Below are 144,179 nucleotides of genomic sequence, written 5' to 3' on the forward strand. Positions count from 1 at the left end.
CCACCTCCACGACACATTAATGGAGCTATGAGGCGTAGCACGGAACCACCAACGACAGCTGGTTGACGTCGGTGTTTTAATTTTCATTCCCGGCAGAAATGTCTGGGAAACCACAGAGCGCAGAACACGGAAGTGGAATTATAATGTTGTCTGTCCAGTTCTACGCGATTGCATAGCTACAAGCGGTAACCTGCGCGAATGGTCGACGACCCCGTATTATTTGCCAGTCTGTATAAATTGAGGCAGCGAAAGCTCTTTGTCATTCATCGCCGCGGGAGCTCTCAAAGCACATCGCCGATTTTCAAGAACGGTCTGGCAAGTGTCTCCAGTATGCTTTCCTAGTTTGTTTTTTCAAAGTTCAACTGTGGTAATTTACTTGTCATCTTGCTTTCTTTAAAGAGTATACCTCGCTGTTGCGAAAGATTTCCTTCACGATTACTGGCTTAATTGTCAAAGACAACGAACGTGAGAACCTTGTCGATGGTTTCGTCATGCATTCACACAGGTGTCAGCTCCTAAGCGCTCCGGAATGAAGCTCACAATCGTCATCTTCTTGGCTGCCTTGATCGCAATCGGTAAGCTGGCTCTTCAAACCACTCTGGTACAATTAGAGGCGTATTTCACTAAGGCGACAGCGCTAAAATGCTGGCAGAAAATATATTATGCACCGTTGATGCTGGAGCACTGCCGCTTTCTGTAACTCAAAGGGCCACTTAAAGTTCAACATTATAGATTAGTTTAATTGGGTAAATACTTCCAAAACGCTACCTTAAACAAATTTTGCGGTAAAGTGTTCATTATTGCGGGAGAAAATGAAGAGCAATTTCTTATTTCTATTATTTCGCGACGTTACGTCAGTATGACGTCATATATGTCTGTATATTTTTTGCAGTAAGGCGCCTTTGATGTAAAAATCATTTTCGATACCTAAGACATCGACTGTTTGGTTAGTTTGTCCTGTCTTTCTTGCTTCGTATAGCGCACTATTTTCTTCATGAAGCCGTACCAACAAGCACACGTTCGTATCTTCTAACAGTTCTAAATGTGCGATGTAGTCATATACCTAACTATATACAATAATCAACTGTAGACGGGAGTAGACGTTGTCAAAGTGAAAGCCGGGATGACAAGCTAATGCGGAAGCTGCACGGCAGCGTGTTAATTACATTAAAGTTAGCTTCGTTATTTTTCAGTGTAACCAAGAGCCTATTTCAGTGGCTCCATCATCGCTAACTTATGACTCGAGCACATTTTATTCTACAGACGCCATCTGTTTATTCGCATAATACTAGACAAACGATTAAAATGTGATACGCATATTTTTTAACTGAATAGACAGCTCAACGGATTTGGATGGTTATTAGGCTTCCATTTTTTTTTAAATGTCAGAACAGTCATCCTCCATTACTATGCTTTCATTCAAGAGTGCATTAACTTTTGCGTATGGTCATGGGGGAACAGATTTTCCACACATTTATCCCCACCGCAGCATAGCCAAAATCAGGCAGGTAGCGTTATCACACGTAACAGCTACACATCAAGCGCATCTCCGTTGCTCACTTCTCATGGTATCTGATTGTCTATGGTGCTCTGAGGCTTGTTGCTATTTTACTAGGGTTTAGAGCTCTCGGACCTTCATTTAAAGAAAAAAAAAGCAACTGTTCAAAAAGTCATGTCATTGCATTCTTTAAGGAAGAAAAGGAAAGCATAAAAGAAATTATCTGTTTTTAATTGAAGTGTAGAAACAATAACGAAAGGGGAAGTGAAAGTTGACGAACAAACAACTTCTTGCAGGTGGTAGCCGAACCCGCAAGCTCCGCATTACGCGCGCGTTGCTCTACCAATTGACTTACGGCTGCGGCTGTTTCAGAGTCCACACGTGTACAAGATTTAACTTGGGGAGCCAACTTGGGAAGTGTTAACTAGCGCCGCTCGTCACCATGGCTGCTGATGTGGAACGCCCCTTTGACCGATAATAAACTTAAGCGATGATAAGGAACTTAAGCAATGCAAATTCGAAATGTTACGCTCTATGACATGGTTGTATGTCGACAACATGTTATCGTGTTACCATCTGACGTTAGGGAAGCGGGGCTTGCAGAAAGTATTTACAGTGAGGTTAACGCTTGTTCAGCGGGCGCAGTTCCAGAGTGACTGCTGAAATGTCAAGTATTAGGTATCTTTTTAAATTGAAGCTTCTTTTCCTACATCCCCGTGGGTTTGGCGCGGGTAATTGGTCTGTCCAGTTTTTGTGATCTAGACTCAACGGGGGTTTAACCATAGCCACTACTTTAACAGCATCGGTCGCTCAATCAAAATAACGCGTCCGACGGCGATATTTGATCTACGGTTTCGAGGCTCCACTCATTAGAACGCATGCGCAGGCTTCTATCGCATACCTATTACTCTCCCTGCAACTCCGGTTCGCCGTCGTAGCTAGCGCAATCACAAAATTGAGGGAATTCCTTACGCTAGTAGAGTAACTAGTTTAGCGACAATATGGGCAAAACGCTGCTTCGCCTACACCAATTTCTACAGTGCGTTGGGTCCGCATATTTTTACAAATATTTCCAGAAACATGGAACATACGCATGCGGTGAAAATAATGATTTTCCTTTTCTTTAAATTTCCAGGTCATGGTCACATTACTTTAGAAGGTAAGAGCACTTCAAATGTTCACGAGCTTTTGTATTGGTTTTTAGATTTCATGCAGGCGTTTAACTGAAAACAGGCATGTACTGTGCGCATAATAAAGAGTGAGCTCTGACTTACAGGCAATACCTTCATACAACTTGCCTACGTGATTGAATGCTTCGAATCCTCGAGAGAGTGAGAAGATACACGATTAAAATATTTGAAACAATTGTACTTTCAGCGTGAAAGACCACCGACGTAACGTTGTTTGTGGGCAGCGTCAAATTTTTATGGACAAGAAAAGGACATCACCAACGCAGTACCCGTCGTCCGTGACACGTTATGTGCATACCAAACTGGACAACACAGAGCAGCAGTGAGGGAAGCGTTACGCGCAGGGACCCTGAAACGGTGCGGTCAAATTTTGTAGACGCGTAGGGTACAGCTAAAGTTAATCATTCGCACTACAATTTGTGTAAAGCGTCTCATATTAAGAGAGTTACAGACGATTACAAGTTACCCTCCTCCTCCGTTTCAGGGTCCCTTTAAAGGGACCCTGAAAAGATTTTGGCGATTTTCTACAAACGTACTGAGTCGTTAGAGTAGGTCCTTCTTAACATTAATTGGCGCATCTAAGTGCTCCGCGTAAACCATGTAACTTATTGTAAGGTTTTAAAAATGTACATCGCTGCCGATCGCAGCACACTTATCGGCTGAATTTTCAGCCGCCCCTACCCATTTGACGTCATTCACCCAGTTGACGTCAGTAGGACGAGCAATCCGATTGGCCTCTTCAACGTGACGCGCGATCGCCTCCGTCCCAAGGCCTGTGTGCCGGGGACGGGGAGTAGGGGCCTCCTTATCCGGCGGTACAATAAAGTTGCTATCATCATCATCAATCCGATTGGCTGCCCAGGGCACCACCGAAAATTTTTCCAACTTTATGGTGAACAAATGTTGCTCGTAATAGTTGGAATGTGAGAATGTGAAAAGAAATTAACAGAAAGAGAATGCACAAGAACAATTTCTCAGTATACTTTAGCACTTCCGGCACACAGCAAGTGTCGTCTGCTTGTGTTACAATGGGCTTCGTTTTGACGAGAGCTCCGCCGTCAGTGTCGGTCTCAGTCTTTTAGCGAGCACCATGATTCGCCTTTGTTACCTTGTGGGCTGCAAACGTAGCGACTGGCAATATGTCAAGCTGCGACATCGTGTCCCTCTGCAAGGCAGCAGACGAGTGGCTCCAGCGCATCGGACTGCTGCTATCCGATCGGCGCTAGGATTTGCGCATTTGCGGACGTCACTCTACAACGGAGGATTACTACCCCAATAGCGTTTCGCGAGTCCGGTATTCGGGTAAACGCAAGCGCAAGGGGACAGGACCTGGCCATTTGACCGTGCCGTTTCACGAGATGAGCAGAAGCGCAAACGTGAATGGTCTGCACTGTGCACCTGGTGGTACAGTGCTCAACCAAACACAGTAGCACTAACGAAGTGTATTCTTCTTTGCTGCTCGTGTAAATATTCCGCAGGATCTCAATCGATAACACATTGTTTTTGTAAATGTTTAAAATGTTTTACACTTGGTTAGAGCAATATTAGCTCTTTGTTTGGCTGGTTAAGCTCTGCGCCACCAGGTGGCTGGACCGTGTAGACCGATCGTGCCGCTCACGTACGTCTACGCTGAAGTTCCTTCATCAGTTTGAGTTTTTCTCCACCGTTCCGTCGAAATGCCCAGCTCGCCTGTGGTTACCGGAATACCAGACACGTTCGGCGCTGCGACAGAATGCTCGCAACGCACGCTGCTTCGATAGATCTCGCTTGGGATCGACTGCCAAGTAACTGGCGGAGAGGTTGGAGAGGCTTCGCGCGCTCGCTCCTAGAGAACCGGAAGTAGACGACACGACGGGCCGGCCATCATTACGCAGAGCCTGTGAAGGCGGATCTTAGCCCCGATCACTCGGCGAATGAGTTGAGGAGAAAATGTATGGCTATGGAGAAGGGTAACTTGTAATCGTCTGTAACTCTTAATATGAGATGCTTTACACAAATTGTGGTGCGAATTATTAACTTCAGCTGTGCCCTTCGCGTCTACAAAATTTGACAGGAACAATTTCAGGGGCCCTTTAAGTTCGCTGCAGGAGAAACGCCTATCCTAGTGACGTCACTAGTCCTGTCATACATCAGCACATTCCATCCTATGCCAACAAATAGAATAATCTCATTACTTACCTAATCTCTCTCACCCTAACGAATGACCGGTTATCTACTATGCGCATTACGTGATCCATGCAACTACATTTGTCTCTCAACTATAACATTACTTACGGGCCTTCGCTCTCGAATTGGTACTACTACCGTGTCTCTTTCATTAACGCGAAACATTCTTTGCGAAACATCCCGAACTTTCCTGGCTGTGGCTGCCGCCTGCTGCTGCTCATGCTTTCTGGCCGAATAGCTCTCACTCGGCTGCGGCAGGGCGGCACTACCTGCGCAGCTGTGGAAGGTAGAGGGAAGAAGCCGGGCTGCGCATGCTGGTCGTTGACCGCTGGTAGACAGGCGAGAGGGCCGCGATGAGAAGGGAGAGAGGGCACCGAAGGGGATGGCCGCCTGGCAACCGCGTGGGCGGTCGCATCTGCGCCTCCAAGGGGAGGTCGTGTACCACAAACAGATGGCGCAGAAAGTCAGCTTGCCTCTTTCGACCCCTATAACGCTGGTTGCGTTCGAAGGTGCAATGCATTCGAAGCATCCTTGCGCGAGATGAGAATTCTCGCGTGAGCACTGTCTAGTGAGCTTCGGTGCATATGGATTTCAACTGGGCACGTTGGATCTGCTGCATTTTTATCACTTACGGTTACGCCTATTATTTTTTGGTCCGTCGATCGTTGTGTGGTCGATAGATTCCGTTCTAGTTAGTAGTTATCCTCCATCTTTCGTATCCATAGTTTTGCATGGACAAAATGAATTGACGATATACTTTCTTCTTTAAAGATATCAGTAAGCGTCTGCGACTTCACAGTAGACTGTACCTCTGATTAGATCGTGGAAGTGCTGACAAAGATAAACACCATGAGCAAAGCGTCACGCGTCCAAAAAGTGTCGAGCCTGCTAACGAGCAATTTACTTCGCAGATCCTCAACACCAAGCACCCCAGCGCCACCACAGCAAGCAGAAACAAGGTAAGCATGTCCACGTAGCGTACATGCAGACGTAATAGTTGAAATCACGGATGAAGAAAAAGAGTAGGAAGGAGCAGGACTTCAGGCAGCTAGCCTTGACAAGAGAACTTCCGCTGACACCCTCCCTCTCTTGAGAGACTACCAGCGCGTTAGCTCTTGTTAGAGTGCACTCCAGCTCTTCTGAAGGAGGCCCTCGAAAGTTACCGCACCTTTAAGACACTGTTTGGTCAGTGGTAGGTCTCTCTTAGGTTAGTAGGTCTCAATGACGCCCTCGTTACTATCGGCTCTTGCGATTTTCTCTCTGTTCTCCTCTCCGCCCAGGGGCGTACCAACTATTTCTCGAGTGGGAGGGAGGGAAATCCACAAGCGAGCTCCTCTCTCTCTTTCTATATATATATATATATATATATATATATATATATATATATATTTACAGGAGGTATTCAGACGCCTGGATTTGGAAGAATTGGGGATAAGAGTTAATGGAGAATACATTAGTAGCTTGCGATTCGCTGATGATATTGCCTTGCTTAGTAACTCAGGGGACCAATTGCAATGCATGCTCACTCACCTGGAGAGGCAAAACAGCAGAGTGGGCCTAAAAATTAATCTGCAGAAAACTAAAGTAATGTTTAACAGCCTCGGAAGAGAACAGCAGTTTACGATAGGTAGCGAGGCACTGGAAGTGGCAAGGGAATACATATACTTAGGGCAGGTAGTGACCGCGGATCCGGATCATGAGACTGAAATAATCAGAAGAATAAGAATGGGCTGGGGAGCGTTTGGCAGGCATTCTCAGATCATGAACAGCAGGTTGCCATTACCTCTCAAGAGAAAAGTGTATAACAGCTGTGTGTTACCAGTATTCACGTACGGGGCAGAAACCTGGAGGCTTACGAAAAGGGTTCTACTTAAATTGAGGACGACGCAACGAGCTATGGAAAGAAGAATGATGGGTGTAACGTTAAGAGATAAGAAAAGAGCAGATTGGGTGAGGGAACAAACTCGAGTTAATTATATCTTAGTTGAAATGAATAAAAAGAAATGGGCATGGACAGGACATGTAATGAGGAGGGAAGATAGCCGATGGTCATTAAGGGTTACTGACTGGATTCCAAGGGACAGGAAGCGTAGCAGGGGGCGGCAGAAGGTTAGGTGGGCGGATGAGATTAAGAAGTTTGGAGGGACGACATGGCCACAATTAGTACGTGACCGGGTTTGTTGGAGAAGTATGGGAGAGGCCTTTGCCCTGCAGTGGGCGTAACCAGGCTGATGATAATGATATTAAAATGACTATTACAATAAGTGAAAGAGCCTGGAAATGCGTCTGTCAGTTATACTTATTTTGAACAGACATAGACCTACTTATCAATCACACGTGGTGAACCATAGGGACCCAAAAAATTATTTGAACTTGTATTTATTTCTTGCAACCATGTAAAATCTCGAGATCATGCATGGAGAAAAGGCAATGAGTGCCTCACAGAGGACTCGGATCTCGCCCAGTAGCAGCAGTACAACGCACATAAAGAATGCGCATTTGTTACAATTTTAACAATTATACAAATAATTGTACTTGATGTTCAAGTCTATAGCCTAAATGTATCGCTAGTTTACGTAAAATTGTTGCCGAGGTTATAGGCAACGAAGTACAATCGACATAAGTTACTTGCAATATTCACAAGAAGAAAGGCAGCAAATGTGTGTGACCTTGGGGAAAATTACAACCTGATTTCCAGCGAAGCTGTAAAGTTCGAACAGTTGCAATACATGTTTAGGTCTCTTTTGACTATATCGGTTACTTTAAGAAGTTGCTCGTATATACATGACTGTACCGTTTGAAACCTTGCCCACAAGTACTGAGCACTTGTTATTGGAAAACTTTAAAAAGCTAGTAATTATTCATTAGCACGCATGTTACTTCGCCGTAACATTCACCATGGTGTCCTACCTTCCTCCCTGCCCCCTCCCCTCATCTGAATTTCCACTAGATTTGATATCGGTTGAGTTCACAGTTTTCTGGCAGCGGGTAAATTCTGTGTTCGTAAAACACATTCATAAAATTCCGGATTGCTTGCATGCCTAATTTAGTGCAAATGCCATAATTAGTCACCTGTCATTCAAATGTATGTACATATTACCCATAACGTGCCCTTAATTTCGTCACTTTTTGACAAAATGTATATTTTAGTTCACCGAGGACATCGCTGAAACCCAATCGGAGCATGTTATGGCGCCTGCAAATAGGGAAAGAAATGTCCTATTTTTTCCTATCAGTAATTTCCTATCAGTAATTATTTCCAACGCTTCTAACTGGACCAGAAACGCAAAAATTTTGTCACACATTGCAGTTACCATGACCCCCGTCCGCGTTCCACAAAAATATAAAAAGTATAGCTACGTCGGGAAGCATAGCTGATAGCAGCCATATCACACGCTCTAACACTTGAATAACAAATTTTTTTACGAAGGTTATGTTTCATCCAGGCATTCTGTCGTGGATAGGTTTATATCTGTACACTTCTGCCAAATCTTGTCACTGTGCTTTGAGGTCTGGTAGCTTGGGGGCAAGATAAGGGCTTATACGCCTTGCTTGAAGAAACAAAAGTAGAATTATGAAACCACGTTGGTACGTATCCCGAACCTATGTCCAATACACACAGACAAATTCCATCACTAAGAAGCAGATATATCAAGGTTTGATGGCGTTTACGACAAAGCGCACTAGCATATGTCATACCTCCTAATACATTAGACACAAGAGTCCTACTAAATGTGTTTGTAATTCAAGTAAAATATTAAAGCGGTTTTCTATACAACGGGACAACGTTTTGTGACAATGAAAGGAAAATTGTAGAGGCGAAGCTTCTACAAATGTGTTACTGCGCAAGAGAGTCCGGCAGAGCGGTGTTTCGTTTTCGCATAGTAAATAATGGATGAGTGCAGCTTGCTTCTTGAGATGGCTTCGCATTCGCTGACCTGTAGAAGAGCAAGAAATCAAATTCAAATTTTACCCTGGGCGGTGAATTTTATGCCTTATTATAATATAAAGGCTGTAGGGAATAAATGTTTGAGTTTCTTTGTTCTCCGGCGTTAAAAAAAGAACGCGTATGAGAGTGAGGGACTATTTTCAGTAGCGTTGTCACGCGTACGATTCGCCTCCGTACAGCGTTCCTTTCATTGTCTTAGTTGCCTGCGAGAGCAGTGTAAAGCCATAACATCAAACAGAATCCACAGAAGGGTTACGGCTACTTACTTTAATAGGAAGGTTAAGCTCGGGGGCTCCTATCAAAATACAGGGGACAGGCGAACTAGTTATTCTCGGCAACCATGCACTGCACGAAATTTGATGAGGCTTGTTAAATTTAAAAGAAGTTAAAATACAGTACTCTTGATTATGATGAATTATGTTCATTTTTTACAGAAATTGTTGAAATACGCAAATTTTCTGGAAACGAAGCTTTCAAATTTACAACCATTACTCGCCAATAAAAATGATATCCCAATTCCGTAAATCGCATCTAATAGTACACGCAAAGCAAACAAATTGGTGCATTATACATGACTCAATTGCACCACTATAATGTAAAAAGGACCTTTGCAAAGCTCTTTTGTAAAACATTGCAACAAAGTCACTTAAAGCGGCTTGAACCACTTTTTATCGAAATGGACAAATGCATTTGAAGAGACGCCATTTCAGAAATACTTTGCCGCAAAAGAACATTTCAATGCGTTCAGCAGGAGCGGAGTTATTGCCACTCAAACACCTCCTCCGCGGTGCTTCCAGTCCTTCAATACCTTGCACTGCGAAGGCTAGGGCGGAGCGTGGCATGCCCACGTCGCTCCGCCTACTGAACGCCATCGTGGCGCGCAGTTAGAATTTGATTTTAGATGTTCACGTAGGCGCCACTACTTGCAAGTTTGGCGCCTACGCCTACGTCAAACCTAAGCCAGACGCGGTTGTCCTGGGCGAGTCGCAGTGCCCTCAGCTAGCGGACTCGTCGCAGCACCCCACGGCGGCCACGGTATCTACGCTGCGTAGCAGACCGCAGCTACGTGAGACTTTAGTTCGTGTGAGCAGCGTTTGCTTTGTGCGCGACATCACTTCAGTACGTGCTAGAGCTCACATGCTCCAGTCTGGCCGCGCTACGTGGTGGACCGGCTTTCGCCTGCACCAGCTTGACCAACGTATAGTAGCCACTGTGACGAGGTTTATTAGGCTCATCAAGCGACAGCCAGAAGCACAGCGGCAGCAACAATCGCTCGGCTAGATCGGCGAACTGGCCGCGCGACACGCGATGACGACAGCGCTTTCTAGCGCGCCGATCTGCTTATGGCTCCGGGACACACAACTTGGCGACGGGACTTTTTCTTCCTTTACATTCGTCCCCCCGGCTCTACAAGGAGTCATCCTGGCGACCTATACGGCGACGACGAAACGACGGGCTCATAATAAGGCTCGAGCCTGTCTACATGAACAGTTTCACGTCCCCGGCGACGGTTGTCACTTGGGGGCGTCAGTGGCTCGACGATGTAGTTGACGGGCGAAGTTTGGGCAATGACGTGATAAGGAACATCTAATTTCGGTGCTAGTTTGGAAGAGAGGCCGGGGCTTGTAGGAGGGTACCCACAGCCATGCAAAGGATTCAGTCGAGAAGGTAGGAGCATTCTTAATGGGAACAGCGCGAACAAGACGACGACGGAGTGAAAAGACACAGGACGAGCGCTGTTAAAGGTTTGCATCCTTAAGGGCTTATCTTGTCCCACCACAATAACCGTCATCTGGCTTTCACTCCGTCGTCGTCTTGTTCGCGCTGTTCCCACTATGAATGTATACCAACTCGCCCAACTTCCCACTTTATTAGGCAGGAGCAGGTCGACCGTCGTCCCGTTGCAGCTTCTGGCGGGATTGGTCTGCGGTAGTGATTGAAATGGCAGACCTTTTCGCGGCGCGTAGGGATGTAATAGTTTGCAAACACAATAGTTAGCGCGGATTGTACGCTCTGCGCTTGTCAGCTCAAAATGGCCAGATATGGTGAGGGGCCCTTTAGGAGGCATGTTGCAATGACTCATACGGAAGAAACTGGTGTCTAGTCCATGCGATGCAAAAATGAGTGTTGCAAAAAATATCATAAGCAGGAACGGCGCATACCCGCGTAAGCAAGCAAATATGCAATGGCTGAATACGAATGAAGAAACAAAAGAAATAACGAAGGAAAGAAAGAAGGAAAGAAAGAGAGAGAGAGTAAAACTTTATTCAATGTAAATAAAGTAAGGCACGATGGTTGGAGCCCCTATTCCAGGGCCCCACTGGCACGAGCGGCTCGCTGGGCTTGGTCCAGAAGAGCCAGCTGGCTCTCCCGACCCTCGTCCGCAAGCCATGCCTCCCACTGCCTATTCCTCATTAGTGGATGTTGGTGTAATATGGGACTGTCTATGTGCGGAGGCCTCCTGGGGCACTCCCATGTGATGTGTTTTAGTGTGGGTGTGTCTGTGCACCACGGGCACTCGTCAGTGAACCTCGTGGGGTGCATTCTGTGTAGGTGGTGCAGGTTGGGGTATGTATTCGTCTGAATACGACGCCAGTCCCTCTCCTGTTCGCTGTTTAAATCGGAGTGAGGATGTCCAAAACGTCTTCGCTCCTGCCTTTGCTGTAGGAGGATGTCACGAGAATTCGGTGGAAGGACGTCGCTAGGCCATGCCGTTGCTCTGACGTTCAAACCTCGAGCAATACGGTCTGCCCTAGCGTTTACTGCCAGTCGCTCGTGTGCCGGACACCAGACGATAGTGTGGTGCCCCTCTAGTTGAGTGCCTAAAATTTTGATTATTGATTTGGGTGCCGTTCGTTGTAAAAACAGGCGGCAAGCCGCTTGTGAGTCGGATAATATGACAGCCGAATTGGTTTGGCGCTCGGCGTCCTGAATGGCCAAGGCGATGGCTGCAGCCTCTGCCACGCATGCCGAGGAGGTTTTGAAGGATGCCGTTGTTATGTTGTTGTTGCATGTAGAGACTATGCTGAAAGTGTCTGAGCTGGCTCGACTGGCATCCGTATAATACACCCCCGGTCCCATGCCGAAACGTTTGTGAAGGGTCTTTGCCCTTGCTCTGCGTCGTCCGGGATGGTACTTGGGGTGCATGTTTTTGGGAATTGGGGCCACCGCGATGTGCGATCGAACATTGCGGTCTATCTGTGCCGTTTCCTCTCCGCAATACTGGGGTCTCAGGGGAAAGCCTAACCTCGCCAATACTTCCCTGCCCCGAGTTGAAGAACAAAGTCTTTCTTTCTGGGCATATAACGTCGCGACTGCGTACTCGTCAAAAGTATTGTGCAGGCCCAGCCCCTCGAATCTCTCTGTGCTAGCGCATTCGGGAAGACCAAGGGCGGCTTTGAAGGCTTTTCTTATTATTGCATTTGCCTGTTTAATCTCTTGGTTTGTCAAGGCCTGATACGGAAGGGCGTATGTGAGCCGGCTAATTACGAATGCGTGAACCAGGCTAATGGTCTCTCCCTCAGTTAGGCCGTCTCTGCTTCTTGCCACTCTCCTTATCATTCTGGCCACGTTTCCTGTGACCGCCTTTAGTTTTTGTAGGGTGTGAGATGTTCCAGCATTCTGCTGTATCCACATCCCCAATATTCTGAGTGTCTCCACTTCACGAATTGGCACCCCGTCGAGAGTCAGAGTGAGCGGCACCCAGTCCTTCTTTCTTGCGTACCTCGCACGCACCCGAATGAATTCCGATTTTTCGGGTGCGCATGCCATGTCCGCCCCCCTCGCGTATTCCACGACTGCGTCTATGGCCTTTTGAAGGGTTTCTTGCTTGTCCCCGTAGGACCCCTGGTGAGCCCAGAACGTGATATCATCGACATATATCGCACAACCGAGATTCGGGTGTTTATCTAGCTCTAGGGCTAGCTTTCTCATCCCTACATTGAATAGCAGTGGAGAGAGTATAGCTCCCTGAAGGGTACCTCTGTCGGGACAGTTGAAGGTGTCGGACCTCGTGGAGCCTAATCCGATTGTGGCCGTGCGGTGGCTGAGGAACGAGCGCACGTAGTTATAAATTCGCGTTCCGCAGTTCAGCGCTTCCAGTCCCTCCAGAATAGCGTGGTGGGAGATGCTGTCGAAGGCCTTTTTGATGTCCAATGCCAGTACAAATTTATCTTCCGACCCTCTGTTGGGGCGCAGGACCTCGTGCTTTAGTAGTAGAAAAACGTCCTGCGCTGACACGTGGGGTCGGAAACCGAACATGTTGGAGGGGAACATGTTGTTTAGCTCTATGTGGTTCGAGAGCCGGACCTGCACAACCTTTTCGAAGAGTTTCCCCGCGCACGACGTTAGGGAGATGGGTCGAAGGTTGTTGATGTTACGAGGCTTACCTGGTTTTGGAATGAGAATAATTTTTGCTTCCTTCCATTCTTTTGGAAGGACGCCGTCCTCTGTCCAGACCATGTCGTTAAAGAATTTGGTCAAGCTCTTTAGCGTGTCGTCACTTAGATTGCGAATGATTGCGTTCGTGACCTGATCTACCCCTGGGGTCGTGTTTTTCTTGAAGGAGTGTGCCGCTGCGTAAACCTCAACAAAGGTCATGGGGGCGTCCAGTTCCGGTTGGTCCTGACCTTCGCAAACGGGTTTGGTGGATTGCCCGGTCGGTACAGTTCCTACGTATATCTCTTTAATTTTGTCTATCATGTCAGCTTCCCGACCTTCAAACTCGTTTTCAAGCAGCTTAAGTGTGCGATTCGCGACTGTTTTTGTTCCTCCCGGGTCAATCATACTTCGAAGAATGCGCCATGTTTTCTTTGTAGTCAACGTGCCCCGAAGCGAGTCGCTGAACTGACGCCAATTGCTGTCGCTTAACTTTTGTGCGTATTCGTTAGCTTCCTGCGCTAGCTGAGCTATCCGTATCCTGAGTTTACGATTAAGCTTCTGCCTTTTCCACCTTTTTGTGAGGCCTCTCCGGGCTTCCCAGAGATGCAACAGGTGACGATCCACGGCTGGAGCCTCTGTTGTCGTTTCAATTGTTTTGGTGACCCTAGAGTGAATAACTCGGATCTGCTCGGGTCATTCTCCTACGTCTGTTATGCTGCCGATTGTTTTCTGTTTTTCACGAAATTTGGTCCAGTCGGATAGCCTTGCCTTGCCAATAGCTCTTCGAATCCTGGCTGCATTAACCGATATGCTTAAGATATAGTGATCACTTCCTAGGTTTTCACCTAGGTTCGTCCATCGCGTCTCACTTTCGTTGTTGGTGAACGTGAGGTCGGGGGAAGTGTCCTGGGACACGCTGTTCCCGATTCGCGTTGGGAGATCCGGCTGATAATAATATATGGGGTTTTACGTGCCAAAACCACTTTCTGATTATGAGGCACGCCGTAGTGGAGGACTCCGGAAATTTCGACCACCTGGGGTTCTTTAACGTGCACCTAAATCTAAGTACACGGGTGTTTTCGCATTTCGCCCCCATCGAAATGCGGCCGCCGTGGCCGGGATTCGATCCCGCGACCTCGTGCTCAGCAGCCCAACACCATAGCCACTGAGCAACCGCGGCGGGTGGAGATCCGGTTGAGTTAGCTGGAAAAGTCCGTAGCGCTCTACAACGTCTGCTAACAATATGCCCTTGGGATTGACTCTACTGTAGCCCCAGTTTGAGTGTTGAGCGTTAAAGTCGCCTAACAATGTTAATTTGTCCCTACCTTGAGCGAGTCGCACCGCGGTGGCCACCACGTTTTCAAAATCCGCCTGTTTTTCTCTGGGAGAACTATAAACGTTGACAATAATTGTTTTAGGTTTGCCCCTTTTCTGCGGCCAAATCGTGATTATCTGGTGCTGAATAGGTTCCCGGAAAAAATAATTTACGCTAATCGCGACATCCTTCTTGGCAAAGGTGGCTACTTGAGGGTAGTCAGGGTGAGCATAAAGCTCGTACCCTTTGAGTTTTTGATTTTGTTTCCCTATTTCCTGAATACAGATAACGTCGGGAGGGATTGGCGCCGATTCTATGTAGTGCGTGAAATTAGCCAATTTAGTGCGTAGCGTGCAGCAATTCCATTGCCAGATTTCAATGTGTCCGGTCTTTGTGTTGTTTGCCATATTATCCATGGATATTACTGTCGCTATCAGTGTGCTCTATAGCTTTCGGTGTCCTGTTAGGAGCTCCCGGACTTTAACTGACCCTCTTTCGGGGGATGGCTGCGGCTTTTGTTTGCACATCCTCTACCATTCGTTTGAGTTTGTGTAGCTCTGCGAACATTAGTTGCATGTTTTGTGCTAACTGTTCCAGCGTTAACGAATGAGTGCTGGAGGCGGTACTTTGTTGCAGTGATGTTTGTGGTGGTGATTTGGAAGTGTGGTCCGCAATTTGTATGGGTTGCTGTGATGTGCTGTTGTTTGCCGTGCGCTTAAAAGCTTCAAACTCGGCTCGTAGCTCGGCTAAACTGTTTCGAAGTATTTTGTTTTCTTCTACTATTTTCTTGTACTCTGGGTTTTGTGTGATTGGTGTAGGTGTATTCTTAGCATTGGCAGTGGGAGATGCGGAAAGAAAGAGAGAACGAAAGAACCTTTAGGTAGTGCATTAGGTGCTTGCATGTGTTTTTCAGGAGGTCGACCTACAGCACCATACGTTTACTTCACACTGCGCCTCGTTATGTCTTGCAAAAAGTCTGACCCCTCCGATCGTATAACTTAATGTATTACGTCGTGTGCAGCAGGCTCTCACCTTCACGTACTACAGGAGTGTAACATGCTGCCAAACTTTTTGAACAGGCGGCATTGGAGTTGGCCCCGAGCTAAACCTTCCTCTGTACTATTGTTTGTTAGGGTGCACTCAGGGGAACAAAAGTTAGCAGGGTGTTGCTGCATTGTAACGACCTCCCTCCCCCCCCCCCCCCCCACCACACACGCACTGCACTCCCCTTCTTTTCCTCCGTGCCGGTGCCTTGTACACTCATAAAAAGTTTGCACCCTTTGGGCCTTATCTTGTCCCACCACAATAACCGTCATCTGCCTTACTTGCGTTTCCTTTCTTGAAAACTTCGCTCGCTACTTTCCTGTATAATAATATGTCATGCTGATAATACGCATGCCGTTCGTCATCTGGAAGTACCTGGTGCGTAGGGTTAAAGAAAGAAAACACAAGGGCCAGGCAGATGACGAATATCGTTCTGGGACAAAATAATTCCCAAAGGGCGCAAACGTTTTTAAGAGTGTAACTCGCGTATGTTTTGTTTGGACGCGTACACCATTACCGTTCTTGAAGTAAGTCGCTTGTGAATGCACTGTTGAGGGTGCATGCCGAGCCACGACTTAAGGGCCGCAAATGTTATCCATCGGGAGAAACTTGACCATAGCGACAGATTTGGGCTTGTAAAGATACGTTCGACTTCCCTCCCGATAGGAAGCGAGAATCGCAGTGTGCCAGTTGTGTGGTGTCGAGTATGCGCCGTGATCTCGCAGGAAACGGTAAACCGCGGCGCTTGCGGGTCTTCGACGGAGCGTTACGAAATTGCAAGGCGCTCCCGTATTTGCTTATCACCGCTTTTCTCTACGTACATGTAGTTGCATTACACGCATATGCATGAAGCAGCTCGGCACAGAGACTGGACACAAATTGTAGCTCTGTGATGTGTGTAATGCGCGAGACAGTGCCATGCTGGGGAGGTGAAAAGAAGAGGACGACAAATAATGCAGGCGGAGGCGAAACCCAATGTAGGTGACAGACGACAACATCGAATAGCGTGAGGCACGAGAACGCGCGGCGCAATGAGATAAAATGAAAGGAATTCAATCAGAAGAACCCATGAAGTTTCCATGGACGAATCGCTTGCGAACACGTAACTCCGAGGGTCACCAATCAGGCAAAGACAAATCGGCCAGAGCGGCAGAAAGGCAAGGCGCATTGGCAGAAGAAGAGGGTAACGTTCCATGAAGCGACGCGATTGCTATGATCGGCCACCCGGCCGGGAGCTGAAGACGGGGCGACGGGTTCCGGACCCAAGCCTCCAGGACTTCACCCGACCGGGGCCTCCTGCCAACCCGTTCCCAGGCGTCCCAACTATACCTGATCATGGACTGCTGCCCGAAGTCGGCGAACTCCTGCTGCTGCAGGCAAAGCGCGAGCAGTCGGGCTACGGGACCGAGTTCGCGCCCAGCTGCCTGGCCAGAATGCTGCCTCCATCTGCACGTGCCGCCAGGCTGTCTGCGTTCCATCTCCAAGCACGAGCTGCTGCGCTCTAGCCGTCCCTTCGTCGGTCGACCACATGGATCTCTTGGTGAGACCGACGTCGTTCTTTTCGTCGCCTCGCCTCCGCCCCTCCACGTCGAACTGTTGAGCGCGATCACATTCGTGGTCTGCCTTAAATGGCGTGGTGTCGACACCGTTCTAGCTTTGAGTGCAACGGTTTCTTGCTCTGAATTTTTTTTTCATTGAGTGTTTAGTTTATGTGTTTCTGTTTACATTAGTTGTGTTAAAAGTTTTGTGTGCGTTTTGGAAGAAATGACTTTGTCCTCAATTGGGTTTCGGAGGCCCCACCGCAGGGAACTGTCTGACCAAAAAAATAAAGAAAGGAAAGAAAGAACCTGCATCACAAATGGTCGTCCGCGACAGGATTTATGATGGAGGTTTCTTTCTTTTATCAGATGGCTCCCTCCGACGATCAAACTGAGGACAAAGCCGTTTGTTCCAAAACGCACACAAAACTGTTAGTGTAACTGTTGTAAACAAAAACATAATATGAACACTCAATAAAAAAGTTAGTAAGAACATAAAGTATGCGGTTCCCACGCACTGTGGTTATGCAGTGCGTGGGAACCGAAAGGGCGTTGCTTGAGGTGTTGTTTTGCGTCATTATTAACGATCTCTGAGAGTAGAGTATTATCAATGCCTCACATGGCACATCATATCGTGGCAAAAGTGTTAAACCTTAATTTAATTATAGGGCTGTGTGTATTCAATGAGTTATTATAAAATTGTATCTATACATTGCACGCATATATTTGCTGTCTGCACCACGTTTCGCTGAGTAGCGAAGACAGCCCTGTTCCCGGCGATGCTTGTTTCAGGCCTGGGTGTCCTCGACGCTGTGTGCCCACTTTGGAGCCATTTTGCTGGCGCATACGTGCTCCTTCTGCATACGTGACCAGCACGCTGAGACGCCAGCTACAACCGATATCTTCAGGCTATGGACGATTGTAATGCTTAGAGTAGCACAGCCCAGCACGCGACCTCCACAGCCCAGCACTCGCATTTTTTTTTTGTCGCATCAGAAAGCAAGCACAACGCTTGCCATTCACACAAACTACGCATCCTGGCCCGCGGCGGCGCCGGCCAGGATGCGTTTAGGGATGGGTGGATGTATGGATGGATGGACGGATGGATGGATGGATGGATGGATGGATGGATGGATGGATGGATGGATGGATGGATGTTATGAGCGTCCCCTTTGGAACGGCGCGGTGGGTTGCCCCACCAAGGGATGCGCGGAGTCGAGCGCCACCTGGTGGTGTTGCAAAAGACCCAGCGGCATGCACGTCAAGACCATAACAGCAGCGCCCTGAAAGTTTGGAGAACAGGCAAAGAAAGTTTAAAAATTGACAGCAAGCAACCAATGCACTCAAAGCTAGAACAGTATCTACACCAGGCGAGTTAGGGCGGGCCACGAGTGTAATGGCGTGCACCAGGTCGACGTGGAGGGGTGGAGGTGAGGCGAAGCGGCGTTGGTCTCACCAAAAGGTCTATGTGGTTGACTGACGAACGGGCGACCACGGCACGGCAGCTCCGGCTTGGAGATTGGACGCAGGTGGCCTGGCAGCACGTGCAGATGGAGGCGACGTGCTGGCCGGGCAGCTGGGCGCTAGTTCGGGCCCTTAGCCCGACTGCTCGCGCTCCGCCTGCAGGCGCAGGAGTTCGCCGGCCTCGGACAGCAGTCCGTGATCGGGCAGAGTTGCGACGCCTGGGAATGGGTTGGTAGGCCTAGGCCCCGGTAGGGTGAAGTCCTGGAGGCTCGTGTCCGGAACCCGACGGGTTGTCTTCAGCTACCGATGCGGTGGCCGATCTTCGCCATTGCGTCGCTTCCACGAACTCTCCCCCTCTTCTGCCAGTGCGCCTCACTTTTCTGCCGCTCTGGCCAATTCGGCTTTGCCTGATTGGTGACTTTCGGAGTTCCGTGTTCGCAAGCGATTGGTCCCTGGAAACTCGGTGGGTTCTTCTGATTGGATTCCTTTCATCTTCTTGCGCCGCGCGTTCTCGTTCCTCACGCTCTTCCATGTCGTCGTCTTTCACCTAGCACGGGATTCGCCTCCGCGCGCGCATTCTTTGTCGTCCTCTTCTTTTCACCTCCCCACCACGGCACTGTCTTGCCCATTACACACAACAGAAGTTGCGACATGACCGAGAACGCAGCGGCCTCAGTGACCCCATTGGGCAAACATAGCGTCTGTAAAAAATATTTAAATGCCACTTAAGTGACTTCACGTTTTCCAGCTCGCTATGAAAAAGACAAGTATCCTCGTCTTTGGAGGGATTAGGTTTAATTCTTCTTTAGGGCATACAGTTACGGATACGAACAGTGTCTCTTTAGCAAGATATAATACGCAAGGGACATAGCTTTTTTTTTCGCAGCCGAGAGCTTAGCAGCGACTCCCATATAGTCCATATTTAAGTTTAAGGCGATAGCCTTAGGCTGATGGGTCGACTGTCCGGCGTTATGGTACCGAAATTGGAGCGCATGCGCCAGTATTCCTTCATCAACAAAATAAAAAGACCTCGAGTATCTCTGTTCGCGTTGAGCGGACACCCCTCTAAATAATCAGTCTGGCCACAGATGTGTCTGCGGGTCGCTTTCCCGGTTTGGTTTTTTGCCGAGCAATGTACACGTGTCTTATGACGTTTTGAGGAGTTTAAGTACGCCTGCGAGAACTGGAAATAAAGCTGTTGCTGAAGGTTAATGCTCTGTGTTCGTTTACTTTGCCTTTCCATGTCCCTGTCATTCTGCCTGCGCTACAAGAAAGTAGAAGACACCATATATACAAGTCAATGTATAAAGCTACCCTTGCGATTGAAGTGTTGAAGTGTTGTTGAAGTGTTGAAGTGTGACAGACTTGCCACAACCGTTATAACGTGCCATTAACTACGCAGAACCAATGGCGATGTCTAGGCGACCGAAAAAGAAAAGTAAATAGAAAAACAAGTAAATTGAAAACAAGTGTAGGAGGTAACAACGCATCCGAATGAGAATGTCAAGTAATTTGACGAATGTTTGGTGAGCGCGCAGGCTATCGCCTTAATCCTCTATAGCGTATGCTAAAGTGACTGACAACTTTTCATTCCTTGCGAAGGCACCAATTTTGTAGGAGGCGAATCTCCATGTTACAACCAAAGCGTTTCTGAGTACCTTGGTCAAATTTTGTGGCCAGTTTGTGATGCTGCAACGAATGGATAACGACGAAACTGACTTCTTTTCTTTCCTGTCATTTCCTTTCAGGTCACGTGCACACCGGTAAGCACGGCCACTTTGGACATTATTAGTTTTTTTGTCGCAGCGTCATGGGCTCATCACATGCAACCTACACAAAACCCTTGTTGCATCTAAACGCGCAATGTGGTCGTCGTACTGAATGATCTCGCCTTCTTCTATCGCGATAGCAGTTTTACCCTTATACAAACACTCGAGGCGCGTTCCAGTCGTCGGTGCTTCCGTACACTGTCAACTAACTCACGCCCTTAGGGTGCACAAGGGCGTAAATTGGCCTGTGACTTCCACCTTTACTACGAAACATGTATGCAAGTGAGCGTTATAGGCCGATGTGCACGCGTGCTCGTCCTGAAGGATGCAAATTAGTTCACAGCGTGGGCTCGCGCCTGATTCGCGCAGCCGTCATCCACCCCGTCCCGTCACCGTCAGGAGAGAGCGTTTCCTCGCTTGTCTCCCCTTCGAAACGGGACGCCGGTGACGTTAGCCGATGCCACTATGGGGAACCGGCTATAGAAATGCAAATTATGGAAATGGCTCACACCAAAAAAACCGTGAGGCTTTTGTCTAGACGTACATAGTTTTCCTTTTCTTTTCCGGGTGAATCCAATGTTCTTGAAGCAAGTGCAGTCACAGCCTTCCGGCCCACGTCGTCATTGTGTGCTATAACGCAGCGCCATCGCTGAGATGAAAGAAGTAGTGGCTTTGATTCGTCGTATAGTGCGCAAAATCCTGATCCTGATCAATCCTGCAATCCTGATCCGATGTAGACGGTGCCCTTGACGCGAAACTGCGCTGTGACAAAAAATGACCGACGTCGCGAAGAGTAAAAAAAAAAACACGTCAGAAATGCTCGGATTGACGTCACATTTCTGAGGGAGGTTCTTGTAAACAAAGTAAATTAGTGGCACTGAAAAGAAAATTTGGCACATTTAGGTCTGCGCAGCATTGACGAATTCTACAGCATTAATGAGAGGGTAGCTGTAGTCGTAATCAATCTTAAGAGATGTAGATTAAAGGTAGTACAAGCCTATGCTCCATCATCCAGTCACGATGATGAGGAAGTAGATCAGTTTTATGAAGATGTCGAATTAGCGATGAGAAAAGTTCAAACTCAGTATATTGTAGTAATGGGCGACTTCAATGCAAAAGTGGGGAAAAAGCAGGCTGGTGAACAAGCAACTGGCAAATACGGCGTCGACTCTAGGAACGCTAGAGGAGAGACGCTGGTAGAATTCGCAGGAAGGAATAAGTTTCGAATAATGAACACCTTTTTCAGGAAGCGCAGCAACAGAAAGTGCACCTGGAAAGACCTAATGGTGAAACATGAAATGAAATTGATTTCATACTTTCTGCTGATCCCAGCATAGTGCAGGATGTAGAAGTGATAGGTAGAGTAAAGTGCAGTGATCATTGGCTAATGAGGGCTAGGATTCACTTCAATTTGAAGAGAGAAAGAGTAAAATTGTTCAAGATGAAACAGGTCAACCTAGAGGCAGTAAGGGTAAAAGCAGACAAATTCAGGCTGGTACTTGCAAACAAATATGCTGCCTTAGAACAGAGAGATGAAGATGACACAGAGATAATGAAAGAAACCGTAACTAGACTGGCTTCAGAGGCAGCAATCGAAGTGGGAGGCAAGGCACCAAGGCAGCCAGTAGGCAAGCTCTCCCAAGTAACAAAGGACCCAATAAAGAAACGACAAAAAATGAAAGTGTCCAACTCAAGAGATACGATAGAATCCGCGGAACTGTCAAAACAGATAAACAAGGCGAAAATAAGTGATATTCGAAACTATAACGGGAGAAAGACTGAAGAAGCCGCAAAAAACGGACGCAGCCTGAGATCAGTGAGAAAGAAACTTGGCATAGGACAAATCAAAATGTATACACTAAAAGATAAGCAGGGTAATATCATCAGCAATCTCGTAGATACAGTAAAAGCAGCGGAAGAATTCAATACTGACCTGTACAGTACCAGAGGAGTCAGGATGCCTCAATTAGAAACAGTAATGAACAGGATACAGAAACTCCGCCTATAACTAGCGATGAGGTCAGAAAGGACTTGCAAGACATGAAGCGAGGAAGAGCGGCGGCAGAAGATGGAATAACAGTCGACTTAATCAAAGATGGAGTAGACATAATGCTTGGAAAACTGGCGGCTCTTTATACGAAGTGTCTATCGACTGCAAGGGTCCCAGAAAACTGGAAAAATGCAAACATTATCCTAATCTACAAAAAGGGGGACATTAAGGAATTGAAAAAGTATAGGCCTATTAGCTTACTCCCAGTATTATATAAAATATTTACCAAAATATTCTCCAATAGAACAAGGGCAACACTTGATTTTAGTCAACCAAGGGAACAGGCTGGCTTCAGGAAAGGATAATCTACAGTAGATCACATCCATGTCATTAATAACGTTATCGAGAAATCCGCAGAGTATAATAAGCCTCTCTATATGGCTTTCATAGAATACGCAAAGGCATTTGATTCAGTAGAGATACCAACAGTCATAGCGGCATTACGTAATCAAGGAGTACGGAACGCTTACGGAAATACCTTAGAAAATATCTACAGAGGTTCTACAGCTACCTTAATTCTACACAAGAAAAGTAGGAAGATATCTATAAAGAAAGGAGTATACAAGGAGACACAATCTCTCCTATGCTATTCACTGCGTGCTTGGAAGAAGTACTCAAACTATTAAACGGGGAAGGCTTAGGAGTAAGGATCAACGGCGAATATTCCAGCAACTTTCGATTTGCACATAACATTGTCCTGTTCAGTAACACTGGGGACGAGCTACAACAAATAATTGAGGACCTTGACAGTGAGAATGTAAGAGTCGGGTTGAAGAATAATATGCAGAGGACACAGATAATGAATAACCGGGCAAGGTAACAAGAATTCAGGATCGCCACTCAGCCTCTAGAGTCTGTGAAGGAGTACGTTTACCTAGGTCCACTAATCACATAGAACCCTGACCCTGAGAAGGAAATTCACAGAAAAATAAAAATGGGTTGGATCGCATACGGCAGACATCGTGAGCTCCTGACTGGAAGCTTGCCGTTATCATTGAAAAGGAAGGTATACAATCAGTGAATTTTACCGGTGCTGACATACGGGGCAGAGACTTGGAGACTAATAAAGAAGCTGGAGAACAAGTTAAGGACCGCGCAAAGAGTGATGGAACGAAGAATGCTAGGCATAACTTTAAGAGGCAAAAGAGAGCGGTTAGGGTCAGGGAGCAAACGGGTATAGACGACATTCTAATTGCACAATATAATAGATTGCACGTTGTAATAACGTTGTTGAGTATATACATATATAAACACGGCATGAGATTACACGTTACGTAGGTTAGTAAGAATGTCATGGACGTACGATGCAGACATTACGTAGGTTGAAAGTCGAGAAATTTGTACGCATCGCTGCTAGTTGTAAAACATTTAATTAACCACTTCGCTTCACGTAGATTCCAATTTGTACGTTGGATCCTGATATAATTTTTTCCAGCATACGGTACACGGCAGTACAGTATGTTTGCTTTTTCTCTACCAGTTCGGCTTTCACTTTTGGGGGGAAATTGTTAGCCCCGTTTTCCTTTCAAAACGGCAAAAATTATCTGCAAGATCGTATGAAGTTCGTATAAACGTTCAGGAGAAAAGTTCATTTTATCTCCTGAGTCGTTAGGCGAACCATCTCATGGGAAGTCTAAGGACTGTTCTGAATAGTCATTGACGCTAGGTTTAGCGAAAGAGAGCGCCCCTAAGCAGAGACCGATTCCTGAATCATTTAGCTTCTGAAATATTTGGCCACAGTATATAGCGTTTTCCAGTTATTTGGTTTCTCTAAAGAATTACAGCGAATTTCCTGCTCATCTGAGGTGGTAATAGTACTAAAATTGTTTAATTGATCCGCCTATATTGCTTCTGTTTCCTCTTGCATACTTGTTTATGTTGTTAAATGTTGATATATTACTGCATGTTATGCCAAGTACAAGGACTGAATCGCATTATATTAGAACGCATCGAATGACGGCAAAGAAAAAAGTACTAACATTGAATTTTTCATTGCGGTGGATCTCGACATTCGCAAAGAGTCGTGCGGCTTAGCTGAAATAGAAACTTCATCCTTAGGACAATACCGCCGAAGAAATGCTGGGCAGGACACGATAAATTCGTGTAACCTTCAGTCCATGGACAGCCGTAGACTAATGTTTTTGTCAAAGCCTTTAGTGTTTATTAATTACGCAATATCACATGCAAATGTAAGATAAATTTGTGTTCCGATGAAAAAAGACGTGCACGAACAGGTCATAGTGTAGCCATTCAGCCATGCTTGTGAGGCATCGATGCTTTTCATCGGTATCTTTTTTTGAGATGATACAAATATGGGCCGACGCTGTTGCTGCAAAGAAAGAAGAGAGAGAAAATAAGAAAGAAAAAAAAGAAGGTTCCAAATTTTCTAGGCTCTTTGGGTACGTATCTTTATTCGTGTGTAATGTTAGCTGATTAATTGTAGGGTGTACTTGTCTCTTGAGTGTTTACATGAGGTCTATATGCACAACGATTCACGCAGTGGCCCTCTTTGTAGTCACCTCTAACTAGGTGTAGGCAGTATCGATACACACCACAAACGACGAAATCTCATTCCGCAAAAGCATAACATTTGCAGGTACTTTCATGAACAATATGAGCCGGAACACAGGAGCGCGTGTCAGATAGCTCGAACCCTGCTATGGGCGATATGCGGCGGCTGCCGTCGGAAACAAAGTGGAAAGGAGGACGCTGTTCTAATAACTGTTAGCACTCCCGTCATGCGTTTTTTGATAGAAAGTGCGGAACTTCGCATCGCCAGCGTACATTAATAAAGCTGTTTGACATTGCGGTTACTGATAACTTAATTTTGTGCACCGAAGCGGGGCCAATAGCAGCACTGTTTTGAAGCGTAAACAACCGAGAGCTACTTCCCCGGGTAATCTGTCCGTCTGTCTGGAACGCGTGACACGATGCGATCCATAATACTTCAACGTGTTGTTTTCACTGGCTTTACTCAACAATAAAATAACAAAAACGTAGACGTTTCGCGACCTTTGCGGGTGGCATCGTGTACTGACGATGCCACCCGCAAAGGTCGCGAAACGTCTACGTTTTTGTTATTTTATTGTGGAGTAAAGCCAGTGAAAACAACACGTTGAAGTATGAGTTCCCCTGGCTTTTGGAAAATTTTTTCGTGCTCCATAATATATACACCAGGTTCTACGGAGGTATGTGTGAAGATACCTTACGCTAAGCGCGGGAACGGGCGCCGAAGAGCTGCGCTCTAAACAAAAGAAAGAAAAAAGAAAAGCATGAGTGAAAAAAAAAATGACTCAATGTAAGTAACTGCGCACGTAACCGTCTTATCGGCTATCTGCGGCCAGTGAAATGCCGTAAGCTGCCATTTTCGACAAACGCAGACGCGGTGAGAGTGCCACCAGTTAGCGAAAGAGCGTCCCCCCCCCCCCCCCCTTTCCCCTCTGTTTTCGACAGCGCCATCCGTGTATCGCTCCAACTCGGTTTCAAGGCTATTCGCCACGCGATCGCGTGTTCCCGCTCATATTGCTCACGATAGTATGTTACGTGCAGACAGTTTACAGCTTACAGACATTGTGCACATTTGTGCGATTGCCTTGATGCCCTTAGAATCGTAAAAGAAATGCTCTTTTACTTGGCCTCAGCTAATGTCATGGTGTCATAAATTGGTGACTCTGCTTTCTCCAGTTGAATATCACTTCGGTGCTGGACGACCGGGAATGGGTGAGTGCCAACTCCCTTCACTTATTTGGCAGGCAGCTGAGCGGCGAAATTTTCGCCTGAGTGCGATGTTGCGGGGTTGATATGACTTCCAGTAGTTTTTTATTAGCGGCATACAGTTAGTAAATAAAATCTAATAGGGATGCTCCCGAGTAGGCGGCGGTGATTTTGACGTCGCAGCTTTCTTCACGCCGGGCTTGAGTGGAAATTTTAGTCGAGTACCGCTACGTCCTAAAGCAGAGTGCACGGGCCTGCTATCGAGGAGGCGTTGGCTCTGTTCAGTCCAGGATCTAGTGCTCGTGCCGAGAGCGAAGGTGACGCGGCGGCGCAGTGGTGCCCTCTCCCCTCACGCAGCAGCTGGCGCGCTAGCGAGACTGCAGCTGTTCCTGTTCGCCCGCTCTGCTCCATGGAGGCGCCGCTCTTAACGCGGCGTGGCAGCCAATGGGAACTCCGTCGAGGCGCGCTCCTGACGTAAACTAACATGAACCGGCTGAAACCGGTTCCAATCGTCATTTCTTTTTTCTCTCCCGAGGTGAAATTTAACAGAACTGTTTTCAATAGCTGAAGCGCGAACAGTGACGGCGCACTAGGAAGGAACAAAGACAGGAAAGTGCTGTCTTTGTTCCTTCCTAGTGTTCCGTTACTGTTCGCGCTTCACCTATTGAAAGCTACGCACCAACTATCCCCACAACGTGTTTTACTGCAGTAACAGAACTGTCCTCACTGAACTCATGCTGGCGCAGGAACGAAACATATTTTGGCTCGACGCTGTATGTCGTCCTCTATTCGTGGTTTAGGAACTGTGACACGGCGACAGTGTTGGCGTAAGAATTTTGGACGCTTTCTATTCTCTTTTCTTAAACAGTAAACTGACAAAAATGGGGTGATGTGCGAAAAACGATTGCGCACTAGCAATTTGGTGGTCGTTAACAGAACCTTCAACCTATGCGTCTGAAATCGATCTACAGACTTCCAATAAGCAGTGACTCTCCTTGCGCAAGCCTAGTTGGTGCTGTAAAGCACCACAAATGCGTGTAGCTGTTCCTACTACCGACGTCAACGAATTGATTACGGCCTTTGTACATAAGCGCGAACTGTTGGTTTCTGTTATTATTATTATTATTATTATTATTATTATTATTATTACTTCATCTAGCTGTCTCTCCAATACTTGTAACTTCGATAAGTCACTGTGCGAAGCTCTTTGGCTATATTAAATCTGTATAAAAAGGTGACGTAACTACCAATGCCCGCATCCTCGCGCATAATTTTATTCTATTTTCAACCACAGATAAAGGCCTGGGCTCCTCGAAGCGAGTATGCGTCCTCTTTTGACAAATATATGTGACTTGGTACGAAGGCGCATGCGAAATAGTTTCGATTCATGCAAATGCATTCCTTCTATCTTCCAGGTCGTCGCAATATTCAAGGTGATTACTATGTATGCGAAAGCGTTTTTTAATCTATCTCAGAAAAAGGAGGGGTTGGGGGTGACTCATCAAAGCGCAGTGCTCACGTGCTCGGAGATGCAAGCACGCAGGTTCCTATCCCTCAATGAAATGCGGTTTTTGTTAGTGGCACGAGCAGCGACTGACACTCTTGTTTGTTGCGCAGCACTTCCGTTTCACCTCCTGACACGACCGGGAACGAAATTCAAATCATTAACAAATAGAAAAATAGTGCAGTACAAAATTAATGGGTTGCATTATAGATATGATATCAGGACATAAGTTTAGTTACATGTTGAATTACTGAAGTGTCTGGAATAATTAGAAACAACTAGAAATCACTGATTACTGCACACCAAAGCACATACTTGTAGACTTTAGAAACCCGCCACGCGAGCACGACTTCAACAAAATTCCTGCAAACCCGGAAGTAGAAAGCGGAAGTAATGACGTCGCAAATGACGTCACAAACAAGAAGGCGGAATGATATTTAACCGGCTAATTAAAGGAAAACAGTTACCTGGTATAGACGGAATATCTGCCGAACAGAGTGGATGTGACGTCCCTCTCTCCTCTCTCACTTCTCTCCCGGCGCTCACTTGCTCGCTCGCCGAAGCTGCGCGCGCGCGCTCGTTACATGCTCTGACGTCAGCACCGGAGAGGGCGCGTGAGGTGCACTTCGTGCGCCGCTCGCTGGGGGGCCACGCCCCACCAGGTGACGCGCGCTGCGCTTCCTCCTCGCCTCCCTCGCTCCTCGCCCGGATATCGTGCCAGGGGAAAGACGTTCGCTCGCTTAACCCAAATAACACCAACGCCGAGGTGAGAGTGCCACCCGTGTCACACTGCAACTCGGATCTCCTTCAAACTTCCTTCCCTTAAAGGACCACAAGGGAGTTTCACCTCAAAAGAGTTAGCTCCGTGTCACACGGCCTATAAGCGAGCTTTTCAAAGCTGCCGCTGGGGGCCCATTAGGCGCTGCTTACCTCGTACGCAGTCATGAAAGAAACACGTTATATATTGCTAAAAAGTTTTGTTTACTTGTCTTTTATTACAAAATACAATTATTTATTACAACAAGAAATGGCGCAGTCAGGGCAAACGCAGCAGCCATTCCGAGAACGCCCGGTTCGAGAGTCGGATGTTGCTGCTCAACTCAAATATCTTTGTCAGTGCTCAAATACTGTATTATATGCAATAAAAACTGTTATAATTGCTGGTAAAACTGAAATTAATAAAAATGAGGGTGATTTCGTGACTCTAAATTCAAGCACGCTGGGAACAAGAGTACTCCCTTCAGTCTGCAAAGGAGATCTTCCATCTCCTTTCGCTAGGAACTTCCTTAAACTTCCTTTGCTAAAGGACTGCCGTGTGACACGGCGCGCATCTCCCTCGAGATAAAGACGTCCTTGGTTGAAGGGAGTTAAAAGGACTTTAGCCGCGTCCGTGTGACAGGGGTATAAGAGACACTCGCGGACAACTTCTTTTGGCTATGAAGCGAGAGCTACGGGGGCGGAGCTTTTGGACCTGACTGTATTCGTACGCAATGTAGTCCGGGCGCGCTCGGCACCGGTTTCGGTTTCGCCAATCTTGCACGACCTCTCTAGTCAAGGCAGATACAATACGGCGTGAATCAATGTTTATTCACATACGATATGTACCAAGTTCTTAACAGCCAGCATCGCAGCCTGTGTAGGAGCTCCGCAGCAGCCGTATGACGACGCGCTGCCGTCGGTAGAGCCGGGGAAGCAGTCAGCCCGCTCACTTGTTTGTAGGTGCCGATAGTTGCGATTTCTAGAGGGGCTCGCTTGGTTTCCGCGCAGACGCTGGAAAAACTTTTTTATGTGCTTCAACACTCTTTAGTTGCTAAAGTTAGTCAACAGCCTCTGAGGGGAGTTGATTGGCGGGACGGCAAGCGACGAACACCCTCCAGAAGACGCGGGCGTCATCTTGCGTTTGATGAATGCGCAAAATGTGCGACGCTCTAGGGTGTGCGAAAACTCGAAAGAGTAAACTAAAAGTAAAATAAGATACCAATGTTTGGCTAGTGAATGTTACGTATTGTTTCAAATTGGGTGCTGTAAAAAACAAAAAAAGTATTGTTTCGTATTTTCCACGTAAGAAAACGTGAGCAAAACTGCGGGACTACTTCCAGCAGCGGTGAAAGAGGCGCGTTTAGTTTCCATAGCCTTCGCTTCATAGTCAAGAAAAGTGCGCGAGTATAGGACAAATATTAGGGTCGCCTACTATTGTGCTAAAGCAAACGCTCCAGTCTAAATGCGACGAAGCTGTACATCGGGGATGATGACGCCCATGTACACACGGAGAAGACGAAATACGCTAATAGCACTTACAATACCAAGCTAACCTGTATGAGTAAAGTACGCTTCTCCATGCACACACAAACAAAAAAAATACCTTTATCTCGAAAGGGGGATGGCTAAGCCACAAGAGACGCAATGAAAAAGCGCCGTCACCACAAAGTTCCCGCAACACTTCCCCATGACGTCACAGATTTTCACAGCGTCTTCTCGGGGCTATATGTTATTGTTTATAAATAATCGCTAATGAATGACACTTCATCGTAAAGTGATCAAATACTCGACCTGACAAATGTTCACGCATTTCTTTTTGTGCACAAAACGGTCATTATAGGCGACAAGTTACACTGAAATCCGTTATGTCAAACCAACGTACCGTCACTGTGATTCCGGGTCAAAATGAAAAAAAAGTAAGGGAAGTTTGACATTTTAGTTCTGTAGAAATAACGAGTTTTTTCCGGCTAATAGACGAAAGCACATAATTTACATTTTTAAGGTTTTCTGTTTATAATTCGCACTCTTACACAGGGTTAAAGATGTTAGTTTACAACGATTCGCATACTTAAGGACCCTTAAGGGTGTGAACAACTTTAAGCTCATTTAGTGTGGCTATTTAGAGTCGCCGTGATACGTAGGGTTTCCATTCCGTGTACGTCCAAAGACGTACCGTTAGGTTCGGCCTTCGACCTGCTTACTACACAGTAGCGGCCAGTGATGATGCAAAAAAAAAAGAACAAAAAAAAAACTACAACAACGGGGAGTTATCGTACGACTACTAGGTAATTGGGGAGTAATCGTATAAGGAAGAGGGAGCTCGGTCTAGCGAAGTAGTTGTGAAGAAGCCACAATCTTCTATACTTCTCGTGACAGGGTTGAAGAGAAGAAGAGCTGGTTGTCATTATGATGACACTGTTAGAATGACGGGTAGCAGCGCTACAATACAAATTAGCACATTTTTGAGAGTTATCTTCTCGCAATACCCCACGCGGGCATTTATTTAGTTTAAGGGGACAGTAGAGACAAACACAAAATCAATTGGAACTGATAAAGTATTCTTTGGAATGTCTATTCCCGTTAATTTCGTGGTAGTAGGATGGTATTTGAAGAGAAAATAAAATTTAAACTTCATTTTTTTTTAAATTTTCGCCGAGAACACTGCGCTGGCATGTTGGTGTGGCGTCACAGATATGAAAACATTTTTACATATTTATTTATTTATTTATTTTACCGATAAGGCTTTACACTATTATAGAGGGGAGAAACATTGAAATAATATAATGTTTTTTTTTTATGTAATTCATATCTCAGGTGCCATTTAACAACTGAAATCGGCGTAGTTTCGAGCGAATGCGGTGTTTCAGAAATCATCTCTAATGTTTATCTCTGTCCCTAGCATCCCGAATATTTTTACCTGTTTTCTATGTACATTCAATATGACGAACACTTTATCCATGGACGTCTATCGATTTTCTGATTTCTAACAAGATAGGTGAAGCTATGTTCATCAGTTGAAACCTAGGCGAATGAACTGTTCAATATTTCTTGCCTCTTGTCTTGCCCAGGGTGGAACCAATTAGGCTAGTCCCTCACGCATCGATGCACCCCAAAACGACACGCAACGACCACGGACCACACGACGAAACGACTGCGCGCGCCGGAGCAAAAAATAAAAGAGGGTGTTTTGCTTCGGCCACTTTTCTTGTGTCTCCGAGGCCTGTATTTCAAGCTAGAGCTGAATTTTCCCACCTACCGCTACTTCCATAAGTTTGGAAAGGATGAAAAGCCTATGCCGACGAGAATAAAAATTAAGCACCTGCAACGCGTATGGTTAAAATACATGAAGCGAAGCTTCAGTTAGTCAGATAATCAAATGCGATACAACTAAGGGCGACGCGTGCAGTTTTGTCTACTTTCAACCTGTATGCTGCATGTAACGTCAAGCAAGGCTGACGTTTATGCCCCAGAAAGCCGACGCACTTAACCCGATGCATTTCGAATATTTATACCGTTCGCAAGCTATGTCGAAATGCAAACATCGAAGTCGGAGGTACCGTTTGAGACCTATCCGCCGCGATGCCACGAAGGCGATCTGTGACGCTTGTCGAGCGAAGATTGCTGACCTCAATGGTACGTGCAGAGAAGTAGGGCACATATCTATAAGCACATGTAAGGCTTCTGTACCCTTCCTGTCACAGTGGCCCAGACCCCTTCTGGAAGATTGATCAATTAGGGGAACAGCCGACATAACCCAACGGCAAAATCAGCGAAACTCAAGCAAATCAAAGCCGCTGAATATAATAAACTCTTTAATTAAGAGGCCGCTGCACTCTAGAGATACGCATGAGCTGACAAGATGACTTCGTTTCATGTAGGTATTGATTTTTGATTACGCAGAACAGGGCTGCGATCCCTGGCCATACCTTGTCGGTAAGCTTGCAGGGCTAGTATAAGCACGCTTGGTGGATTTCGCATAGGCGCACATGTCATATGCGCATATCATAGGTGGCTTGCATAGGCGCACATCAGGACTCGATGGCAACCAAAGCTCAGTGGAACACCTCGCATTGAGCGCTCATAGGAAGACTACAAATGAAGCTGTGCAGGTTGATATTGGCTGGACAAGTTTTGAAGTGAGGGAAGCTCACAGTAAAATTAATTATGAGGGACTACTGAGGAACAGGGAACAAAGTAAATGGGCTGGGAGAGTGTTCAGGTGTGTGTAAAAGGATAATATTGATCCACAGTAGAGGAAAAGAACTAGGAAGCTTACCAGCAAGTATGCGGCGTGTCGGGTGAGCAACGCACCAACAAAGAACGTAAAGCGGAAAGGCAGTGAGACCGAAATAGTCTCATGGGTGGCGGCAATGGAAAATAAACCTGCCATGAGTAACTACTTAAGAGGAAAAAAACGAAATCAGGAAAGAAACAATTTATGATAACTCAAAGGGAAGTTCATTACTTTTCGAAGCCAGATCAGGATGCCTTAGAACACGCCCTTACAAAGCGAGATATAAGAAGGAAGAAGCATGTGCTTGCTGTGTTAAGGCTAGGGAAACGATGGAGCACGTTGTATTAGAATGTGAAAATATCTGCCCAGTGGTAGATTTAGGAATCACTGGCCTCGTTGAAGCCTTTGGGTTCAGTGAGAGCAAGGGGAAGGCAAACATGTCTGCAGTATAGATTAGTAACGGACGATTGGAAGATTGGTGTAAGAAAAGTAGCGAAACGACAGACAACAGAGGCGTACAAAAATAAAGTTCACAATAAGGGTTCAGAAACTTTGGTTATGGGAATTATTCGTGTTATTTTTTCTTTTTTAACATAGGTAGGACATTAGGTAATAAGATAACAAGAGCTTGATGGAGCAACCCCACCCCGTTCCAAAGGGACGCTCATAACATTAATTCATCCATGTTACCTTATTGAACTCATTTGGAAGCGAGGAGTCAATGCAAACAATGGTAATATGTGCCTCAAATGGAAGGCTTACAATGTTCCGTTTAATTGAAGTTTCAATACCTTTCCATAGTAAGCAAGAATTTTGCACCAGAATTTAGTAATTACAGCGACAAAACAAGAATTTAGTCATTTTTTAAATCCTTGTTCAATATTCTATTTTTCAAAAGTCAAAATGCAATGTGCAGTGTTTTGTTTTATGCGCCAATACAATTCGCTGCTTATGAGTGTATGTAAATATAGAAAGAATGTGTGTTGTCGTTGGTATACTCAGATTCGAACACGCAAACTCGTGCAGACGAGGCGGTAGGCTACTGCTATTCCACCACTGCGGTTTTAAGGTGTGCGCGTGTGCGCGTGCATATGGAGGGGCGACGGGTGCGCATGTTAGTGTATTCCTGCGCGCACGTGTGTTAGTAAACTAGTGCGCCCCTCCCCTTGCGCGCGCGTTCTCACAGGTGGCGCTGTCAACAGTTTCGCAACAGATGTTTACGCGAACAGCTGAAGCCGCCAGCATGTGCGCATCGCTTCCACGCAATTTGGGAGGACATTTACAGATCGAACCCGACGACGCGGGTCATTAACCAGACTGGGTGTTTTCGAGTATTGCGTTTTTGTTTTGTTTAGTTTCCTGTTATGCTTCAGGCAGCGATAAAGGTATAAAATAATAATTTGCATAAAGTGTTTTAAACAACGTGAATGATTATTAACAACTTCGTTCGTTTCCAGAACATTCACGAAATGAAAGCTTCATCAAAAAAAAAAAAAAAGAAATGCAGGTTCATCGCACATGTTAGAAGCTAATGTGAAACGAATGTTACGTAAAACGAATGATGAAATATATTACAACTGTGCAAGTTGGTGATGACAGGTGTATGTACAGAAAGGCATGGCACACCTCAAGGAACATTAGGGGTCCTGTGCCTCTTCTTTCACACATACACATTCTGGGGGATCCACTAAGAACGGGCCCACCCCCCGTTAAACCTAACCAGTGGCTAAATCAAAGGAAATAAACCAAATCAAAGGCTCCAATAAATGTAGTGCGCCAGTTCATTAACAGATCCGTATGCTGATCCGTGAGTCGACATTGTTCAGGTTTTATGTAGGAAGTTATGTTTTTGTTCTACAGAAAAGAGGATACATATGCTTGGTTAGTATATTCATAGGCTATATAAACCACCGTATGTGCACTTTCATATAACCTTTGCCTATATATCCGCAAATATATCCGTCAAGATAGCGACTAACCCGCCATCCAGCAGCCAGACAGCCACGCCGAGCCCGGGAAAGTATAGGAAAAAAATCTGCGCTTTAGAATCAACACATTTCACACTAGGTTGGCCTCCCGAGCCCTTCGGTCTAAACTGCCCCACTACCATATATAGTTGAGGCTTGGTTGATCGGTGGATATCAGAAGAGAACGGACATAAGCCTCTCGGCGGCTTCTACACAACGATAAATTGTCGAAAGAAGGGAAGGATGGCAGACAGATTCAAGTGAATCTTTAAAGGAATGTAACAGCTCGCTTTAGAGCAGAAGACGAAATCATCTCCGCAACACTACGACAAAAATAACGCAAAGTTCAGCTCGACGCGTTCTACTCCGCTGGCTGCTGCGTGTGGCGTGGCCGCGCGAGCCTTGTCTTGAAAGCGATCTGCGATGAGTACAGATTCGAGGTGCGCCGAGGGCTGATGGCTTCGTGGGCGCTGTATTCCCGCCGCTTAGTTCGCGCTGCAGCGAGAGGCAGCACGAAGGTCTGTTCACTCGCTGCTGCTGCCGCACTTCCCCACTCCAAGTATTTGACGGCGAGTTTCCGTGGTCATCGAGTGAAATGTGTTAATGTTTGCTTGTGCGCGCGTGACACCATGCTTGTTACTTTAATTAGTAAGCGAATGTTTACGAGTTTATACGGCTGATAAAACTACCGTGCTTACTTCGTATAGCTGTCTACTAATTTGTTATCGCAATCGATGCTTCGCCTTTCGGGCGAAACTGCGACTTTTTTTTCCTCCGCAGCCTGCGATGATACTATGTGGTACAGCCGAAGTTCACGGTTTCGACAAAAGTAGTTATATATTGAGACAATTTCACGTTGCCGAGCTTTGCTAGAAGAGAGAGAGAAATAAACTTTATTTCCTGAAATAGTAATCCGAGCCTGAAGAAATAATTTTCGCTTAAAGCGGTGGTCTCCAAAATTTTCCTTTTCGCTCACCTAATCGCATTACTAAAATTATCGCTAACCACGTTTGCCCCTTCTAAGCTACACTGTATCAACCCCACGAAACCAGAGAACCTGTATTCTTTTCTTCGTGTCTTATTGGTGCCGCGGTGGCTTCCTCAAGTACGTATTCGACCAACAAGTACCTCTTTGGCCGACCAAGGGGCTCAGCTAATCAGAAGACCCTCTACTGGCATCTGCCGTATCGCACGCTGTCACAGCGAACGCCGGCATGACGACACAAGGGCGGTCTGTCGGCGTCACTACAGCGTCACTAGCGTCGCGACCAATAGCAAACAACCTTTCCGGGCAAAAAGCGTTGTTAAAATGGGCCCCGTTTTGGACGCTCTTCAATTACAACTTTTTAAGCCAAAGCCAGTTAACCTTCTACCACAGGGGGCCAAAGTAATCGCGGCTCCCGTTTAAAATATTTTATAATCTAATTAAAGGGCACCTACAACACACAAATATCAAAAATAATGTTTTCTAATCTGAATATGGCACCACAAAACCATGATTTGACAATAACTCTTTCGCACACGTCCTAATTCTTTCAACTACCCCTTCTTTCAGAGAATTCTCTAGCTGTCACAGTCTAACAAATGATGAAGTTCTTCAGTCAATATTTGACACTTTTGTTTCAAATGTCGGCAAATTGTTCTTTTTTTAACCTTCCCTGTGCGGACGCTGTTCTGTATTTTTGTATATATGCTTCCATTTGTGTCTGAATTTATTACATTCATGCAAATATTATAATCAGTCTTTTTTGTAACCCACCCTGCGGAAATATCCAGTGCTAATTGCAGCATCAAAAAGAAGTCGCAGTTTTGCCCGAAAGGCGAAGCATCGATTGCGATAGCAAATACCAGACAGCTATACGAAGCTATACGAAGAAAGCCTAGGGAGCTATGCAAACGGGGAAGGTAGCTGGGGAGGATCAGGTAACAGCAGATTTGTTGAATGATGGTGGGCATATTGTTCTAGAAAAACTGGCCACCCTGTATACACAATCCCTCATGACCTCGAGCGTACCGGAATCTTGGAAGAACGCTAACATAATCCTAATCCATCAGAAAGGGGACGCCAAAGACTTGAAAAATTATAGACCGATCAGCTTACTGTCCGTTGCCTACAAAGTATTTACTAAGGTAATCACAAATAGAATCAGGAACACCTTAGACTTCTGTCAACCAAAGGACCAGGCAGGATTCCCTAAAGGCTACTCAACAATAGACCATATTCACACTATCAATCAGGTGATGGAGAAATGTGCCGTTATGTATATATTTCATAGATTACGAGAAAGCATTTGATTCAGTCGAAACCTCAGCAGTCATGGAGGCATTGTGGAATCAGGGTGTAGACGAGCCGTATGTAAAAATACTGAAATATATCTATAGCGGCTCCACAGCCACCGTAGCCTTCCATAAAGAAAGCAACAAAATCCCATTAAAGAAAGGCGTCAGGCAGGGAGATACGATCTCTCCAATGCTATTCACAGCAAGAAATTGGCAATTGAAAACCTCAGACCCATATCGCTCACGTCCTGCCTCGGCAAGGAGTACGAAAAAATTATAAACACGAGACTACAGAGACACTTGGAAGATAACAAACACCTGCCGGACACCATGTTCGGTTTCCGCGCAGGCCTGTCCACACAAGATGTGCTACTTCAAATCAAGGAAGAAGTCCTCAGTAACGTTTCCCGCAGCGGCGAACACGTCATCCTAGCAATCGACATCAAAGGGGTTTTCGACAACGTCAGCCACCAAGGAATCCAAGAAGGGCTGGCCAACACCAACTGCGGCGAGCGAACGTACAAGTATGTTCAGAGCTTCCTGAGCCACCGTAAAAAAAAAAAAAAAAAAAAAAAAAAAAAACAGTGTCAAACCAGTGTCCTTAAAACCAGTGTCAAGGCGATATCACGCATGATCTCCCGCTTAACATCCAAGAACAGAGGCATGAAGGAAAGGGACGCCCTCCGACTGGTCAGTAGCCTGGTGGTGAGCAGAATCACGTATAGCCTGCCTTACTACCACCTCACACAGTCCGAGACAAAGCAGGCCGACACACTTTTGAGGATGGCTTTGAAGACCGCTCTCCGCCTACCGATGAGTACATCAACTGAAAAATTATTGGCGCTAGGGTTGCACAACACCCTCAGCGAACTGACAGAAGCCCATTACGTCTCGCAACAACAGAGACTTGCGCGGACGCGCACGGGCCGGCAGGTCCTACAAACCTTGGGGTTCCCAGCAATAACAAGATGAACCCCAGAAACCTACTTGATACCTCGTCACGTCCAGGACAGGTTTCACGTTGCCCCGATACCACGCAACATGGACCCTAACCTACACTACGGCAGGGGGAGAGCAAGGGCCCAGTACATGGAGAAAGCGTTCAGGTTCAGTACAACGGCCCGTTTTACGGACGTCGCCATGTATGGGACGAACAACAAGGGCGCAGTTGCAGTAGCATGCGACCACCGAGGCCACGTTACCTCCGCGGCATCGACCCGCCCCTGCACGATTACGGAAGCCGAAGAGCTGGCCATCGCGTTAGCGATCCGCGAGGGCCTACAAGCAAACCAACCACTGACGATTCTCACGGATTGCCAGCAGGCCTGCCGCAACTTCCTACAAGGTAGAATTGGAAGACCTGCTGCACAAGTCCTAGCCGTAATACTCAAAGAGGACTCTGAGGACTTCACCACCCAAACCATCATCTGGATACCGGGCCACACTGGCATTACGGGCAACCTACAAACCGACAGAGCAGCTCGAGGATTCGTACATAACCGAGCACTCATCACGCCGGCTGCAGAAGACCTGGACCCTGTCGACCTCGAGTATTCAGCCATCGTGAACTACCACAGAGGGCGTCGCTTGCGATATCCACCACCCCATCGAAACCTAACGACAGAAGAAGCCGCTGCCTGGCGTAGGCTCCAGACAGGCACTTACACGAACCTACACATATTACATCGGATACACCCCACAGCCTACAGGGACGAATGCCCATGGTGTGGGACCACACCAACCCTATACCACATTACGTGGGAGTGCACACTACACAACATAGAACACCCAGACACGAACACAACGAGGGAGCAATGGGAGGCACTGCTGTCCAGCTCGGCCCACGACGACCAGCTCAAGCTGATAAAGAGAGCTGAGAAGATGGCAAGAGCCAGCGGAGCCCTGGACTAAGGGCCCCGACCATTAGCGGTTTTTCTGATTATTCTTTTAATAAAGTCTATCTATCTATCTATCTATCTATCTATCTATCTATCTATCTATCTATCTATCTATCTATCTATCTATCTATCTATCTATCTATCTATCTATCTATCTATCTGTCTGTCTGTCTGTCTGTCTGTCTGTCTGTCTGTCTGTCTGTCTGTCTGTCTGTCTGTCTGTCTGTCTATCTGTCTATCTGTCTATCTATCTATCTATCTATCTATCTATCTATCTATCTATCTATCTATCTATCTATCTATCTATCTATCTATCTATCTATCTATCTATCTATCTATCTATCTATCTATCTATCTATCTATCTATCTATCTATCTATCTATCACAGCGTGTTTACAGGAGGTATTCAAATACCTGGATTGGGAAGAATTGGGGATAAGAGTTAATGGAGAATACCCTAGTTACTTGCGATTCGATGATGATGTTGCCTTGCTTAGTAACGCAGGGGACAAATTGCAATGCATGCTCACTGACTTGGAGACAAAGCAGAAGGGTAGGTCTAAAGATTAATCTGCAGAAAACTAAAGTAATCTTTAACAGTCTCGGAAGAGAACAGCAGTTTACAATAGGTAGCGAGGCACTGGAAGTGGTAAGGGAATACATTTACTTAGGGCAGGTAGTAACCGCGGATTCGGATCATGAGACTGACATAATCAGAAGAATAAGAATGGGCTGGTGTGCGTTTGGCAGGCATTCTCAGATCATGAACAGCAGGTTGTCATTATCCGTCAAGAGAAAAGTGCATAACAGCTGTGTCTTACCAGTACTCACGTACGGGGAAGAAACCTAGAGGCTTACGAAAAGGGTTCTACTTAAATTGAGGACGACTCAACGAGCTATGGAAAGAAGAATGATGGGTGTAACGTTAAGGGATAAGAAAAGAGCAGATTGGGTGTGGTAACAAACACAAGTTAATGACATCTTAGTTGAAATCAAGAAAAAGAAATGAGCATGGGCAGGACATGTAATGAGGAGGGAAGATAACCGATGGTCATTAAGAGTTACGGAATGGATTCCAAGGGAAGGGAAGCGTAGCAGGGGGCGGCAGAAGGTTAGGTGGGCGCATGAGATTAAGAATTTTGCAGGGACAACATGGCCACAATTAGTACATGACCGGGGTAGCTGGAGAAGTATGGGAGAGGCCTTTGCCCTGCAGTGGGCGTAACCTGGCCGCTGCTGATGATGATACGAAGTAAGGATAGTAGTTTTAATAAGCCGCATAAGCTTGTAAACATTCGCTTACTAATTAAGTTAACAAGCATGGTGTCATACGTGCAGAAGCAAGCATGAACACATCTCCCTGGACGACCGCGGAAAGTCGCTATCAAAAGGCTGTAGTGAGGAAGCGAGGCAGCAGCAGCAGCGAGCGAATTGACCTTCGTGTTACCTGTCGCTTCAACGCGAACTAAGCGGCGAGGACACAGCGCCCACGAACCTATGAGCCTTCGGTGCATCTACACTGCGGACTCATCGCCGATCGCTTTCAAAACAGCGCCGTACGCAGCATTCGCCAGAGAGCTCCCCTCCCTCCCTCTCTTCCTCCGGTGCCTTGACCGCAACGAAATACGGCGTACTTCCTCCCCGCAACCTCCGTTGCGCGCGCGAGATTGAACAGCCATCGTTGGCTCACCTTTGCATGCTTTGAATGCTTGGACTTTATACGGAACATCAGGGCGACGGCGACGGCAGAAAGGCGCCTGGAGTGTGAATATAATTGCTATCGCCATAAAAACTGAAAACATAGCAGTATTCAGTGGGACATCCGTGAACCCGGTGGACCTGGGGGACTGGAGGCGTCCTACGTCCGCTTCTTGTCCGTTTCATTTTTTCTAGCATTCTTATTCTGTCTACGCGGTGCTATGGCGGTACGCGAGATACATTTAACTCTGAGGAAAACTAAAGAATGCACACATTAAAAAAAACGCTCAGGTGGGCCAGCTGTCTGTATGCATTTCCAAGGCTATCTACTAATGATCACTTTCTACAAATGTGGCTTTCTACAAAAATCGCATAAACTAACTGTGGGTTGTAGAGAAGGATCTGTTGCTCTCGAGCACCCATTAGAGCTATCGCACTTAATATCGACTCCAGTCAGAAGCAGTGGGCGCAGCCCGCACTGGACTGCCAATCTGATGACGGAGTAGCTTATGACAAAGTCACGCCGAGCAAACACCGGCGGTGTTACATACGGGGCCGTTTACTGAGCCTACTTCGAGTTCCCCAGACCACATCAAATCGCACCACAGCTAACTGAGGAGCGCAGAAGCACGGATACCACATTCCTGAGGCACGGCACGTGCAAACAAGTTGGCGGACCCCACTTCGTGTGCAGCCGGTGGAACTATTCACTGCTTGGCTCTCCCCGAAAGTAAAGCGAGAGCCTGGCACTGTGGCGGGTAAAGTGGGTCCCGAAGCAAGACGGCTGTAATGCGCCGTGACAACCTGACGGCTGTAATGCGCCGTGACAACTTGGCGGCGTCGCCCCTTCCCTCTATGGTGACGGCGCATTGCAAGCCAGCAAGGCAAGACCGCAGGGAGAAGAAAGCCCTCGGACAAACACACGAGCAGCGACTCTCTTCGCCGGGTGTGACTCCATCGCACGGGCGCCTACCATTGGCCGAAAATGGCGTTACCTGAGCGGGCTCTCCCGTTGGCCGAACGTGACGTGCCTTCGAGACACCGAAGGGCTCAAAAGACGCAGACCGGGAGCATTCCTAGAGCATTCCCTGATTCATTTCTTTCGAGCTTCTTGCCACGGGCCACAGCGTCCGAGTTGCTGCCGGCCCGTAATGACTCTACGACTGTTAATTGACTCTCCCTGTACATAATGTAAATAACCTCCCAAGTTTTCATTCCGAAGTCCTCCTCAACTCCAACAACTGGTTGCTAGCGGTGGGATCGCCTCCAAATGCAACAACTGGTGGCAGCGCTACGGATCAACCTTCGTCGAGAGAAATCCTGAGGAACCCGGAACAGCGAAAAAGAGCCTTCGTCCAAAGGAGTCGCGAGGAACTGGGAGTAGCGAAGAAGAGCGAGCCTTTGACCCAGGGAGTCCTGAGGAACCGGGAACAGCGGACCAATGAACCAGATGGTAGGGTGCTGCAACCGTAGGTGAGGGCGTGGTTTTTTTCCTTTTGATTCGCCAGACTCAAATGTTGTGTGTTCATTTTGATAGTTCTGGGAATAGGGAATTTGTTGCATTGTGTGTTTGCACAAATTGATTAAGGAAAACAGTTCTAGCCACTAGTCGGGGCAGCTGCCATGGATCTTAGAAGGTTGACGAAGTTAGACTTGTTGTTGGTGTGCGACGATTTGGGAGTTGAGGCGGAAGAACAGATGAAAAGGCCAGCTATCATAAAGGCGATTGAAGATAGTGGCAATGATGATGAAAGCATTGAGCTTGCTTGGGAGGTGATACAAGAACCACGGGAGCGTGAGCCTCGCGAACGTGAGCGTGAGCGTCGTGAACGTAAGAGTGAGCGTAAGCGTCAAGAATGCGAGAATGAACGGAAGCGTGAACTTCAAGAACTTACTCTTAGGTGTGAGCGTCAAGAACGTGAGAATGAACGCGAACGTGAGTATCAAGAACGTAAGCGTGAGCGTGAGCAAAAGTACGAGAGAGAGAGAAGGCAGCATTGATCAAACAGATACAATATTGTAATCAGTTAATGGCACAGAGACAACGGCTGTCTGAAAATTCTGTAGGTAGGACAGAGCACAAGAATGAGGAAGTGTCTAGCGGATTTTCGCCACAATCCGACGAGAAGAGTAGTGCCTGTGAGATTGGCTGCACATTCATAAGTGAAGGGAAAAGGCTAGCAGCTAACGATGCCTTAGTGGCAACAGAGGCCGTTAAAGGCCGCAGGGAGAGCGACGAGGTGCTGTGCCAACACATGACTGTAGAGACAGCTAGGCCAGCTGCGAACAAATTGGCACAGTTAGCGCGCGTGTGCGTCGCTGGTAATGTTAGCGAGGTTGCTAGCGAAGAAAAGGGTACTGCTGACCCGACAGACGCGAGCACCCATGTAGAGCCAGATCTGCGTGCAGAAGTGAAGTGCGAGCTGGACGGTGCAGTTGAGAATAGTTCTCGGGGTGGCGAGCTCCGTAGCTAACGAGAGAACAACTGCATTGTTCAGGGATCGGGGCAGCTCTCCGACAGTCTAGATAGCTTAGATAGGGATGATTCAGTTATTAATCATTCGGACTGTGCGCGTGAGACAGCGATCGATACCGACGGGCTGTGTGTCTATGCACAGCGTGAGCTGGGCAATGCAGTAGAGGGCAGTTCGCAAGAGTGCGAGTTGCATAACTCGAGTAAAGCCTGCTGCATTGTTCAAGAGTTGGTTGAGCTGTCCGCCAGTCGAGGCAGGGAGAGTGTTGATTTAAGTGAAAATCACTCAGACTGTGCGGGTAAGAGACCGATCCGGGCCGATGAGATGTGTAACGGCCAGCACGAGGCGCCAGAAGGCGACATGAAAGAGAATGCAAAGAAAAAGCGCCGCCGAAAGAAGCGCCCTAAAGATAGGAATGCGGTGACTAATGTAGCGCCGCCAAAGACGACGAGAGACCCAAAAGGGCAGGGCGCGAGGAAAAAGGTGCGGTCGTCACTGACGATGTTGACGCATCCAAAACGTTCGAGCCACCGGTCAAAGGGGGACCGCGAAGCATGTTCTGCACGGACGCGGACAAAGGGCATGGGGCTGTTAAACTCCTCGTCGTTCCGTCGTTCTCTTCGAAGCTCAGCGTGCAGTACAAAGAAGCGCAAGGTGGCAAGACGAGACCAGGTGGGGAGTAGCGACGCGGTCACTCGTGTTTGTGAGAAAAGAGGGGCGCCAAGACGCAAATTGGCAGAAGACTGTAACGTCTTAGGGGAGCTGATAGTGAGTCAGCCCTTTTGTTGTTCCCCGGTAGCCAGAGTAGCTTTCAAACCGCGGCCTCCTCGGGTACGGCTCAAAGTATGAGTCAGACATAAGCGTTTGGAAAGGGAGGTCAAGAGCACTTCCGTAGAAATGTTTTGTTTTTTATTACGTACTTGTAAAGATGGCCAGACTGTTCAGTGGCAACAATACGTGAGATAAGTACGCCACTGCGTTAGGGTTGGAAACATGCTGTTCGAGTAGTTAGGCCACTTAAGTTATGTTCGGCGGTTTTCATTGTTTGTTTGCTACAACAATAGCACTCTGGTCCTGTCGGCATTCGGGGAGAAATGGATAGCGGTTTGGAAAGGTGGTTGGAACTGCTTTGCCAAAATTGGGAAAATAAAAGATCAGGTTCATTTTGACTCACTAATAGCCTGGCGAGTCAGGGGTGAAGAGCCTGCGCTTACACGTGGTGCAGCGCTGTGTTGTTTTGTTTGTTTGACGTATGTTCTCCAGGGCCCAGGATCCCGAAGTTCGTCAAACGAAGCTCGACACCAGTACCCTGCAGGTCCTTTCAGCGTTCCTCACGGCCAGCGAATTGAGTTCACCGGCCATTCCGAACTTCCGGGGCGAGGACGAGCTGTTAGATACGGGACCGTTTCCGGAGCCTACTTCGAGTTCCCCAGACCACATCAAATCGCACCACAGCTAATTGAGGAGCGCAGAAGCACGGATACCACATTCCTGAGGCACGGCACGTGCAGACAAGTTGGCGGACCCCACTTCGTGTGCAGCCGGTGGAACTATTCACTGCTTGGCTCTCCCCGAAAGTAAAGCGAGAGCTTGGCACTGTGGCGGGTAAAGTGGGTCCCGAAGCAAGACGGCTGTAATGCGCCGTGACAACCTGACGGCTGTAATGCGCCGTGACAACTTGGCGGCGTCGCCCCTTCCCTCTATGGTGACGGAGCATTGCAAGTCAGCAAGGCAAGACCGCAGGGAGAAGAAAGCCCTCGGACAAACACACGAGCAGCGACTCTCTTCGCCGCGTGTGACTCCATCGCACGGGCGCCTACCATTGGCCGAAAATGGCGTCACCTGAGCGGGCTCTCGCATTGGCCGAACGCGACGTGCCTTCGAGACACCGAAGGGCTCAAAAGACGCCGACCGGGAGCATTCCTAGAGCATTCCCTGATTCAACTCTTTCGAGCTTCTTGCCACGGGCCGCAGCGTACGAGTTGCTGCCGGCCCGTAATGACTCTACGACTGTTAATTGACTCTCCCTGTACATAATGTAAATAAACCTCCCAAGTTTTTCATCCCGAAGTCCTCCTCAACTCCTACAGCGGCAAGTATGCGATAATAACAGGCTGAGCGTTGTCACTGTACCTCTTTCGTTCTTTCCGCTATCTCCCGCAGTCTCCGCCAATATATTGACACGTGTACTTATCTTTATCGGGCGACCACGTTTCGCCGCTTAACAACTGTAATCGCACAGCGAGGGACCCGCCTGCATGTATCCGACGTTTCTGGAAAGTTATCGATGCTTCTACCCGGGTGTCTGTTGTCGCCGAACCTTGTGTTATCTGATTTCATCGCGTAACGCGAATGGTGTAGAACTTTGTGGAAGGCACGCGGGTCCAAACGATTAGTCTGGAACATTCGACGACTGCTCTATAAAAGCCGACGCGCTTGACCCGCTGATCAGATTTTACGACGATCGCCGACTGTGTTCGCCGCTCTCGTTGTGCTTTAAGTGTAGCCTGTTTTGTGGGCACAGGTTCGCCCAATAAAAGCTAGTTTTTGCCTTTCACAGTTTTGCTACTGTGTTCTTTGACGTCACGACCACGTGACAATATCGCTGCCCCTTATGAGCGCTGCCAAGAGATATATATATATATATATATATAATTTATTAGAAAGGCTGAAACGTCGGCCTGAGCTAGCATGCTCTGGCCTGCTACTCTGCACAGGGGGAAGAAGGAGAGGGGACAGAAAAGAGTGATGAAAGGTGATGATGAGGACAGGAAGAAGGGATGCAAATGTACACTGACACAGTTGTTTCCTTAAAGCCTTGTGCCTAGTCCGGTGATCTTCAAGTAGTCTACATCAGTCTTTGTAGCTATTGATGCTACCGTACATTCACACATTGGAGAGAAAAATTGTATTTTCAGATAATGTTTGCCGGCCAGTGCACGCTAGTGCAGAAGCCAGCGTCTTCCGCTGTGATGCATAAAGAGGGCAGTCGCAAAACAGATGTTGGAAAGTCTCTGGAAGTTCGGGCTGTCCGCACGACCGATGAGATGTGCATAACGTAGAGGGCAGGTGACATCCAGGCGAATTCGTTGACTCATGCTTGCTTGGCATAGACTGACTTTACCCGGGAGGCGAAAAATCTTGTCAGAGTCTATTTCCCGCCGGCCCCTGTATCGATGGTCTAATAATGTGCTGTGCAAACTCGCATGAGCGCAGTGAACAAAGATCTTTACGTCGACGGCTTTAGAGATCGCGGTTCTCGCTTCCGCACCAGCTAGCTTGTTGCCGGCGAAGTCACAGTGACCAGGTACCTCTTGGAAGGTAATTGAGTGTCCGTTCCTCCGAGCAAAATAAAATATTTGTAGGACGCCTAATGCTACAATGAAATGCTGGCCTCTCCTCGAAAGAGAATCGATGGCTGCAGCGCTGAATCCGCGTCAGGAAGTATAGTCCACGTAAAATGGTGCCAAGAGAGAAAATGTGCAGCTTCCCGTATTGCAGCAGTGCTGCAATACGGGAAGCAATGCTGCTGCAGCTGTTGAAGACAACTTGTGCTAAAATTTGTATTGGCGGGATGTGTCCAGCTGAGGGATCACAAAGGCCGCGGTCGAGACGCATGAAGTAAGGGATCCGTCTGTGGATATGTGCGTAGAGCCATCACACAGCCCAGCAAAATGGATCAAAGGGAGTTGTTTTAGGCCAGTGAAAGGGGTACGCGACTTCTGTGAAATCCCAGGGATGTGAAGGCACAGATGAGGTCTATGTTGGCACTTCAGAGATGACGGTACGTAGGAAGCCTGAGGGAATGATATTTCTGCGAGTAGTGAGACATATTGTGTAGATGCAGCTTGGGCGGTTTCCTTGAATTGAAGACAAGGGATGGCGTGGGTGTCAAGTCAGCAGCTGGAGGTCAACTCCAAGTGGCTAACAAGACATCTAATTTTTAATTGCACAGGTCTGTGTCGGAAGTCGATGAGCACCGTGGCAGGCCTCGGTATGTGCGCAGTACTTGGGCCTGAAGGCCTTTCCAACATCCGGAGACTAGTTGAACGCACATTGGAAATCACAGACATGCTGTATCGTAGGTAGCCCACAAACAACGCCTGATATAGCTGCAAAAGACTTCGTCGGAACTAAGACTGAGATGGGGCATCTTAGTCCAGCTACAATACGAAGAACGTGTATAAAACCAGACAGTTTGGTCCGCAGTGCACTGACGTGCTCCGACCAACATAGGCTGCGGTCATTGACGATACCTAAGTATCTGTGGTGCGTGACAGCCGGGATCACTGCTCTGTCAACGAATATTCTATACCGCGTCAATGATTTTCTTGTGAATGCCATTGCGGCACATTTTCCTGTGGGAAGTTGCAGACCTTGACGGCGTCAGTATTTCGATGTTTTGGTTATGGCCCGTTGTATAATCTTGAAGGAATTTGCGGGTGCGTTATCCCAGATGTTCATATGCATATATCGTCCGCATACGCGCTGATGTAAACATTGTCTGGGAGTTGAGCTCCAAGGCTAATAAACATGATGTTAAATTACATAGGACTAAGGACCGCACCTTGTGCAACTCCACGGTCAACTTGGTGTCTGCCCGTTTCACCGTAAGCCGTCGACACACGGCCGCTAATGTAGCTGAAGATACACGCGTAGAGTCGGTCACCTATGCCAAGGTCTTGAAGCGCATCAAGAATGGCCTCAGGAAGGACGTTATCATAAGCGCCTTTTATGTCCCTAAAAATTGCCCCCGCTAATCGCCGACGTTGTTTTTCCTGTTCAACGCATGAAACGAGTACGATAACACCGTCTAGAAGACCGCCCTGTGCGGAATCTATTCAAGCTGACATTTTTCTCAGAGTCATTCCAATCTTTTCAGTACCATCGTTTCCTTACTTTGCCGACGCAGCTGTCCAGAGTGATAGGCCTAAAGGAAGAAAGCTCGTTTGTGCACCTACCTGCAAAAAAGCCACTCTACGGCTGCATTTCCAATTGTCTGGAAATGTCGCCGTGTCCCACATGTAATTGTAGAATGACAGAAGAACTTTCTGCGCTTCCAGACTCAGATGACAGATAGCACAGTAGGTGATGCCATCAGGCCCTGGGGTGGACGAGCGTCGGGAGGCAGAAATGACTTCGTCCAGCTAATGCACACTGAACGGCAGATCTAGGCGATTGTCACAAGATGGCGGTGAGTCGCAAAATGAAAGCTACACCGGTGAGGTGGAAGCGCGTGCGAGTAATTGGCAATAATCTTCAGCTACTTCCACTTCACTCCGATCTTGCTTTAGTGCCGGCTCGGAAAGGATATAATTGCGGCGTAGGTGCGGCGTGCCATATTCTAGATACCGGGTTTTTGGGGTCTAGAGCACAACGAAATGTCCTCCAGTGTTGCTTATCCAGTTTGCCAAGGTGCCGAAGTACATGTCGCTGGGCTCGGCGAGAAGTAGGTAAGTTTGTTGGTAGCTTCCTTCTCCTGAACTATTCGGCACGGCAACGGATTGCGCAGAGGTGTTTGTACAGCGCGTCAATCTGCAATCTGGGTCTGGTCACGTTGACATGCCTTGTTTTCTTTCGCAGTTAGGGCTGACGCAATAACATTTTCTATTTCTGAAAAAAAGGTTGGATGCCGTCGCACTGGTCATCCACAGAGGCTTGAAATGCTTGCGAATCTATACAACGTACAGCAAGAGGAGCTGAACGGCGGAAACATTGTAGCTGTAGGTTTGACGGTAGATGGTCACTTCCATGTGTTTCTATGTCCACACACCAACCCGTAGTAGACAAAAGGCTTCTCGAAACAAAACGTCCAGGTAGCTGGCGTACGATGCGCCACGAAGTAGGGGACCCATCGTTGATGGACACGAGGCCCTGATTCAGTACAAAATCGGCCATGTCCCTGCCGCGGGCATTAATTGTAGCAGAGCCCCACATTATATGATGGACGTTAAAATTGCCCACTAATATGTGCGGACCTGGGCAAACTTGAATCAGGGACAAGAGATAAAAACAGTCTATGCGGCTTCTGTGGGGATGTTACCACTGATGAGAGGTATTAAACGTCGCTTGTGTCTTAAAGTCTGACGTATATATTCGTTAGAGGTATGAACAGCCACGCCATGTCTCCGGTAGGTGAAATGGCGACGCACACAAATCATTACTTTGCTTGCACTTCGGTCGTCACAGGCCCCATTATCACGTATCCGAATATACGAAATGATGAGAGCATGTTCCGTTCGCCTTTAACAATCACTGAAAATTGATATTTAAATATATATCGCCGAAAGTCAGACAGCCGTTTTCTGAGACTTGCATTGCAATGCATTGTAGCAGATGAACGTACCCCCTCTTCAAATGAGTTCGCCATGCTGTCCTAGGGAAGCTCTACCAGAAGCGGTTCCAGAACGTTCAGAACTTGCACTGCTGCCTTGGCAACTGGTGTCTGCAACTCACAAATTACACGTATTGCCTTTAGCAGGTTCTTTAGCATGCTCTGGATTTTTTCATAGGCTTGCCTATCGTTGTCGGACATCTTTGGAGAGCGACGCAGCCCACAATGCAGTCTTGCTTATTGCTACGGATATGCTAAAGTAAAACTGTTGCTTGGGCTAGTTGGTTCATGCTTGATTGAAAAGAGCAAGGCGCAATAGACCACCAGTACAGAAGAAGAACACAGATGGATGGATGGATGTTATGAGCGTCCCCTTTGGAACGGGGCGGTGGGTTGCGCCACCAAGCTCTTGCTATTATACTGCCTAATGTCCTATCTAGGTTAAACAATAAAAAAAGAAAGAAAAAACACTACGAACTACCACACCCAAAATTTTCTGATCCCCTAGTGCGAACTGTGCTTTTGTACGTCTCCGTCTTTTGTCGTTTCCCCACTTTTCTTCCACCAATCCTCCAATAGCCTCTTACTAATGCCTGCTGCGGACATGTTTACCACTGCTTCCGCTGAACCCAAGGGCTTCAAGGAGGCCAGTGGTGCCTAAATCGACCGCTCGGTACACCTCTTCACATTCTAATAAAACATGCTCCATAGTTTCCCTAGCTTTACCGCAGCAAGCACATGCTTTTTTCCCTTATTATATCTCGCTTTATAGGTGCGTGTTCTAAGGCATCCTGATCTCGCATCGGGAAGTAACGAGCTTCCCTTTGAATTATCATACATTGTTTATTTTCTGATTTCGTTTTTTCCTCTTAAGTACTTACTCATGGCAGGTTTCTTTTCCACTGCCGCTTACCATGAGATTACTTCAGCATCTCTGACTTTCCGCTTGACCTTCTTTGTTGCTGTGTTGCCCACCCTACAGGCCGCATACTTGCTGGTGAGCATCCTAGTTCTTTACCTCCACTGTGGATCAATGTTTTTCCTGTACAGATACCTCAACACTCTCCCAGCCCATTCACTTTCTTCCATATTCCTCAGTCGTTCTTCATACTCAATTTTACTGCGAGCTTCCCTCACTTCAAAACTAGTCCAGCCCATATCACCCTGCACAGCTTCATTTGTAGTCTTCCCGTGAGCGCCCAATGCGAGGCGAGCCACTGACCTTTGGTTCCCGTCGAGTCCTGATTGTAGCTCTGATTTAAAGCAAACAACCGCATTTCCAAAAGTAAGTCCTGGAACCATTACACCTTTCCACATACCTCGGAGGACCTCGTACCTATTGTATCCCCATAGGGCTCTGTGTTTCATTGTGGCTCAATTTCTCTTCCCCTTCACTGTTATTGTTCTTTCCTGTGTTTCCATATATATATTGTCTTCGTTTATCCATATACCAAGGTATTTATATTCTGTTACCTGAGGTATTTCCTGGCCCTGTATCGCCACTGTCTGTTCACTGTTTTCATTGAATACCATAACACCTGATTTTCTTACACTAAATTTCACACCTAAAGTGTTGCGTTCCTGCCCCAGACGTTGCAAATCACTTTGCTTGTTAGCTAGCAACACAGTGTCGTCCGCATAAAATAAAACTGGGAGCTGTTGCTCTATTTCTGTACCTGCCTGTTTGCATGAGAGATTAAAACTGATATTACTTCCTTCTAGCGCCCTTTCCATCCTCACCATGTACATCATAAACAGCAGCGGGGATAAAGGCCATCCTTGCCTCAGTCCCTTATTGATATAAACTTTCTCCTCGCTCCTCATCCCTTCCCATTCAACGCAAACGGTATTTTCTAGGTAAACCTCTCTCAAAAGCTGTGGACAATCGTCACCTAAGCCTTCCCCTTCCAGAATATCCCACAAAATGTTGCGGTCTACGTTTTCATTGGCTCCTGTAATGTATAAAAGGGCGACATACAACGGTCTGTTTTCTACTTTTGATATTTCAATACACTGAGTAAGAACAAACATGTTGTCATCCCAACGACTACCTATTCTGAAGCCATTCTGAAGCTCTCCCAAAATGCCATTATTCTCTGCCCATACTTGAAGCTTCAATTTGATTGCCTGCATTGCAAGCCTGTATATTACTGATGTAATGGTCAACGGTCTATACGAGTGAATTCTATGTTTCTCGCCCTTACCTTTATAAATTAAATTCATTCTACTTTGTCGCCAACTGCCTGGTATTCGTCTATCTTTTAAAGTTTTTTCCACTGCTTTCACCAGAGCTTCCTTACTTTTTGGTCCTAGTTCATTAATCAGCCTAACGGGAACCTCGTCTAGCCCTGTGGCTGTGCGCTTAGAAATTTTCTCTTCCGCTTTCTTCCTGTTGAAATTTATCAGCATCAGCTCCTTTGCCACTTGGGTCTCTTTCACGCCCTTTTTTTCTTGAAATACAACCTCGTCATTGCCTTGGAAAGATTTGGCTGTTACTTTTCGGATGTAATTTATTGCCGCTTCTCCTTCCAGTCTGTTTTCATCTTCGTCTAGGATATGTTGTTGTATTGTTGTTGACTTCCTGCCTAATAATGTTATGTGGTTCCCAAATATTTTAGGTGCGGCCTTCTTCTTCTCATGTATTTCTGACAACCAACGTTCACTTTCACCTTTTAATTTTGCTTGCACCAGTATGTGAACCATAGACTTTTTCTCCCGGTATATTTCCCATTTACTGGTTACTTCATCCTGCGGCAACTGCGCCTTCTTTGCCTGCCTGTGCTCTCGAGATGCTTTTTGTCGTTCGGCGATCGTTTGTCGTATCGCCCTGTTCCACCAGCTTCTCGGTTTATTTTTTCCTTTCCAGCGAACATGTCTCTCTTTTCGCATTTCTGTCGTTATTACGCTTAAAAGCTCACCATATTCCCACTCTTTACTTGGCCATTGGCCAAGTTCTTCCTCGACTCTAGTGACTATATTTGCTATTTTTCAGCGTTCAAACTTGGACTGGCCATTTTGCGCTACTTGCTCTCTTTCCCAACTACATATCCCATTTTCAAACTGATGCCTTTATGGTCACTCCATATGCTGCTATACCCTTTCTCATCAATGACCATTTCTCTCAACTTATCATGAATTGCTTCTGTCATCAGACAGTAATCAATGGTCAATTGCCCATTTCCCACTTCCCACGTGATCTGCCCTTCACACTTAGACCCTGTGTTCACGATAACGAGGTTATGTTGCTCACAAAGGTCTAGCATTGACTTCCCTTTGTTGTCGGTATAGCCATCTAAGTCCTGTACGGGGGCATTCCTGTCACCTAATAGGACAATTTCAGCACCATTCCCGAAACACTTAATATCAGCGCTGATGCATTCCACTAACTCTTTATTCTTCTCTGTGCAATTATTTCCGGTCCACAAATACGTAACGCCTAGCCAAGTTTTTTCCCACTCATTGCACCTGATAACCAAAGGTGCTCTTGACATTTTGAATTTGCTGTTTTCCATTTGGCTCCCTGATGGATGAGCATTCCGACTCGCCCTCCCTTTCTTTCCGACTTAGTTCTGTTGCACCCTTCCCAAACATAATTCTCAATAACTGGCGGCTCTTCTGAGTCTCTAAGGTGCGTGTCTGTAACCGCATACACACCTATTTGTTCTCTATTTAACTGCTTCTCAATCTCTGCCCACTTTACCTTTCTTCTGCCGTCCTGCATGTTTATGTAGCCTATTGCATGGCGAGCTCTCTTTCTTGCTTTCCTCCTTTTTCTGTTATGGACGGTCATACTCTTCTGTGGTTCCCCTGTGGGATCTTCTTCATTACTACCTACTCTGGCCTCCTGAGCGCCCGCGGGCCCCCTAAAGAAGCAACAGCGCGACCACCAAGTAGCCAGCCCACTTTCGTGCCAGCCTGTAATTGAAGTGGATCCCATCTCGTGTAAAACCACCACACCTTCTCACTTCCATGTTTAGTTCGAGAACCTCGAAACCTTTCTCTCGGCTCATTTTCCATATTGCCTCATTAGCAGCCACTACGGCTCTTTGTACGTGACTGTCATGTACAGGCACCTCCGGTACCGTGCACACCCCGATCTGCACCTGAGGGGATAGCTCGCGCAAGTCATCCACCCCCTTCGCCAAGCACTGGTCTAGTCTTGTCCCTTTCCTGTTTAGGACGTGCCCACCTGTTACTATGACAAGGTTGCGCACGTGGGCATTTTCCGCGAGCTTTTCTTTTGCTCGCTCCATGACAGAACCCAGTGTCCGGCCTTGAAATTTCCCTACAGCGGCTCTTTTATCGCCTTTCACCTTCTCCAAAATTGCTTCTGAGCACCTAGCCAGGTTTGAGTTTCCAGCGATAATCAGCTTTTCACTCTCTCCTACCTCTCCTGGCTTCCCTTTGTCCTTTTCCGCGTAATTCGTACTCGACAAGGGGCATTGTTCCCTGTGCTCCTGCTTTTCTCGCGTGGCGGCCTCAAGGAAGGGGCCGCTTTTTCCAGCTGACTCTTCATCACGCTGCACGCATTCCACGTACTTTCCTGACACTCCCTCTCCTGTCGCGTCGGGTGTCGGCGTTCCATTGTCATGCACATTCTCGTTCACAATGGCGGCAGTGTTCAGCTTTTCCTCGGCTGCTTCAAGTCTCTTTTCAACTACTTTTCGTGGATCGCGCTTCCCGTTTAGCTTATTTTTGAGCTCTTGCACCTGTTTGACAAGCTCTTCCTGGAAAGCCTCCATCTTCTTGAGCCTAGCATCGACATCACATTGTGTGCCCGTTGTTTCGACGCCCTCTCCATTCTCATCCGCCTCCTCATCTGCCTTGAGTGACCCCCCGCGCACTGCCCGCTTTCCCTGCTTTCTCGCCATGTATTGCACGGCTTTTTGCAAATACTATAATACTATAATAATGCTACTACTGATGCAAATACTATAACACTATACCAATGCAGAGCACGTGCCTTTAAAAAAAAAACCGATACGCACAGGATCCAAATCCTCAAAATGCCGCAAAGCAACTCTCACCACTGTTTCAAAAGCAATCAATGCCGCGATGACCGAAGGTATGACATGCTCTCGCACTTTCTCAACCACGTGGCTACGCTCTCACTTTTCTACCAAAAACACATACAGTAAAACCATTAATAGCTATTAGGTTTGCCACTTCCAAGCTACCATTTAAAGGCTACAAACACTCTATGTCCCACCCGGCTGCACGTGTACAAGCACGTGGCGCGAAATGACGCTTTAACCATCCTGCAAAACCAAATGTACACGAAACACACCCGCTCATCCGAAATACGAGAGACAAAGAAAAAAAAAAGAAAGAAGAAAAAGAAACAAAAAGAAAAGAAAGAGAAAGAAAACCACCTAATTACTATTTAAAGGAAAAAAATCTGCAAATCAAAAACAGAAGCAAGCTCGAAGCATGCACAAAAACTTATGATTTCGTCGCCGCCACGGAGCCTCGAAAAGCACGTCCATTCGCCACAAAACCCAAACACAGACGACAGGACCGGCGCCCTAGCCGATGGCGCAAGATAAAGGAAAAAAGCCGCAGTTTCGCCCGAAAGGCGAAGCATCGATTGCGATAGCAAATTTAATACATCGAGACAGCCAATTCTCGCCTGTAGCCTAGGCGAAGAATGAAACAGCGTTAACAAAAATGCCCACCCAACGCGCGCATTGGAATCTTCGTGAAGCGAAACATTCGTGAAGCGGGTAATTAAATGCTTTACAACAGTTTATCTTCCGTAAACACATAGCGATGTCGGCAAGACGGGAAGATGGCGGATACCGAAAAGGGATCGATTTTCGTTCAAGTTGGTAATCAATTCTCGTCCTATTTATTTCGGTCGTTTTTGCTCCTTCGCATATTTCTTAACTATGAATTCACACCAGCTCAACCAGTTCGCGACTTTGCCGATCCTCGTGTTTCGTCCTCCCAGCGCTCTCATGTACAGAAATTTTTGATATTTCCCTTTCGGCTATCTGTTGAGGTTCCCCACAATGCGCCAGCCTAACTCAATAATCAGCCTAAAAATGATATTTCCATAAGGTGACCCAAATTTAAATAACCTTCGGTTAGCAGCGTCGAGAGGTTACAGCCTTTTAATAAAATGTGTATTTACGGGCATTATTCGTAACTTTCTTGGTGCGTTAAAGCAGTGTTTTAATTCAGGCCAAAAATTCTGTTACAACACAGCAATGCCGTTTGAAATATGGGCCGTAAGTACACATGTTATAAAAAGGTTTGCTAACTGAAGGTTGTGGAAATTCTGGTGGGGTTCTAAACTATAAAATTCTAAATATGTTGCCCATTGAGTTACGTTGGTGCCCGGCGGTGAAGTTGGGCAAGTAGCCGTGCACACCGTGGTTGCTTAGTGGCTGTGGTGTTCGGCTGCTAACCTCGAGGTCACGGGATGCACAGTGCACAAAGAGCCGACTTTGTGCATCGTAGACATCAGGAAAAATTCCGATTTTGCAAAAATTCACTGCCGAACCCGTTGCGTTATGGTGGGCGCGGGATGCGCCTTCCGTTGGGGCGTTCCTTCACCGACGAAAACGCCCCCGATCTATGAGGGCGTTTCCCGTCATGCACTTCCCGTCGCGCAACACAGGCAGATAAGCAGTCAATGACTTGATAAGGATGATAAGGAATGATGAGGGGTCGCATGGATCTCGTCACGGTTGTTAGTGGTTCGTCGTGGATGGATAAGGTGTTAAAGAGCGATAAGGGCTTATACTGGTCGGATCAATTCTGATAATGTTATTAAGTACTGATAATGGTTGGTAAGCGTCGGATCATGTCCGATATGGTTGGTAAGGACAGGTAAGGCTTGATAAGGATCAGATCAATTACGTTAAGTTTGATACTGACTGATAAGGCTTGATAAAGGTCGGATCTAGTCCGATAATGTTGATAACGACTCATAAGGGTTCGTAAGATTTATACTAGTCGGATCAAGCTTCATAACATTGATAATGACACCGGGCTGCACGGAAATGAGCACGCGGCACAGTGCTTGCGCATACTTAGACAACTCCCGGAGGAGTTTCTGCGTGAATTGTTTTTCGTATGATTTACCACAAAGCCTGACATGGAAGGTTCATAGCTACCAAGGGGGAGTGGAGTGACCCGGCCCTCAGGAAACCTCTTTGGTAGGAGGATGGGTGTTAGGTACATACCGTCGTACATACACCGGTCCGAGCGCAACAGAGAGTGCACGTTAAGTTAAATGTATCTAATCCTTTCTGTGGGCGAGCATTAACGGCGATTTTTTTTTTCTTCGGTCTCATTTCGCGCATCGACGGGATGCGACGCCTGCAATTCCGGTGACGGCGCTTCTCGTGACACCTGTCAGAAGGGGCATTCTGCAAGTGTCCACCTAGTGGACATGTCCTTTCCGTCGGATGCTGAAGTTCTGATTGGCTGGGCTGGGGTACGTACGCGTCAGGAGGAGAAAGGCACCTTCAGTCAATCAGCGCATTAGCAGCAGACGACATGGATGTATCCATTAGGTGGACACTTACACAATAGTCCCCCAGCTTTGCGAGAGGCCTTCAGCGCAACGCTAAACCTTGCTGTCGATTTCAATGCTTGACGTTTTAGCGTACGGTCAGTTTTTGTGTACTCCTTCAAAGAGACGTTGCAACATGTCCCGCTAAAACCAGGGCAAATCTTCATGGTGGTAAAATGTCGAATAGCGTCTGTTTTATAAAACACATAGTGCCGGTGCTACGATGAAAGGAGTGGGGATACGGCAACGGATCTCGGAAGCATTTCAGTCTAACGGCGTCTCTAAGCGATGGCCACGAGGGAGGAATGGGGGAAATTAGCACGGTATCGCTTCCGTAAGATGCTTAATCTGTGAGATGTGACGCACGCGAAATGCAATAGTAAGATTGGCAATTGTTTGCGAGTTCCATTACTGCGTTTCTGGCCTAAAAGAAACTGGAGGCATGCGCACTCTCCTGTGTACGTTATCGCGCTTGTGCTGTGCGACGACACGGGTCAGTCGGCTCGAACGGCTAGCTGGCGTTCGCAGGAGATAGGCTTGCTTGCGAGTGTGGCCTAGCGATAAAGACAGAAATGCGAGTGCGGTGAGAGCTTCGGGCTGTTGTGCTGGGAGGCCAGCCTCGGATCACAGATAGATCACAGATCACAGATCACAGATCACGACCCTATACTAAAGCAGCTCACCTAGTCCAGTTTCATGCAAGAACTTTAAAAGCACTTTCGTTGCCTGCCTCGATCGCAGTTGTATTATCAGGCCATGAGCCCAGAATAGCGTCCTCCGACAGTGGCTGCCTGGCCACGCTGGCTAGGAAGTTGTCCACCATGCATCGGTCGCTTTAGTATACATGAATATGCTGGGCAATCCCATGATATGCGTTTCAGCGCTTCAGGTGGCCGACCCTGTTCACCGTCACTGTGTTAAGGCATGCACGCCAATTCATGACAAAATCTATAAGTGTTTTATGCTTGTATCTCCTTTCCATCAAATAAATGTTCGGTCGTTTTCTTAATTTCTTTTTCCGGCGTGCATGTGCCTTTACTGTAATTACGTTACAGTAATTCAGATAGATTCATTAAATTCGTTTCATTTACAGAAAACGCTCCAAATGATGTGAGACAGGAGTTTACCTACGCACGTACCTACCACAAAATACTTGGAACCACGCAAAGAATGAGTCGCATTAAAACAAGAAATATTGTTGTCTAGTGGCAAAGGCGTTTTTCGGGCAATGTGTGTGTGGAGTGGGGGGAGGGGCAGGCTGAGCAAACGACATACTAACAAGGTTATTTAGGGGAGGGGGGAGATCACGCTCCGGGTGTGCCACCCTCCTGCTACTCCACTGCTGTGGTCTATGTTTCGAGTTCGACAAGAGATTGAAAGAGCGTTCGACGTGAGTTCGTTGCCCGCACTCACGTGACTTGTTCAGCGGTCGTGAACCCTAGGTGATTTGAGGAAACTTTCGCATAGCGCCAGGTGGCTATCTTTGCTACCAGGAAGCCATGATCACGGCTGCAACAGGACTTTCGCGCATCAAGTCTTCACTGGGAAACCTCCTCAGCTGCGAAACAAAATGCGGCGCGAACCATTCACAGAAAAACAAAGCACCGTCTTCCTAGTCCGAATGATGCAGTTGGTTCCGCCACGGTTCAAGGGATTCGGGCGAGGGTAGAGTTTGTATAAAAGGGCGCCAGTCCGATTGCCGTTCCAGCCAGTACCGGCGATTCGTTTCCTAGACCGGAGCTCTTCACCGCAAGGCGTGCGTAAATATCCTGCGTTTGGTATGCGTAAATATCCTACGTTTCCGTATGCTCCTTGAAATGAGGGGGGACTGGACTATATTATCACATATATCACTCCGCCGTTTCGTACGTAGCAGCCAACGCTTCGGAAGTAACGCAAGTAGTGCGGTCACAGAAGTCACACTGTGCGTGTTTCTCGGGGCGGTTGCTCTTGGCCGGCGATGGTTTCCAAAGAATGCACTGCTTCGTATTTCACCGCTACAACTCGCAGACGCGAGTGTCTGGCAAAATACTTATTATTTGCGCACCTCTTTGCTTTGTGAACCGGAGAAAATGCCGGTCATGTTAGTAATAGTCGAACATGTTCACTTAGGAGCGCGAACTGGTTGTACAGACGCAACCAGGGCTTAAAAGCGCATAACGTGCTTTAAGCGCGTGCTCAAACCAAAATGTTCTCGTATGGCATGGCCAACGTGGCCGTGCCTATGGGCCTAGATATTAACTGGTTCAGTTGATTTTTATTTAAAGGTTACTTATCTAGTATCTTAAGTAGAAGTTATTGACAAACAAGCAGATAATGTGGTTGCAGCACTTCAACCACGAATGGTAACACGTCGCAGAATCCTCTAAACCCATACCTCTCCCACAAATGCTTACGGAGTTCGGTCATCAATTACGGTCCCCGGAGTGAAATTTTATTTAGAAAAAAGGGTGACAGAGAGGTCCCCCTGAGATGGTGCGCTCTAGTCTGCTATACTCTGTACCGCGGAAGAAGGCAGGGGAGTGAAAGTATTGCGATGAATTTATTTATTTTATTTATTCATTTACATATCACGCAGCTCTATTATAAGGCTTTAGTAGCAGCGGGAATAGTAAATTAGCGAACAAGGCAAACACAAGCGAAGAATTTAAATGTAGTTGGCATTTCTAAGTGAAAACAAGCACAAAGAAAGAAAGCTAAATATCTAATACAGGTAAAGCAATCTACATATATGAGAAATACTCTCCCACGTTGTCTAAACAGGAAACTAGCATACAAGGCAAAAAACGTGTAATTTAGAAGCAGTTAACACAGGTAAGTGGAGAGAAGAAAACAGAAAAAAACAGAGGTAATTGAATCGACGTATTCGAGAAGGACTCTCCTACTGCCACTAAAATTAAATTTAATGACACAGAAACATTAATACCGAATAATTCATTCCGGTGTTGTATGCAGAAACAAAAGTGTACTTGAACGTGTTAGCATGAGCAAGAAAATGTATTAGGTTTGAAGCATGGGGACTACGAGTACAAATATGTTAAGGAAGTGTAATACGACTGCAGTCGCAAAAGCAAGCGACGGATTTATTGATTACGTGTAGAAAGTTAGCAGATTCAGTGTCATAACGAAGCAAGTACGGTTGGATGTTGAGGGTCATGCAGTACCTGTGTAAACGAAAAACGGCGTCTGTAATTACGGCAGATGAAACGAATAGATTTTTCTTTGCAGATACTCTAGTTAACTGATTTCACACTGTCTTTATCGGTGCGAAGAAATAGAGGCGTATTCGAGATTGGGGTGAATAAGTGCTTTATACGAAATGAGCTTAGTTCCGGCGTGGGCCTTTGGCTAAAATGCGATGCAAGTAACCTAGTTTTTTAAGTGCTTTCTTGTTTACATATTCAATGTTCAAGTGCCGGGTGCGAGTCCCGGACAAGGACAATTTTTTTTTCAACAGCGAGGCTTATCTTTCGAGGAAATCGTATTTATTTCCTTTGTAGCAATGACTACGACTGAGAGGATGTCTCATTTTGCTTTAATTACTTCCCTCCACCTTGCGGGTTTCCACAGAACTATGATGTCAAACTCTTGCCTTTGCTTCGAGTTGTTCACAAATTAGACTTCTCCCTACCATCCGTAAGCCGCCTGGTTAGCTCAGATGGTAGAGCGGCTGCCCTGGAAAGGCGGTGGTCCCAGGTTTGAGTCTCGGACCAGGAGGAATTTTTCTTCAACTGCGAGGCTTTTCTTTTGATAAACCCGTATGGGTTTCCCTTGTAGCAGCTGCTACGATTGGGCGGATGTCTCATTTTTCTTTAATTAATTACGACGATTTTACTGCAATTAATACTTATTTGCTACGTTTACAACAGGTGAAAAACGACACGCGGGATTTAACGAAACTATAACGGTCATTATGAAGTTATTAATTTCATACAGAACATGATCATTAGCATAAGGCCGAATTTCAGATTAAGTTTCACATGGCGTACCATTGATATATAACAAAAATAGTAAGGAACCTTACACAGACCCGTGTGGGACAGCGGACGTAATGTTAACAGGAGATCAACAGAATTAAAGGAAAAAATTGTTGACAACACCGAAGAAAACTGGCGACCCAAGAAATAAGATTGGGGTGGAGGGTTATTTAGTATTGCGTTTCATTTGACAAGTCTCCTATCAAGGAGCACAAAATCAAAGGCTTCCCAAAAGTCGATAAAGCTAGCATCAACTTCATTACCTAAATCCAGAGTAGAAGCAACATGATAAAAAAAATCGACAAGTTGCGTCACAGTGCTGCCGTCACGACGAAAACAATGCTGAAGGGATCCTAGAATTTTGATTAAAGGAATTCTATGACGTCTTTGTGAATGAGAGAGAAACAACTTTGTGTAGTCGCCTGCAGAACGACACCATGACTGAATGGCGCCGTGACGCGGGCCCTGACGTCTTCTCAGCGGGTCATCTCTACTCAACTCCAGCGCGTGTTACTCTCGCGGTCGGTCACCCTGAGGGGCAACGCTCCGTCGGTTTCGCTCGGCCTTTGTCTTTCAAGAGCCGCCGAGACCTGCTGGACGGCCCAGGTTTGGCTTTCGTGGTCGTAGCATTCCGCCGCAGCCGCGAGTCGCGGCGGAATCGTCTTTGTGAATAATATACTCCAAAATGCTACACGAGTGTCGAGTTAAAGATATTGTCCTGTAATGAGAGAAAGGCTGCTTATTTTCTAGCTTGCACAATCGTAGAACTTCGGCTGCTTTGCGCGAACTCGTTACTTGGCGAGAGTCTAAGAATTTCCAGAAAATAACCGTGGGTTGCTGCGATGGCCAAAGAGAATGGTTTAGGACTGTTAAGGAGAAAAGTTGAGGACAACATCAGGAGCGATAACTATGTAACCGATAGGGTTATGAGGTGCATTGTAAGCAACCAATGAACATGATGACAAACTTGTAATACGAGTTAAAAGCCTAAGACGTTGCTACCGGGCCTTTAGTAGTGGTGTCATAAATCTCGAAAGAGGTACTAATTGTTGAAGAGTAAAGCGGAAGTTTAGAACTTGCGAAGATTTGATTTAGCTTGCAAAGGAAACTGCGCATTTAGTCCTAGATCAAAGTGCTTTCTTGGCACGTTGAAATGAAGCGCGAAATTCTGGATTGAACTTTTGTGATTTCCGCAGCTTGCTGACCCGGCATGACAAGTGCAAAATTTCGTGGTACATTTTAAGAAGCATATGATTTACCTTCTTTGTTTTTAAAAGGAACATGACGATCGATGCATGACTTCACTATACACTCAAAATGTTCAATGTGACCATCGACATTAGACATAGTCTTGAGCGACAGAAAATGCTGAACGTTATCCGCCACGGCGTCAGTAATCAAAAAGCTCCAACAAAATCATGAAATGTGGAAAAGGTAAAGCATTGCTTTGGAGTTGGATCCAAAATTTAGCACTCGATACCTAAATAAACGGGAGTGCCACTGACAAACTCCAAGTCTACTATGAAATTCTGTCTGATGTTCGCACGAATTATTTTGCTCAGAATGAATGATAGTAAAACTTTCATTATGTCCCTGCAAATAGACGCGTTAGTGGCGGAGAACGCTGAAGCCATTGAGAGAGAATGAAACATTTATTTGAAGTAGTGATTTGTCAGTCGACGTGGGAGGGTCCCTTATTCCAGGAGCCCTCTGGCTTGGATCGCCCTCCGGGCCCGGGCGACTAGTTCGCGCTGGTCGACCAGGTCCGGCTTGGAGATCGCAGCCTCCCACGTTTCAGCGAGGTGGTTTGGATCTGCGTCTGCTGCTATTAGTTGTGTCGCTATGATGCTTTCTCGGGTGTTCTTGCATTGCAGGAGGAGGTGCGCCAGGGTGTCAGGCACGTTGCAGTGTGGACAGGTGTAGCTGTATAGCGTCGGGTGGAAGTGATGCAGCAAGATTCCGTGGGTAAATGTATTGCTCTGGAGTCGCCTGTAGTCGGTGCCTTCGTTTCTTGTTAGTTTGGGATGTGGTGGAGGGTACACCCTGCGTCCAAGCCGATAGTGTTGTAGTAGTGCTTGGTAAGTTAACGGTATTGTTTCCGTTTCCTCCGCTGATTTGTGTGGGTGGGACCTTTCTCGAATACCGTGCGGGGAAGCCCGGTTGACGCTTGCGCGGGCCGCGGTGTGTGCCGCTTCATTCCCCTCGAGTCCCTCGTGTCCCGGAACCCACATGATGCAGGTGTAGGGGGGAGGAGTATCGCCACGTTTCAGTAAGTTGATCGCTTTGGTGGAGACCCTGCCTTTCATGTAGTTGCGTGCCGCTGTTTGAGAGTCGGTGAAGACCACTATGGCATCCTCGCTTGTATGGGTGGCGAGTGCTATAGCGGCCTCCTCAGCTGTGTCCGCGCGTTTGGCGAGAATTGTCGCCAACGCCAGTGTCGTCCCCCTGTAGTCTGTGACGCTGATGGCGAAGGCGTTTCGGCCAGGATACTTGGCTGCGTCCACGTAGCGAGCCTGCGGGTCGTTACGGTGCTTGTGTCTGATGGCGTTTACCCTGGCGAGCCGTCTGCCTCGATGGTGTTCTGGATGCATGTTCCGAGGGATCTGAAGAACTTGTAAACATTCTCGCAGCTTCGATGTGATCTTTTCTTTACGTTCGCCATCGTGTTCTATGTTGGTTACATATCCTGTGCGTCGGAGGACTGCTCGGCCTGTGGTTGTGAGCTTGAGTCTCTCGATCTGGTTGATGAGGTGCGCTTCCGCGAGTTCTTCCCAGGAGTTGTGAACTCCCATGCGAAGCAATCGGTCAGTGGAGGCGGTTGTCGGTAGTCCTAGGGCGAGCTTCGTGGCCTTTCGTATTAGAAGGTTTAGCTTTTGTTTCTCGGCTGTCTTCAGGTTGAGGTAAGGAGTTCCGTATGTAATGCGGCTGTAAAGGAGGGCTTGTACCATTTGCAAAGTTTCGTGCTCTTTGAGGCCATTGCGGCGATTGGCCACGCGTCGTATCAGATGAGTAAGCTGTGCCACGGTGTTGTGTAACCTGGGGAGTGTGGCGGAGCCGGACCCGTCCTTGTGTATATGGACTCCGAGGACTCGAAGTGAATCGACCTTCGGTATCGGGACTCCCTGGAGAAGGACTTGCGGGTCCGGCGCGTCGTGGCTTGGGGGCCGGCCCCGGATGCGTGCCCCGAGTACTAACAGCTCGGATTTATCTGGGGCGCAGTGGAGGCCGCAGGTGCTGAGGTACCGTTCGATGATGTTGACTGCCTCCTGAAGACGGGTCTCCTGTTCGCCCGTGCTCGCGCCTCTCGTCCACAGTGTGATATCATCTGCATATAGAGCATGGGATATCCCTGGGACGGTGTCTAGGAGGCGGGGAAGGTTGAGGAGGGCCACGTTGAAGAGGAGTGGCGAGATTACCGAACCTTGTGGCGTACCCCTGTTAGGTAGGTGAAATGACTTGCTTCGGAGGTTGGCAATCCCCACCGTGGCCGTACGGTTGGTGAGGAGAGCGCGCATGTAGGCGTATGTTTTGGCACCGCAGCCGATATCTTCTAGATTACGGAGAATGGCTTCATGGCTCACGTTATCAAAGGCGCCCTTTACGTCTAGCGCTAGAATGGAAGACTTGCTGTGTTTGCTCAAATGGTCAAGAATATCTTCTTTTAGCTGGAAGAGGACGTCCTGCGTGGAGAGCATCTGGCGGAAGCCGAACATGGTGTGCGGATAGCGATCGTTTCCCTCGAGATGTGTGGTGAGCCGCTCATTGACCATGTGTTCAAACAGTTTCCCGGCGCAGGACGTAAGGGAGATGGGGCGGAGGTTTGCGATGGAGATGGGTTTGTTTGTCTTGGGTACCATGGTTACCTCCGAGTGTTTCCAGGCTGTTGGTAGCTCGCCTTTAATCCAACAGTCGTTATAATACCGAAGGAGAGCCGTCAACGCCCGAGGGGGTAGCTGTCGAAGGTGCTTGTTGGTTACTCTGTCTTTGCCCGGGCTCGTATTGCGTGTTATCCTAGAGAGGGTCGCCTGCAACTCTGCCTGTGTGAAAGGCCGATCTAGCTCTTCGTTCGGCGCTCCTTGGTACTCTCTGGGGGTGGAAAGGTTGGTGGCAGTGGCTTGCGGGTTAGCTGAGCCGTGTAGCTTCGTCTGAAGTTCTTGGAGTAGCTGATCCTCTGTGCCGCCATAGTTGTGGATTAGTCGGTGAATTGTATGTCTTTGTTGGGTTTTGGTGTGGGTGTCGTCGACCAGGGATCGAAGTATATGCCAAGTCTTCTTTGTGCTGAGGTTTCCTTGAAGTTGGTCGCAGAAGGATCGCCATTTCTGACTCGCTAGCTGTTCAGCGTACTCCTGTGCCTGCATGCTTAATAGGGCAATTCGGCGCTGGAGCTTGCGGTTGAGCTTTTGGCGTCGCCATCGTTTGAGGAGCGATCGCCGAGCCTCCCATAAGTGCAGTAGGTGGTTATCGACCGCCGGGTTGTCCTCGTCTAGTTGAATCGTCCTGGTGTGGCCGTCAGCCGCACCTACGATACCGTTTAGCCAAGATTCAACGTCTTCGATGTCCGACTCGTTGTCAAGCTCATTCCTATACGCATTCCAGTCAGTGAGTCGCGCCTTTCCTGTCTTGTGCGCGCGGTGAGATTGTTCAACCTCGATTTGAATTATGTGGTGATCGCTCCCTAGCGTGTCCGGGAGTCGGGTCCACGTGGCCTTTCGCACGTCTCGAGTGAACGTGAGATCAGGATTGGTGTCCCGGGACACGCTGTTGCCCACTCGGGTGGGTTGGAGCAGGTCATTCCATAACGTAAGACCGTGCTGCTGTGCGGCATCGTGAACCCGTGCCCCTTTCTTGGTGGTATTGGGGTAGCCCCAGGCCGCGTGTGGGGCGTTAAAGTCCCCTACTACAACAAGCCGGTTGCCGTTTACGTTCTTGCGAAGGTCCCGGACGAAGTGGTCGTAGTGGAGTAGCTGCTCCCGCGGCGGGCTGTAGAGATTGGCCAGGTATAGGCTCTGTTGATTCTTGCGAGTCGGCAACACCTCCACTATGGTGTGTTCGATTTCAGTGTCTTCAATTTCGTGAGGCTGTGCGGTTAGTGTCTTCTTGACAAGAATTGCGGTGCGGGCAGTCTGTGCCATAGTGTTGTAGCCGGGGAGCTTTATTTTCATGGTGTTGGTTTCCTGTAGCGCGATTATGTCAGGATTGTTTGCTTTGAGATATTCTTGCAGGTTGGCCGAGCGGGGTCTATAGGATCTGCAATTCCAGTGCCAAATGCGGAGGGTGGGAAGCGGCTCGGTATGTCTACGTTTGGGAGCCGCCATGTTGGTGGTTGTCCTCCACCTGGAGTAGGTGGTTTGGCGTTGTGGATCTAGAATCCTCCGCGGATTCCCCTCGTACGGTCCTTCGTCCTTTTCGTTTGGTTCCTAACTGCTCCGCCAGATGTTCATGAGTAACAAAATTCTTGTAAGCATAGGTCATGAAGTTGTGTTGTTGTGCCATGAAGCCATCCAGTTTGGCGTTGAGTGTGGTGACCGTACGGGTTAGTGGCTCTACCTTGTCCATGATTTTAGTTATCACTGTCTGTATGGTCCTGTCTACTGATGCGAGAAGTTTTGTAGTGAGGGTTTCCTCGAAGACTTGAAGGCGTCGTTCCACAAGGTCGAGAATCTTCGCTTCATGTGCTTGCAGCCGCTCGTCTACCCGCTTCATTATTCTGGTTTCTACATGTTTTAGTATGCTTTCTTCTGCTCTCTTCGCTACTCTTTGCTCGAGTTCTGACATGTCGCACTCGGCTACCGGTTGTTGTTGTATCGTCCTCTCTAGATCCTGTACTTTATGTTCGAGAGTCCGTATCGTCGCTGTTTCACCCGAACTGCTGGGGTTGCGTGAGGAATTCGAGGCGCTGCTTCCGTTCGCCGCGGCGACGTAAGTGATTCGCCTAACGGAGCGAGACCGTGACCGAGAGCGGGATGTAGAGCGCGATCTTAGGATAGAGCGAGAGCGACTCCGGCCAGGTCTTTGTCGAGGCGAGGGCCCCCGTGAGCTATCTGATGTGGTAACCAGCGCGGGGAAGTCTTCGGTGCTCGAGCTCCAGTGATTCTGTCGGGCGCGAGCGTTGTCAAGTTGCTGTCTTCTTACTTGGTATGGAGGCGGGTTGTTACGGAGTTTCTTCTTACATTCCTTGCCTGCCGTTTCGTGGTCTCCGCCGCAAATTTCGCACTTCGGGTGACAATCGTGTTCTTCCGTGACCCCATCGCGCCCGCATGTGTAGCAGAAGTTGGCTCTCGGCTGAGGACATATATCCTGTCTGTGTCCGATGGCGCCGCAGGTTCTGCAGTATTGGACGGATTTTCGGTAGGGCTTGCATCTGTAGTCACCGCTCTGGTACGTTACGTAATAAGGGACGTGCTGTCCGTCGAAGGTGATAACCGCGGCTGTTGAAGACCCTAGCATGCGCGCGCCGAGAACCGTGTATCTTGAGTCCACTCGAAGGCCGGCAACAATCTCCGCGGGACTTGTACCCGGTTCGAGGCCGTATATCACTCCGCGGCACACATCGTCTGGGTGCCGGATGTGGGGATTTACTTGATAGACGGTTCCGCCGAGTTGTATGGTGTTGATATGCTGCAGTTTGGAAGCTCGTTCCGTACTTGCCGTGCTCGCGATGATCACATTCTCTAGTTTCTGCACTTGTACTCGGACATTATCGTGAAAGTCTTGCTGGACCAAACCACTGGATCTTCCGATGGCTTGTGTCACTGCGATGAGTGTGTGCTTCGAGAGGTCAAGACCTGCTTGAGGGCGGAAGACGATCTTGAAGTCGTCAGTAGGGAAGGGGCGCATCTTCAGAATGCGTTGACGCTGCGGCAGTGGTTGTGCTTGAGGCTTGGGGTCTGGTTTCAGGACTTCCATGGCTCTTTCCTCGGTGGATTTATTGTCTTCTTTTGCTGATCTGCCTTTACGACCAACTTGTAGCCACTCGATGTGGGCTTTACCCGTCGTTTTGCCGCTATTCGCGTCGTATGTCCACTGTGGTGTGGTATCGGTGTTAGCCCCGGTCACCTCCATTCGCGCCGTTGTCGGCTCTTCTGGTAAAGCGTTCGCCATCTCTGTTTCCAGAAAAGCGGGCGCGCTTCGCCTCAGATGCTGGTTCTGCGCGATTCACTTCTGCTGCGAGAGCGCCGTGCGCGTGCACCGCGGGCATGCAGGCGCGAGCCGCTGGTCTCCTGCTCGTGCCACGGGTGCCCCGGCGTTAGGGTTATACTGGAGCGCACGGTCACACAATGTTCAGGGTACGATAATTCGAGTAGAGGTCCACTCACTGCGTCGTGGCTGGTGTCAAACGATGCCTTGCAAATTCAGGAATCCGAGGTTACCAAATTCGCTGAGTTTCCAAGCAACGTTCCGCACAAAATAGCGAGAAAAGCAGGAGCCCATGTGAGGTACGACTGTGCTCCTCGGCCCCCTGGCGGTTTTTTTTCGAAGCCATTGAATACAGGGAATATTAAAGCCAGCAAACAGGATGATGTCGCTGGGGCTACCAAGTGGGCACAAACCGCAGAAATTGTTAAAATTTGCTTATGTAATAGAAGCTTGCATCACGCCAATCCCACATAATTGGACCCGATAATACCTTAACCTTGAAACCAGCGCACAAGTAAAGCGACACCACTACGTTATTTATTTTGACAATCATGCTGGACTGCAGCGCAACCATGAGACGGGGATTCCGAGTCATGAATGTCTTCACGAGGCCATGTTTCAGCGATGCGCATGACATATGAGACACACGAAGTGACCAATTTTAATGATGATGAGGAGAGAAGGAGTCAATTTTCGTGTACATTACACAGCAAACCTATACTAAAGCAGCTCACCTAGTCCAGTTTCATGCAAGAACTTTAAAAGCACTTTAGTTGTCTGCCTCGAACGCAGTTCAGCCTATTCATGTCAGCCTATTCGCCAAGATTTATAATGATCCTCGCAAACTATGGAATTCAGTTAATAATCTGGGACAATTTGTGGAAAACAAAACGCGCTTCGACGTCAGAGCCCTCTCCCAAGACATGAGCGAAGATGCAGCTATTATGGCTTCGAATGAATATTTTGCCCACTCCGGCGACTATTTGCCGCCTTCTGAACAGAGTACATGGGAAAGAATCTGCCGTAGAGTAACACTGCCTAGCACAATTAGTTTAGCCCCAGTGACACCATTTGAGGTATTAAGCTCGATAAATATACTACGTAACAATGTCGCAACAGGTTCTGATGAATTAAGTGCGGCGCCTATGAAGTATGTTGCGGATCTCATCTCAGAGCTCCTGGCTCATATCATTAATTGTATGTTCGTTTCTGGACTTTTCCCTTCCGATCTGAAGCTTGCGCGTGTATGCCCTGTGCATAAAGGCGGTGCTCTAAATGACATTTCGAATTACAGGCGAATCTCTGCTTTGCCTGTTCTATCGAAGGTGTTTGAATCTGCCATAAATTGCAGACTAAGGAACTTTCTTAGAAAGTATAACATAATAAACAATGCTCAGTACGGTTTCCAGAAAGGCATGTCCACTGAATCAGCCCTGTTAAACGTAAAAGAAGAGATACTAAACAATTTCGAAAAAAGACTGTATACAGTTGGATTGTTTCTTGATCTGAAAAAGGCTTTTGATAGTATAAAACATGATATCCTAGAACAAAAATTATTCGACTACGGAATACGCGGTGTTGCTGTACAACTTATTAAAAACTACTTATTTGCCAGAAAGCAATATGTTAAAGTTGGAAGCTTAACGTCAGCAGAAATTGAACTTAAGCAAGGCGTTCCACAAGGTTCGATCTTAGGACCCTTATTATTCATAGTTTATATTAATGATATATGTAATATCCCTTACACAGAAAAACTAGTTATGTATGCCGATGATACGAATGTCTTTTTTAGTGCTGATTCAATGAAAAGTCTCCAAGTTACTGTAACGAATTATTTAAGGCATTTGGAAGTGTGGCTAAATGAAAACAAGCTTACATTAAACGCACGTAAAACGAAATACGTTATTTTAGGCCTAGAAACAAACCATGTATTAATCTGAAATTCTCCTTTCAAGGCACATCGTTAGAGTGCGTTCGCACGCAAAAATTTCTAGGTGTTTGGTTCGAGGAAAACATGTCGTGGAATACCCATGTGTCCAGGCTTGCTTCTGAATTGGGCAAAACTGTAGGCTGTCTGTACAGGTTATCAAACTTAGTTCCATTATGGCTAAAGAAAGCTATATATTACGGCCACTTCTACTCTCACCTCTACTGCGCGCTAGTATGGGCAAAAATGTCTGTTCAGAACCTAACCAGACTCGAGGTGTTGCAGAAAAAGGTTCTCAGAATATTTGAACATTTTATGGGCACCCTCGCGAACTACGTACTCATCAGCTGTTCATAAAGCACGATATTACTAGAGCAAGTGATCTTTATACATATAAACTACTACTTTATACAAAGAAAAACAAGCTTCATGAGCATTCATTTGATAGCTCCCCCCGATACTCTCTCCGAAATCAATCCATACCAGTTCCTTATTCCCGTACAAGCTACGGAGAATGTCTTCTTCAATACCAGATACCACCAATAGTGAACAAATTCTTAACTTGTACCAAATTCGAACTACCAGAATGTAAATTCAAGAAACATGTGCGAACTATGCTTTTAAAGATGTAAGAACCACTCGAACAACCTTTTTTTGCTATCTTGATACATATTTCATTTGATGTATAAAATTATTTTTGTTGCTTTTGCACGAGTGTTTACAAAGATTTTTCGACATCTGTATAATATGCAATTATTTTGTGCACTAAAACTGTTGCGTTGCGTGAATTGTACTTCATGCCTACATTTTTGTACAGCGTTTCAGATGATTATTTTTGCAATCTGCCTGCTGCTATTTAATGGGTCCTAGGGTACTCTCAAGATTTCTGCGACATCTTTTCGCCCAAGAACCTCCGACTCGGTGTTGGAAATAAACTTCACTTGACTTGACTTGACAGTTGTAATATCAGGCCATGAGCCCAGGATAGCGTCTTCCGACAGTGGCTGCCTGGCCACGCTGGCTAGGAAGTTGTCCACCATGCATCGGTCGCTTTAGTACACATGATTATGCTGGGCAACCACATGATTTGCGTTTCAGCGCTTCAGGTGGCCGACCCTGTTCACAGTCGCTGTGTTAAGGCATGCACGCCAATTCATGACAAAATCTATAAGTATTTTATGCTTGTATCTCCTTTCCATCAAATAAATGTTCGGTCGTTTTCTTAATTTCCTTTTCCGGCGTGCATGTGCCTTTACTCTGAAAATGTCAGATTCCTTTATAATGAAGAACGTTTGTAAACAGGCATAAGGTGCCTCAAGAAGGCTGGCCAACGTTTCGATAGCAGGACCTATTTTCGTCAAAGGCGGCCTCGTCATCCTCGGCATGTTAGTTTTAAAGGGTTAGTGCAGTGACGTCACGTGCGGGTGTTGTCCCTGGTGGCTGGTGTTAAAGGGAGACACTTCAGAGGTAATGAGCGCTGTCGTCCGACGTCTGTGAGCTTCGTTCCCAAGACGAGGAGACAAGAGCTGGAGAGTGGGAACGCGGGGAGAAAACAAAATAAAGGAAAGCAGAGAAAAAAAGCAGGGCGACACCAAGACAAAAAAAAAAAAAGAGAGAGAGAGAGAAAGAACAAGAAAGAAAAAAATTAAAGAGTGACAGGGGCATGGGAAGGCGTTGGGGAGAGGAGAGGTTAAGGAGCATTCAGGGGTGTCGTTAGCGGCATGTTTTTGTGGCATTAGAAGAGCCGGTCAGGCGGTCAGTGCGCGCGTAACACAAAAGACAAAGAAGACAGGTCCTCCTATCGAAACGTTGGCCAGCCTTTCTGAGGCACCTTATTCCTGTTTACAAACTTTATACCACAGTGTGCTATTCCCTCCGTCAGCCCGTTTCCTGATTTTGGACTTATAATGGAGAAATTTGTCTAAAACATAACGTACGTTAAATGTGCTTGAGCTCGACTTACTGGATGAGCAGATCAGACATTTCAATCGCCTTCTTCCGCAGATCTTCAAGCATCCACGACAGTGCCAAGATGAAGCTACTCAGCATTATACCTATCGCTGGGCTTGTCGCACTCTGTAAGTACGCTTCTAGCGCACTGAAAGAGAGACACAGAGAGGATGACGCCCTGTTCTTCCAACCATTTCATTGGGCAACGCTTTTGCTTGACGCAACTCGTCCGGTGCGATGCCTTAGTGCAGCGACGGACGAGTCTACGCACACGCTCTATCTCGTCTCACCGAAAGCAATGCCCTTGATGGAGTTTGACCTAGCACACAGCATGTGCATTAAAAAATTGCTGAAATTACTGATAAAAAAATTGTCTTCTGCGATTACATAAAGGATTAAAGAATAAAGACAGAAAAAGCAAAAGGGAAATAGTTTGTTGCGTTTATCAATCAATCGGTCACTCTGGTGAAATAATAAGGTAAAGAAAAATGGACGAGGACGAAAACCTTGCCGCATTGTGGGAGCCGAACATGCAACTTGAATATTATTTTCACGGCGCTGTACGGACTAAGCTACCGCGGCAATTGCTTATGTTGTGCATTCATGTATTACAATGTTAACGGTTTATATAAATTTGGCTCTCCTTTCTTCCGTAAGGGCGCTCTACACAGTCATTATTACATACAGATGCAGCAGAAATAATCTCCGTTGGAGACATAAAAAACAAACAAGGGCAATGTGCAAATATTCACGTAACGGTAGCTGTAATTTAGGCTGCCATTACACTTTGATTGTAGGAGGACCTTGAGCTGCCGCCGGTAGATTCAGATAATCTAACGGGTCCAATAAATTTGGTTCGAAAAAGATCGGCCAGAAACTGTATCTGCATTCATATCAAATTGATTTCGCAGTTAACTTGAGAGAAAAGAAAATGCGTAAGGTAATGATGTCAGCATGCTAATCATAATCCCGTAATCATGACCCCGTGTACTTGAATATTGAAATTCTTTACCTGGTAATACCCGTTCTCTGCCTTTAAACTTATTTTTAGCGACCATTGAATAGACAGTTCTTTTCATTGCGTCTGTATTGTTCATATTGCCTTTGTTATATGTCATTGTTCTATTTTCATACCCATTCCTGCAATAGCCCAATAAGGCTTCAGTATGTATAAATAAATAAATAAATAAATAAATAAATAAATAAATAAATAAATAAATAAATAGGTTCCAGGGACTGATCGGCTATTTTACGATAACGTCTTAAACGTTGGCAGGTATGCCATACATGTCAGTCCGTATATATGTTACATCACTTTGTCATGCTGCCACTGATCGAAGAAATAGAGAGAGAGAGAGAGAGAGAGCAATATATTCAAATGATGGATCGGGGCATACTGAGTGAAGTGGCTAACGGGAAAGGACCTAAGGGGTGCGTCACTGTAGAATTTGGCGTAATAGTTTTGCGGAAACCCGCAAGGTGGAGGGAAGTAAATAATAAATGGCGAGTTCGGTTAGCTCAGATGGTAGAGAGGCTGCCCCGGAAAGGCTGTGGTCCCGGGTTCGAGTCCTGGAACAGGTTGATTTTTTCTTCAACTGCGAGGCTTTTCTTTCGAGGAGCTTTTAAGGGTTTCCTTTGTAGCGACTGCACCGATTGGGTGGATGTCTAATTTTCCCTTTATTATTTACTTCCCTCCACCTTGCGGGTTTCCGCAGAATTATTACGTCAAACTCATGCTTTTCCTTCAAGTTGTCGATAAATTTGGCTTCGCCCTGCCATCTACTAGAGGTCTGGTTAGCTCGGATAGTAGAACGGCTACCTCGGAAAAGCGGTGGTCCCGGGTTCGCGTCCCGGATCAGGACGAATTTTCCTTCAACTGCGGGGCTTTTCTTTCGAGGAACCCGTAAGGGTTTCCTTTGTAGCAATTGCTACGCTTGAGTGGATGTTTCATTTTCCCTTTATTAATTACTCATTGTAGAAGGTTCCCACGCGCACACCCATACATATTTGAGCCTCTGACATCATCTGCGGCAAGACCCAAAGGTTGTTTGAGCAGCCTCAACCTCTTTTTTAGGGGGCGTCCTTTGTTTGGTTTCAAGGCGAATAGCATTGCCTACATCCGCAGGTTTTCCTTATCTAATTGGCTAACGAGAGGCGAGGAACAACCCTGCTTCAAAGTAAGACTACAGTCATCATAACAAATCGACGCTCTCCTGGTCATTCCTTTAGTGCGGGCGCAGAATGAATAAGACAAGCGCTATTGCTTATCCCTTTATTCAATATCCACTAAATATCTGTCCTCTGTGTTAAAATTGTTTACTCGTGGATTATTAAGTAGCCCGTTCTCTCTCATTTCTTATGCTTTTTGACCTCTGAGCGCAACGCTCCAATAGCGAGCTATGAAAGTCACAGAAGCTACTGTTTTCTTACAATTTCACAGAATTTTTCTTTTATTTCCAGGCCACGGCCATTCTGGACCTGTCGAAGGTGAGAATTAAAGCCTACTCTTCTTACATTGAGTCGTGATGCAGGAAACTTCTACAGACTGGGTACCTCTCATTGCTTTTAGCATTCACAAGCTAGGATGCGTGTCATCACCATTTCATTCCAGACTCCGTGGGCTATGTTCAATTGCACGAGGTGAAGTGCACTATTCCGCCAGGGTCTTCGCCCGGAAAATATTTTAATGTACTGTTACACTTGTATGGGACATATAAAGCTTTCTTCGCACCTACAACATTGTGGACCAATTAAAAGTGACTATTAAAGTCCGCCATTGACGTATTGAATAAGGATACAAAGAACATTTCATTTCAGGAATCAACAAAACAAAACATTGGGGTTGGACATGCATAAATTAGCTAAAAGAATATAAAGTGTTGTGCTGTGCCTGCCACAGCGAAGTATCAGCGTTTTCTGAATTAGGATGAGAAAAATTGAACATAGTTTACAGGTAAATTTCCACTTCTCCAAAAAGCCACTTCTCGTGGCTTTTTGGATTCGCAAGTTTACATACTTGTATTCACTGTTTACAGAACCCAAGGGCTATGGCCGAATCGTTCCAGGTGACGTGCACTATACGGCCATATTCTAGGCCTGAATAGTGATCGAATGTGTAGTGGGCCTTTCTAGCCGTAGCACTTGCATCCTTTGAAAAACCCGTATGAGAGATATAAAACTTTCCTCGCATATACAACATTGTGCACGCATCGAAGGTGACAAATATAGTCCACTATTGTTATATTGAATCAGGATACGCAGAATATTTAACATCAAAAACTCACAAAATCGAACGCGAAATCGATGTCGGAGAAAGATAAGTTGCCTAAAAGGATATAGAGTGTTATGCCGAGCCTGTCACACCGAAGTATCATCGACTTCCGAATCAAGAGAACAAAGATTGTACATAGGTCAAAAGTACATTTCGTTGATATATTCAGCTTCTTGAGATATGGGAGTTCTCATTGCTTTTTGGATTCACAAGTTCACATACTTGTATCCACTGTTTACAGAACCCAAGGGCTATGGTCAAATTGTTCCAGGTGAGCTGCACTATACAGCCCTATTCTACGCCCGAAAAGTGATCTAATGTATAGTAGGCCTTTCTAGCCGTAGCACTTGCATCCTCTGAAAAACCTGTACGAGAGATATACAACTTTCCTCTCATATACAACATTGTGCACGCATCGAAGGTGACTAAAATAGTTCACCATTGTTATATTGAATAAGGATAAACCGAATATTTTATATCGAAAACTCAAAAAATCGAACGCGAAATCGATGTCGGAGAAAGATAAGTTGCCTAAAAGAATATAGAGTGTTATGCCGAGCCTGTCACACCGAAGTATCACCGGCTTCCAAATTAAGCGAAGAAAAATGCTACACGGGTCAAAAGTACATTTTGTTGATACAGGCAGCTCCTGGAGACATGGAACTTCTCGTTGCTTTCTAGGTTCGCAAGTTTACATGCTTGTATTTACTGTTTACAGAACCCAAGGACTATGGTCGAATTCTTCCAGGTGAGGTGTACTCTACAGCAGCATTCTACGCACGAAAAATGATCTAATGTATAGTGGGTCTTTCTAGCCGTAGCACTTGCATGCTTTGAAAAACTTGTACGAGAGGTATAACGCTTTACTTGCATCTACAACATTGTGGACCCATTGAAGGTGACAAACAAATTCTACCGTTGATATACAGAGTCAGACTACACCGAACATATTATGTGATGAACCCACAAAACAGGACAGAAATTGGTGTTGGGCAAAGAAAGATTACCTAAAAATACAAAAGTGTAATGCTTTGCCTTTCGCACCAAGGTATTGCAGGCTTACGAATTGAGATGAAACAAATAAGACATGGGTTAAAGGAAAATATTGTGCACACAGGGCGCACCTGGAGCTGTGGCACTTGCCACTTGTTTTTGGATTCGCAAGTTTAAATTCTTGTATTCACTGGTTTCTTTCCAGAACCCTCAAGCTATGGTCGAACTGCTCAAGGTGAGGTGGACTATACAGCCACATTCTACGCCGAAAATTGACCTAATTTATATTGGGGCTTTCTAGCCGCATCGCTTGCATGCTTTGTAAAATTTGTACGAGAGATATAACGCTTTACTCGGATCTGGAAAATTGTGGACCTGTCGGAGGTTACAAATAACGACGGCCGTGAGTATATTGAGTTAGGTTAAGCCCAACATTTTATTTGATGAACCCACAAAACAGGACAGAAAATTGGTGTTGGGCAAAAAAGATTACTTAAAAATAGAAAAGTGTAATGCTTTGCCTTTCATACCAAGGTATTGCTGGCTTACGAATTAAGATGAAACAAATAAGACATAGGTTAAAGGAAAATGTTGTGCATAAAGGGCGCATCTGGAGCTATGGCACTTGTCGTTTGTTTTTGTATTCGCAAGTTTAGATTCTTGTATTCACTGGTTTCTTTCCAGAACCCTCAAGCTATGGTCGAACTGCTCAAGGTGAGGTGGACTATAAGCCACATTCTACGCCGAAAATTGACCTAATTTATATTGGGGCTTTCGAGCCGCAGCGTTTGCATGCTTTGTAAAACTTGTACGAGAGATATAACGCTTTACTCGCATCTGGAAAATTGTGAACCTGTCAGAGGTTACAAATAACGACCACCGTCAGTATATTGAGGCAGGTTAGGCAGAGCATTTGATGTGATGCACCTACACAACAGGACAGAAAATTGGTGTTGGGCAATGAAAGATTACCTAAAAATAGAAAAGTGTAATGCTTTGCCTTTTATACCAAGGTATTGCTGGCTTACGAATTAGGATGAAACAAATAAGACATCGGTTAAAGGAAAACGTTGTGCATAAAGGGCGCATCTGGAGCTATGGCACTTGTCGTTTGTTTTTGTATTCGCAAGTTTAGATTCTTGTATTCGCAGGTTTCTTTCCAGAACCCTCAAGCTATGGTCGAACTGCTCAAGGTGAGGTGGACTATAAGCCACATTCTACGCCGAAAATTGACCTAATTTATATTGGGGCTTTCGAGCCGCAGCGTTTGCATGCTTTGTAAAACTTGTACGAGAGATATAACGCTTTACTCGCATCTGGAAAATTGTGGACCTGTCAGAGGTTACAAATAACGACGGCCGTGAGTATATTGAGTTAGGTTAAGCCCAACATTTTATTTGATGAACCCACAAAACAGGACAGAAAATAGGTGTTGGGCAAAAAAAGATTACTTAAAAATAGAAAAGTGTAATGCTTTGCCTTTCATACCAAGGTATTGCTGGCTTACGAATTAGGATGAAACAAATAAGACATCGGTTAAAGGAAAACGTTGTGCATAAAGGGCGCATCTGGAGCTATGGCACTTGTCGTTTGTTTTTGTATTCGCAAGTTTAGATTCTTGTATTCGCAGGTTTCTTTCCAGAACCCTCAAGCTATGGTCGAACTGCTCAAGGTGAGGTGGACTATAAGCCACATTCTACGTCGAAAATTGACCTAATTTATATTGGGGCTTTCGAGCCGCAGCGCTTGCATGCTTTGCAAAACTTGTACGAGAGATATAACGCTTTACTCGCATCTGGAAAATTGTGGACCTGTCGGAGGTTTCAAATAACGAACGTCGTGAGTATATTGAGCCAGGTTTGGCAGAACATTTTATGTGATGCACCTACACAACAGGACAGAAAATTGGTGTTGGGCAATGAAAGATTACCTAAAAATAGAAAAGTGTAATGCTTTGCCTTTCATACCAAGGTATTGCTGGCTTACGAATTAAGATGAAACAAATAAGACATCGGTTAAATGAAAACGTTGTGCATAAAGGGCGCATCTGGAGCTATGGCACTTGTCGTTTGTTTTTGTATTCGCAAGTTTAGATTCTTGTATTCGCAGGTTTCTTTCCAGAACCCTCAAGCTATGGTCGAACTGCTCAAGGTGAGGTGGACTATAAGCCACATTCTACGTCGAAAATTGACCTAATTTATATTGGGGCTTTCGAGCCGCAGCGCTTGCATGCTTTGCAAATCCTGTACGAGAGATATAACGCTTTACTCGCATCTAGAAAATTGTGGACCTGTCGGAGGTTTCAAATAACGAACGTCGTGAGTATATTGAGCCAGGTTTGGCAGAACATTTTATGTGATGATCCGACACAACAGGACCGAAAATTGGTGTTGGGCAAAGAAATATTACCTAAAAATAGAAAAGTGTAATGCTTTGCCTTTCGCACCAAGGTATTGCTGGCTTACGAATTAAGATGAAACAAATAAGACATGGGTTAAAGGAAAATATTGTGCATACAGGGCGCATCTGGAGCTGTGGCGTTTGTCGTTTGTTTTTTGATTCGCAAGTTTACGTTATTGTATTCACTGTTTTCTTTCCAGAACCCTCAAGCTATGGTCGAACTGCTCAAGGTGAGGTAGACTATACAGCCACATTCTACGCCGAAAATCGACTTAATTTATATTGGGGCTTTCTAGCCGCAGCACTTGCATGCTTTGTAAAACTTGTACGAGAGATATAACGCTTTACTCGCATCTGGAAAATTGTGGACCTGTCGGAGGTTACAAATAACGACCGGCGGGAGTATATTGAGGCAGGTTAAGCCCAACATTTTATTTGATGAACCCCCAGAACAGGCCAGAAAATTAGTGTTGGGCAAAGAAAGATTACCTAAAGATAGAAAAGTGTAGTACTTTGCCTTTCATACCAAGGTATTGCTGGCTTACGGATTAAGATGAAACAAATAAGACATGGGTTAAAGGAAAATATTGTGCATACAGGGCGCATCTGGAGCTATGGCACTTGTTTGTTTTTGTATTCGCAAGTTTAGATTCTTGTATTCACTGGTTTTTTTCCAGAACCCTCAAGCTATGGTCGAACTGCTCAAGGTGAGGTGGACTATACAGCCACATTCTACGGCGAACATCGACCTAATTTATATTGGGGCTTTCTAGCCGCAGCACTTGCATGCTTTGTAAAACTTGTACGAGAGATATAACGCTTTACTCACATCTGGAAAATTGTGGACCTGTCGGAGGTTTCAAATAACGACCGCCGTGAGTATATTGAGGCAGGTTAGGCAGAACATTTTATGGGATGAACCCACACAACAGGACAGATATTGGTGTTGGGCAAAGAAAGATTACCTAAAAATAGAAAAGTGTAATGATTTGCCTTTCACACCAAAACATTGCTGGCTTACGAATGAAGTCCGCTTCAGTGTGGTTGCGGCAAAGACGACGAGCAAAAATGGTTGTGTGAGGCCGATTGCTAATTTATGACCATCTTGGTTGCCCTTGGACCAACCTTGGAAAATATAGCTTTTAAGTTGCTGTATACCCGGATGGCACTATATTATCATAATCATAATCAGCCCAGTTTCACGTCTGCCTGGTGCAGCTGTTCTTTCCCAGTATTCACAAATTATCCGTGTCCTGCGTCAGCCGAGTTTCATGGTGTCTACTAATTTCTTATCTCTTCACAACACTTATCCATTGTTCTAGACAGTGCTTCGCTTCGAATGTTTTTGGAGTAGAGGAAATTCAAAAGATCTGAGGACACCTAAGCACTTCTTATGAGTTGTGAATGTTAAAGTATGAATGTCCAATTGAACGCCGTTGAGTGCACGGTCCTTCGAATAATGAACTCCTCGCGGGAAAGCGATAGAATTGAGGCGCTCGGCGCGTTTTGATTTGACTTTACCGAAGCGCAGTTCGAATGCAGGCAAGAGCTTGCGCGCACAAGGAATGTGCGGATAACAGAGGCTTCGGAGAGCGAGAGCGAGGGTGACGTGGCGTCGCGGCGATACCCTCCCCCCTGACGCAATAGCGCGGCAGCAAGTGTTTCCTTCCGCCCACTCTGCTCTGTCGAAGCCCGAGCCAGCAAGACCGAGCCAGTGTCACGAGCGCGCGAGAGCACGTGACGCGGTGTCGCAGCCAATGCGAAGTTATGTGCCGTTTTTTCACTGCTTCAGACGGCATACAGGCATTTTCCTCTATGGGCCAGTTGACGTTCTCGCATCAAAAAAATTGGCTGTGGCACTGTGTTTTGTTTCCAAGGCAAGCCCCAATTTCCCACATTGTTCCTTAGCAACACAAGAATAGGCTTAACCAGGTTCATCGGAACGGGTGTACGCTGTAATCTGACGTGTTCCATGCTGAAATCATTACACAATATCGAACATTGTAGTCATCGCAACAAAACAAGGTTCCTTCGTCGCCCTTTCCGATGAGGGTTTGGCAGCTCTTACATTGTAAAATACTTTTCCACAAACCCTAATGAATTGGCTGTGCTGTCTCATGCATTTTTTCTCCGTCACATTGTGAGTCGCTTCGAGTTTATCATTTGGAGTCATGGTTCATGTAGTAAAGGTCGCTACTAGGAAAGCAGCGGCTAAATACCTCATTATTCCAGCCTCAAGCACAGGTTTCTTGTTGCAGTTTCACCACCTGATCTTTTATTTCATTGCAGAGTGATTGAATGCATGAATCACACGGTTGGGAGAAATAATTTCAGTTACATCATCACCACATTGGGCCATGCTTGGAACCACTCAACACATCAAGCCAAACCGAATTTGTTTGTACGAATAAAAAAAGAAAAGAAAGCACGAAGGTCTGAAGGCATATCTTTCGAAATACGCTGTCAACTAATGTACACTCGAGACGTGCGTGAACTGAACGTATGATTATATTTGTGTAGATAATTTATGCGGTACCAAAATACTTCTAATATGAAGCCGAACGCTACAAATCTCCAAGGAAATCTCAAGAATCATGTGGTAGTGTTACGAGACAGTGAACGGGCTTTTACTGTCGGTCGAACGAAGACGACGGCGACGAGGTGGCCAGAGGCACGCGCGAAAGCCTTGCATCAGTCGCCACTGCTTGTGGCTGTTGTAACCTTGCATATAGTAATACTTTGTAAGTATACGTTATCCCCGCAATAATAGATACACTGATAAGCACTTAACAGTACATGCAGTCACACATAAACTCACGTATATATACACTAAAGAGATGTTCGCTAAGTTTCGATAAGGCTCGTGGCCTACAAGAACGTCAGCAGTGCTTTCGCGGCGCATAATGCACAGGCGGGGCTTTGCCGTGGGCTGAGAATGTGGTGTAGTGCCAAGCTCGAGTCCCGCTAAAGGTGCAGTAACGCCTCCAAAAATTCTATTTGACGCGTAGTGGCAGTAGTCACACAGAACATGTTGCAGGACTTCAGGCACGTTACATTCAGAGCACGATGGCGAGTCCGTGAGTTGAATTTTACACTCGAAGTAGTTTGTGTAGGCCACGATGAGTGTTAAGCGGTGAAGGCATGCTTGGTCTTGTCGACTGACTCCTCGCTGCGTGTAAAAGTCACCCGATGGATCTATTTTGTATAGGGGTCCGTACTGGTAGCTGGCATCTGTCCAGAGGGATCTCTGTAGGCGCCAAGCATGTGCAGATACCAGTGTCGCCGCTTCTTTTCTCGAGAAATGTATCTGGCCCATTACTCTCGAAGTGTCGTGTCCAGCTTTGGCAGCATGGTCAGCCTGGATGTTGCCTTATATTCCGCAGTGGGCTGGTAACCTCTGCAGCACAACGCAGTGAGGCAGTTCGCAGGCTTTATTGCATAGGCGTCCATTACGAGTAGTTCCTGCATGCGTGGCGACTTCAGGGACTGCAGGACCGCTCTTGAAGATGGCCCAAAACTCAGCTTTTTGGTGGGTGATGTAAACCAAAGTGGCCCACAGTGCAGGTAGCTCAGTGGCTGTAGTTGAAGTGCGGTGACTGAGAGCGGCAGAGATGGTAACACTCGCAGAGGAATCCGCGCACCAATGGAAGATGATGTAGGGGTAACGGAGCCATCAGTCCAAATATGATGGTGAGCTCTGAAGCTGGTCTTAACATGCTCTGGAGCAAAATATGTCAGCGATGGACCAGGTACGAAAGCGACAATAAACAACAAAGTAATTTTCCACGCTGGTTACGCCGGCATAGAAGAGATTTGATCATTGAGCGGGAACAAGCTCCGCCCCGCAAGACCGCTGTCTGAAGCAAGTGGATGACCCGGCACTGTGGCGGCAAAGCGCATGTGTACTCGAAGAAACTCCTGCCGGAGAAGTACTGGAATCGATAGGCGTCTGATTTCTGCAAGGGTTCCTACACTTGATGTGCTTTTCGGTAAGCCGAGGTGCACCCTCAGGACATTTGCTTGCGCACCGGTAAGTGTTTTTATGTTGGTTTGGGAAATGCCCTGTGGCATAGGAAGGCCGTATCGCAGGATACCTTCACAGAGAGCCGTGTACATGCGTTGCCGAGAATTTACGAAGCCGCCCCAGGGTTGCTTGATAGCATACAGAAGATGCTCGCGCACGATCCATTTTTTTTTCTTTTAGCATTCGTATATGGGGTGTCCACGTCATTAGTCTGCCGGTTGTCATGCCCAGAAACTTGTGACTTGAAACGTACCGAATGGGAGAGTCTACAACCTTTAACGTGCAGTGCGAGACACCACGCCTAGGGCGGCACACTTTTCTGGTGACATCGTTAAGCCTCGCGCAAATAGAACTTTTTCAATATAATTGGTAACTTTCTACAATCTCGCTCGTAGGACGCGTCTGTTGCGACCACAGTTCCATATACAGATGTCATCTGCATATAAAGAGATTTCAACCGACGCGGGCATGCACTTCTCCGTGCAGTCCGATAAGAGAGACGTTAAATAAGGCCGGACAGAAAACACTGCCCTTTGAAACTCCTCGATGCATTTTGTGCGGAGCTATGTCACCTTCTTTTATGGACATATACTGAGCGATGTGAGTTAGTCTGAAATACAGCACCCTACATATGGCCACAAACTCCAACGGACTTCAGAGCGTATAATATAGCCTCGTGAGTCATGTTATCGAACGCTCATTTCATGTCGAGGAATACGCTAATAGTGATGTTGCGTGCAGCTTAGTTGAATTTTACGCAGTTGACAAGGCTGACCACGTTGTCTATGCTGCTGCGGCCCACAAAGCGGACGTTTTCTGACGCTCCCAGTCGACGTACAGACTTGACAGGTGCTCTCTGAAGAATAGCCGTGAAGATATCAGCTTGATCGAGGTATACAGGAACTCCCTTGATGACGCCTACTCCACAATTGCTCGGCCGTGGCTCGCGGGCCTGAAGAGGTATTTTAGCAATGCTTTATATTTTCAAAAGGCATTCAACGTTTTCAACAGGCTTCTGCATCGCGTGTACCGATAGCCAGGAGGTTCAAGCGATCATTTCGTCGTACTTGCAGTACTCCAGCCGGAGCTACCGCTTCAAAATCTGTCTTCAGTGTGAGCGGATTGAAGCGTGTGATAATTTGCTAAGCATTTTCGGCTTATATATGATGGTCATGTTTGGCTTAGGTGTGTTTTTGACTGGCAGAGAGTTCACTGCGATGAGCGACCTTTTCGATGCGCGGCAGTGATTAGGGGGTGGTATTTCAGTGTGTTTTTCCAAGCCGTCGGAAAAATTCGCGGTAGCGTCCATGTAGGTAACAGTAGCAGATGATTTTGCCACATCAGGAAAATCATCCTGAACTTCGGGCAGTCTGACGTCGAAGCAGGAGATGGTCTCCATGGGAGGACCTTGGCCAGGCGGAAGCGAGAAATTCACAGAGGACGGAGTATAGTGGTGCCCTGTAACTGTTAAGGCTGCAATCCAACGCCAGAGGGTATGTCGAGGCTGGTTACCGCCGCTGGCATATGCGATTGTTGGTCTGGTGTAACACCGGGTTGAATCTCAGAAAGTTTGATAGGGTGCGGCCACCAGGTCGTCGCACCCGTTGCTGGAATCATGTCTGACACTCAGAAGTTCAGTGTGCAAGAGGACAGGCAGCGTGAGGCACATAAAGAGAAAATCTGTATGGAGATGGAGCGAAGCAGCACAACCACTCCACCAAGCAGGTAGAAGCACACGCATGTGAACGAGATTGGCCGATAGTTCCGATAGCTTCCTAGTTTATGCTTCACACACCAATAAAAAAATTCTAGCCCTTTGTTTTGTTAGTAACGAGTAAATATACTCATAACAACCTATTTCGTGTTTGCCGTGGGGCTACGCCACCACACTACGTACTGCAGCATATTGATTGAAGTATTTTGGTATAATCAACAGTATACTAACAGTGCGAGACGTAGGACGAGAAAATAGACGATGACTACGCCTGTTAAAATGCTATGATGCTACTTACACAAGTGACTGCAGGTCCTAAAGAACTTGTGGTGTTGGCTTTCGCACATTTAGAAATATTCAGAGAGGACTTCTATAGATAATTACAGCATGCGCGCCGCGATGGACGAACCAGGCTTGTGTTAAGATTGAAGTTCACAACACAAATTCCATTGCACGTTCAGTAATCACACAGAGATTATTGGTGGCTTCCATCAGGGGCAGACGTGGACTTTCTAGTTGTTGCTTGTGGCTAAGTTTGGTGCAAGAATAGGGCTAGGAGTAGGAACCACTTATGCACAATAATTTCTCCGGAAGCTGACGCTGAGCACGGGTAGTGCGAGGGTCTCTCTGCACTGACATGACTTCGCTGCAGCCGAATTCCGAATACTGCACCTTTATTTAGTCATAATACTTTACAGGCTCGCCGAAGGGCATGGAGTAAGGTAGGTAACAGTTTGTACAGAACCGAAAAATATAGCATCAAAAAAAGAAAGAAGTCACAAAACAAAGGTTACAAATAGTACGGCGGAACATCATTACACAGTTTTATCACAGGGCGTATTCAGGTTATCACCTAAAGCTTTCGCGGTTAGACATGGCTGCGATGTGGTCCTGAAGTCTGTTCCAATGTGCAATAGCGCGGGGCAGTGATGATGAGTTTGACCATGCATGCCCATGAAACTGATCGTGTTGTGAAGGCGCCGTGACTTGGGCACAGGTGCATGATTTGGCAGACTGTGAGATGTGTTCACATAAAGGCAGCTGTGAAACAGACAGAGGAGAGCAATGACGCGGAGAATTTCTAATGACTTAAGTGAAATTTCTTTTTGTAATTCGAGTAATGCTAGAAGGATGGTCATACTTACGCGAGATGAATCTAGCTGCTCTATTCTGAGCAGCTTCCAAAATGCTGATAACGTTCTCCTGATATGGGGACCACGTTAATAAAGCCAATTCTAGTTGCGGACAAACGTAGGTAAGATATGCTAATTCACATATACTAGAAGGCGTGCTACGCATGTTGCTACGCAGCTAACGGAGTGACTTAGAAGTTTTGGAGCATATGGCTGCTATATGTGTAGCCCAGGAAACATCAGGTGTAAGGTGGACGCCAACATATTTGTACGAAGGTACATTGCAAATTATGGTATTATTAATCGAATGCCGTGTTAGTGAGTTTGCGGCTAAAGTTAATTAACTTGCATTTAGTGGCGTTAAAGGACTTCTGCCACATTTTGCACCAACTATAATTAAGATCAAGGTCATTATGGAGAGTGGGATAGTTATCGAAACGTTTAATTGTGCGGTAGATGATGCAGACGTCAGCAAACAACTTAACTGGTGATGATAGGTTGAAGGGTTATTCATTAATGTATATAAAAAAGAGTAGTGAACAGAGGGCACTACTTTGAGGGACACCGGACGTGACGTTGCAAAAGTTAGATCAAAAGTTATTCACTAGTGTAAATTGTTGACGCATAGACAGGAGGTTATGAAGCCAAGGTAGTCTTCAAGAATCTAAAGAAAGGGCCGACAACTTGGAAATCAAATGGCAATGAGGTACAGTATCGAAAGCTTCAGTGAAATCAAGAAAGAGGCAGTCAGTCTCGTCACTAGTGTTCATGTTAAAGTGAAGGTCAGTCGTGAATTCAAATAACTACGAGTGGCATGAGTAGCCTTTCCTGAAACCATGCTGATTAAAGAGAAAATGTTGTTGGATTCAGTGTTAGAGTAGATATAAGAAGCTATAACATGTTCAAGTAGTTTGGAGCATGTACATGTTAGTGAAATCGACTGATAATTACAAGGTGAGTGCCTGTCACCAAATTAAAAAAAAGCGAATGACCTTAGCTATCTTCATGTGCTTAGGTATTAGAATTCACCAGATAATAATGATTGGTTAAGAATGTGTCCGTATATCTGTAATATTCTTTAGTATTTTTTATTTTGTACTATCAATACTAGATGAAGTAGATTGGTAACCGTGTTAACGATTCCTTCGGCAGTGACTATGACTGGTGCCATGAAGGCGAACTCTTGCTCTGGAACAAGGGACACATTGGAACAATGTTTATTTGTAAGAAAAGATGAAAAATATGCATTGAAAGCACTGGATACTATTTATCTGAAATCAGAGTTTGTTTTGCATAGTGTATTGCGGTGTGTTCAGAGAACTATCGCGGCAAATTACTTGCCAGAATTTTTGGGAATAATTGCTGATAACTGAGGGAAAGTCCTGAGAGTAATATTTCCTTTCGGCTGCACTTAATGCTTTATAATAAGGTTATAGGCATTCCTTATATTTATCACAATAAGAAACCATATGATTACGTCTCGCGGTACTTTACAAGTGTTTCTTTTTATTTCTTAGTGACCGAAGTTGCTTAGTAAGCCAAGGGTTAGTTATATCGTTTGCTATAGAGATTAATGGCACATATTTGTCAACTAACTCTAAGATTTTGCTTTAAAATTTGCCCAATTCTCATTCACGGATCTTGAAGCAAGCGATAATAATAGCTATCGGCTTGTTGATTGGTCCTCTCGTAATTTGTCGCAGCGCAGGCAAAATGACACCGACGTAGAAGGCACACGAGACAACACAGCGCTGAACTTGAGGGACTGCTGCTGCACCCCCCGAAGTAAATCTAGCGTTAGAAGAGTTTTTAAATTACAAGGCATGTATAGCACTTGCCACTATCAAGACTGGCGAATAATATCATACGTTTGAAGAATTATGCGGCGTATGGCAAGAAACCTCGCAGCAAGAAACCTTGGGCATTGCAACGGCCGCGTCGCTGGAATGGCAGTCGGGTGAAATGAGCCCTGTAAATATTGGATTGTGACGCATGCCACTGCATCAGTTTTGTTCGGTCCAGTCGCAGCATGTGAAGCAGCCTTAATTAAAACTACGCGGATCCCGGAGACATTGGGATCCACGGTCGCGTGTCACCGGGTTCGCGTGGTGGCTTTATCGCCGCCTTGCCCTCTTGCCCGGCAGGCAGAGCACGAACAGCTGCACGTTTGAAATCAGGCCGGAAAACGAAAGACCCAGGACGAGCGCTGCCTAACAACTCGAGTTAATGATGAGCAAAACACAACGGAAAACGCCACCTGTGCGCGCATGCCTACTAAATGACATCACGGAACATACCAACAAGCAGCGGCATCGCAGAATCGAGCATTGAGATGGAAGGTTGGGAATGCCAAATTGTGATGCTAACCTTTGTAATAAAGAAATCTTCTACAAGGTCACGCGCTTTTTCATCCTTGTGCTTAATGCTAACTTTAGTTGGACTAACGAAAGCCTTCCAACTAGACGTGTTATAATCTGCTACTGAAAAAGGCGAGATAGGCGTTCTCTGTAATGCATTACTGTGCTGACGTGAATGCTCGTTCAGGCGGTTGCCACTCTGCCTAACGTAGGTTTTTCAGTAAGAAAGTGGAATCTTGTAACCGACGCCAAGGGCGCACGGAAGAAAAGGGTCTCGGTGTTTTACAAAGCAACTATAATTGCTGAAAACATAAAAGTCACAAGCAAGCTCCGTCCAGAAAACCTTAGTACATCTGCTTTTGACTCGTGAAAGAGAGCTGAGACAAATGAAACCGATTCAGAGCTTGATGACATTGCTCTGCTAACGTAAATACTAGGCTAAATAAGAGGTCGTAGTTTCAAGCTAGAATATTACCTTTGGCTGAACACTAGTAACGAAATCACCGACAAAATTTGTAGAGACATTCAGGTTTCATTATAAATCTAGTAACACAAAGACAGATATGTACGAAGACAACAGCCGCTTTAGCCATAGGAAATCGTTTGAAGTCCTGAAAATAAGCGCACCCGATTGACTGGCGCACATATGGGAACTGCGCTTGAGTTGAACAGCGTACATGTAACTTTTTCATTCTTTTGTTATCACTGACTATAGCTGTATTTTTCTCATCTGGCTTCGCCTATATCCCAGCGGAAGCATAAAGTTTTTTTTCCAACAAGCCCAACTTTCTACCTTCGGAACAGATACATGCACTTTACGGCGAAACAAAATAACAAAACTTCTACGATAGGGCAAGACCTCAGCAGTTCGTAGCATGTACTTGGACATAAAATAGAGGTGTTCGCATTATGTGCGTCCTTGCATATCATTTATTTGACATATCATTGAAATAATTCAAGTTTCACTTAACGTTGCTTCGAACGGCCGCGTTAGATACGCCGTAATTTTTTGCAGTATTATCCGGATTAAAATCTGCTGGATTATTAAGGAATTAAAAAGTAGCATTAGCGGTGAGCAGCGCTCCATCGAGTGGCAATTGTTTGGAGCTATAATAGAAATGTCCGCCCATAAAAAGAAGATTAATAATTATGAAAACATAAACTAAGCATTAGAATAAAGACAAGACGCGTTCGTATCGCCGACGACCAATGAGCGCACTCATGCGGAGCAGGCGTAGACGACGTCTGGGTTCGCAACCAGTACCTCTTTAATGATACTAAAGCTCAAACTGGCTTCTTGAGACCAATGAAATGTTGGGCCTTTGTGGAGCACTGCAAGCAGTGGTTCAACAACGTCTGCATATTGCGAAATGAACATTGAGTAAGATCCAGCGAGGCCCAGAACTGATTGCAAGGATTTACAATACGTAGGAGCATGAGCATTGATAAGAGCATTCGCTTTAGGCTCAAGAGGCGACAAGCCGTTGGCACTGAAATAGTGACAAAGAAACTGTATTTCATTAACAGTGTAGACGCACTTGTCATGAAGTTTCATGCCCGAGTTGCTGATACGAATAAAAAACTTGCAGATTGGCATCATGTTCTTCATTCGTTCGACCACAGGCCAATATGTTATCAAGGAAGGTAGCATAGCACTTCGAAGCAACTCTTCAAAATATTTAACGTCATTTTCCAGAGAACTGCAGGGGCAGCTGCAAGCCCAAAGCAGACGATACGGAATCTGTACAAGCCATCATGCTTTAGAAAAGTATTTGAGTCTTTGCTTGATTCTGACAATTCAACCTGATGGTATGCTGATGCAAGATCTAGTTTCAAAAATTAAACAGCACCTGTAAGTCGTTGGAGGAGTTCTTCCGTGTACGGCAAGAGAAAACCATGCACCATGATAGCCTGGTTTGGCACACGCTAGCCCACGCAATATCTCAGATAACTGTTATTTTTCTTCACCACAATAAGCGGAGAGACCCATTCTCAAGCATAGACTCGTTCGATTACTCCGGAGCTTTCAAGACATCGGTGACAATTCAAGTTCATCGGTGACTTGCTGCCGGAGCAGCAACGGCAAGCTGCGAAGCTTGGCAGCTACAGGTTCCAATCCAGGACGACGTTTCAACTCATGGGTGTACCCCTTCATTAAACCGAGTTCCCGGGAGAAGAGATGCTGATATTTAGAAGGAGAGTTAATAGCGAGTTGGATAGTTGTGGCATTGGAAACGTGAGAGCAGGACAAGGTAGCACCCTGAACGCTGACAAGGAGGCTTCCAATGGCATCCAAAACCAAGGAGCGATGCGCTTTCTTTCGTCCCGTAAAATGTGACAGGAGCGACGGTAATGTTGTGCCGGACATTTGTCGTGAAGTATCCTACGTTGGGGATGCATTGCTTGGAGAAGTTCTGAAAGACGATGTGTGATTGTAGAACTATGACACACGGGAAGTACCGCTTGAAGACTGGCAAGTTTAGCATGGGCGCAGTCACACTGGTGCCTCCGAGGAAAGTGATGCTTGCTTTCACAACTTGTAAGGGACCTAATGACGAAAAATTGTTGGAGCATTCGACAGTAGTTAAAATTGTGAGCATATTGTTTACGGCGTTGTCTTGAATTTGCGCGACGTTTTCCTGAATATTTCTGCCAATATTTGCTGAGCTGCATGGTGCTCGGAGGTGGCCTTGTTTCCCACAAGCGTAGCAAGCTAGTTTGCGGGTGAAACAGGAATATTTGCGTAGTGTTGAAGAGATTGGCATCGGTAACGTGAACCCGATTCCGATCGGTGTGGGCCGTCCTGTCTTCTTGCAGACTCCGGTGGGGGAGAGGGACGGTCGTCATGTTGCCCCCGGTCATGTTGCCTTCTTCCCGAGTCATGTCAGAGAGGATAGACGGCATGTTGGCTTTGCTTTACTGAAGACCATGGGCGGCCATCTTGCATACCACCACGCTGATAGTCAACCTTTTCAACTTGTGGCTTGGTGCTGAGTAAGCATAGGGCCCAACTATAGAAGGAGACGTCGCACGTGCTGTTCAGCCATGCCGCTGAAAAGTTGACCGCGGACCACAGAGTTCACTGAAGTTGTGAAGTTGTATTTGCTGGTAATGTTCTGTAATGCAGAGACGAAGCCAGTGATAGATTCAGCAGGCGGCTGCTTACGCATCTTAAACTAGTGTCGCTCGATGACTTCCTGCTCGGCTCCTTGAAGGGGTTTTCTAAGAGATTCAGTTCTGCAGCATATTGGTCCTCCGGTCCCTGTCTTGAGATCCTGCGCTGCTCCTCGCCTGAATCTGTACATCTTGTAATGCCCAGTAGACGTCCAGGTTTTCAACCCCAAAGGCATTCAGCAGGAGGCTCTACTTGAAAGGTGGTGGGGCGATATCTCCGGTGGCGACATTGACGTACGCCTGAAAGACGTGGTGCGGAGGCGAGGCGTTCTTGCAAACACCCAGGAGGCCTCGGTGCTTGCAAGAACGGCGGATGAGCAAACGCAGCCATGGGAGAGCCGTGGGGTACGTAGGAATCGCACTCAGCAAGCATTGGCGCGGCGTACAAGTAGGAGCAACGGCAGGCCTAGCGCAGTATTAGTGACAGTGGAAACAGGGCGAACGCCTAGCCGATGCTCTATCGCCTCAAGAGGTGGCGATGTGAACGTAAAAACTAACGGAAAATGCCGAGGCAGCCTGTAGGGAACGAACGCCTGCACGACAGCTGCATCGTTGAGTCTCTAAGCCAATGTCGTATCGCCGATCACGACGGCGTAGACGACGTCCGCCCAGCAAAGGCGCGCACTCACGTGGAGCGCGCTTAGATGATGCCAGACCAGGCTGGAATTTGGGCAGGAACGAAATTTAATAAACGCACACTCTATACATAAGAGAAGAAGGGGAATCGAAGGGCTCAACTTTTGCTAATTCTATTCACATAAACCCAACAGTCACTGAAGCATGGGGGAAATTAGCTGTGGTTGGGATTGAAATGTGGAAAATAATAAAGAAAATAAAAATGAAAGGGGATGAAAAGATAACTCGTTGCCCGTGGGGACGGCACCCACAACCTCCGCACTACGCCTGCATTGCACTACCAATTGTGCTACAGTAACGGCTATCGATACATCCACTAACCTGGACAATTATGTCTACTAGATCTACTGGGAATGTTAGCTAGCGTCACTCAGTGCCAAGGTGGGCGGGTGTGGCACATCCTTTTTGCCCGATGGCGTCACGTAGCACGTGATCTTAGCAGAGCAGGCACGTGGCTAATAAACTCTCGTATGCTCCCTAATGACATGAACACTGCCAAATTCGAGGCACTCGCCATGAATGAACGAGAGAAGAAGCGGAATTGAGGTAATAAATGGACCGCGCGGAATTCAAGACCAGGACGTAGTAAGGGACACGGAGAAGCGCTAACTTTCAACTAAATTTATTCTTCGTCGCTCGTCAATATATGCCTTTAGTCGCACAAGCGCGAAATGCGTAATCACACTGTCACTACCACATATTAGAGCAAACCGGAAAAAAGAACACTTCTCGCTACCATTAAAGAAATAGATGTGTTACTTAGCAAGCCTTCCCTCCAAGAGATATATAAAAAGCTTCCATCAGCTTCCTGGCAATGGTGTCTCGGTTTCTATTCAAGGTTTTATTTTTCGGAAATCCGGAACACACATGCAAACTTGACAATTCGTAGGCAAATACGCATTATCCTTATTTTAAATTGAAAATTCATGTTCCCTTTCGCGATCGACGTCTAGTTTGCCGACCATGACTTTCCACAAGGCACCGGAATCTCGTAGACAACGCCGACCGCGCATTTCACATACCCCCGAACGTGCTTTTTGCAGCAACGGCCGGGTTCTTTCTTCTTTCTCAGAAGAGATTCTGGGGCAAAGCCAAGCCAGCTTGCGCAGGGCGGAAAGAACGATCGGCACGGTCTGCCTACTGGCTACGTTTTTCAGCCGCCCTATGTTCACCCTGGAACGGGCTGTTTTTGTTTCATGCAGAAGAACCTCTGCTACGACCGCGCAAGGGTATCCGGCATGAACCAATCGCCATACCTGTTCATTAAAACTACTCTGCATTGCGTGTGGGCACGACTTCATGAGAGCGGATCCCAGGTAAAGTTTGCGATACCCCTCTTACTAACTTAGCCTGCGCAGAATCATCTGGCTAGAGCGCCTTTCATGCCCTGGGGCTTACGCCCAACATACATGATTACCTAAAAACAGGCATAAATCTAAAAATTGGCTGAGTCGTCAGACGGTAACTCGTGGGTGAAGGACAAGCCCTTCCCACAATGTCGAAACGCGTCAACGATAGGAACAACAGAGTTGTCTAAGGCCGCATGGGACTTCTTTAAGATGATTAAAAAATCATCTACCTACCTCAAAACTTTGAGAACAATACTCGTCAAGAACACTGTTTAAACAACGATCAAGGTCTACTAAAAAGATATTGCACTAAACAGGCGTAGAACAAGAGCCAATGCACATCGCTTGCTTCTGCAGATAAAATCCGTTCTCAAATGAAAAAAAAAAAGGTAGAACTAAAAAGAAATTCAAGTGATACCATAAAATTATCAGCAGACAGGCCCGCAATATTCTGAAAAGTAATAACCCCACTCACTCCGATGCTGTTACGAACAGAAGCAAGTAAAGGCCCATGAAAAACTGAATAGAATAAATCCTCCACATCAACAGAGATGAAATACTCGAGAGAATTATGTTCCTGTAAGCACTGCACAACTTCATCTGAGTGCTCTGTGGCAAAAGGATCAATGACTGTCAGCCCTTTTAAGGGCTTAAGCAGAAATAGGCCAGCTAGGTGCTGCCAAGATTCCCCTTCACTTACAATTGTACGAAACAGTACTTCTGGCTTGTGTTTATTTGTAACGAAGAAAACACTGCGTATTTCCTTCACAAGCACTAATATCCTGGGCCAGCTTATGAAGCTCAAGTTTTTCCTCAAATTTTACTGCCTTGTTCTTGACATGGACGGCGCTACTACTCACCGAATTAAAATTCTTACTAACGGCCTGCCTGGGCTTCTCAGCGAAGGATCCAGCACTCCGAACGACAAAACATCCTTCCTTATCAGACTGAAGAAGTCGGAGATCATTGTTTCTAAGGTGCCTCAGAACCTGATCTGTCGCTCCCCCGCAGTGGCGAAAGTTCTTCTTGTGCACTGTCCTAGATGACACATCAACTCCTTCCAGCAGGCACCTAGCGTATCGATCTTGAGACGCTCTATTTGCAACACGTCTGTTGAACGCCAGTAGTTCATGGTTCGTGGCTAAACTTCGCACCCTTCTTGAGTAGATGCTCCACGTTTTCCGGAATTTTCACATCCCCTCCTAGGAGGAAAACATGAGAGACCCCTCTTTTTCTCTTTTTTGAAGAGCTGCTTAAGAACGCCGCTCAAGTAGGAAGCCCACCAGAACCCGCCATCGTCCACGCAGTAAGGGTCCTTAAAGAACGAAGCTTCACTTCGGCCTTCCAGGGAGGGGTCACTCGCATAGCCCACGACTCGCAAGTAATCCTGGAGAAGCCGTATATGGCACACCCGTTTTGCATGCCCCGGGGCACGGCCAAGCAAAACCAAGCAGGTCCAAGACTTCTGCAGGCACCAGTCCTTCCCGTAGGCAAGAAGCGTAATATCTTGCTAGGCAGGTAGCAGCCATAATGTGGCTCACCAAAAGGTTGAACGTTGACGACGAAGGTGAAAGAGAGATTTTGAAGAAAGGGCCCGATGTAGTATAAACGTGATTCAATAAGACTTGTTGTTGGGCGAGTTAGTTCATACTGCGAGGAAATAAATGGACTGCACTCGAATTGGTGGTAGTGACAATGTGATTACATGTTTCGCGCATGTGCGACTAAAGACATATATTGACGAGTGACGAATAAAAGGCTAGTTGAAAGTTAGCACTTGTCCGTGTCCCTTACTACGTCCTTGTCTTGAATTCCGCGCCATCCATTTATTTCCTTGGTTCCCCTTGCTCTCTTGTTCCTTCGTAGCGAGTGCCTCGAATCTGGCACCCTTGGTCTCATTAGGTGTCATTAGGTAGCATGTAAGGGTAGCATGCGAGGTAGCATATTAGGTTCACGTGCAACGTGGCACCATCGGGCAAAAAGGATGTTCCACATGCGCCTTCATTTCTATTCTCTCCCCCCCCCTCGATTTATTATTTTCTACATTTCAATTTCAACCACGGGTTCCCCCTAAGCTTTCCTTGTCTTCACTGACTGTTGTCATTATATGATTAGATTAATATATATATATATATATATATATATATATATATATATATATTGACACGCTGACGACGAAGTTGTTTAATTCCTGGTCGGAAGAAGACGACGCTCTGGACTTCGCGCGCTGTCTACCATGTTGTCATCTGCTACAATTATTGTAAATGTCCTGTAGATATACGTTTGACTGTTTTTAACCCTGTAACATTTTTGGTGGAGGTTGCGGGATCATTATGAAGACGGATTTACGCAGCGGGCGCTCCTTGGCTGCACCTACAATGCCGGCTCAAGGCGAGGATGCTTCGGGCCCGTCGGCACCCACGCCCACCGTCATTCTAGCATAACCCCTCGACCCAGGAACCTTTTCTGGCACCGACAACACTGATGTTGAAGACTGGCTTCAACTATACGAGCGGGTGAGCGCCAGCAATCACTGGGACCAGACCATCATGCTCGCTAATGTGATATTTTACCTCGTGGGCACGGCACGCGTCTGGTTTCAGACCCACGAGGAGGAACTTACCAGCTGGGAAATTTGTAAACAGAAGCTCAAAGATTTGTTTGGCAAGCCTGTTGGACGTCAGCGCGCCGCTCAAGAAGACCTCGCTTCGCGTGTCCAGACGGGCACTGAATCCTACCTCACGTACATCCAGGACGTGCTCGCTCTGTACCGCAAAGTGGATCCGAAGATGTCCGAGCTTGATAAGGTTGCACATGTCATTAAAGGCATAGCAGATGATGCCTTCCATCTCCTTGTGTTCAAGAATTCTTCCACTGTGCAAGCCGTTATTACCGAATGCCGGCGGTTTGAAGAAGCCAAGAGTCGCCGCATTGCCCAGCCATTACCCCGCCTTCCCAACACGGCTGCTACGTCCACCTACGAAGACCTCCGCAGTTCACCCACGCTCAATTGCTCTGATCACATCCTACATACCATCGGACGTGAAATAGAAGCCTCATCTCCTGTCACGACCCCAACCCATGGCCCCGACAATTGCCAGGCGACCGTCTCATTGATCCAGTCCGTCGTGCGCCAAGAATTGGCCAACATTGGCTTGACCAACGTCTGCTCAGTTAATCGGCCTGACTACACTCCGTCCAGCACTGTCATACACACCCGCAGCCTGAATGCCCCAACGCGGTATCGCAACCCGGCCGAATGGCGTACTCCATACGACAGGCCTATATGCTTCACTTGTGGCCGTATCGGCCATATTTCACGTCACTGCCGGTCTTCGTGGAATTCGACCCCCATCCACCCATCCCACGGCCCTCATGCTGCTCCTCGGTTCCCCCCGCAAACGCAGTCAGTAAGTTCTGGCGACACTTCTCTGCCTACCCGCTCTAGCCACTCTCCTTCGCCACGTTGCCGCTTCTCCCGATCACCCCCATCTCGCCGATCACCGTCCCCCTAGCTCCTTCCGGCACACCCTTCCGGAAAACTAACGGGTGCAGCACCTGGAGGTGATGCTGCCAAACCGACCCGACGCAATAATCCTCTTCTGACTTTGCCCACACATCGGAACCTCATTAACGTGAACGTAGATGGTGTACCTGTTACGGCTCTGATTGACACTGGCGCGCACGTATCTGTGATGAATGCTCAGCTTCGGAATCGTCTCAAGAAAGTCCTCACTCCTGCTCCGTCGCCTGTGGTCCAAGTCGCCGACGGTGGAGCACCAGCCGTTATTGGCATGTGTCCGGCTCGCGTGAGTGTCGCCGGACATCATACTTCTGTTTTATTTTATGTTCTAGAGCACTGGGGGGCGGGGGTCCCTCACGACCTCATCCTGGGCCTTGACTCTCTGTCTACACATTCCGATTTGATAGACTGTTCTGCTGGTGTTGTGCAACTAGCTCTACCTGCTGCTATTGACCCTCCTGATAGTGCTCCGATACGGCTATGTTTCACAGAGCATATTCGCCTCCCTCACCGTGCCGTTACCTAGATAGGTGTCTCCCCCGTTCCACCTGTACCAGACGGTGACTACATCGTATCCCCTAATCCGGATGTCCTGCTCTCGCATAACGTCGCTTTTCCTCACACCGCCATTACCATTTTGGACAACACGTCCTGCCTTCCGCTTGTGAACTTTGGACTCTGTACACAAGTACTCCCGCGCGGAATATCCCTGGCGCAAGTAACGCCGTCCAGAGACTACCACATTTCGGGTTTAACTTGTGACAGCTCCTCGTGTTCAACTCTTGCTTCGCCCCCTGTCCCTTCAGACTTGAAGGCCCTGACAAAAATGATTGCTCCTTATCTCCCGCCCCAGCGTGCTCAAGAACTGCGTTGCCTCCTTGCCTCATACTGGGACATATTCAACCTTGGAGAGCGCCCTCTTGGACAAACATCTCTCGTAAAACATCGAATAAACACCGGTGATGCGAGCCCGATCCATCTGCGACCCTACCGTGTCTCGCCTACTCAGCGACATATTATCCAACATGAAGTTGACAAGATGATTTCTCGAGACATCATCGAACCTTCTTGCAGCCGATGGGCATCGCCTGTTGTACTAGTTAAAAAGAAGGACAACAGTTGGCAATTTTGCGTCGATTATCAACACCTCAACAAGGTAACAAAGAAAGACGTCTACCCGCTACCACGCGTTGACGATGCCCTGGATTGCCTGTATGGAGCAAAATATTTTTCGTCCATGTACCTTCGCTCCGGCTACTGGCAAATTGCCGTCGATGACATGGACCGCGAGAAGACAGCTTTTATTACTCCCAATGGCCTGTATCAGTTCAAAGTGATGCCTTTCGGTTTATGTAATGCCCCGGCCACATTTGAACGAATGATGGACGCCCTCCTAGACGGTTTCAAGTGGTCCATCTGCCTCTGTTACTTGGACGACGTGATCGTTTTTTCGCCGACTTTTGCGACACACCTCGAACGCCTATCGACGATCCTATCTGTTTTCCGTCAGGCCGGGCTACAACTAAATTCGTCCAAGTGCCACTTCGGTCGTCGTGTAATTTCTGTGCTCGGGCATCTCCTCGATTCTTCTAGTGTACGCCCTGATCACGATAAAATACGGGCAGTGAAAGACTTTCCGTGCCAACATGTGCCAAGGATGTTTGCAGCTTCTTGGGCCTTTGCTCCTACTTCCGTCGGCTTGTCCGAAATTTTGCGAACCTTGCGTGCCCTCTCAATCAGCTCCTCAAGAAAGACACTGTATTCATTTGGGGCCCTGAGCAAGCTGGTGCTTTCACCGAGCTGATTGGTATGCTTACATCCCCGCCCATTCTCACTCACTTTGATGCGTCAGCTCCAACAGAAGTCCGTACGGTATTGGGGCTATCTTGGCTCAGAAACAACAAGGGCGAGAACGTGTTATGGCCTACGCCAGTCGCCTTCTTTCCTCCGCGGAAAGCAATTTTTCTATCACCCGACGCGAGTGTCTCGCTCACGTTTGGGCAGTGGATAAATTCCGCCCCTATTTGTACGGCCGCCAATTCACAGTCATTACTGATCACCACGCTCTGTGTTGGCTTTCGTCCCTCAAAGATCCTTCAGGGCGCCTTGGCCGCTGGGCACTGCGCCTTCAAGAATACAACTATTCAGTTGTATACAAGACCGGCCGGTTACATAAAGATGCGGACTGCTTGTCGCGCCGTCCTATCGACCCTCCTGACCTTTCTGGGGCCGGCATACCTGTCCCCGTTCTCTCTGTGGCTGCTGTTCGCGATATTGGCGCGGAACAACGTCAGGACGGCTCCTTGCAAGACCTTATTCCACGGCTCACTTCAACGACGCCTGATCCTTCCCTTCGCGTGTTCGAACTCCAAGATGGTATATTGTACCACTTGGATTGTATTGTACCACTTGTATTGTAACATGCACCCGGACGGCCCTGCCCGACTCTTCGTTGTGCCTGAGCATCTGCGTCAGACCGTTCTCGCCCAGCTTCATGATGTACCGACTGCAGGTCACCTTGGCGTGTCACGGACTTATGACCGCGTTCGTCGACGCTTCTTTTGGCCTGGTCTATACCGTGACGTCTGCCGTTATGTCGCTGCGTGTGACCTTTGTCAACGACGCAAAAAACCGACCACACTCCCTGCTGGTCCCCTTCAACCACTTGACGTACCATCAGAACGATTCTTCCGAGTAGGTGTTGACCTTTCAGGCCCTTTTCCTACGTCTGCTTCGGGAAACAAGTGGATTGCTGTAGCAACAGACTACGCCACCCGATATGCAATCAGACGGGCTCTTCCAACAAGCTGTACAACCGATGCCGCCGACTTCCTCCTAGAGAACGTCATCCCTCACCACGGTGCCCCTCGACAGCTCCTCACCGACCGAGGCCGTTACTTTCTTTCTAGAGTTGTCAATGACATTCTACACTCGTGCGCGACTAAACACAAACTTGCTACTGCTTACCATTCACAAACGAACGGTATAAACGAGTGCCTTAACCGCACCCTTACTGACATGCTGTCCATGTATGTCTCCGCTGACCATCGCGACTGGGACGTTGCGCTGCCGTTCGTTACTTTCGCCTATAATTCGTCTCGCCATGATACCGCAGGCTTCTCTCCACTCTTCCTCTTGTTTGGCCTTGACCCTACGCTACCTTTCGGCACCATTCTGCCTGCTAGTCTGAATTCCACATCCGAGTACGCCCGTGAAGCCATACTCAAAGCACAAGAAGCACGCCATATTGCTCGATGTCGACTTGCGGAATGGCAGGACAATCAGCGGCGCTTATACGACGCCCGCCATCGTGACGTCCATTACACACCGGGCGCCCTGGTTCTCCTTTGGTCGCCATCGCGGCGCGTTGGCCTCTCGAAGAAGTTACTTTCACGCTACTCTGGCCCTTACGGTGTCTCGTGTCAAGTAACTGACGTCACGTACGAAATCGCTTCTCTTGAACGAACCGTCGCTCAGCAACGCTCCGACGTGGTCCACGTCACGCGTCTTAATTTGTATCATTCGCTCGCCTCCTAACCAGCACCGAGCCGGTGCTTCAGCCGCCGGAGGCCGGGGGTCATGTGACACGCTGACGAAGAAGATGTTTTAATCCTGTTCGGAAGAAGACGACGCTCTGGACTTCGCGCGCTGTCTACCGTGTTCTCAGCTGCTACAATTATTGTAATTGTCTAAATATACGTCTGACTGTTTTTAACCCCGTAACAATATATATATATATATATATATATATATATATATATATATATATATATATATATATATATATATATATATATATATATATATATATATGTGTGTGTGTGTGTGTGTGTGTTAAACTATTGTGGATATTAGAAAAGCTTTCAAACGGATTCCATAGCATCTATTCTGAGGTCGTGTAGTATGGTAAGCATGCTCATTTTCTTTATGACTTCGGCTTTAAAAACGGTGATTCGGTTTCGTGGTTTCGTTAGGGGTGGGAAGATTTGGCGATTTCTTCCGAAGGCCGTGGCATTGACCACGACAGCAATGTCTAGCATTGCGCTTAAATTATTCGGTAAGACGATGCTCTAGAAATTACGGCCGTAGCTCCCGTAAAGCGCCCCTCACCATCCCCCATAGCAAATTTCGGTTATACGCTGGAAGTTGTTACTCGCTCTTCAGGGAGCATTCTGCCGCAAGAATTTTTCAAATGGGTTTATTAATAGACGAGACAGGAACATTTCAGTGCCGCGAACCCATGATTGCAGCAGGCGATGGCCACTGCCAAGAGAGACACTCTCTGCACTTGCACCGTATAGCATCCGCAAGCGAAATTCCTTCCACTCGAGGATCGCGTCAGGCATACGTCATGGGCTCCGCCTTCGTTTTCTTTCCTCGCTTTTTCGCCGTGCGGTGCACTTCTGCTGACGGCGTCGCGCGCGAGCTGATGCGTTTGTCTCGTTTCGCGCAGCACATGGTTCTGCGCGCTGTGCAGGAGAACACCTGACTAGCGGTATAAATCAGCGCTATGCGAATACTGAGGCGGGCACATGCAGTTTATAGAGCATGATCGCGCGCTAGAACACGGTAGAAAATGACATACTTTCGTTGTCTGCGCGTGCGACTGCTCGACGTGGTAACAAGCAGACAAAACGGAAGTACATCGCTCTTTCTGTTGATCGAAGTAAAGCAAGAATACGCAGACATTCGTCTTGTGTGTTTGATTATTTCTCTAAACTTTAATTCGTCTATTGAAGCAACGGATTACACAAATAACAGATATGTGTCCTTGAATAATCCTCGAAGTCACGTGTTACTACGAGCGACATCATAGCAGTGCTACGTCCGCACTTGTGGGACATACGTCGACTCCCCTGCTGGGAGCGCGGCACACGCCAGGAGAAGGGCAAACGGGTTCAGTTTGAAATTTCAGCTCCTTCTGCGGGCGTAGCGATGTAATGCTGAGCAGACACCATGGGCCCTATAACGTAAAACTATTCCAATATGTTTCTATTCCAATCTCCTGACGTCAAATTTGCGTAACCACTGACGCAAGCACCGGGCGGTCACCCACAGGGTTGTCTGTACAGACCAATCAAACATTCTCCTCGTCCATAGGAGGTCACTTTTGTTTGCTTGAAAAACGAATAACATTGCCTACACTGAGCGGCTTGTCGTATCTAATTGGCTGACAAGAGGCGAGGAGAACGCTCAAGTGGAGAGGGATCCGCTGGGGCAGAGCCAGTGCACTGAAAATCGATCACCGGATGAAGAGGGTGGTGCCGCCGTCTGCGATTGGTCGGCTTTCCCTTACTTAGCGTGTGGTGGCTGGTCAAAAATCGCGGCGGCATGCAACGGAAGCTTAAGAATGACGCTAAAACTGACCCTCAGCAAAAAAGAGTTGGCAGAATGAGGTGGTAAACTTGCCGAAAGTGCTCGAAAACGTTGCACGGCCACGTAAGAAGTTTTATTATACGCAAATACACCCATGCTTTCCGGCAGGTGCGAGTAGCCAGCGTCTCAGTGATCGGCGGCAGCCATCTTTTATTCCTTTCGGAATGGGGCAGCCTGCGGCTATTCCGAAGAAAAATCAGTTTTGTTCGGCATATTAATGCATCTTTATCGCTACACGTCACTTTGACGCGGTGAGTTTGTGCGGTTTTGTGACGTCGCGTGACAGGCAGGTGAAGTGGGTACAGCCCGAAAACTTTTTACCAAAAGGCGAGGGCTAATGGCGAAAAGGGGTCGAATCAGAAATAACTGTTTTTCTTTTTTCTGTCAAATCATGCATAATCAGTGTGTACACATCATATCAGATGGGGAGCTATCGCGGTTTTCGTGACATCGCGTGAACGACAGGTGAAGTGGGGGTGGTCGAAAAAAGTTTTTGACCAGCCGTGGAGGGCTGATAGGCGAATTGGAATAGAAAAGTTTGGAATAGTTTTACGTTATAGCGCCCCATCATTAGAGCGCATTGTATGCACGGCGCTTGTGAGCTCAAAATGGCCAGACCTGGTGAGGGGGCCCGTTAAGGGGAATTATCGCGGTGCGAAGAATTATATAATGGCTCCTTATTTGCGCGTTTGAGAGCCTGACGTCCTTGCTTACCTGCTTCAGTTCGATTATGGCAGCTCCCTGGCTGTTCTCGCAACCTGACGTAGAAGCAAAGCTCACCTTCTTTGGTCGAGGCATGTTTGCTGTCCTCGCGAGAGCATGCAGAAGCTGCTGTGGAGAGAGATGAACGACACCCGGCGTCCAATTATTGAACCCATGAGTGCGCGTCTCCCTGACAGGTCTGGGTCAATTGTGCGGCACCTGTGCTTCTAGCGCGTGAAGAGGGCGGAGCTTCGGGCTTCGTTGTGGGTAATGATGCCTTCGTGACGGGAGGACTCCGTACCCTCACATAATTGTATTTTCACGTGACTCACAAATAATGAACGCTTACTACGCAGATAATACAGATTGGCTATTTTCAAACTCCTAAGTTCGCTTATCAGTTCGTGGTCCTCACCAAACCGAGAAATTGAGCTTTATTTTATATGTCGGTAATTAAATACCGCATATATAATATTTGTTGTGTTCTATACTTTATTAGGTGTATTTTGAGATTGTAGCAGCTTTTCTGCCGGTTTTTTAAGCGGAAAACTGATTGTTTAAGGTTAACTAAAAAATTTAAGATGACCTTGCGTGATCTTGTTGAGACCTGCGCCAACCCGTGGTCGCCATCACTGACGGCACGTTTCCGAAGGAACCGTCCCTTTATTTCAAGACGGCTGTTTTTAAATATTACCTAAAGACTTAGTAGGAACACCCGGTATAAGTCGGCATGTGGTCACTTCCATGCATTTCTAGGTCAGTGCACAAGCTTACACATGGCAGAAGTAAAAAAAAAATATACGCTGTATTGACCGCGAAGACACTGACAGTGGCACAAGTGCGACTCAAGAAAATAATTTATTGAGCCCTGAACTTGTACGCGAAAAGGAAGTAACATTCACACACAGCGATGGCGGCGAGTGCAGTCGTCGGTCATCGAAATATTATCTGCGGGCCAGGCGCGACGGCTATTTATACGTGACTAATCGTATATACCTGAGTAACTGCTGGTGCTCGCGTGCATTCTAGAATGTACACCACTATTCGCGTCGTGCATGCAGTCTCACTAAAGATAAGTTTATTTTTGCTATAGAACCGGCGACAACATTCGGGAAAGTTCTTACACATGAAAGCGTGTCTTGCGACTAGAGGTAACATTGCAACAGCCGGGGATGAATGGTCCTACAATAAAGGAGAACAATATACGTCTCCCAATATGAGCAGCGTGTGCGCAAATGTTTGCAGAAATGAGGATGCGGTTTAAACGAGTGGTACATTTTGTATTGTTGCGGCTCTGGTTCTGGGTTCGAGGTTCCGAGTCGGCCGTCACATAGAGTGTTGGTAGTCTATGCTGTCGGAGAGCCAATACCTGATACGTGGCCTTCGCTGTATCGGGGCGTCGCACTAAGCTGATAAGCTGGCCCGCGCCGTCGTCTCTCCCCATCGCCGAGAGTTGCTTCTTTGTGAGGAGACGAGGTCGGGAGGTTCAACGAAGTGGGAAACAGGTTCTTTTTACATATTTAAGCTCCGTGGTTACAAGAGCACACTACGCCTCAGCAGTCTACATGAATGCGTCGAAGATCACACTAGATTCCTGCGCACGAAGCACACAGCACCCAACATGTCCACTTTTAAGCGGTCGTCTCCCTAGGTTACTAGACAAGGGAATTCAATGACGTTATCCCGGCCAATCTAAATGGTCGAACTTCTCCCAGTACTGCACCCAGTTTGTCGCACTATCTCGCCGGACACCACCACTGACGTTGCAATGAGGCAGTCGAGAAGCAGGAATCGACGCCGTTTTCTACATCAGTCGTAGGACGTTGGCTCCTTGCAGCAATTAGCTGGCTTTGCGTAGCGGTCAGCCAGGGCTTCTTGCAGCAATTTGGATTTCACACGAACATCGTCAGATGACAGCCGCCTGACAAACGCATTGGCATTGGCAGGGGAGATCAACAATGACAGCGACGTCGATTTATTTGCTTGAATAGAGGCTCTTCAACGCGCTTTGCAAAACTGAGAAACCCTGCCGCTGGAATGCTGAGCTTCTCAGCAAATCACTGACCGAGGCGTACAGTTATTAGAGTATTTAAAAAGTCTGCCTGGGGACTTCAAGATACGAAGCGAAACCCGTTTCGTTCGTTGCGCGCGTACCTCCTAGTCTTTCAGTCGAATTATTCACGCATGGAATTCTATTAAGTGTGTTTCAACGAAGCTTGCTGGTGTGACGACATAACAGGGCAACGAGTGCAAACACCGCGCAAAGCCACGAAATGGACAAGAGAGCATAAAAATCAGCGCCAGCGTTATTCATTTTGTAATGAAGCAGACGCGCTGTGTATGTGCCGACTGAAGAGGAAGACGAAGGACTGTGCCATCATCGCAAGTGACCCCCGTGCTACGGACAGTCCTTGCAGTGTGTTCCTATACCTAGCGTTTCAGCAACCTTGTGAACGACAATAAAACATTTGGTGGAGGTCGCTGAGGTCCCTCGCCTCGTCCTGAAGCTCCGCACTCGAACCCTGCCAACAAGATCGCCCTGCACCATCGGCTGCCACTGTCGTCCGCGCCGGCGTCCCTCGTCAACGCGACCAGTCTAAGCTGACATATTCAGTGGGACCGCCGAGCACGACGTGGAAGACTGGCTGTTATCGTACGAACCTCTAGGTGTCCATAACAATTGGGACGACCCGTCTAAGCTGACTCACGTGCCTTTCTACATCGCCGACGTAGCCAAACTTTGCTTCTTCAACCACGAATCCGATTTTACAAGCTGGTCAGCGTTTAAGACTCCTTTTGCCGAAGTGTTTAATCGCCCAGCTGTGCGTAAACTACGCGCTGAACAGCGTCTACGCCAGCGCGCACGGCATCCTGGAGAGAAATTCCCCAGCTACATCGAGGATGTTCTCGATTTTTGCAAGCGGGAAATTCCCAGCATGTCAGAGGATGACAGGATCAAGCATATCCTCAAAGGCATCGAGAACGGCGCACTCCAGGTGTTGCTGGCAAAAATTCAACTAGCGTATCCGTCCTCATTAACCTCTGCCAGAGCTTTGACGAGCTGCGCCGGCAACGTTCCATCGCCCGCCAGAACATTCAGCACACTGATTCCGTCTCGAACATGGTGGTTTCTACCGACCTGCCCAACTCGACCCTCTCGCAGCATATCAAAGATTTTATTCGTGAAGATGTGGCCAGGCAGCCCACGCTGCTGCCTCACAGCGATGCATCTACGGCACCTTTGCCTCCAACGCTGCAGCAAGCCATCCGGACTCAGATATCTGAAGCGCTCTCTGCAGCTCCAACACCCCCTTCCCCCACCCAATCCTATGACTGTGCCGCTGTCCTGCACCGACTTTACCAGTCACCCTACGTGGCTACCGCTCAGCTACGCAGCCGTGGTTCCATGGCCACCGGCGCCGACAGCTTTCTTTTCATTGCCCATGCATTCGGCTTCGTTTCCAGTTCCCCCACCGTCACCGCAGTTTTTTCGTCCCACCGAGACATGGCGCACTCAAGACAGCCAGCCTACTGCTTCGCCTGCGGCATTGCTGGCGATGTGGCGCGCTTCTGTCGCCGCTGCGCCCCAACTACGCATACCACCTTTGAAATGCCCAGCTACGTGCCACAATACGCCGCCACGCTTCCATTGTAACCGCTACTGCTTGACACTGATCGCGGGTCAGAAACTCGGCGTTCCCCTTCCTCTCGTCGGCGTTCAATTTCGCCCCCGCGTCGTCGATCTACCACTGATGAGAGAAACTGACTGGCGCAGTTTCTGAGGCAAGGACTGTAAGTACATCGACGTTCTCAAGGCGTCAATCTTCCCCGCAAAATGCTATTGCCGTTTTTGTAGAGGGAGTGCCCGCAGTGGCGCAAGTAGACACCGGAGCAGCCGTTTCCATCATTCACGAGAACATTTGTCGCACACCACGAAATGTTACTAGAGCTCCCTCCGACCTGGTGCTCGCCATTGCCAGCGCGCAGCGAATTCACCCTTCAGCTGTATCCACGGCCCGTGTCGTCATCAACGACGTTCTGTACATAATCGAGTGTTTCGTCCTATCATCGTGTTCTCCCGACCTCATCCTTGGTTGGGATTTTCTGTCACGTCATCATGCTATCATTGCCTGTTCGCCTGCAGAAGTGTCGCTTTTACCACTATGTGAATCACTGCTGACCGGTTCTCCTCACTTTGCCGAAAAACTCATTGTTGATGCCGAGACAAACATACCCCCTGAGTCGTCGATGTCTGCTGTCCTGTCGTCTGATGCCGAATCTGACGCCACTGTAGTGTTCACGCCGTCCGATGTGTTTGCTCAGCACAAGGGCATTGCTCTTCCGTTGCCCCTGCTCACTATAACATCTGGGTCAATTGTGATGCTGGTCACCTACTACTACCATTACCCGATCAGCCTACTGCGTGGAGAGACCGTCGGATACTTCTAAGAGGGCGACTACGTCGACGATCTCGATGTCCCTACCGACTCCCTCTGTTGTTACGTTGACGTCATCGCTTCAGTCTCAGACTCCTCACCTTCAGTGGGTTTGACAACGCCATTGACCCTGCTCTTCCTTTCATCGCCGCCAACTTCTCGATCTCCTTCACAAGTTTCTCTCTTCTTTCGACTATCATCAAACGTCATTGGACCGTGTCACCGGTGTTTTTCACACCATCGACACCGGTTCCCACTCCCCCTTGCGACAGCGCCCGTATCGTGTCTCCGCCGAAGAGCGTCGAATCATCACAGAGCAAGTTGACGATATGCTCAAACGTAGAGTCATCCGTCCCTCTCAAAGTCCTTGGTCTTCACCTGTCGTATTGGTAAGAAAAAAAGATGTCTCCATTCGCTTTTGTGTTGACTACAGACGCCTAAACAAGATAACGAGAAAAGACGTTTATCCACTGCCTCGGATCGATGACGCTGTCGACTGTTTACAAGGCGCAGAATATTTCAGTTCCTTGGATCTGCGCTCCGGTTACTGGCAAGTTCCAATGGCCGAACCTGACCGTCCGAAAACCGCATTCGTTACACCCGATGGCCTCTATGAGTTTAACGTCATGCCGGGTTGTGCGACGCGCCTGCTACTTTTTGAGCGTATGATCGATACCATCCTTCGCGGCCAGAAATGGCAGACCTGTTTCTTACCTCGACGACATTGTCGTCTTCTCAACCGATTTTCCGACACACCTCGCTCGCCTGCATGGCATTCTGACGAGTCTCGCATCTGCCGGCCTACAGCTCAACCTCAAAAAGGGCCGTTTTGTTGCAAACAAGCTAACCATCTTGGGTCACATTATCTCTAACCACAGCGTCCTCGCGGACCCAGACAAGCACCGCGCCGTTGCAGACTTCCCAACGCCCAGATCTATCAGACAAACAGACGTTTTATTGGATTACGTTCCGATTTTCGTCGCTTCGTATGCAATTTCGCATCCATCATGGCCCCCTTGACAAGCTTACTTTCCACCAGCAACGTCATAGCAGCGTGGTCACCTGAATGTGATGAGCATTTCAGCAGTTGCGCTAATTGTTGACCTCACCACCGATTCTTCGCCACTACGACCCTGCTGCTCCGAGGGAAGTTCACACTGACGCCAGCGGAGTTGGCCTTGGTGCGGTCTTAGTGCAACGGAAAGCTGGCTATGATGAATACGTCATTGCTTATGATAGCCGTACTCTAAAGAAAGCAGAATTAAATTACTCATTCACAGAAAAGGAGTGCCTACCGATCATCTGGGCACTAAGCAAGTTTTGCCCATACCTTTATGTTTGTTCTTTCGCCGTAGTTACTGACCACCATTCCCTTTGCTGGCTTTCTTCCTTGAAAGACCCGTCGGGACGCTTGGGACGTTGGGCCCTTCGCTTGCAAGAGTACGACATCCGCGTCAGGTACCGCTCCGGTCGCAAGCACTCCGACGCTGATGCGCCCTCTCGCTCCCCACTGACGCCTGATTTGGCGTCTTTGTCAGCTTCCTCGTCCACACTGTTACCGTTGACCAACACTGACATGCTCAGAGACCATCGCAAGGACCCTACACTTGTAATGTTACTTTACTACCTCGCCGCTCCGTCTGATTTTCCTTCGACACGAGCACTGCGCCGCCAAGCAACCCACTTTTCCGTGCGAGACAACCGTCTATATCGCCGCAACTATGTGCCCGACGGTCGGAAATGGCTCCTTGCTATACCTCGTCATATGCGCTCTAACATCGTCGCGTCTTTCCACGCTGATCTCCTAAGCTCTCATGCCGGCGTCCTCAAAACTTACAAGGCTGCGTCAGCGCTATTTTTGGCGTGGCATGTACAAGTTTGTGCAAAAGTACATTCAGTCTTGTACTACATGCCAAGAAGGCAAGACACCTACCCAGCGTTTCACAGGACCATTGCAGCCGCTACCGTGCCCAGCTTGTCTGTTCGACCGCGTCGGCATCGACCTCTACGGCCCGCTTCCATGTGTGGAAATCGGTGGAATATTGTCGGCGTAGATCACCTTACTCGCTCCGCTGAGACTGTAGCTCTGCCGACAGCGACCGCCCGTGACGTTGGTTTTTTCATCCTTCGCAATATTGTTCTTCGCCACGGTGCTCCCCGAGCACTTCTGAGTGATAGGGGCCGTGTGTTCCTGTCGGAAAGCATCCAAGCCCTCCTCGCTTAGTGCAGGATTATTCATCGAAAATCGACCGCACACCACCCCCAAACCAACGGTCTGACCGAGCTGTTCAATCGCACACTTGGAGACATGTTGCGGATGTATATTTCATCCGACCGCTCCAATTGGGACACCGTACTCCCCTTTGTTACGTTCGCATACAACACCGCAACGCAAGTGACTATCGGCTTTTCCTCCTTTTTCCTTGCGTATGGCCGTGAGCCTTCATGCCCTTTGGACACCCTACTGCCGTACCAACCTGACGCTACAGAGTATACCCTGCTTTCCGATGTCGCCAATTATGCTGAAGATTGCCGTCAGCTGGCACGTGACCTGACTAGCGAGACTAAGAAACGTCTAAACACACGACATGACCGTACTCATCAACCACCGCACAACTTTGCTCCAGGTTCGCTTGTTTGGCTTTCGATACCAGCCCACATTCCTGGCCTCTCTTCCAAATTTCTGGCGCATTATCACGGTCCGTACCGTATCATCGAGGCCACTTCACCGGTCAACTACATCGTCGAGCCGCTCACAGTGTCACCAGACCTGCGTTGTCGTGGGTGAGAGAGTACATGTCAACCGCCTGAAACGGCATTACGACCCGCTCATCTTCTCCACGCCCTGAGTCGCCAGGTTGGCTACGCTTCGCTCCCGGGGCATTGTGATGGAACAGACGCGCCCCTGTGTATGCGCCGACTGAAGAGGAAGACGAAGGACCGTGCCGTGATTGCGGCGAGCCCCGTGCTACGGACAGCCCTTGCAGTGCCTTCCTATACATAGTGTTCCAGCAAGGCAGTCAAGAGATAATAAACGCGTCGCAATTTCTATAATATTTGCCTTTTCTGTGCTACTTACCGTTTTGTGCCAAATTGTCATTTTCATCGGTTATTGCTTGTTCCTTCCCACAGCGCTTCGCATGCAATAGTGATAAAGACAGTCAAAGGCAGAGACTCCCAAGAAAACATATCCTCACACAAATTCTTGGTCGTATCATAAGAAGCCAACAAATACTGACATCAAGGAGAACATAGGGGAAATTACCTGTGCTTAATAAATGAAATAAAGAAACGATAAATTAATGAAAATTAAAGTGGATGAAGAAACAACTTGCCGCAGGTGGGAACCGAACCCACAACCTTCACATTTCGCGTGCGATGCTCTACCAGTTGAGCTACTGCGGCGCCGTTTTTCCATCCACTTTCTTGGGTATTTATGTGTCCTAGTAGAACCCTGGGAATATTCTTGGAAATAATTTGTATTAAAACACTTATCCTCGAAAAGGTACATTACCACAAATACTTTAGGGTTCATGGTCAATTTAGAATTAATGTGATCAGAATGTATTACCACTGATGCTGCAGCGGTATGTGAGATGGCTGATTCGTGAGTAACAACATGGCTGAACGCGCAAGCGAGGTAAGTGTTTTGGCCAGTGAGCCACATATTGATCCCCTCAGCGTACCTATGCTGTGTTTTATTGACGAATTGTGCGTTCTTCAAATAGAGCGCACAAGAAGAAGGGGGAATTGAAGTGGTAGTCCAGCGCCCAACATCAAGTCGCGGGAAAGTCGACGCTGCCGTTTTTCTACGCAAGTGCCTGCGTTTCTCCCACCGACGTGTACGGAGGCCTTTGGAAGCCGATGATGCCCAACACGTGCCCGGCCGCGTTGACAAACGTAGTCAAGGTGTTGCCGAAGAAGTCGCTCATGGCACCAATGATGCTGCCTTCACGCTCCTCCTCTCCGTCTGCCGCGCGGCACGCTGTCACTGTGTGGGAGAAAAAGACCGCAAGTTGCGAAAAGTTCGCGGCAGAAAGAAAATTCTGTCAGAGCCCATTTCACGATGGCTGCCAAGGTTATTGCGATTGCCAGTCAAGCGATGTGGGGACGCACCGTATTCGTGGCGCGAAACGCGCAGATGGTGCTTTGCCTTGGGCTGAGAATGTGCCACCAGTCTTCCGCCAGTCTTCCAATCTCCTTTTACTAATCTCTATTGCGGACATGTTTGCTTTTCCCCTGCTCTCGCTGAACCCAAGGGCTTCAAGGAGGCCAGAGGTGCCTAAATCGACTGCTGGGCAGACGTTTTTACACTTCAATAAAGCATGCTCCATCGTTTCCCTAGCTTTACCACAGCAAGCACATGCTTCTTCTTCCTTGTTGCATCTCGATTCATATATAAGTGCGTGTTCTAAGGCATCCGGATATCACTTCGTGAAGTAATGAGCTTTCCTTTGAGTTATAAGAAATTGTTTCTTTCTTGATTTCGTTTTTTTCCTGTCGACTAGTTACTCATAGCAGGTTTCTTTTGTTTTGCCACCACTCATGAGATTATCTCTGCCTCTCTGACTTTCCGCTTGAAGTTTTTTGTTGCCATGTTGCTCACCATCCTGGTCGCATAATTGCTGGTCAGCTAATTCTTTTCTTCTACCGCGAATCAGTGTTTTACCTATACAAATATCTGAACACTCTGCCAGCCCATTTGCTTTTCTCATTATTTATCAGTCGTTCTTCACAATCAATTTTACTCTGAGCTTCCCCTCACTTCACAACTTGTCCAGCCCATATCACCGTGCATAGCTTCATTTGTATTCTTCTCGTGAGCGCCCAATGCGAGACGTCCCACTGACCTTTGGTTGCCATCGAGTTACGATTGTACGCTTGACTTCAAGCAAACAACCGCATTTCAGAATGAAAGTCCTGGAACCATTACACCGTTCCACACACCCTGGAGCACCTCGTACCTATTGTATCGCAATGACGCTCTGTGTTTCATTATGGTGGCATTTCTCTTCCCATTCGCTGTTATTCTTTTTTTTCCTGTGCTTCAATATATCTGTTGCCTTCGTTTATCCATATAACAAGTTATTTATATTCTATTACACGAGGTATTCCCTGGCCCTCGATTGACGCTGTCTGTTCACTGTTTTTATTAAATAACATAAAACGTGATCTATTAAGGCTGAATTTCAGACCTGACTTCTTGTCTTCCTGTCCGCAGATATTAGCCAGACTTTGCATATCACTTTACTTGTTAGCTAGCAACACAGTGATGACCATGCTATGAAAGCGTCACCTACGGCCACCGGTTAAACGAGAGTGGGCTCAAGCGACTCCCATAGAAGTTGGACATCTGTGCAGGTCTAGAGTTCCAGCAGGTCATGGCCAAGGCAACCTTGGCATGGGGACACTGCTGCTGCAGCTGATGATGATTATTTATTGACATGCCCTTTTAAATGGGCTGTGACAAACAGTCATTTAGCCTACTTGAGTTGATATAGTGAGCTATACATGCCTTTCAGTCTAGCATTTTGTTTACATCTTCTTAATCGCTTTTTTCTTCATTTTTCTTCTCTATATCTACCTGGTACCGTTACCTGTGCCTACAACGAATCGGGTCCTATCAATGTCTTGCCTTCTTCTTTTTCGCTGATACTCTAAATGTCTCTGGCCTATTTTGACTGCTGACTGGTTAATGCGTTCATCCACATCTTATCCTAGCGTTCCTAGAAAGTTTACGTAATCTACGACTCTTGATGGGCGAACACTTTCGCATTTATGTGTGCCACTCTCTCAGTTTTATCATAAGAAGCCAATAAACACTGGCACCAAAGACGACATAGGGAAAATTACTTGTGCTTAATAAATGAAATAATGAAACAATAAGTTAATGGAAATTAAAGTGGATGAAAAAACAACTTGCCGCAGGTGGGAACCGAACCCACAACCTTTGCATTTCGCGTACGATGCTCTACCAATTGAGCTACCGCGGCGCTGTTTCCCCACCCACTTTCTTGGGTATTTATGTGTCCTAGTAGATCCCTGGGAGTGTTTGCCAGCGCCACCACTCACAGACCTTCGCGGCGGACGTGGAACGTCCTTTTTGCCGCAGACGTCACGAGAACGTGATCTTTTTGGGTGAAGGCAACTGGTCAATAAACCCACATATGCTACCTGAAGGCATCAGTGTAGCCCGATTCGAGACCCTCGTTATGTAATAAACGAGAAGAAAGGGGGTTAACCGAGGGGCCCGATTTTCATTAGTCATATCATAAGAAGCCAACAAACACTGACACCAAGGACAACATAGGGGAAATTACTTGTGCTTAATAAATTAAATAATGAAACGATAAGTTAATGGAAATTAAAGTGGATGAAAAAACAACTTGCCGCAGGTGGGAACCGAACCCACAACCTTCGCATTTGATGCCTTCAGGTAGCATATGTGGGTTTATTTACCAGTTGCCTTCACCCAAACAGATCACGTTCTCGTGACGCCTGCGGCAAAGAGGACGTCCCGCGTCCGCCGCGAAGGTCTGTGAATGTTGGCGCTGGCTAGCACTCCCAGGGTTCTACTAGGACACATTAATACCCAAGAAAGTGGATGTGGAAACAGCGCTGCGGTAGCTGAATTGGTAGAGCATCGCACGCGAAATGCGAAGGTTGTGGGTTAGGTTCCCACCTGCGGCAAGTTGTTTGTTCATCCACTTTAATTTCCATTAACTTATCGTTTCATTATTTCATTTATTAAGCACAAGTAATTTCTCCTATGTTGTCCTTGGGGTCAGTGTTTGTTGGCTTCTTATGATATGACTAATAAAATTCGGGCCCCTCAGTTAACCCTCTTTCTTCTCGTTTACTCTCTCAGTTTGTCACTTTGTTATGAGGGGTTTTGTCACTGAATGAGGCATTATTTGACTTTATTCCAAGCCCCTCGACAACCATGCATTTTGTTAATGCGCAGAATTATTTGCCACGTTCTTGTCCCTTTACTGTGTAGGTAGGCAGATTCCTGTCTGGCCTCACTGTAAGAAAAATCCGACGACACCTAAGCACTTCTTATGAGTTGTGAATGCGAAAACATTAATGTCCAGTTGAACGTCGTTGAGTGGTCCTTTGAGTTTTGCGCTGCCAGTGATCCTTTAGAGTATTGTTAAGGGGCATGTTATTGAGTCTTGGGATGGACTTTCGGTGGGTTATCCTTTTTTGTACAGTTTCTACGTTAGGATGTTGGCCGTAAACCTGAATCATTTGGACGATATTGCTGGGAAATGAAGGACGTCACATGTCACCGACGTCCTGCGCGACGAGAGACTGAGAAATCAAGGCCGGCAGGCGCGCGCAGCAGCTAAGCCCAGATACAGACCACGCGCGGGCTTCCGAGAGCGAGATGGAGGCACCCGCACGAGCGAGTCCCAACTCGTCTCTCCCCGCCCGCGTCGCGTCGCTGTATCTGCTCCGTCGAAGCGCGCTGTTGACGTGGCGTCGCGGCCGATGCCCTCTCCCTCACGGAACACCGTTTCGCCCGCACGGCTCCATCGAGGCAGGCTTGTCACGTGAAAACGCAGCCAATGAGAATGTGGGTGCCGTTTCGTTGCTAGAGATGTCGTCTCTTTCGCTCAATTGGCCAGTTGACGCTTTCGCATCAAAAAGCAAACAATGTGTGACAGATTTGGGAGTCACACCCCTGTCGTCCAGCACAGCATCAGGGTGCTCTAACAAATAGGTAATCGGAATGCGGTTGATGCTAAATGTATCGAGGTTGACTACACTATTACATTTTCTTTGCATACCAGTGCTTGTGCAGTATGCTGTATGTGTGTAGCTCACGTAAGGCGTTGGTATATGTTGTTATACGTCTTGGTGTGTATATATGAACTGACCTTACGTGCGTGTTTTCAGAGCATTTTGATTGCTTTCATTCGTTTATGGACTGAGTTAGTGTCCTTTTATTTGTTTTTGCGATTAGAATTTTTCATATCTTAGTGCTGTTTGCCTGTGGCCAGTGTACATCACTATTTTGTGCGTTTGTTTTGCTTGCCCGTCGAAATGCAGTAGCCAACGCCAATAAGGCGCGAACCTCTTTTCCATTTCATCTTTATAAAAAAGTGTAACATACATCACTATACATTTTTTTCATTTACACATTACATATTTATTCCAGAAGCAGACACTCACAAAGAGAACACTGGCAACAATTTCTTTAAAGAAACCATTAACCGAGGCCTGTATGCATTCGGTTCCAACAACGAAGCGAGGAAGCGCGCGTCTGACTTTCAGTTGGCCCACGATGCACAAGAACGGATCTACGTCTCGAAAAAATAAATATCTGTTGATAATTTGCAATATATTTGCATTTACATCTGTTGATAATTTGCGGCATTGACCCTGTGGCGGCGCGCCTCGACCGCTTCTTTGACTGTCTCGATGACTTCGAGCAGAGGCCAACTCGGACATGCCGAGGGTGAGAAAGAACGTGTGCTCGCCTAGCTGCTCGATAACTGCGAACACGTTTATCTTCCTCTGTGCCAAGTGCTACCCTTGTAGTACGCCGTCCTCGATCTGCTCAAGCAAACCTCTGAGGAACGCGATGTCCGAGTTGACGCATTTCTCTTCGAAGCTGCAGTCTTGCAGGAGCTTCTCTTTGAGCGTCAAGAGCCGGTTGGCGTGCCCGGGTTGGGATACTTGCTTTTGGATTACTGTTCGTACATGGATGCAGGGCCGGATTAAGAAAAATAGGGGCCCTGGGTTAATGAGCATGCAGGCGCCCTTTCCCTATATTGAGCGCCCCCCCCCCCCCCCCCCCCCCCCCGTCGCCTGCTACGCTACTGCCTGCAAATATGCCATGTTTCATTTTAAATCCACCAAATTAAAAAGAACGAAATGCGATCAACGGGATTATTATTGTTGTTATTATTATAAGGAAAACAACAAAACTTGCTTGAAACGCGTGCTGTTGTAAACACCAACATTGGACAACACTGGGCCCTGGGCTAATGCGCATGCAGGCCCCCTTTCACTATACTGACCCGCCCCCCACCTGTCGCCGGCTACGCTACTGGAAATGTGCCATGTTTCAGTTTAAATCCACCAAATTACGAAGAACGAAATGCGATCAACGGGATTATTATTGTTGTTATTATTATAAGGAAAACAACAAAACTTGCTTGAAACGCGCGCTGTTGTGAACACCAACACTGGGCAACACTGGGCCCTGGGCTAATGCGCATGCAGGCCCCCTTTCCCTATACTGACCCGCCCCCCACCTGTCGCCTGCTACGCTACTGGAAATGTGCCATGTTTCAGTTTAAATCCACCAAATTAAAAAGAACGAAATGCGATCAACGGGATTATTATTGTTGTTATTATTATAAGGAAAACAACAAAACTTGCTTGAAACGCGTGCTGTTGTAAACACCAACATTGGACAACACTGGGCCCTGGGCTAATGCGCATGCAGGCCCCCTTTCCCTATACTGACCCGCCCCCCACCTGTCGCCTGCTACGCTACTGGAAATGTGCCATGTTTCAGTTTAAATCCACCAAATTAAAAAGAACGAAATGCGATCAACGGGATTATTATTGTTGTTATTATTATAAGGAAAACAACAAAACTTGCTTGAAACGCGTGCTGTTGTAAACACCAACATTGGACAACACTGGGCCCTGGGCTAATGCGCATGCAGGCCCCCTTTCACTATACTGACCCCCCCCCCCCACCTGTCGCCGGCTACGCTACTGGAAATGTGCCATGTTTCAGTTTAAATCCACCAAATTACGAAGAACGAAATGCGATCAACGGGATTATTATTACTGTTATTATTATAAGGAAAACAACAAAACTTGCTTGAAACGCGTGCTGTTGTAAACACCAACATTGGACAACACTGGGCCCTGGGCTAATGCGCATGCAGGCCCCCTTTCCCTATACTGACCCGCCCCCCACCTGTCGCCTGCTACGCTACTGGAAATGTGCCATGTTTCAGTTTAAATCCACCAAATTAAAAAGAACGAAATGCGATCAACGGGATTATTATTGTTGTTATTATTATAAGGAAAACAACAAAACTTGCTTGAAACGCGTGCTGTTGTAAACACCAACATTGGACAACACTGGGCCCTGGGCTAATGCGCATGCAGGCCCCCTTTCACTATACTGACCCGCCCCCCACCTGTCGCCGGCTACGCTACTGGAAATGTGCCATGTTTCAGTTTAAATCCACCAAATTAAAAAGAACGAAATGCGATCAACGGGATTATTATTGTTGTTATTATTATAAGGAAAACAACAAAACTTGCTTGAAACGCGTGCTGTTGTAAACACCAACATTGGACAACACTGGGCCCTGGGCTAATGCGCATGCAGGCCCCCTTTCACTATACTGACCCGCCCCCCACCTGTCGCCGGCTACGCTACTGGAAATGTGCCATGTTTCTGTTTAAATCCACCAAATTAAAAAGAACGAAATGCGATCAACGGGATTATTATTGTTGTTATTATTATAAGGAAAACAACAAAACTTGCTTGAAACGCGTGCTGTTGTGAACACCAACATTGGACAACACTGGGCCCTGGGCTAATGCGCATGCAGGCCCCCTTTCCCTATACTGACCCGCCCCCCACCTGTCGCCTGCTACGCTACTGGAAATGTGCCATGTTTCAGTTTAAATCCACCAAATTAAAAAGAACGAAATGCGATCAACGGGATTATTATTGTTGTTATTATTATAAGGAAAACAACAAAACTTGCTTGAAACGCGTGCTGTTGTAAACACCAACATTGGACAACACTGGGCCCTGGGCTAATGCGCATGCAGGCCCCCTTTCACTATACTGACCCCCCCCCCCCCCACCTGTCGCCGGCTACGCTACTGGAAATGTGCCATGTTTCAGTTTAAATCCACCAAATTAAAAAGAACGAAATGCGATCAACGGGATTATTATTGTTGTTATTATTATAAGGAAAACAACAAAACTTGCTTGAAACGCGTGCTGTTGTAAACACCAACACTGGGCAACACTGGGCCCTGGGCTAATGCGCATGCAGGCCCCCTTTCACTATACTGACCCCCCCCCCCCCCACCTGTCGCCGGCTACGCTACTGGAAATGTGCCATGTTTCAGTTTAAATCCACCAAATTAAAAAGAACGAAATGCGATCAACGGGATTATTATTGTTGTTATTATTATAAGGAAAACAACAAAACTTGCTTGAAACGCGTGCTGTTGTAAACACCAACATTGGACAACACTGGGCCCTGGGCTAATGCGCATGCAGGCCCCCTTTCACTATACTGACCCCCCCCCCCCACCTGTCGCCGGCTACGCTACCGGAAATGTGCCATGTTTCAGTTTAAATCCACCAAATTAAAAAGAACGAAATGCGATCAACGGGATTATTATTGTTGTTATTATTATAAGGAAAACAACAAAACTTGCTTGAAACGCGCGCTGTTGTAAACACCAACATTGGACAACACTGGGCCCTGGGCTAATGCGCATGCAGGCCCCCTTTCACTATACTGACCCGCCCCCCACCTGTCGCCGGCTACGCTACTGGAAATGTGCCATGTTTCAGTTTAAATCCACCAAATTACGAAGAACGAAATGCGATCAACGGGATTATTATTGTTGTTATTATTATAAGGAAAACAACAAAACTTGCTTGAAACGCGCGCTGTTGTAAACACCAACATTGGACAACACTGGGCCCTGGGCTAATGCGCATGCAGGCCCCCTTTCCCTATACTGACCCGCCCCCCACCTGTCGCCTGCTACGCTACTGGAAATGTGCCATGTTTCAGTTTAAATCCACCAAATTAAAAAGAACGAAATGCGATCAACGGGATTATTATTGTTGTTATTATTATAAGGAAAACAACAAAACTTGCTTGAAACGCGTGCTGTTGTAAACACCAACATTGGACAACACTGGGCCCTGGGCTAATGCGCATGCAGGCCCCCTTTCCCTATACTGACCCGCCCCCCACCTGTCGCCTGCTACGCTACTGGAAATGTGCCATGTTTCAGTTTAAATCCACCAAATTAAAAAGAACGAAATGCGATCAACGGGATTATTATTGTTGTTATTATTATAAGGAAAACAACAAAACTTGCTTGAAACGCGTGCTGTTGTAAACACCAACATTGGACAACACTGGGCCCTGGGCTAATGCGCATGCAGGCCCCCTTTCCCTATACTGACCCGCCCCCCACCTGTCGCCTGCTACGCTACTGGAAATGTGCCATGTTTCAGTTTAAATCCACCAAATTAAAAAGAACGAAATGCGATCAACGGGATTATTATTGTTGTTATTATTATAAGGAAAACAACAAAACTTGCTTGAAACGCGTGCTGTTGTAAACACCAACATTGGACAACACTGGGCCCTGGGCTAATGCGCATGCAGGCCCCCTTTCACTATACTGACCCGCCCCCCACCTGTCGCCGGCTACGCTACTGGAAATGTGCCATGTTTCAGTTTAAATCCACCAAATTAAAAAGAACGAAATGCGATCAAGGGGATTATTATTGTTGTTATTATTATAAGGAAAACAACAAAACTTGCTTGAAACGCGTGCTGTTGTAAACACCAACATTGGACAACACTGGGCCCTGGGCTAATGCGCATGCAGGCCCCCTTTCACTATACTGACCCGCCCCCCACCTGTCGCCGGCTACGCTACTGGAAATGTGCCATGTTTCAGTTTAAATCCACCAAATTAAAAAGAACGAAATGCGATCAACGGGATTATTATTGTTGTTATTATTATAAGGAAAACAACAAAACTTGCTTGAAACGCGTGCTGTTGTAAACACCAACATTGGACAACACTGGGCCCTGGGCTAATGCGCATGCAGGCCCCCTTTCCCTATACTGACCCGCCCCCCACCTGTCGCCTGCTACGCTACTGGAAATGTGCCATGTTTCAGTTTAAATCCACCAAATTAAAAAGAACGAAATGCGATCAACGGGATTATTATTGTTGTTATTATTATAAGGAAAACAACAAAACTTGCTTGAAACGCGTGCTGTTGTAAACACCAACATTGGACAACACTGGGCCCTGGGCTAATGCGCATGCAGGCCCCCTTTCCCTATACTGACCCGCCCCCCACCTGTCGCCTGCTACGCTACTGGAAATGTGCCATGTTTCAGTTTAAATCCACCAAATTAAAAAGAACGAAATGCGATCAACGCGATTATTATTGTTGTTATTATTATAAGGAAAACAACAAAACTTGCTTGAAACGCGTGCTGTTGTAAACACCAACATTGGACAACACTGGGCCCTGGGCTAATGCGCATGCAGGCCCCCTTTCACTATACTGACCCGCCCCCCACCTGTCGCCGGCTACGCTACTGGAAATGTGCCATGTTTCAGTTTAAATCCACCAAATTAAAAAGAACGAAATGCGATCAACGGGATTATTATTGTTGTTATTATTATAAGGAAAACAACAAAACTTGCTTGAAACGCGTGCTGTTGTAAACACCAACATTGGACAACACTGGGCCCTGGGCTAATGCGCATGCAGGCCCCCTTTCACTATACTGACCCGCCCCCCACCTGTCGCCGGCTACGCTACTGGAAATGTGCCATGTTTCAGTTTAAATCCACCAAATTAAAAAGAACGAAATGCGATCAACGGGATTATTATTGTTGTTATTATTATAAGGAAAACAACAAAACTTGCTTGAAACGCGTGCTGTTGTGAACACCAACATTGGACAACACTGGGCCCTGGGCTAATGCGCATGCAGGCCCCCTTTCCCTATACTGACCCGCCCCCCACCTGTCGCCTGCTACGCTACTGGAAATGTGCCATGTTTCAGTTTAAATCCACCAAATTAAAAAGAACGAAATGCGATCAACGGGATTATTATTGTTGTTATTATTATAAGGAAAACAACAAAACTTGCTTGAAACGCGTGCTGTTGTAAACACCAACATTGGACAACACTGGGCCCTGGGCTAATGCGCATGCAGGCCCCCTTTCACTATACTGACCCGCCCCCCACCTGTCGCCGGCTACGCTACTGGAAATGTGCCATGTTTCAGTTTAAATCCACCAAATTACAAAGAACGAAATGCGATCAACGGGATTATTATTATTGTTATTATTATAAGGAAAACAACAAAACTTGCTTGAAACGCGCGCTGTTGTGAACACCAACACTGGGCAACACTGGGCCCTGGGCTAATGCGCATGCAGGCCCCCTTTCACTATACTGACCCCCCCCCCCCACCTGTCGCCGGCTACGCTACTGGAAATGTGCCATGTTTCAGTTTAAATCCACCAAATTAAAAAGAACGAAATGCGATCAACGGGATTATTATTGTTGTTATTATTATAAGGGAAACAACAAAACTTGCTTGAAACGCGTGCTGTTGTAAACACCAACATTGGACAACACTGGGCCCTGGGCTAATGCGCATGCAGGCCCCCTTTCACTATACTGACCCCCCCCCCCCCCACCTGTCGCCGGCTACGCTACTGGAAATGTGCCATGTTTCAGTTTAAATCCACCAAATTACGAAGAACGAAATGCGATCAACGGGATTATTATTACTGTTATTATTATAAGGAAAACAACAGCCCGCGAGTACGTCAGCCGGGCTCCCCTCTCCCCACGCGCTCTCGGACCCGCGACAGAAGAGACGGAGGCCGTACCCACCAACTATTCGGCCATATTGCAACATTACAGGCTCGAGCGTCGAGTGTACCCTCCACCGCACCCTAAACTCGACATAGAAGAAAGCCTGATCCTCAGACGCCTGCAAAGTATTACGTACACGCACGGAATGATAATGCATCGCCTCTACCCGACGCTCTACGGATACCTCTGCCCGCTCTGCAACGTACCCGACACTCTGGCACACTTGCTCCTGGAATGCCCGTGGCAGGAAGGCAGCGAAATGCAACCAGAGACGCACGCAAAATGAGCAATAGCAGCAAACAACCCATTCGAAACGTGGGAGGCCAAGCTAACCCTCGGGGACCTGGAAGACCAACGACAACTCGTCGCCAGGGCCAAGAGGGCAGTCGAAGCCAGAGGGTTCCTGGACTAAGGAGCCTTCCCACCTTAGGGTGATACCCGTCCTCGCTCGGGACACTGTTTCGTACAATAAACGTTTCTTTCTCTCTCTCTCTCTGCTTGAAACGCGTGCTGTTGTAAACACCAACACATACACATACGTTCATTTTGTGATTAATCTGCATTCTGTTTTCAGCAAAAGCTAAGCTTTAAGGGAAAGTTTAATGCACTCAAGACGAACAAGAACGTAGAAAAGACAAGAAAGCGCAGATGTCGATCCTTCTGAAGCTAGGTTTTATTTGCATCGCAAAGTTTAATCCTGTGAGGAAACGCATGGTTGTATCCAAAACACTTTTCATTAAAATTCAAGCATCAGACTGCAGTGATCGTTATACACGTTACTCTATAAATATGCAATAGATATATACCATACTTAAGGCAATACGAACACCATAAAATACACTAGAATACAGATGAAAATTATCAACTGTAATTACAAAACATTATTTGAAAATATCTTCGTTCACGGTAAGACAAGCAAGGACGACACCAAATAAACGTGGCACTATCAAAAACAACAAAAATACAGTTCTTTATAAGCACGCTAGATATCACAAGAACAAACAGGAGACGAACAACGAAGATTTGCATATATTGAATTACACTGCTCAGCGTTTCATTGGCAACGTGGAGGCTGGGAGGCGACACAACGAACTTATTGGAACTATTCATGTACAGCGCAAACAGTCCTCTTTTAAAATGGCATCTTTCGCGCCTTCGCTTTGGCGAAATCAGATATACTCTGCTCGAAGGATAGATCGCGGAGGAGGTCACTTTCAATGGACATGATAGCAAGCGAGTTCACCTTGTCGTCAAGGAGGCTCGAACGAAAGCGATTTTTTATCAGCGACAACTTGGAAAACGATCGTTCCGCCTCACAATTTGCCACGGTATGCTTAAGTACATTCGCAAAGCAATAGAAAGGTTCGCAAACACGTCAATAAGCTTTCTTCCGCGCAGCAACTTCATTATTCCCAGGGGACTCGTGTCCTGGCACACAGAGTTGTGCAGAAAGTTCGCAAACTGAACGATTTAGGTGGGAAATGCGGGCTCCAAATCATTTTTGTAGGTTTTCACCAACTTATCTGCCTGCTGTGCCACAGAGGCGTCACTCCCAACTTCTGTCAGCAATTTTAAGAATCCGAATCTTTCGCAGAGTTCAGTGTAGGCAGCCTTTCACACTCGTAAAGCAGAGCGTAGACTGTCAAGTACAACATTGTAGGTCTCTACGATAAACGTTTTTCTACCTTGTAGCGCACTGTCGCTTTTTCCGTCCGGGTGCTTACTCAAAACGATGCGTTTGCCCTCATCCTCATAACATTGGTTAGTACCTTAGCGTGCGTGCTCTCTCTTCGAAGGTATGAAAGAGAGATCGTAAAGAATTAACAAAGCCTTCTAGATAGCTCAGCAGGTCTACAGCACTTGAAATGTCTAGGCCTGGTTTCTGAAGTGCTACGCTCGTTTTGTCAAAGCGCTCCAAGTTTGCACTCCAGAAAATCACCAAAAATGCAGTCTCTAGTGTTGTCATTTTCTTGAAGAGAGAGTGCGCTTCGTTCCTAGTGTCACCGTTTTCTTCCTCGTTTTTTGATATAGCTTCAAGGCAACAGAAGAATGCATTGAAATTTTTCATAATGGCCTTACATGATTCAGCGTGTCTTGACCAGAGAGACGCTTCAAAACAAGCTGCTGGCCAGTTCCGCCCATGCTGTCCAAAAGATACCTCCATCGCTTAGGTGAGGCAGCGAAGAACACATACAGTCTTGGAATTACAGTGAAAGATTTGACTGCCCCAAGGCATCTGTCAACGCTACACGCGCCAACTAAGTTCAGTGAATGACCAGAACAAGGGACGTAGACAGCCAATTCGTTCAGGTCTTTGATTTGAGCTTGCAGTCCTTTGTATTTTCCTGACATATTACTCGCATTATCATAAGCTTGGCCCCTACAATCATCAATTGAGATGCCATTGGTCGCCAAAAGGGACATCACGGTATCGAAAAGATACAAGTCAGTATGCGATTCAATTGGAACAAATCCAAGAAATCGTTCGCACACTTTCCCATTTGAATAGTATCGTAAAGCAACTGACAGCTGATCAACGTGAGTAAGGTCTGGAGTCGAATCAACAATTAAAGAGAAGTGTTTTGCACGTTTCACTTCGTCAACGAGACGTTCCTTGACAGCCTTTGCCATATGCTCGATAAATTCATCACAAATGGTTTTTGACAGGTACGATGGGCGACCTTTTCCTTTGTTCTCGTAGCGTTTGACGTGCTCCTCTAGAAAGGGATCAAACTTGACAATGGCCTCAAGCACTCCCATATAGTTGCCATTTCTCGGTGAGCCAAAAATCTCCTCACTGCCCCTAAACGCTAGGTTGTGCATGCGCTCAGCTAGAAGCTTAACTACAACGACTATGCGCTTCAACACCTCTGTCCAGTAAGCAGTCTCAGTGAAAAGATGCTTAACCAGCTCCTTGTCAATTGTGCTGCTCGAGTTAGAGCGGGCGAGCCATGCGGCCACGTAGTTCCGGTGCTCGACGCTATTTTTCATGTGCGCAAACCTTTTTTTCTGCTCTTTTACAATCAGAGAAGCCGTGCGTGGTGAAAGCACTGGGGTTGCTTGAAATCGAAAATAGTTTGCGCCCGAAACAGTAAACGGAACCTTTGGACTCAGAGTACATTAATCATTGTCGCTCGTATGCCTCCCCATTTACAGCCTTTCGCATGAAAAAATGAGGTGACATATAGCGTTTCTGAGTTTTGTATTGCCTTTCGGAAGACGGAAAATTTTCTGCCCGATTTTGAAAATACAATGACCCTTTCTCAAAGCATACACTCCGAAAGCTGTCAGTAATAACGTCCGGCCACTTAGCAGGGTCACTTCGGAAAACCTCGCAACGTACCTCTTGCTGCGGGGGTGTCTGTACTTCTCTTTTGCCGCAACGAGAAGCCGTCTCGTTCGTCCTCTCGAGGCGCACTTTGTGGGTGGGAACATGATTATTTGAAGCCAAACTAACGGGACGCAAGTGAGTCGGTTCTTGGAGTGTTGTTTCCTGGCGCTCGTCAGTAGAAGGAGGCTCATCGGGGAGGTCTGGCACCTGTTGATCAGCATTAGTAGAAATCGGATGTGGTGGACCGGACACCTGGAGCTCTGTGGCAGGGGCCCGGCTGAGTAGCATAAACGTTGCTGACTCAGGAACAGGACAGGGCTCGGTTAGCGTCGGTATCTCAGAAATATGGACGACCGAGGTTGGCACCGTTTTCACAGGATCCAGGCAACCAAGATGAGTCAAACCTTGCTTCTTGCCAGGGAACCGTCGGGATGGAGTTGGCAAGTCCTCCACAGAAGCACAGTCGGTACTATTGGGAGTTTGACACGGACTCTGGGTATAGCGATCATAGTGCTCCACGGAAACTGCATTCAGTAGGTACTTTGTCATCTTTCGTAGATTCTTTTCACGCTCTTCTCTTTCTAACTTCGCCTTTCGTTTAGACGCACCACTTTGATGCTTCCGACCGAGCATTTTCGCATGAATTGGTGCTAATTGTTCACCGGACACTTCGTCAGTCCGACGCGACAGCAGGTGTCCAACGGTGGCCGTTCCGACGACCGGCGCACGCAGCCTGCATGGTCCGTGGCTGGCCGAGAGTGGTGCGTCACCCGGGAGCTCCTCAGCGGGCGGGCTTATACAAGCTTAACCGGCGCCTCGGGGCTAAGTCGCAGCCCGCGATCTACTTCCTTTTATAGATGCGTGCCGCGTCTGCCGGCTACTAGCGCCAAAGCAGGCGTTCACATACGCATAGAGTTCCTTGTACAAATGCCCTTCTGCTCCGCACAAACTCACTCTTTCTCCCGTTCCGGTCTCGCCTTCCTATTGGCTAGGAGCGATCGTCTGTTCTGTGAGATTCTCGTTCTCTTTCGCCCCGTCGATGCCGAGCGCGCGTACGAAGGGGAGAGGGCGACTCCTAGCGCGGTCGAAGTTACGCGCCCTCCATCGCCTCTGAGTCTTCTTTTTCTACTTCTTTCTGGAAAGTTGGGCGTCCAGTATGATCTACTTTTTCCGTCGAGCGCGCGCGAGGGTGCGCAGCCACTCGGCAGGAATGGGCCTTGGAGACAGGCCTTTGTGTCCAGCTATCCAACTTCCGCCTTCACTCTTTCACAACCCTAGCCCGAACAGTGAACATTCCATGCCCCACGGCGCGCGGACAAAAGCACGTGCGATGCCTTCTTTTCTTTCCTGCCTAGACTCTGCCATCAGACTCATCATCATCTGCTATCGGACTCATCCTCCCCCACCCAAATTACCATTACGGTAAAGAAAAGTCGACTGGGAGGCACTGTTGGGTACTGTGCACATCCTGTTGGGTACTGTTCACATCCTTTCTATGAGAAGGACAGCGGCGGAACTATTTGAGAGGTGGAGGGTGGCGTGGTGGTGACGAGGGGCAAGGGAGATTTAGGACCTCATCCCACATTACATGTTTTAGGTGTTTCCCCCTTGCTCCTCCTCTCCAGACAGCACTGGACTGACGGACTGACAGGAAACCACGGAAACTCTTCTAAGCAAACGCACCTCGCTTCGTAAGAAAGAGGGCCCCGCCGGGGTGGTGGGGGATTCCTGTTTTTGTAGCTTGACAAGCTGATCAGGCTAAATGATGCGACAAGTGATCAGGCTAAACTCATGCTGTTACATTAGGCGGGGGGCCCCGTCTGCTCGTTCTGGTTTTCTCGCTTCATACATGTCGCTCGAAGTTCCGTTGCCCATGGTTCTATATACTAAGCAGGTTAGAATAAATGGGCCCCCTTCTCCTACTGTCCGAGGTGAGGCCCTGGGCTGCAGCCCCCTTAGCCCCCCCCCCTTTTATTGCAGCGCTGCATGGATGGATGGAATAACTTTACTGAAAGGTCCTGCGAGCTATGATGCGCAAGGGAAGCTACCACAATTCGGTGTATCGCAGCCAACATGCCCGGATCTTCTTACGGGCGCCACCTAGCTTCGCGCAGGTAGTGCGAGAGAATACGAGGCGCGAGTGGGATGACGGAGCTCCGATGACGACGATGACGCGACCACGCCGGCAAAGCCACCATCAGCACATACCCAGCGGCTCAAATTGATAGGCATCGCGAGCCCCTCCTGCGCAGGAGGCTTGATAGATAGATAGATAGATAGACAGATAGATAGATAGATAGATAGATAGATAGATAGATAGATAGATAGATAGATAGATAGATAGATAGATAGATAGATAGATAGATAGATAGATAGATAGATAGATAGATAGATAGATAGATAGATAGATAGATAGAGTCTGAAATTCGCAAGGAATGCTACTCTATAAAGTTTGAGTGTGGCGCTCCTGCTACTCCTCTCACAGTGCGGTGCATAGTGACTGCGTCCCTACCTCACCCCCAATTCGCTCAGGAAGACTTTCGGTATAATCGACTTCAACTGGATGTCGAATTGCTTTTCATCTTTTGAAAAATTCAATGTAACAAAATAAAGAAAGAACCCACTCGGCGAGTCCTCGTCCTGGGAGAGCCTCATGCATCTGGCGAGTAGGACGTGTGAAGCTGATCGCATTTCTACTTCGCAGGTGTTTCCTTTCCACGGGACACAGAAACCAGTGACACAGCGAGGGCTGCTACGAGCTGACGCGCTGTTTAATAAACAGTTTTAGATGCTATACACAGTTTGCCCTATTTCTGCTGCGAAATGAAACATTCTGCTCCTTGAGTTCTTTCATTCACTACGCCACAATAGACCGAGAATTTCTCCAGAACGTATTTTTGGTATTAGGTTCCACCACGCCAAGGTCATGCATGTTAGTAAGGTTAGGCCGCATCAGTCCAGGACAGGCCTATTTAGGTATTCATTGTTCCCCCGGGCAACCGAACAGTGCAATAATTTGTCAGCGTGGAAGGGACACGGCACGAGCATAATATAAGTGAACACTCCATCCGTGATTGATTCGCTGTTAGCTGCAACGGACACGAAATGAGGATAAATTATTAACTTCTGAATGATTACATCGTTGTCCTATATTGCCGTTGCTGTGGCTTTCCACGCTGATTTCAAGTATGCATTCATTACAACTAGTCCAACTTTATATCTTACTGCAATTCCTTAAACTTTGTGGCTAATACATGAGATGATTTACAAAAAAGTTCTGAGAAAAATATAATAAACAAAACGCTGCACTCTCATTGTCGTTTTTTCCGTAAATAAAGCCCAGCTTAAAGAAATTAGGCAAAGCACCAGTTGATCAAGGAACAACACTTAACAAAAAATATTAATGAAAAAGAAAACGTGTCGCTGCTTTAAATAGCATAGCATGCACGCGAGGCCGTGTAAGAAAGCGATGCTCACCCGTTACTAAAAGGAAAACACCTGCTACCAAAGACAGCTTCCAAGTTTTCATGTTCCGCTTCTCTGAACGCGTCCGAGCTGAAGAATGAGGCTGCTGCCATGCGATGCCTTTGTCGTCGAATAGGGGCACCGCAAATGAATCCGCCTAGACGCTGTCGTAATAAACCACGTGACAGATGACGCCTCACAGTGCGCGGTTTTATCAACCCCCGTTTTCCTTCTTCACTGAGGCAGGTGGTGCTGCATACGACTGCCAGCTGCCGCGATCTGTGCCCACGTCACGGGAAGACCCGAGCTCCGTCGGTAAAGCGCTTACGAAGGCGGCGAGCGATGTTGCAACTGATTTCCCCCACAGCGAGCGCGCTTATAGCTGACTGTAGTAGGGCTGTCAGAGCGAAATATTCTTGCGGATGCGCACATTATTTTCAGGATGTGCACATGGAACGCCATACGCCTGCAGCAAATGTTCGCGTACGAAGACTCACTGCCAACGAACTGTTGCATGTAGCTTTGCAATCGGTCGTAGAGGCTAAGTGGAAACGGCTGTTCGCGGCTGCACGCTTCCATGGTCAAAGGTTTGATTCCCCACCGCGATGTTCGCATGAGTGCAAAGATTCGGCTCAAAATTATATAGAAAAAAATGATAAAAAGGAATAAAGAAGCGATGAAAGAAAGAAGGGTATGTGTTTATTGGTGGGCAGTTTCATCTTGGCGAGATAATTCAGCATGAGAGGGCGCGCAAAGGCACGCCCTCAAGTGTTCACCGGACAGTAAGACGCCGCACTAGCTCCCGCGCGATTCCTGCCTGGCGCAATGAGTCGCTGAGAATAACGAGGTCTGTGACAAGGCAAAGGAATCTGCATGTATATTGTTCTCCATGCTGAAGCGCGCGCGGATGATACTGCGCCCTCCTGGGAAATATAGCGCTTGACAAGATATATTAAAACAACTCAGTGCCCTTCCACTCTGTGAAGAAGGATGATCTGCGAAGCTGCGAATGTGGGCCCCCTTAATGTCAAACTGCACCTCCGCCGCGGGTTGACCCAGTATTGCACTATCTTCAGGATTGGCACCCGTATGGGAAGTGCTTAACTCCGGCTTCACCTCCGCCGCGGGTCGGCCCGGCATTGCACCATCTTCGGGTTCGGCCCACGCATGAAAAATTGTTGGTCTATGTCCACGGAGACGAGATCCGCCAGAACCTAGCCATAAGCACTTCGCCGTAAAAAATGATTCCTTATGGTTGTGTGCACGGATGTGCTGGATTGCAAGAGCACGAGACGCTCACACGTTCAAAGGAGTAAAGTGCAACGTGCCTGGAGGAAGATAAAGATGGGGGTGGGGGGGGGGAGCTTTTCACGCACGCGCGGTGGCTGCGGTACCGCAAGCAAGAATGTGTTCTTGTTTGTCAGATTTATTATTGAGCGACTCGCACCCAAATTTTGTACAACAGGTTCTACTGGAATCACAATCGAAATTTTGGCAAATTTTATTACAAGGCTCAATTGCGCCGCTTCAGCTGTATCTGTTGTTATTATGTGGCGACAAAGTTTGAATGAATGTGTGATGTTCAGCGGCGCTAGGGCCACATATCTCCAAAGAGCGCCATGCCAGTGTTAGTGATTTCGCAGTGGAATGATGCGTTCTATGAAGTTGATATGACGTGGCTGTAAAGGGGCCTAAAAATAGTCGCTGTAAGGTGCATAAAATCTGCGTGTAATAAGATTATGGCAATCACTAATGACATGTACTATGAGCCTTAAAGTACATTGCGAAAAATGCTATGATATGCACAACACGTCGGATGCAAACATTGGGCACAGCACTAAGGCCTCACCAGAGCCCTTGAGACACAAGGGCCTGGAGGCATGTGCTATACAATACTGCTATCGCAATGGCACCCTCTGAAGAGAGGAAGCGCTACGAATGTATGAGACTAATAACATGTAAGACAACTTCATTCAAGAAACCGCTGACTGCTTTGGTGTTAAAAAGCGGTTCTTTGCCAAGAAACATGGCCGCATGAAGCGGGAGACAATAGCGGTATGCCAGAGGAAAATGTTTCTTTCTCTCAGCTTCGACTTCCCGACACTCGAGTAGGACATGGAGGACGGTCAGCCTCTCCCCGCATCTACCAGTATGTAGAAAATCATGGGTGATAAATTTGTGTCCTATTTTGAGATGACAGAAGAAGACATTTGTTCAGCATGAGTTTGTTGCGTAGGGCTAGAAACTTAACTGTGGATTGATTCATCATCATCATCAGCCTGGATACGCCCACTGCAGGGCAAAGGCCTCTCCCATACTTTTCCAACTGCACCGGTCATGTGCTAATTGTGGCCATGCTGTCCCTGCAAACTTCCTAATCTCATCCACTCATCTAACTTACTGCCGCCCACTGCTACGCTGCCCTTCTCTTGGAATCCAGTCCGTAACCCGCTATGACCATCGGTTATCTTCCCTCCTCATTACATATCGTGCCCAAGCCCATTTCTTTTTCTTGATTTCAACTAAGATGTCATTAACTCGCGTTTGTTCCCTCACCTAATCTGCTCTTGTCTTATCCTTTAACGTTACACCCATCATTCTTTCCATAGCGCGTTGCGTCGTCCTCAATTTAAGTAGAACCCTTTTCGTAAGGCGCCAGGTTTCTGCCCCGTATGTGAGTACTGGTAACACACAGCTGTTATGCACTTTTCCTTTGAGGGATAATGGCAACCTGCTGTTCATGATCTGAGAATGCCTGCCAAACGCACCCCAGCCCATTCTTATTCTGATTATTTCAGTCTCATGATCCGGATCCGCGGTCACTACCTGCCCTAAGTAGATGCATTCCCTTACCACTTCCAGTGCCTCGCTACCTATCGTAAACTGCTGTTCTCTTCGGAGACTGTTAAACATTAGTTTTCTGCAGATTAATTTTTAGACCCACTCTTCTGCTTTGCCTCCCCAGGTCAGTGAGCACGCATTGCAATTGGTCCCCCGAGTTACTAAGCAAGGCAATGTCATCAGCGAATCGCAAGTTACTAAGGTATTCCCCATTAATTCTTATCCCCAATTCTTCCCAATCCAGGTCTCTGTATACCTCCTGCAAACACGCTCTGAATAGCATTGCAGAGATTGTATCTCCTTGCCTTACGCCCTTCTTTATTGGGATTTTGTTGCTTTCTTTATGGAGGACTACCGTGGCTGTGGAGCCGCTATATATATCTTTCAGTATTTTTACATACGGCTCGTCTACAACCTGATTCCGTAATGCCTCCATGACTGCTGAGGTTTCGACAGAATCAAACGCTTTCTCGTAATCGATGAAAGCTATATATAAGGGTTGGTTATATTCCGCACATTTCTCTATCACCATATTGATAGTGTGAATATGGTCTATTGTCGAGTAGCCTTTACGGAATCCTGCCTGGTCCTTTGGTTGACAGAAGTCTAAGGTGTTCCTGATTCTCTTTGCGATTACCTTAGTAAAAACTTTGTAGGCAACGGACAGTTAGATGAGCAGTCTATAATTTTTCATGTTTTTGGCGTCCCCTTTCCGATGGATTAGAATTATGTTGGCGTACGTCCAAGATACCGTTACGCTCGAGGTCATGAGGCATTGTGTATACAGAGTGGCCAGTTTTTCTAGAGCGATCTGCCCACCATCCTTCAACAAATCTGCTGTTACCTGATCCTCCCCAGCTGCCTTCCCCCTTTGCATAGCTCCCAAGGCTTTCTTTACTTCTTCCGGCGTTACTTGTGGGATTTCGAATTCCTCTAGACTATTCTCCCTTCCATTATCGTCGTGGATGCCACTGGTACTGTATAAATCTCTATAGAACTCCTCAGCCACTCTATCTCATCCATATTAGTAATGATATTGCCGGCTTTGTCTCTTACCGCACACATCTGATTCTTTCCTATTCCTAGAGACTTCTTCACTGCTTTTAGGCTTCCTCTGTTCCTGAGAGCATGTTCAATTCTACTATATTGTAATTCCTTATGTCAGCTGTCTTACGCTTGTTTTCTATTCAAGCTGAAGGGTTAGAGGCTTTCATACATTGACGTTTCTAAATAAGATCTTACTTCTCCTGCGATAGCTTACTGGTATCCTGTCTAACGAGTTACCACCGCCTTCTATTGCACACTCCTTCATGATGCCCATAAGATTGTCATTCATTGCTTCAACACTATGGTCCTCTTCCTGATTTAAAGCCGGATACCTGTTCTGCAGCTTGATCCGGAATTACTCTATTTTCCCTCTTACCGCTATCTCATTGATCGGCTTCTTATGTACCAGTTTCTTCCTTTCCCTCCTCAAGTCTAGGCTAATTCGAGTTCTTGCCATCCTGTTGTCACTGCAGCACACCTTGCCGAGCACGTCCACATCTTGTATGTTGCCAGGGTTAGCCCAGAGTATAAGGTCTATTTCATTTCTAGTCTCGCCATTCGGGTTCCTCAGCGCCCACTTTCGGCTATCCCGCTTGCGGAAGAAGATATTCATTATCCGCATATTATTCCGTTCTGCAAACTCTACTAATAACTCTCCCTTGCTATTCCTAGAACCTATACCATATTCCCCCTCTGACTTGCCTATCCTGGCATTGAAGTCGCCCGTCAGTATAGTGGATTTTGTTTTGACTTCATCCATCGCCGATTCCGCGCCTTCATATAAGCTTTCGACTTCCTGGTCATTATGACGGGATGTAGGGGCGTAGACCTGTACGACCTTCAATTTGTACCTCTTATTAAGTTTCACAACAAGACATGCCACCCTCTCGTTAATGCTATAGAATTCCTGAATGTACCAGCTATATCCTTATTAATTAGGAATCCGACTCCTAGTTCTCGTCTCTCCGGTAAGCCCCGGTAGCACAGGACGTGCCCGCTTTTTAGCACTGTATGTGCTTCTTTTGTCTTCCTAACCTCACTGAGCCCTATTACATCCCATTTACTGCCCGCTAATTCCGCCAAAAGCACTGCTAGACTCGCCTCACTAGATGAGTTCTAGCGTTAAACGTTGCTAGGTTCAGATTCTAATGGCGGCCTGTCCGGACCCAGAGATTCTTAGCACCCTCTGCTGCGTCACAGGTATGACCGCCGCCATGGTGAGTTGCTTCGCAGCTGTTGGGGACTGAGGGCCGGGGTTTGATTGTTGTATTCATATAGGAGGGCACCAGGGTGGCCACTCTTGCTGTGGTGAGGGAGTGCATTACCGGTTCTGGTCACCGGGATCAGGCCACACTCCAGGCCTGTTTATGCAATTTTATCTACACGCGGATTTTTTTTAATCCGGCGGAAAATTGCGCGGCACCGGGATTCGAACCACGGTCCTCTTGCACGCGAGGCGGATGCTCTACCTCTACGCCACCGCTGGCAAAGAAGTGTATTGGTTACGTGGAACTTATTATTTGTTTTCGTGTCCCACAAGCCTTGCCAGTGGTTCCGCAGTTTCCTTCGTAAGAGAGGCTTCAGATCAGTAGCAGCGACCGCAGCGGTATGAGTAGCTTTCGATGTAATTGATCTGGCCATTTGGTCTGCTAGAACATTATCCTCGATGCCTTATGGCCAGGTACTCAGCATATGATGATATGCTGGTTGCATATGTACGCTCTACACAGAACGAAGTAGAGCTCAATAAGTACAGGGTTTTTGTGTTTACAGAGTGAATTCGGGGATATTATGACACTTCAAGTGTCTGTAAATATGGCTGTTGTTCGAAGTTTTGATTTAATTATATGCTTCACTTCCGACAATAGCGCGTGGGCTTCTGCCGTAAATATACTAGTTTGCGGGTGCAGTGAGCAGGATTCAGAGAAAGAAAAGCTGATGGCTGCGTATGAAACCCGTGCATGTGACTTGGAAGCGTCTATGTAAAACTCAGTGCAAAAGTACTTATACTGGAGTTCTAAAAAATGCATTTTAATATGTGCCTCTGGCGCATATTTTGTCACATCTACAAAGGACATATCACAGTCTATGAGCTGCCACTGCCATGGCGGTAACAGTCTCGCTTGAGTCATAGGACAATGTTCAAGGAGGGGAACACCCATTTCCTCAATTAGGTTCCTCACACGCAAAGCAAACGGCTTCCTCATTGCAAGACAGTTATGGAAGAGCGTAGTAGCGGCGATATTGTTTGTGGTTGAATAACAAGAATGTTTAATGTTCGCTTGTACTCAGAAAATATGTAAAGCTGCTATATGACCGCTGCAGATGAAGTGACCACCGATTTGAATCTACGCAGAGACTCTGGATTGGACTTGTCCTGAAAGCACCGGTCGCGAGACTCATACCCAGATGGTGGACGGGGTCTAGGATTTTTAATGCACTTGGTGTTGCAGAATTATAAGTAATTGCTCCGTAATCAAGGCGGGAGCGGACAAGACTGTTATATAAGATAAGCTCAGAACGCACTTTCGATCACTACCCCATGTAGTGCGAGACAGAAGCTTGAGAAGGTTCAGTATTCTGATACATCTTATTTTCGGATGTTGAATATGGGGAATAAGCATGAGCTTTGAGTCCAAAGTTATTCCCAGGAATTTATGTTGAGTGCTCACAGAGAGTTGGTCTCCCTTGATCGTAATACTAGGCAGTGCTGCTACCCCTCTCTTGTTTGAGAAGATTACGCAGGTACTTTTTTGGGTGTTTATTTTAGAGCCGTTCTCATCCGGTCATTTAGACATTTGTTTATCCCAATCTGCACTTGTCGTTCGCAGATAGTAATACTGTATGATTTGAAACTTACTTGTACACCATCAACATAAACGGAATAAAACATTGCGCGTGGAACGACTGTAGGCAGGCTGTTCATTTTTACAATAAACTAAGTACGCCCCCTTGTGGAACACCAGTTTCTCGGGTGAATGATTTAGATAAAGCATTACCTTCTTTTCAGCGAAAAGTGCGGTTAGAAAGATAGCTTTCAATTGTGTTTAACGTGTTCCCACGGACGCCCATCACGGAAAGATTGCGGAAGATCCCGAATCGCCCTGTCGTGTCGTACGCTTTCTCTAGGTCTAGAAATACTGAAAGTAAAAACTGCTTATCATTGAATGCATCTCTAATGTTTCCTTCAATGCGGACAAGGTGGTCTATTGTCGACCTTCCCTCTCGGAAACCACATTGAAGAGGGTCTAGTTTGTTCTTACTTTCTAGGAAGCTGATTAAGCGCCGGTTTACCATTTCTTCAAAAACTTTGCACAAACAGCTTGTTAGCGCTATTGGCCTGTAGCTGCTGGCTAAGGCCGGGTCTTTCTCTTGTTTAAGTACGGGTATGACTATAGCTTCTTTCGAGGACGATGTAATATACCCCGCCACCCACATGGTATTGAAAAGACACAGGATTGTTACAGGTGTTTCAGAGTGTAGGTGCCAATAATTTCGTGTATGATACAATCGTCACCTGGCGCTGAGTTGTTGCAAGAAGCAAGAGGCGCCTTAAGTTCCGCCATAGTAAATGGGCAATTGTGAGCATCACTCGATGGCCCTTTGCGGTTTAGGAGATTCCGCTCCTCGCGCTCTTTGAGTCTTAGAAATGTTTCTGTACAGTGCGATGCACTCGAGATATATTGAAAGTGTTCGCCTAGACAATTCGCCCGATTTTCCAGGCTATCACCTTGCCTGCTTACTAACGGTAGGGAGTATGACTCCCGACCTATTAACTTATTTGTCCTATTCCATAATCTTCTTTCATCAGTGCACGAATTTATACTAGAGATGTACCTATCCCAACTTTCCCTCTTTGCACGTCGACGTGTTCTCCAGCCTTGTGACTTGGCTTGTTTAAAATTAATAAGCTTTTCGGCAGTTGGATAATTTCGAAGCAATCTCCAAGCCTTATTTTGATTTTGTCGTGCTTTTCGACATTCGTCGTTTCACCATGGGATGCGACGTTTACTTGCCAGTCCGTTAGCTTGCTTGATACATTTAGTTGCAGCGTCAATAATAAAACCTGTTAGATATGCCACAGCGTCGTCTACATTAAAACCAGCAATGTTACCTCCGCCTAAATACATCAGCGCTCGGAACAGTTCCCAGTTGGCTGAGTTCACGTTCCATCGCGCAACATGTGGCGAGAATCCATCCTGTTTCACTGGGTTTAAAATAATTGGAAAGTGGTCGCTCCCAAAGGGGTTCTTCAGAACGGTCCACTCAGGATACGGAATTAGTGTGCTCGATACTCTATTTAAGTCTATGGATGAGTACGTGTTATGTGCCACACTGTAGTACGTTGGGTCTTTCTTATTAATTATACATACTCCTGAGGAAAAGAGAAAGCTTTCGATTAGGCGACCTCGCGCATCGCAACGAGAGTCTCCCCACAAAGCGTTATGTGCGTTTAAGTCACCAACAACTATGTAGGATGCCGGAAGTTCATCTACATGGTAGTGTAATTCTGTTTTGTGAAGTTGGTAATTCGGGGGAATCTGTATAGAGCTAATAGTGAATAGCTTGTTAAACAACACCCTTCGGACAGCAACTGCGCCTCGGCGTACGGAGCTTTAATTCCCGGCAGGCAACACCTTTGTCAACTATGATAACCACCCCCGGACGAGACGACAGTGTCATTGCGGTCTTTGCGAAAAATAGCGTGCTGTCGGAGAAAATTAGTTTGCGTATGTCTGAGGTGTGTTTCTTGAACACTCAGCACCTTTAAACTATATTCATGCAGGAGTTCTTTAGCGTCATCGAGATTGTGGAAGAGACCGCTAACATTTCAGTGTACTATTTGTGTATCGATGTTTATTTATTTATTTACAGTACACCCTGCAGCACCGAAGCATTATAGCAGGGGAGTGGGTACAACATAAAGTGACTACCACGAGAATATAATCACACAAAAGGGAGGGATGACAAAGGAGCAATGCATCAACATAAAAATACGTACATGAAAAACAGTACAAGAAAAACAGTAAAAGAAAAACAGTACAAGAAAAAAGTTCATTCAGCCTGCAGTCATTGGTTTGGAAGACGATTGCAATTACAAATCATTGATTAGTCTTAAAAATGCATCCCGGGAAGCACTCACAACTTCAACTGGCAACTTATTCCATTCAGAAATACTGCAGGGAAAAAAAGAAAACTTCATATAGTTTGTTTTGCAGGAAATTTCACGTATTTTGAAACTGTGGTCTCTTCTGTTTGAGATATAGTGGGGTGCTTTAAGGTATTTTAGCTTGTCAATGCCTGTCGCGTCAGTGTATATCGCGTGCAGAAGTTTCAGTCGGTGCTTCTGGCGTCTTATCTGTAGCGGCTCTAGTCCGATGTGTTTCTTTATTGCTGTTATGCTTGCGTGTCTGGAGTACTGCTTTGATATAAACCTGGCAGCGCGGTTTTGTATGCCTTCTAACTTATCAATCAGGTACCGCTGGTGGGGATCCCACAAGGCGGTGGCATATTCTAATTGCGGCCTTACCAGCGACTTATATGCTGTGGTTTTAAGAATCTGAGGGGCAGTTCTAAGGGTTCGTATAAGTAGGCTAAGCATTTTCCCGGCTTTCCTGACGGTAATATCAATATGGCTGGAAAAGGACAGATCAGCAGTTAGATGAACACCTAAGTATTTAATTTCGTTAACCTGCTTGAGCATGGAATCTCCCAGTTTGTAAGTAGGTTCATTGGTGATTTTAGATTTAGTGAATGTTACCTGGTAACATTTATCAGTATTCAGGCTAAGTTCCCAGTTTTGACACCAGGAGGCTATGCTGTTGAGGTCCTGCTGGAGTACGTCTATATCATGTTGATTGCGAATGGATCTGTAAACAACGCAGTCATCTGCGAAAAGTATAATTTGTGAGGAAATGTATGAAGCGATGTCATTGATGTAAATTAAGAACAGCAGCGGCCCCAGCACCGAGCCTTGCGGCACTCCAGAAGTAACTTGGGCAAAACTAGAATTCTTGCCTCCTATAACTACGCATTGTATTCTGTCGTTCAGGTAATCTTCAATAATCTTCATGACTTTCGCATCCAAATTAAGAGTGCTCATTTTATGTATTAACAGATCATGTGATACGGAGTCAAAGGCTTTGCGATAATCGAGAAAGACTGCATCTGTACGTATTCTTCTTTCAGCACTATCTGCAAGCTCATGAAGTAGTTCTATCAGCTGAGTGGTACAGCTCACGCCTTTGCGAAAACCGTGCTGATTTGGAAAGAAAAAATTGTTTCCTTCTAAGTGCCTTATTATATTGCTATAAAGAATGTGCTCAAAGATTTTAAAACATATGGAACAAAGTGAAATTGGCCTGTAGTTAGATACGGATGGCTTGGAACCGCTTTTAAACACTGGAACTATATGGGCTTTTTTCCAATCTTTAGGGAGCACGCCACTTTTGAGGGTTTTGCAGAATATTATTTTAAGTATTGAGATATAACGAATAAACAGGCTTTGAGTATTCTCGGAGAGATTCCGCCTGGTCCAATTGCTTTGGCTTCATTAATGGAGTTGAGACAGTTCCTGATACCCTCCAATGTGATAGTAATTGGAAGCATTACGTTTGGCACATTGTATGTAGTGTTGGGAAAAGTATTTCTATGTTTCGTTTTTAGAAATACTGATTTAAAGTAGTTGTTAAAACAGTCCGCTTTAGCGTTGCTTTCAGATATCTGGATTCCATTGTGAAGAATATTTGGAATACCTGTACTCTCCTTCTGCGTTTTTCTTAGATACCTCCAAAATGCTTTTGGATTTGTCTTGATAGAATCAGCTAGTCCGGAGAAGTACATGTCCTTGGCGGTATCGATAGCCTCGACATATTCTATGTGTAACTCTTGTTGACGGCGCTCATGTTCCTTTGATGGGTTCTTTTTATATTTTTGATAAGCATGAGTCCTTCGCTTTATCTTCCTTTTAACCTCATAAGTCATCCAGGGTTTGTCTACTTTTACTTTGTCTGAGACGTATTTGAAAGGTACATGATTTTCAATCAATGATGACAGCACGCTTTTAAAAGAATTCCGCAGAACGTTCACACCTTCGGATGAGTGTTGTGGAAAAGCCTGAAACGCTGCTTCCAAACCAAGACTGATTTCATTAAAATTTACCCTAGAGTAGTCATACACTTTGCGAGTTTCGTGGGTAGCAGGAATTATTTGTGGCAGAGTAAGCATTGCAGTGACAATTTTGTGATAGATAATACCAGGTGAAACACAAACATCATGAACAACGCTCGGATCATTGCAGAATAGTAGGTCAAGGATGTTATTTCCACGTGTACCATTCATCACGTATTGATCAAACCCATATTTGCAAACCATATAAAAAAATGCTGAACAGGTTTCGTCTGTACGCATGCTCTTATCCCAGTTTAAGTTTGGAAAATTGAAGTCACCTGCTAGCACAATTCGATTATCGGGAAGCGAGGCCAGTGTATCATCCAGTGATGAGATAACTTGTGGTCGTGCGCTGGGTGGACGATAAACTACGCCCACCGCTATCGTTCCTTTATCAGGAGTGCGGAACCTGCACCAAACTGATTCATGATCGCTGGTTTCCACGTCTATTGCGGTACACTGCAAGAATTCCTTAGCTAAGATAAATACTCCGCCGCCCCTAGAGTTCCTGTCTTTTCTAAAGACTTGATATGTTGAAGGAAACACTTCACTGTCTCTTATTGAGTCATCTAGCCACGATTCGGTATCAAAAACGATATCTGGATTCGTTATCTGGAGTAGGGCATAAAACTCATCAACTTTGTTTTTAATGCTTTGGCAGTTTATTAAGAGAACAGAGCATTCCGAACTTTGGGGCTTCCTATTGCTTAAGACTGGTCATTCCTTATTTAGTTTTTTTACTGATTGGGTGTCTTCATCCCACACGAACGCCTCTCCATTTATAATTAGTTTATCGTATGCCAAGGACACCTTGTCTTTACCATTAAGTTTTCTTGGTTTACCAACAGCCCCGAGCTTCTGACGAATTTCTCTGACACGCCTAGAGTAGTCCCGTGTGATTACCTAATCAGTCCCTTTTAGTTTATTGCCGTTGCTTAGGATCAGTTCGATATCCTTGTATGATGCAAAGTTTGCGATAATCGGTCGTTTACGCCCAAGAGTATGTTTGCCTATCCTATGGGCCCTCTGAATCATCCCTACGGTTACTTTTAACGTGTGCTGGCAAAGATTCCTGACAAGGTTTTCCGAAGTTTGCCAGCTTTCACGTGGTTCATTGTCTTCGAAGCCGTAGACAATTAGGTTCATCCTTCTGCTGTTGTTTTCTAAGTGACCTATTTTTTTTATTTTTTTGCTGTCGTATCTGCGTTTCCAAACCGCCTTGCCATATCGCCATTTGTACTAACAGTCTCACGTTCTATGCCCTCGAAGATAGCTATCCTTGACTCTAGGGAATCTAACCTTACTCTGAAGTCACCCATTATATTTTCTATATTTTGTCTTTCTAGAATGTCACTTAGTCTACTAAGAATTGTTGTTTGACCCTCTTGCAAACTTTGAAGGATAGCAGCCGTACCAGACCCAGGACCGGGGTTTTCTTCAATGTCACCCGACAGCAACAACAATTTGGTGAAAAGCGCCTTCACCGACGTAACTAAATCGCACATCTTTTGTGGGAAAGGCAGCAGCAGCAGCGAAAAGCGATCACTTCTATAGCAAGGAAACGGAAGTCTTGCCTGAAGTATGCAAAAATGCCTGGTCAGAAGCATGTTCACGCTATTGCCGCTGCCTTTCCCACTGAGGTCGAAATGGTACAGACGGGGCCTTTTATACTGTACGTATTCTTGAAGGTCATGTGATGTTCCCGTTGACAAGTGATATGAGTAATCACGCCAGGATTCTTGCACGCTGAAGCGAAGATCTCGCAGGCTGTGAATCCCATGGCCGCTATCTTGAAGGGGATGCGCCCTTGTCTCCAGAACATGCTGTTGCCACAGTCACCGATAGCAGAGAGCAGCAGCAACTGAAGTATGCAAAAATGCCTGGTTAGAAGCATGTTCACGCTATTGCCGCTGCCTTTCCCACTGAAGTCGAAATGGTACAGATGGGGCCTTTTATACTGTATGTATTCTTGAAGGTCATGTGATGCTCCCGTTGACAAGTGATATAAGTAATCACGCCAGGATTCTTGCACGTTGAAGCGAAGATCTGGCAGGCTGTGAATCCCATGGCCGCTATCTTGAAGGGGGTGCGCCCTTGTCTCCAAGAACATGCTGTTGTCGCAGTCACCGATGGCAGAGAGAATGTGGTTTTGGTGCTGTGTGTTTAAGAAAGAGGACTTAGCTCACAGAGCTCTTTCCAGGCGCCACGATGCGGTGCTTTTCTTTTTTTGGACCATTGCGATAACCTCGCCGCTCCTTAGGCGCTGGACAGGCGCTCTTGCGAGTGCTGCTATTCATGTGAAGGCCTCGTCTCCGTAGACGAAACGTTTGAGGCCACCATCCCAGAGGTAGATGGCCTCTTCTGCTGGGGCAGCGGAGCAGCGCTAGCTGCAGCCGCCGGGGGGGGGGGGGGGGGGCGCCACTGTCGCCTCACTGGGTGTGGGTCGGACAGCCGCCAGAGGCCGTTATGGCGCTGCCCTCTGACGCGCCACTTCGGCAAAGCTGTTCTTTGGCATTTATGCTACCCGCCTGCGTGTCTCTTTGAACGATATGTTTGCCTTAACTTTGATTGTGACTGTTCCTTTTTCTTTCTTACATGATGCACGGGACCGCGAGTACGCGGCGTACTCCCCATCAGAGTTCACGCAGTGTGGAGCATTCTCGCAACTGTCAGATGGGTGTTCTTGGGCACTACATTTAACGCAAATCTGGCGGCCTCGGCAGTTCTGTAACTGTGGCCAAATCTTTGACAGTTAAAGCATCGGAGAGGACGGCGGATGTACGGTCTGACTCGGATCTTTATGTACCCAACCTCAATGGTCTGAGGTAGCATACTTGATGCAAAAGATATAATTAGGTGCTTTGTTTCGATCTCCGCGCCATCGCGCCTCATCTTTATTTTCTTGACATTGATCACATTTTGATCGCTCCAGCCCTCCAGTAGTCCAGCTTCAGCCAGCTGCATGAGATCAGCATCGGAAACGACTCCGCGGGTGATGTTCATTGTGGGGTGCGGGGTGACCGTCACTGGCAGACTCCCGAAAGATACTAGTTTAGAGAGTTTTTCGTGCTGTTTCTTTTCGCGGAGTTCTAAAAGGAGATAGCCGCTTACCAACATGGAGAGTTTATAACCTGGGTCAAAAGCTTCAGTAAGTGTCTCTGCAACCAGAAAAGGTGAGATAATTCTCGCTGTCTTTTGTTTTTCCTCTGAATGTATAACATGAAATCGTCGAAAATTATCAGTGTTTCAGCCAAAAAACATGGAAATTTCGGTGTGCCCTCGTTTCTGAGGGCGATCAGGGAGTGGAGGGTATGAGTTTTCTATATGTAAAGGCAAATTGTTCGGCAGCAACGCCAGCCACCCACCGTTGAGTCCAACAAGGGGACGCTGCAAGACCTGGAGACACAGGTCCTACAAACGCCGGCTGTACGCCATTGCTATAACCATATATGGTATACCCAAGGTTGGCTACTCACACAAGGTTAAGCCTTGCCGCCTAGAAAGTTTGAAGCGAGGAGAAGTGAAGAGACGACAGAGAAGATTAAAAGTGAGGCGACACACCTTGCAGTGAGATATGCTGTACGGCTCACAACCTTAGGGCTTGTCGTGCTTCTGCGTCCTCGCCCTGAGAAACGAAGCTGTCACATATTTATTTCTTCGATATGCTACACTAGGTGGCCCCTTGAAGATAGTAGTCCGTCGGCTGCACTGTTTTATGATGTTTAGGCGGCGACTGACGATATCATTGACTAGGGGAGCACCGGCACTCTGTGTGAGAACCGCATCCGCTGAATCTAAAATTTAAATACATCCTTCCATCCAAATCATATGGAAAGTATTTCCGGTTTGCCGTTTCTCCGGTTACCCGTGGTGGACCTAACCTATGAGTGCACTGAATTGCACGGCTTACACTTTGTTCAGGGTTTTCTTGCCACACAGCGATTGACTTGAGTTGCTTGCCTTGCTTCTAGAGCTGTGTGCTTTCCGAGTGAATTCTTCTGTATCTATGAGCTTGAGAATAATGAATGCTTTAGTAATGTTGAGACCAGGGCTAGTCGAAAACAATGGCTAGATGCGCTGCTTAAATGCATAACCAACAACCAGTTACCGACAAGAAAGCACTTTGTTTTCTTGTTGCCTATTTAATCCTCGTAGCGCCAGTAACGCCTAGCCATGAAGTTGATGCTTGTTTTGGATAAGTAGCGCTGGCTGCTTTAAAGCTAAGTACACTGTCGAAGGTCGGTGGTGATCTTTATTCAGTGAGACGCAGACACATCTATTCATAATCTCAGTGATGTGTACGCTACCTTGAGACCTCTTCCTTGAGAAAAAGTGAGTGAAGCGAAGTGACGGGTGCAGATTATCGAAATTAGAAACTAACTGCAAAGGACTTTATCCAGGGTCCGCCCAAACAAAGAACATATCACGGATGGATTTCCTGGAAAATATTGGTCTTATAAATGAAGTTTTCAAGAAGGGATTTTCTAATGAGGCCCTAAAGATACTGGCATAATTAGCAGCCACTTTGGTACCCATCGTAATTCTGTTGATCTGCAGACATTTGTTTTCCAATGCGAAGTTGTGATATTGTCAAGTAGTAGTGATTATGAAGAATCAGACCGTGGCACAGAGGAGAGTCACGTGAACTAATTGTTTAATATGCCGAACTCGTGCCCATCGTAACAAAGTTGTACTCAAACACGATAGGAACGAGCACAGGCGTCGATCGTCGAAAACCTGATCACGGATCAAGCGCGTCGGCTATATACACACAATCGACTAACCGAAGATTCTAGCGCAATCGCTGGTGTTCGCGTGCCTTACAGAATGTACTAC

General features: G+C 46.9%; 2 long non-coding RNA genes across 3 annotated transcripts; one reads left to right on the top strand and one right to left on the bottom strand.

The window, feature by feature from the left end:
- Positions 1 to 236: 236 nt before the first annotated feature.
- LOC129384459 (uncharacterized) lies at positions 237 to 80,820 on the top strand. 2 transcript variants are annotated; one of them, XR_011890207.1, is made up of 13 exons: positions 237 to 315; positions 506 to 575; positions 2,634 to 2,657; positions 5,766 to 5,813; positions 20,293 to 20,307; positions 26,048 to 26,083; positions 71,793 to 71,866; positions 74,199 to 74,225; positions 75,251 to 75,280; positions 75,728 to 75,757; positions 78,603 to 78,632; positions 79,080 to 79,109; positions 80,692 to 80,820. It is a non-coding gene; the product is annotated as an uncharacterized lncRNA (long non-coding RNA). The 2 variants fall into 2 exon arrangements; XR_008612172.2 differs by lacking the exons at positions 71,793 to 71,866; positions 74,199 to 74,225; positions 75,251 to 75,280; ... (2 more) ...; positions 79,080 to 79,109; positions 80,692 to 80,820 and adding an exon at positions 31,409 to 31,543.
- Positions 80,821 to 110,509: 29,689 nt separating this feature from the next.
- LOC140213256 (uncharacterized) lies at positions 110,510 to 128,417 on the bottom strand. The gene is made up of 2 exons (XR_011890208.1): positions 128,298 to 128,417; positions 110,510 to 110,817 (listed from the first exon to the last, which is right to left on the bottom strand). It is a non-coding gene; the product is annotated as an uncharacterized lncRNA (long non-coding RNA).
- Between the last annotated feature and the right edge of the window lie 15,762 nt (positions 128,418 to 144,179).

Source organism: Dermacentor andersoni, chromosome 9 (genome assembly GCF_023375885.2).
Source record: "Dermacentor andersoni chromosome 9, qqDerAnde1_hic_scaffold, whole genome shotgun sequence".
Classification (NCBI taxonomy): domain Eukaryota; kingdom Metazoa; phylum Arthropoda; class Arachnida; order Ixodida; family Ixodidae; genus Dermacentor; species Dermacentor andersoni.